General features: G+C 34.8%; 15 protein-coding genes, 1 long non-coding RNA gene and 1 other non-coding gene across 24 annotated transcripts; 9 read left to right on the top strand and 8 right to left on the bottom strand.

Annotated features, from left to right (window-relative positions):
• Positions 1-100: 100 nt before the first annotated feature.
• On the bottom strand, positions 101-19446 carry LOC115711608 (probable proline transporter 2). 2 transcript variants are annotated; one of them, XM_061111252.1, is made up of 8 exons: positions 19289-19446; positions 18882-19201; positions 18590-18776; positions 18391-18518; positions 18123-18306; positions 1596-1627; positions 763-993; positions 101-442 (listed from the first exon to the last, which is right to left on the bottom strand). In XM_061111252.1, the coding sequence occupies exons 1-8, from the start codon at positions 19383-19385 to the stop codon at positions 293-295; spliced, it is 1329 nt and encodes a 442-aa protein (XP_060967235.1). In that variant the 5' UTR covers positions 19386-19446; the 3' UTR covers positions 101-292. The 2 variants fall into 2 exon arrangements, with proteins under 2 accessions (XP_060967235.1, XP_060967236.1); XM_061111253.1 differs by having other exon boundaries at positions 18123-18319; positions 18391-18493.
• A 5125-nt stretch (positions 19447-24571) lies between these two features.
• LOC133035763 (probable galactinol--sucrose galactosyltransferase 2) lies at positions 24572-28367 on the top strand. The gene is made up of 14 exons (XM_061111958.1): positions 24572-24920; positions 25005-25279; positions 25382-25472; positions 25577-25625; positions 25717-25808; positions 25902-26009; positions 26105-26224; positions 26321-26731; positions 26816-26957; positions 27076-27143; positions 27225-27359; positions 27466-27692; positions 27770-27858; positions 27935-28367. Exons 1-14 carry the CDS (start codon positions 24739-24741, stop codon positions 28214-28216), a joined length of 2271 nt encoding a protein of 756 aa, XP_060967941.1. The 5' UTR covers positions 24572-24738; the 3' UTR covers positions 28217-28367.
• Positions 28368-29226: 859 nt separating this feature from the next.
• LOC133035388 (protein-L-isoaspartate O-methyltransferase 1-like) lies at positions 29227-32439 on the bottom strand. Its single transcript, XM_061111251.1, has 4 exons — positions 32104-32439; positions 30748-31018; positions 29988-30152; positions 29227-29847 (listed from the first exon to the last, which is right to left on the bottom strand). The coding sequence occupies exons 1-4, from the start codon at positions 32311-32313 to the stop codon at positions 29597-29599; spliced, it is 897 nt and encodes a 298-aa protein (XP_060967234.1). The 5' UTR covers positions 32314-32439; the 3' UTR covers positions 29227-29596.
• An 11975-nt stretch (positions 32440-44414) lies between these two features.
• Positions 44415-45424, bottom strand: LOC133035387 (uncharacterized). The gene is made up of 2 exons (XR_009686623.1): positions 44892-45424; positions 44415-44788 (listed from the first exon to the last, which is right to left on the bottom strand). It is a non-coding gene; the product is annotated as an uncharacterized LOC133035387 (long non-coding RNA).
• Positions 44785-48576, top strand: LOC115710258 (protein SIEVE ELEMENT OCCLUSION B). Its single transcript, XM_030638613.2, has 7 exons — positions 44785-45091; positions 45206-45304; positions 45695-46140; positions 46238-46347; positions 46635-46777; positions 46872-47378; positions 47728-48576. The coding sequence occupies exons 1-7, from the start codon at positions 44873-44875 to the stop codon at positions 48346-48348; spliced, it is 2145 nt and encodes a 714-aa protein (XP_030494473.2). The 5' UTR covers positions 44785-44872; the 3' UTR covers positions 48349-48576.
• Positions 48577-51412: 2836 nt separating this feature from the next.
• On the top strand, positions 51413-53871 carry LOC115709719 (leucine-rich repeat receptor-like serine/threonine/tyrosine-protein kinase SOBIR1). Its single transcript, XM_030637895.2, has one exon. The coding sequence runs from the start codon at positions 51814-51816 to the stop codon at positions 53704-53706; it is 1893 nt and encodes a 630-aa protein (XP_030493755.2). The 5' UTR covers positions 51413-51813; the 3' UTR covers positions 53707-53871.
• A 646-nt stretch (positions 53872-54517) lies between these two features.
• LOC115709720 (protein MHF2 homolog) lies at positions 54518-57285 on the bottom strand. Of its 3 annotated transcripts, none has more exons than XM_030637898.2 (7): positions 57134-57285; positions 56973-57021; positions 56821-56861; positions 56255-56294; positions 56036-56089; positions 55836-55940; positions 54518-55032 (listed from the first exon to the last, which is right to left on the bottom strand). In XM_030637898.2, exons 1-6 carry the CDS (start codon positions 57155-57157, stop codon positions 55837-55839), a joined length of 312 nt encoding a protein of 103 aa, XP_030493758.2. In that variant the 5' UTR covers positions 57158-57285; the 3' UTR covers positions 54518-55032; position 55836. The 3 variants fall into 3 exon arrangements, with proteins under 3 accessions (XP_030493758.2, XP_030493757.2, XP_030493756.2); XM_030637897.2 differs by lacking the exon at positions 54518-55032 and adding an exon at positions 55199-55579; XM_030637896.2 differs by lacking the exon at positions 54518-55032 and having other exon boundaries at positions 55199-55940.
• A 4299-nt stretch (positions 57286-61584) lies between these two features.
• Positions 61585-62001, top strand: LOC115710417 (uncharacterized). Its single transcript, XM_030638781.2, has one exon. The coding sequence runs from the start codon at positions 61585-61587 to the stop codon at positions 61999-62001; it is 417 nt and encodes a 138-aa protein (XP_030494641.2).
• A 6222-nt stretch (positions 62002-68223) lies between these two features.
• Positions 68224-71703, top strand: LOC115709128 (uncharacterized). Its single transcript, XM_030637163.2, has 5 exons — positions 68224-68772; positions 70085-70121; positions 70214-70450; positions 70541-70588; positions 70857-71703. The coding sequence occupies exons 1-5, from the start codon at positions 68471-68473 to the stop codon at positions 71352-71354; spliced, it is 1122 nt and encodes a 373-aa protein (XP_030493023.1). The 5' UTR covers positions 68224-68470; the 3' UTR covers positions 71355-71703.
• A 6983-nt stretch (positions 71704-78686) lies between these two features.
• On the bottom strand, positions 78687-78793 carry LOC133036396 (small nucleolar RNA R71). Its single transcript, XR_009687055.1, has one exon. It is a non-coding gene; the product is annotated as a small nucleolar RNA R71 (small nucleolar RNA).
• Positions 78794-79095: 302 nt separating this feature from the next.
• On the top strand, positions 79096-81081 carry LOC133036102 (uncharacterized). Its single transcript, XM_061112587.1, has one exon. The coding sequence runs from the start codon at positions 79096-79098 to the stop codon at positions 81079-81081; it is 1986 nt and encodes a 661-aa protein (XP_060968570.1).
• A 16101-nt stretch (positions 81082-97182) lies between these two features.
• Positions 97183-100466, top strand: LOC115710151 (autophagy-related protein 16). The gene is made up of 5 exons (XM_030638486.2): positions 97183-97332; positions 97619-97745; positions 98511-98692; positions 98781-98976; positions 99158-100466. Coding segments are annotated over exons 1-5 (1530 nt in total). The 5' UTR covers positions 97183-97330; the 3' UTR covers positions 100181-100466.
• An 11961-nt stretch (positions 100467-112427) lies between these two features.
• LOC115710226 (vignain) lies at positions 112428-114449 on the top strand. Of its 3 annotated transcripts, none has more exons than XM_030638574.2 (4): positions 112428-113288; positions 113393-113628; positions 113722-113862; positions 113986-114449. In XM_030638574.2, the coding sequence occupies exons 1-4, from the start codon at positions 112847-112849 to the stop codon at positions 114247-114249; spliced, it is 1083 nt and encodes a 360-aa protein (XP_030494434.2). In that variant the 5' UTR covers positions 112428-112846; the 3' UTR covers positions 114250-114449. The 3 variants fall into 3 exon arrangements, with proteins under 3 accessions (XP_030494434.2, XP_060967233.1, XP_060967232.1); XM_061111250.1 differs by having other exon boundaries at positions 112434-113292; positions 113397-113628; XM_061111249.1 differs by having other exon boundaries at positions 112434-113288; positions 113722-114449.
• LOC115710227 (peptide methionine sulfoxide reductase) lies at positions 114439-115904 on the bottom strand. Its single transcript, XM_030638575.2, has 2 exons — positions 115290-115904; positions 114439-114875 (listed from the first exon to the last, which is right to left on the bottom strand). The coding sequence occupies exons 1-2, from the start codon at positions 115608-115610 to the stop codon at positions 114621-114623; spliced, it is 576 nt and encodes a 191-aa protein (XP_030494435.1). The 5' UTR covers positions 115611-115904; the 3' UTR covers positions 114439-114620.
• A 214-nt stretch (positions 115905-116118) lies between these two features.
• Positions 116119-120752, top strand: LOC115710225 (putative disease resistance RPP13-like protein 1). Of its 2 annotated transcripts, XR_009686622.1 has the most exons (3): positions 116119-119293; positions 119409-119491; positions 120265-120752. XR_009686622.1 is itself a non-coding variant. In XM_061111247.1 (2 exons), exon 1 carries the CDS (start codon positions 116235-116237, stop codon positions 119289-119291), a length of 3057 nt encoding a protein of 1018 aa, XP_060967230.1. In that variant the 5' UTR covers positions 116119-116234; the 3' UTR covers positions 119292-119293; positions 119409-120752. The 2 variants fall into 2 exon arrangements, 1 of the variants encoding a protein (XP_060967230.1); XM_061111247.1 differs by having other exon boundaries at positions 119409-120752.
• Positions 120753-128962: 8210 nt separating this feature from the next.
• LOC115709554 (BTB/POZ and TAZ domain-containing protein 1) lies at positions 128963-132088 on the bottom strand. Of its 2 annotated transcripts, XM_030637682.2 has the most exons (5): positions 131745-132088; positions 131510-131643; positions 130979-131282; positions 130533-130849; positions 128963-129495 (listed from the first exon to the last, which is right to left on the bottom strand). In XM_030637682.2, the coding sequence occupies exons 1-5, from the start codon at positions 131883-131885 to the stop codon at positions 129327-129329; spliced, it is 1065 nt and encodes a 354-aa protein (XP_030493542.1). In that variant the 5' UTR covers positions 131886-132088; the 3' UTR covers positions 128963-129326. The 2 variants fall into 2 exon arrangements, with proteins under 2 accessions (XP_030493542.1, XP_030493543.1); XM_030637683.2 differs by lacking the exon at positions 131510-131643 and having other exon boundaries at positions 131745-132045.
• Positions 132089-133523: 1435 nt separating this feature from the next.
• LOC133036101 (uncharacterized) lies at positions 133524-134456 on the bottom strand. The gene has a single exon (XM_061112586.1). It carries the CDS (start codon positions 134454-134456, stop codon positions 133524-133526), a length of 933 nt encoding a protein of 310 aa, XP_060968569.1.
• Positions 134457-142664: the final 8208 nt, after the last annotated feature.

Here is a 142664-nt window from a genome sequence, read left to right as displayed (position 1 = left end):
GAAGAATTTTGGAGAGAATACTTAAATGGAAAGAAGTTATATTTTATATCTTAATTTGAGTGATTTTTGATTTGGTACAAAATGATAAACACACCCATAATTAAGAAAAGGAAAATTTCTAATTATTATACATTAGATGGATGGAGACGGGGCAGTGTGGATTATAAAATTGATGCAAGTGGGTGTTGTGGTAGAATTAATTATAATTATACATTTTATTAATTGACTTTAATCAAAATAATAAAATGTTTACATTTTATATATTATTTATATAATGTCTCATATATACGAGTCATGAATCAGCAAAAAAATGGTATTGCCTAACATTATTTACTATTAACCGAAGTGCAGAAATAGTTGACACAACTGCTAGAAGAGAAAAAAGAACAGCATTGAAACAATGCCACATGTTGTTTTCAATTCTTGATGTCTTTCCCTTTACCTATTAAAATGAAAAGTAATTAATTAAAACAAACAAAATATATATTATCTTTGGGATATGATTTTGTTCTGTTATTGTACTTTCACGGATTATAATCCGTGATGTACGGCAGCCGTCAAATGAGGAAGTTAATTATTTGATCTGAGAGCTAAGATTGATCTAAGGGTAATTAGGGTTTTAAAAAATAAATACGTACCCTGACACTCATTTAATGTACCCTGAGACCTATCTAATGTACCACGAAATACATTCCGTAAAAGTACGTCACGGCACAAAATCATATCCCTATTATCTTTATACTAAAACAATTATAAACTGACCTTGAGAAAAATCATGCTTGGAAACACAAAGGTAACTGGAATGAGTGCTAGTGAACCGAATAGATTCACAAAGTTGCCCATGAAAGGCAAGGCTGTTACCACAAATGTGTTCCCTGCGAAGAAGGCGAATCGAAGAAAAATTCTGCGTTTGATGTTCTCTTTCGAGTGAATGCTCTCTTCGAGTTGGAGGAAATTGGTGTCCAGTGTCTCATGAATAGGTGTCACATACATCTATGAAATACATGATGTGTAGTAATTAAGTTTTTGTTATTATATCTTAATTCCCAAAAGTTGACATTACTCATTATTTAACATGCACATTGTTATGTTTGAGATGAGTGAAAATAGATTTTTTTTTAATGTAATTTATAGAGTGAGATATTCTTTTTTTATAGTGTTTTGTAGTGGATGTTGAGAATTCTTTAGAGTGTCTAGTGGGTTAGGCAAAGTAAAGTGTATCCATTAAGCAAAGAATTATTATTATTATTATAGAATTGATAAAAGGTATTAGTGGTGTCTAGCACTCTCCTATGTGTTAATATATCATTAGTCTAATTAAGTATCGAATTCCATATAAGCGACATTTTTAGAGGTGTTGTGCCTAATAAGCTCTTATTATTATTATTATTTTGACTTGTCACCTACTACTCTGAAAAGAAGTGAAATTATTAGGTAATGTCTATTTTTCAATCACGTTTGTTATAGTTTTTACGCAACAATAATTTTCATAATAATGTTTTTTTCTTTATGAAAAGTGATGTTTCTTAAGATCATGATATATATAGCCTTAAATTGATGTTGACATAAATTTTGAGATTAGATAAAAGCCTTACATGTTGGGACACAATTGTTTGAAGAAAGACAGTGTTAAGCAAAAATTTTTCATTTAGAATAATAAAAAAAAAAATGCAAAACACAATTTCACCTATGCCAAAATTATAGCATAAGAGTTTATTAATTTAAGTTCGACCCATCCAAGATTATAAAAATAATCTCTTAATTACAATCCTTTTATTTAAAGGAAATACCCTTTGATTCCAATTACAATGACATTAAATAATTAAAATAAATTTGGGAAATTTGGGGTAAATTTGGAATTGCAGCTGAACTCAGTCCATTTAATTAGCTGAGCTGCCTACATACCTTCTTTGTGAAGGATCAAGCCACTTGTAGTTCAGAATGCAGTATTTTAGAATTTGAATAAAGAATTCCGGTATATGACCACTTTCAGGAATTCTTTGCTATTTGAAAATTTAGAAAAATTCCTTGGTGTATGACCTTTTATGGAATTTTAAGATTTGTATTTCTTTTTTCATACCATTTTGCGGTATTGGCGACTGCACTTAGTCTTAGCAACTAAGTTGCCTACGTATCCTTTTGTAGGAATCAAGTCAAACGTAGTTCCGAACTTTAATTTTTTTATGAGGTGAATGACCTCTCTTTTGGAATGCCATTTAATTTGTCATGGCTTTGAATTTTAGTGCACTTTTTAATTTTTTTAGGTAAAATTACCATTTTTTTGAGATTTCTATGAGGTTAAAGACCTCTTTGAAATTTGGTGAGGTGAATGACCTCTTTAATATTCCAAGATTAATTTTGGTGAGCTCATTTGGAATTTTGTGCCATTTTATATGGCTTTAGAATTTTACCACTTTTTGGTGATAAAATTTGAGTCTTGAAATCTTTTTATTATCTTTTATAAATAAAAAAAGATTATTTGGCTGATATTTTTATTGTTTATTCCAAAATTTAAGGAACAAAAATTATCTTTTGCTAGATACTATCACAGATTTAAATTTAAGTGACTACTTAAAATTTAAGATAGTATTTAAGATATTTATAATTCAAATTTAATTTTTTCATTCGAATTATATAATTGGAACTTGATGTGTAACTCTGCCTAATAATTTTGCAGCTTAATTCGTCAGCATACAACAAGCAAGACTTTTCCTTGGTATCATCACATAGTCAATTGGTCTACAGGGTAAGCCTCTTTCTCTTATTTATGACTTCATATCATGATACATAAAAGTGCATGATTTGGATTTGACTGCTCCTCACAAAGTCGAACAGGTATGTATATAGGTCTTAATTAATGCAATGACATATATATATAATTATATATGACATATATATATATTATTTTGCTTTTTTTATTACATTCAGGAACATATATATATATATATATATATAACTTGTAAATTTGCATCAGTGCACATGCTTTTTCCCAATCCCAATCCACCGAAGGATTCTCTTGAGGCTTAGTCACCTGTTCTTTTATTTTTCTTTTCTTTTTGTGATTGTTGTCCCTGTTGGCAAATGCCATGGGTACATATACATATATAACTACGCCATGAACATGCAATATATAGATATGTATTTGACAATTAAACATATATAATACATATTCATTTTTTTAAAGTAAGCATGCCATTGGACACCAAAGAGTTACACTTCTTTATTTTATTTTATGTATATGCATATATACATAAATCATGATTTTTATGAGAATCGATATACATATATACGATCCTTAATGACAAAGAGATTCACGCCGACAATTTTCATTTCGTCAAAGAGTAATTTTGGTAGGGTAGATCAATCAATATTTTCCTTTTAACTTACATATTCAACTAAATTTGTTATTCTGCTCTTATTATCAGTATTATATTTTTTAAGGAAACCCACACTCAGTGATGATTTCGACGGCATTATTTTGAATCTCTTATTTTTTTCCCTTTGGTTATATACCACATATTGACTTATTTTCTGAAGTCTAGTGAACCAAAGGAAACTCATAAAGATTTATCATGAATTAGGCAACATAACATCATGAAGATTTATATTATTCTCTTCGATTATATATCACATATTGACTTATTTTCTGAAGTCTAGTGAATCGAAGAGAATGATAGAAATCAATAATAAAATTGGCAGCATAAAAATATTAGTCTTTTCCTTTCCCTTTGATTATATATCACATCAACTTATTTTCTGAAGTTTAGTGAATCAAAGGAGATTGGAGTGACTATTTGCATTAAACAAAAATAAAGAGAAAGAAGAAAGAGAGGTAGATCCATTTATGGATCTTTGCTTACCCTTGTAAAGCTTGAAAAATCACTTGGAATAATGTAGTTTTTTTTCTCTCTTTTCTCAGGTCTCTTTTCTCTGTTTCACTCTTACGTATCAATTGCCAAAGATCTTTTTTTCAAAAACTTTTTTTTCCTTTCTTTTTTTTAACCGTTCCCCACCCTCTCTCTCTTTATATCCAATTTTTTTTATTATTTTTTTTTGTTGATAAAATTCACTTAATCGTGAAAGTGGTGGAGGTGGAGAAAATATCTCCTTAATTTTCTCCTCCTTTTTTTGACTGACCCATTCCTATAATAATAATAATAATAATTATTATTATTATTATTAAAATTTTATCGTTCAACAGATGCCCCCTCAAGCAAGTGCGTGTCATTTATGTAAACGTACCTTGCTTGAGAATTTTTTAACATACTGATTTTTTTTTTTTTTTGCAGCATGTCTACGTTTGGGGCTCTCGGCTCTCAGAGAGCTCCTGATGAATTCGGGAAAGAGGTCAATATCGGGCCGCGTTATCCTCGCTCTATGTCATTGACAGAGATTCAGGCGTCTAATAACCACCAAGATCCTATTTCTCTTTTCAAGATCGAGGGTGTCAGTTCAGGAGACTTAAGATACCATTCTTCTGATGATGATAACGCTGTTCACCATGTCAGGGGTTATGGTGCCATTTTTCAGGCAAATGTCTTAGGAGATGTTGATAATAAAGATGATGGGGATTTGACTTACCGGGTGGACGAAGATTTCTTTCCGTGTCTTTACCGTTTCTTGAAAGATAAGAAAGTGCATAACGATTTTGTCTTTCGGGGGCGAGCCGGTTTTATGAGGTGTCTCATTGAATGGACTGATCAAGTATTACTTCAACACTCAGGTGTCTTAAATAAGGCCGGGATTTATGGTGCTGTTTCTGTATCCCGGTACCCCTTTTTATGGGTTTTTCATGTTTGGCGGGCTTTTTCAGAACTGTGGGGCCCTCTGTCCAACACCTTCCATCATAGTAGTGGCGAAATGGGTATTTCTTTGTATGACTTGAAGGTTATCGGTGGTTTGCCCATTTTAGGAGTTCCTTATGAAGAATTTATCCCTCTTAATGAGAAACTGGTGAGCGGTGATCCATGCTATTCTACTACCGCAGAGCTTTTAAGAATCCACGCTCGCCTTTGTGATTACTTAAAGAGCAGGGATATATATAGCCGTTCTAAAGGTATGGATGTCTCTTGGAAGCAATGGATTGAGTTCTTTTACAGGGATCTAATTGTCTTTGAAGGAGTAAAAATGGACCCGAAGGCTAAGACTCCAAGAAAAGTTAGCCAGCAGAATACTAATGAAGGTTATGATCTACATTCTATTCCTTTGAATGTAACAAAGGAGGGTAGTCTTGCAGCATTCTTGTCCTTATGGCTAAGCCGTTTCGTTTTTCCTGCTCCCGGTCAAAATATTAGGCCTGAATCTTTTTATATGGCTTCGGTAATGGCGCATGGGGTCAGAGTTTCACTTGCACCTTCTGTTTTGGGCTATATATATCGTGCTTTATATAATTCTGCATTACATTGTCAAGAGCGAGGTGAATGTTTCTTACCCATGCATTATGTGTTGGGGTGGTTAGCTGAGCATTTTCGTGATCTTTATCGTGGTTGGGATCTCATTCCCGATTCACCTCATTTGAGTAAGTATGCTGGGATTCAAGCTAGGCATCATACTTTGAATAGGGCTCGACATATTTTAAGGGGGGAAGATTATGTTATACATCGACCATATTATTTCCCTTCAGAGGAAAATCATGACTGTTTGGATAATGAAGATCTGTCTGACGAAAAATTTGAATTGTTAATGTCGATGCGCTCTGCTTTGTTACCCGTTAGAGTTGGCAAGGATATATACATGGAACCTTATTATCCCAACAGATTTGCTCGTCAATTTGGTTTTGACCAAGGTGTTCCTTCAGAGAACTTTTGTTTGAGTATCCCTAGGAGGATGCAATGTGGAATAGAAGATCTAGCCAACGCTTGGAATTTGATTTTAAGGAGGAATACCAACATTCGCTTTCATATACCTAAGATGACTCGTATGGGTCAATGTACATGGTGGTATTGTCGTTGGTGGGTGAGGAGTAGTCTTCCGTACCTAGGGAGGTCTGTCAAGAAGATTCATAAAGAATTGAAACAACCCTATGAAGAGGAAGAGTCGAAATATGTGATCCAAGACATTCGCGAAATTTACTCCACCCTTGATGAGGTTTTTGTGAGATGTTCTCCTCAGGATCATGAGTTTACTGGTGCCAACTACGCTGTCTCTAGCGCCAACCATGCTGTCTCTAGCGCCAACCATGCTGTCTCTAGCGCCAACCATGCTGATACTGAATCAAACATTGGCTCAGAGAATGACCATTCTTTTGACCCATATTTCAAACGGACGAAGCGTGCAAAGCATGACGAGTCTAGTCATATTGAATCCTTCCCACTTGCTCATAGTGTAGAGATGCCACCATCTGATACTTGCTTTGACGCTTCAAGCTCTAAAGATGAAGAACTTGTTGATTTTGATGGGTCTGATGGTTATGCCGATAATAGATTTGACAGTGAGGCATTACCTGAAGAGGCAATTGATTCACCAGAACTCGTTATTTCATCATTAGTTGTTATTTCCTCTGATCAACCTGTTCCTTTACCAGATCCAATGTTGGCAATGTCAGCTTCAACAATCACCAACTCCGATTCGAGTGAACACATTAAGAGGTTTGTGATTGAATGCATGAAAGACATTCATCGTTTGTTATCTTCTCCTTTGACAACAACAGACGTCTCAAATCATGGTGCGGACGTGGGTGTGCAACTTGACGTGTTGAATACCCTTTGCGGGCATTATAAATGTGGCTTAGCAGAGGTTGCATGGTTCACTGACAATGTTAATGACTTGCTCAAAACTCAAGAAAAGTTTCTCGCTTCTGCTCAAGTTGTTGAGAATGCCCTTAGTCTTGATGAATCTCTTATCACAGATCTTCTTCGTCGTGATAAGGATAATTTGGCAGCTATAGATCATTTGTCCATATCTGTTACTAACAAGACAAAGGATTTTGAAGATTTTAAAGCAAAGGAAGCCGAGATTATTGCGGCAGAACTAGCCATACAACAGCGACGAGCTGAGTTCGAGGCTGAAAAAGCATCATTTGAAGTAGATCTTTCTAGTCTCAATGATTCCTTGCAGGAGCAACGACATCTCGCTGAGGAGATAGATCAGTCAAAGAACCAAGCTAATGTGGAAAAATTCCATGAAGCTGAGAGAGCGAAAGCAACACTCAAGGTTCAAGAAGAAGAATTCCAGCGGAGACTCGGAGCTTTGACTTTATTTCTCCAGATGGACTGAAGATCTTACAACTTTGCTTCTAAAACTTTTTAGCTTTAGTTTTAGTTTTTGTTAGCCCTTTTTTTTTGTTTATTAGCCTTGAGGACTAATAGTATTTTGTCATTTAGACCTTTTAGAATTTTGATTCCTGTGTTAGGAGGAATAAAGAATATTTATTTTTTTTTTATTTTGTGGCTGCATCCAATTTTTGTTCAGATTGCCTACGTACCCTTTTAAGGGATCAAGCCGTTCGTAGTTCTTTACAATTTTATTTTTTTGAGTTTTGAGGAGATAATTTTTTTTTATTTTGTGTGGCTGGGCCTAGTTATAAACTAGATTGCCTACGTACCCGAAGTGGGATCAAGCCTTACGTAGTTCATTTCACACTCGTCTTTTTTTTTTTTTTTTTTTTTTTTTTTTTTTAAGTGCGCTGTCTACACCATGGGTAAATACCCTTTTGTTTAAGTGTAAAACTTTTTGATGAACTTCCCATTAACACACGGATAAATGCGTCGGCCTTCTGAATTTGAAAGTTCATATGCCCCTCTTAGGAAGACTTTAGTAACAACATAAGGTCCTTCCCATTTTGCTTCAAATTTGCCTTTCATCCTTCTAGTTATGACAATTGGTCGTTTCACAGTAAGCACTAAATCTCCAACCGAAAAAGATCGAAATTTAACTTTCTTGTTGAATGCCCCAGCTACTTGGGCTTGATAAATTTCGAGCTTTTGTTGAATAGCAAGCCGCTTTTCATCTAATGCTTCAAGCTCGGCTAGACGGACTTGCACATTTTCATCTGGGTTTGTTAGTTGAGTAGCAATTCTTAATGAAGGTATTTGTACCTCCAAAGGTAACACTGCCTCAGACCCAAACACCAAGTTATAAGGTGTACAACCAGTCGCAGTCCTCACAGTGGTTCTATAAGCCCACAAAGCTTCTAGGAGGCGTTCATGCCAATCCCTCTTATTCTTTGTTGCGGTTTTCTTCATGATTTTGCATAACACTTTGTTAAATGCTTCTGCTTGACCATTTGAAGACGGGTTGTAACTAGCTGAGAAACTGTGCTTGAATTTGTACTTGTTCATCAACTTGACCATTGCCTTACATTTGAAATAAAGGGCATTGTCGGAGATAATTTTTGAAGGAACCCCGTATCGATAAATTACGTGGGTCCTTATAAAATCAGCGACATCTTCCGCCCGTACTTCTTTTAGTGGCACGGCTTCGGCCCATTTAGAGAAGTAATCTGTGATGGCCAAAATATACTTATGGGCTTTGGAAGAGGGTGGCGTAAAAGGACCAATGACGTCCATTCCCCAAGTTTCGAAAGGCCATGACAGTATAGAAGGATGGAGTGGTTGAGGGGGTTGATGGATGAAATCTCCATGTAATTGGCATGACTTACAACATTTAGCAGAATTAATTGCATCTTGAACCATAGTAGGCCAATAGTAACCCAACCGCTTTAATTGAGCTGACAATTTTGGGCCAGCTTGATGGGCGCCACATGTACCGGCATGAGTCTCTTGAAGTGCATGTGCCGCTTCTTCTATCGAGAGACATCTCAATAATATTCCATCGAATGAACGCTTGTACAATGTGTCATTAAAGACCACAAATCGAGGCGCTCTTCTTCTTACATCCACTCTTTTCTTCAAGTCTTCTGGCAAGACTCCTTTTTGGATGTAGTCTTTGATTGGCTGACGCCAGTCATTTTCATTTGCACTATCCAGGAAAGTTATCAAGTTGACTGTATTTTCTTCTTCAACTCTTTCCGTAGATTGGGACAATACATGGCGTTCCCCTATGGTAATTTGAATATCCCTTTCTTCAGGAAGTGTTAGTGATGCAGCTAAATTAGCCAATGCATCAGCTTTACCATTTTTTGATCTGGGGATGTGATTTAGAGTTATATCTTGAAATTGGTCAAGCAGATATTTAGCCTTTTCGTGATAAGGGACTAAATTTTCATGCTTGACGGCAAATTCACCACTCATTTGTTTAATAACCAAAAGAGAATCGCCAAATACCTCTAATGATTGTATTTTCATTTCGAGTGCAACTTCGAGGCCGATAATTAATGCTTCATATTCTGCTACATTATTTGTGCATATAGCTAGAATATGGAAAGAGTAAGGTATCAGGCCTCCTGACGGTGTCACAAAGACAATTCCCGCACCTGCCCCACTACTTCTTGCTGCTCCATCAAAATATAATTGCCACGATGAAGTATCAATTGCGAAGACTTCTTCATCTGGAAGATCCTCTCGCAACTCCATATCATCTGGAATTGGGTGTGCTGCCAGAAAATCAGCCAAAGCTTGTCCTTTTATTGCTTTTTGCGGGACAAAGTTAATTTCAAATTCTGACAACATCATGGACCATTTGGCAAGTCTTCCAGACAACACGGGCTTGGATAGGATATATCTTAGTGGGTCAGCTTTTGACACTAAAGTCACAGGATGTGAGAGCAAATAGTGTCGTAGTTTTGTGACGGCAAAAATTAAAGCCAAACATACTTTCTCAATTGGAGGGTAGTTTTGTTCTGCCCCTACTAAAGTTCTGCTTAAATAGTAAAGAGCAACTTCTTTTCCCTCCTCATTATTTTGCGCTAGCATGGCTCCCAAGGAGCGGTCAAGTGAAGTGATATATAATATCAATGGCTTTCCTAAGATTGGAGCTCTCAACACTGGTGGGTGCAACAGGTACTTTTTAATACTTTCCAAAGCATTCTGGCATGCCTCATCCCAAATGAATGGGATATTTTTCTGCATCAATCTCGAAAAAGGTTGACATCTACCAGACAGGTTTGAGATGAATCTTCGAATATATGCAAGTTTTCCCTGTAGTCCACGTAGTTGACGTAAATTACGCGGGGGAGGCATTTCTAAAATTGCTTTGATCTTTGCAGGGTCGATTTCAATTCCTCGATGTCTGACGATAAACCCGAGGAACTTTCCCGATGTTACCCCAAATGCACATTTTAAAGGATTCATCTTGAGATTGTGTTGCCTGAGCCTGTCAAAGACTCGTTTTAAATCATCAAGATGATTTGTCCTTTCTTTTGTTTTGACCACTAGATCGTCGACATAACATTCGACAGTATTGTGCATCATGTCTTCAAAAATTGTGGTCATTGCTCTTTGGTAGGTTGCCCCTGCATTCTTGAGGCCAAATGGCATAACTGTATAGCAAAATATGCCTTTTGGTGTCCGAAAAGCAGTGAGCTCTTCGTCCTCGTGTGCCATTTTGATTTGGTTATACCCAGAAAATCCATCCATGAATGACAAAGCATCAAAACCAGTGGTAGCATCTATCAATAACTCAGTGATGGGGAGTGGGAATTCATCTTTTGGGCAAGCCCGATTAAGATCTCGGTAATCCACGCATATGCGGAGTTGCCCATTTTTCTTCATCACAATGACGATGTTTGCAAGCCAAGTAGGATACTGAACTTCCCGAATAAACCGGCAGTCTCTTAACTTGTCAATTTCTGCCTCGACTTTTGGAAGTAATTCTGGTCGAATCCTTCTTTGAGATTGTTTAACAGGGATAGCGTCTTGTGATACTGCCAACCTGTGCACAGCAACCTTTCGGTTCAACCCCGGCATGTCACGGTATAACCAAGCAAATACATCTTTGTTCTCGCGAAGGACTTGTATGTACTGTGGTAACTCTTCTTCAGATAATAAAGCACTGACAAACACGGGCTTTGGATCATCCTCGGTCCCGAGATTGATCTCTACTAAGTCATCCACAGTTGCTTGTCCTCCATCTTCGAATTCCTGAGGTGCTGGTTGAAAGATGTCTATAAGATCTTCCGAAGGGTTTGAGCTTGAGCCTTCATCTTCTACGGTCAAGCTTTCTTCGAAAGAGAGGTAATTGACTTGAGCAAAATTTTCTCCATCTTCTTGTGTTTCATGCCCCCGAATAGTAATTCTCAAAGATTTCTTCTGTTTTGGCATCCACTGTTTTTGCTTTTTAGTTCCCTTTGACTGTGGAGCACTTGGGAAAACAAGCCTTTCGAATGCTGACACTCGTGGGGTGGATGTGCTTGGTTCAAGTCTATCAAATACTGAGACCCTCGGGGAAGGTGTAGGAACATCGTCGCTGTGAAACATTTTTTGTTCCTCCTCTGTTAACTCATCTGGTTCAAATGAAGCTTTTAAACAATCACTATTTTGATGAATTGTGACTCCTTTTTGCTTCTTAAAATGAACATTTTTCTTCGTTGTTTTGAAGGTTTTCGGAGTTACAGAAGTGGATGACGCTTTATTGAAAGTAATGACTCTTTTATTTTTCTTGCTATCTTTACCAAAGGAAACTGAAATTTGCATTTTACCCTTGGGTAGTGACTGATCGATTTTCCTTAGTGGTAAAGTAAAGCTTGTCATCAGGGCTGTCATCGAATCTTCGATCGGTGTCAACGCTTTTTGCCCTACTCCTCGTTGACTTTTAGGGATATACTTAAAGGTTCGTTTTTGGTTAGATACCTTCAAGTTCTCCTCTTTGGACTGAGGAGATTTCACCAGCGATAGTCGCTTAATTTGTGGAGAGTTGTGTATGACTGAGTTTTCGTGATGTTTGCTCTCCTCAGGTTTCCCTTTTAAGATGGTGACATTAGCTGGCTTGTAAAATTTTGCATCGGCATAATTCACTTGTTCCCCGTAAAAGGGATTCGGGTCTGCATTGACACTTTTGACTTTGCCTTCCTTGCAAAACTTAAAGCATTGGTGGAGTGTTGAAGGAATGACTCCATATTCATGAAGCCATGGTCGCCCTAACAATACATTGTAGGATGTATCTGAATCGATGACATGAAATAAGGCTTCAGAATTTAACTCGCCTATTTCAATTTTTAGTGTGATACTTCCCCTTACTTTTTCTCCAGCTTGGTTAAAACCTTGAATAGTCAATGATGATGGAGACAATTGACGTGGGTGTAACCCGACATCTCTCAAGGTTTTTAAGGGGAGTACATTCACAGCCGATCCACAATCCAACATGATGCGGCTCACGCGATTATCAGCAACCATACCCGTCACGTACAGAGGTCGATTATGTAAGGCAGCTCCCAACTGACGATCTTTATCATCGAAAGTTATGCATGCCATACAAGAGGTATGCGTCTCAAGTGATATAGGTTTCATTGGCTCTATTTTCTCCGTATAAAATTCAGGACTTGTCAATGCGACAACAAGTGCATTTCTATGCTCAGGAGACATTTGCAGTGCATCGTAAACGCTTAAAAGAGCAGGGATGCGTTTTAGATGAGCCAATATGTCATATTTTGCTCGCGTCATCTCATCTTCACCAGTGTTTTTACATCTTCGATTGTCATTGGTGGATTCTTGGTTGGCCGAAGATGAAGGCTTTTGAAGGTCTTGTTTAGCTTTTTCAAGCTCTTTCGCCTCTTTTTCCTTCTTTGCAAAAATTTTCCGCCGCATATCTTGCAAGGTAATTTCATCTACCTCGTTTTCACTTTCAGGTGAGGTAGATTCAGGATCTTCTTTTGTTAAAGTCATGCAGCAATCTGACACACTGTCATTACAACTAGCTGCCTTGCCCCGTAACTCTTTTGGTAAAAACTCCTCCAGAGTTACTAGATTTCGTTTTGGTTGTTCGAGTTCATTTCTTTTGGAAACGGCCTTTTGCTTGCCGATCCTTTTCTTACTCTTTTGATCCTTTATATCTGGCCTACTCCGAAATTTGACTCCGGAGCTTCCAGATGGCTTCCGAGATGGAATTTTTGCCGGTTTTTTCCGAGTACGTGTTTGCCATGTACTTTCTAAATCCTCTTCACTATCGTACCAGTCCTCCCAAATTTCTAAATTAGGCTCTGTCATGAGCTCATATAATGTAGGAATATTTGGGTTTCCTGGCCTTGGCATGTCTGAGTGGGCTTGGACTATTGTAACTTCCTTGTCGACTTCAAATGCCACAGAAATTATGTCCCTTTGTGTGGGATCATTTGGTATTTGGTCATTCTCCGTGAGGGAAGTTGTATTTGTTGTCGCTTTCCCAAGAGAAGAGTCAATCTCAATCTCTTTTCTCTTGATCATGCCTTCGATAATGTTTTTGAGGATGTAGCAATCCGACAACGGGTGACTCACAATTTGGTGGTACCGACAATAATTTGGATCATTTGTCATACCAACCTCGTTGGGTCGTTTCGGCTCGGGGAGTCGTATTGCCTTAGCTTTTAACAACTCATCGAAAATTTGATCGACATCATCATCATCGAATGAATACTTAACTTCTTTCCTTTCTTTGAGAGTTAATTTCTTTTGCGGCTCCCGTGCCTTCCCTTTATCTTTGTTGCCGGTATTGACAAAAGTTGCCATTGATTCTCCCTTCTTGAATGGCTTTTTAGTTTCGAATCTCGGTGAGGGTTTGCCACCCCTTTGTCGAGAAATTTGTATTTCAACGTTGCAAGCCTTCGAGACGAGCTCATTGAAAGTTTTGGGTTCTGCTGTACCCACAAAAGTTGCCACCTCAGGGTTGAGGTTTTTGGCGCACATTGAAACCGCCGCTTGTTCTGATATCCTTTCTGGACATTGGAGATTGAGGTTTCTCCACCTGGTTATGAACTCATTAGCGCTTTCACTAATTCGTTGCTTTGTTTCCACCAGGTCATGGAGACTTATGGTTTTCTTTGAGCTCACGAATTGTGCCAGGAAAGCTTTTTGCATGTCATCCCAAGTAGTTATCGATCCTGCAGGTAACTGAGTATACCAGGTGAATGCTGCCTCTTTTAGAGATTGCACAAATTGCCGGATCAATAGTGCATCTGATTGGGCAGATTCACCACATGCAGAGGTGAAATAGGCCAAATGCTCATGAGGAGAACCATTAATTCCATCAAACTTTTCAAACTTTTGTCTGATATAGTTTGGTGGAAATGGAATTTGATCATAGTAAGCCGGGTATGGCTTATGATATCCAAGAATAGGCATTGTTGCAGCCTGATATTCCCGAATACCCTCCATAATAAGAGCCTTTAGGTCCTGCTGAGGTTGGGCACCAGCTAGTGGTGGTTGCACACCTTGTGGTGGCGGTTGTGTGTTGCCTACAGGCGGCACTGAGGACGAGGATTGTTGCCCAATCTCACTCTCCTTTTGTCTCATATTAACTTGATGAGATAATTCTGTTGAGAGTCGGGCTACTTCTTCGTCCCTCTCAGCCAATAACCTTTGCAGTTCCTGAATCTTCTCTTCATTACTGATTGTCCCAGTTACTAACACCGGCATATTTTTATCATTGCCAATGGTTAGTGCTTCGAACTGAGTAATGAGATCAGCAGACACCCCCTCACTGTGTTCAATATGGGGAGTGTCTTCTAAAGAGTGTCCAGATGTACACCCTTCTTCCTGAACTTTTTGAAAAGAGGGATTCACTGATTCCTGCATGGCACGAGCTTTCGATCGAGTTACAGGGCCCGTGTAGGAGGTAAGCTTAGCAGTCGAGGTGACCCTTGTTGGTCGGTAGCCCTGGAGAAACATCCAGTCACCATGTTCTCTTCGGAATGCGTTAGGGCTTGCTTTGGGAACCCTTACACTATCGCTTCTAGCCTTCTTTGGGAAGGAGAAAGGCGTCCTACACCCTTCATCTAATAAAGGGCGTTCATTGATCTCAGCAGAAGCAGATGCCCCCTGTTGACCTTGGCGGTTGACAGAGATTACGATCGGAGGCCTAATCGGGGTGCCTCCTACTAATTCCCTCATTTCAAGAGGGTTTGGTGAAGGTGAAGTGTTTGTCCCCCTCCTTCCTTTTGTCGCCTTCCTACCTCTCCGAGGTTGAGAAGTCGGTGTTGCCTCAGTTTCCTCTGCAGAGGTAACCATCACTGAGACGGTAGTGGGCAAGAAAATAGGAACAGATCCAATCAAGATACGCTCCCATTCCTGGATCATTACGGGGGAGCCAGTCTTCGTTGGCCTCCCTTCGGTCTTGGCAACCTTTGCTGCAGACCTTTTCACTGCCCGGGCTTGCCTCTTTTTAAAGCCCTTTGCTGCCTTGCCTCTTAAGGCCTGTGCAGTCTTAGTGATGTTTTTCACATCTTTCCCTCTGCCAGCCTTTTTAGCTGGTGTAGGTGTCTTCACATTCTTTATTGGTTCGGGCACCCTGCATGAAATGGGTGCTCGATCAATAGAGAATGCTGCCAAAAAGCGGCTCCTTTTCCCTCCTTGGGCAGAAGAGGTTGTTGGTAACTTGTGGAAGTAAACCGTGACTTGTGGTGCCATTTTTTCCCTGAAAACAGTAAACATGATTAGCACCATAAAGTTAAAGTTGAATAGTAGTCATCATATTTGGAGATGAAAAGGAGAATGGGTCCCACTGGGCGTGCCAAAAATTATGTTAAGCAAAAATTTTTCATTTAGAATAATAAAAAAAAAAAATGCAAAACACAATTTCACCTATGCCAAAATTATAGCATAAGAGTTTATTAATTTAAGTTCGACCCATCCAAGATTATAAAAATAATCTCTTAATTACAATCCTTTTATTTAAAGGAAATACCCTTTGATTCCAATTACAATGACATTAAATAATTAAAATAAATTTGGGAAATTTGGGGTAAATTTGGAATTGCAGCTGAACTCAGTCCATTTAATTAGCTGAGCTGCCTACATACCTTCTTTGTGAAGGATCAAGCCACTTGTAGTTCAGAATGCAGTATTTTAGAATTTGAATAAAGAATTCCGGTATATGACCACTTTCAGGAATTCTTTGCTATTTGAAAATTTAGAAAAATTCCTTGGTGTATGACCTTTTATGGAATTTTAAGATTTGTATTTCTTTTTTCATACCATTTTGCGGTATTGGCGACTGCACTTAGTCTTAGCAACTAAGTTGCCTACGTATCCTTTTGTAGGAATCAAGTCAAACGTAGTTCCGAACTTTAATTTTTTTATGAGGTGAATGACCTCTCTTTTGGAATGCCATTTAATTTGTCATGGCTTTGAATTTTAGTGCACTTTTTAATTTTTTTAGGTAAAATTACCATTTTTTTGAGATTTCTATGAGGTTAAAGACCTCTTTGAAATTTGGTGAGGTGAATGACCTCTTTAATATTCCAAGATTAATTTTGGTGAGCTCATTTGGAATTTTGTGCCATTTTATATGGCTTTAGAATTTTACCACTTTTTGGTGATAAAATTTGAGTCTTGAAATCTTTTTATTATCTTTTATAAATAAAAAAAGATTATTTGGCTGATATTTTTATTGTTTATTCCAAAATTTAAGGAACAAAAATTATCTTTTGCTAGATACTATCACAGATTTAAATTTAAGTGACTACTTAAAATTTAAGATAGTATTTAAGATATTTATAATTCAAATTTAATTTTTTCATTCGAATTATATAATTGGAACTTGATGTGTAACTCTGCCTAATAATTTTGCAGCTTAATTCGTCAGCATACAACAAGCAAGACTTTTCCTTGGTATCATCACATAGTCAATTGGTCTACAGGGTAAGCCTCTTTCTCTTATTTATGACTTCATATCATGATACATAAAAGTGCATGATTTGGATTTGACTGCTCCTCACAAAGTCGAACAGGTATGTATATAGGTCTTAATTAATGCAATGACATATATATATAATTATATATGACATATATATATATTATTTTGCTTTTTTTATTACATTCAGGAACATATATATATATATATATAACTTGTAAATTTGCATCAGTGCACATGCTTTTTCCCAATCCCAATCCACCGAAGGATTCTCTTGAGGCTTAGTCACCTGTTCTTTTATTTTTCTTTTCTTTTTGTGATTGTTGTCCCTGTTGGCAAATGCCATGGGTACATATACATATATAACTACGCCATGAACATGCAATATATAGATATGTATTTGACAATTAAACATATATAATACATATTCATTTTTTTAAAGTAAGCATGCCATTGGACACCAAAGAGTTACACTTCTTTATTTTATTTTATGTATATGCATATATACATAAATCATGATTTTTATGAGAATCGATATACATATATACGATCCTTAATGACAAAGAGATTCACGCCGACAATTTTCATTTCGTCAAAGAGTAATTTTGGTAGGGTAGATCAATCAATATTTTCCTTTTAACTTACATATTCAACTAAATTTGTTATTCTGCTCTTATTATCAGTATTATATTTTTTAAGGAAACCCACACTCAGTGATGATTTCGACGGCATTATTTTGAATCTCTTATTTTTTTCCCTTTGGTTATATACCACATATTGACTTATTTTCTGAAGTCTAGTGAACCAAAGGAAACTCATAAAGATTTATCATGAATTAGGCAACATAACATCATGAAGATTTATATTATTCTCTTCGATTATATATCACATATTGACTTATTTTCTGAAGTCTAGTGAATCGAAGAGAATGATAGAAATCAATAATAAAATTGGCAGCATAAAAATATTAGTCTTTTCCTTTCCCTTTGATTATATATCACATCAACTTATTTTCTGAAGTTTAGTGAATCAAAGGAGATTGGAGTGACTATTTGCATTAAACAAAAATAAAGAGAAAGAAGAAAGAGAGGTAGATCCATTTATGGATCTTTGCTTACCCTTGTAAAGCTTGAAAAATCACTTGGAATAATGTAGTTTTTTTTCTCTCTTTTCTCAGGTCTCTTTTCTCTGTTTCACTCTTACGTATCAATTGCCAAAGATCTTTTTTTCAAAAACTTTTTTTTCCTTTCTTTTTTTTAACCGTTCCCCACCCTCTCTCTCTTTATATCCAATTTTTTTTATTATTTTTTTTTGTTGATAAAATTCACTTAATCGTGAAAGTGGTGGAGGTGGAGAAAATATCTCCTTAATTTTCTCCTCCTTTTTTTGACTGACCCATTCCTATAATAATAATAATAATAATTATTATTATTATTATTAAAATTTTATCGTTCAACAGACAGCAAGATTGATAAGGACTTTAATCCAATTTGGACCTTTAAGCTCTTTGGGAAGGTATTCAGATACCTCAGAGCCATAAGCCCAGTATCCAACAATGCTTACACCATAGTAGAATACGAGTCCCAAACTATACTGTAAGCCAATTGCTTTTCTCATGTTTTTCACAGCTGGTTCCCTCAGAGTAGACTGAAAAATATAACTATTTTATTTATATAACTACTAATTAATGTGAAGGCACAGAATAATATGTATAAAAATACTAATTAATACCTGTATCTCTGGTAACACACCAGTAGTGTTACAAGCAACAATGGCTGAAATTGCACCAAAGCCATTGAACACCTTCCCAACTTTGCTTCCGGGTATCTCATAACTGTTTTTTGCCGAATTTGTTTTCCCTTCAAAAAAATGAGAATATTGATCTATATAGTGTGCTCTTGTATATAATTTCTAAATAATGTTTAGTTACCTTCTTTAATCATCAACACCAAAAGGATGATAGTGTATGAGAAGGTGATAACAGTAGAGGCTCTAATCCAAGCTCTCATGGCAGACATTGTTGGGATAAAAAAGGCAAACATGAAGAACCCCAAACCACTGATGATTATGAAATACTGCAGCCTAAAGGGATGGTCACTGAGTATTGAATTAACTTCCTATGTTTTGAGAATTAACAAAGAAGAATAAATAAAGCATCAATTTCTTTATATAGACTCTGTTTGTGTACTAATCATGTCTTGGAAAGAGTTGGGATCGAATACCTTAAGTGCTTCTCCACCAAAGAGAATGAAACCCATGTTACCAAGAGTAAGAACCATAAATTGTAAAACCCAAGTGATGTAATACATTTTTTCACCATAAACGTAGCCCATAAGATCTCTGTATCTGATGAATCTTTGGCCATTGATATAGTGAAATGATGCTAGAAGCCAATTAGCATAGGCAGAGTAAAATCCCACAACAAGCAAGCATGTGATACCCCATTTCCAACCCAAAGGCACTAACATTAGATTTGAAAAACTCAAAACGTATCCACAGTTTAAGCTTGTCACCAACATCAACCCAACTTGTTGCCATGAATCTGCACATTATTTCAATTTCATATAATTAATTCGAGCAATCCCAGATGATGGTCTTAATAATGCATATGAAGATTATCAATACATACCAAGGCCGATGATGTGAGCAGAAGCAGGAGGAGCATATTCCTTATTGGTGTTCTCATGATCAATATTAGCCTCTAGTCGGTGATATTCTTGTTCCATGTTTACTAGTTACCTATAAATATAATAATTTCTGAAATAAGCTAATTTCGTATCTATATATAGATGAATTAATTACTCAATAAAGGATCTTGTTAGGTATACACAATAAATTTAGTATTTTTACTGTACCAATAATGCATTATATAGTGCTGACATAGTTGGGGACAAAATGTGTCAGTATATATATACATTTATATTAATATATATATATTATCTCGTTAGTTAAATTTAATATATATTTTCAAAACCCACTTGCATTTAAAAATGATTTCATTAACAAAAAGACGACTTTGATTTGAGTTGTTGGCTTCTACAGTTCTACTTATCATCTTATTATTTGGTCCATTCTGTGATATTGCTCAGTTGGACTTGTACAGACAACTTGTTATTTTTTCGCTGTAGAAAAGATTTCCGGTTTCCAAAGGATTTGGATTCATTAATTAGACTAAATATCGATTTGTAGATATTAATAGTCAGTGTTTTTGTAATCAAGAGAATATTATTATTAATATTATTAGCCTACATACAAGTATAATTATACAAATAATTTACTCTACGTGCACTCAATAGACTTAATATATATTAGATTAATAGAACGCATCTAATATATTTTAGATTAATAGCACGCATTACACGCACATCACTCTCATATATATTTTAGAGTTTTTTATATAAATATATATATATATTACATTAAAAAATTATTGTTAATTTTATTGGACAAAATTATTTTAAATTTATTAAGGGAAATTTTATTTACACCCCAAAAATTTCTAAGTACACCCCATTTTAATAATTTTTATTTTATATAAAATTTATATCTTTAATTGTAGTACGTATTTTTAACTTTTTTCTTTCAATTTATATTCTTAAAAAATATACCTATCAAACAAAATTAAATTATATTTTAAAAATTATGACAAAATAATTAAAATAAAAAATTATATGAAATTTTCTTAGAAAAAATAAAAAGAAAATATACATAAGTTAGAAAAAATTATAAAAATAAAATCAAAATAAGTATTAAAATTAACATAAAATAATAGGAGAAATTTTTTTAAAAAAAAATATTAAAAGTAATTTTTAAAAATTATTTAAGTTTATATTTTTTTTAATAATGAGGTGTATTTATAATTTTATGGGGTGTAAATATAACTCCCCTTTATTAATTAATTTCGGTTATACATATTATTTATATGTTTTAATTGCCTTAAATTATTTGTCTATATATATTTATTAGATGAGAGTTACGTGGCGAGCCACGTAAATATTAGTTTTATATAAGTTCTAGTGGTTTTTGTTTAAGAATTCAGTAACTAAGCAACGATAACAATAATGGTAGAACTTTGTTGATTATTCTTTAATTTTTTAGTTTTTTAAATTAAAAATATATTATCTTATTATAGTAAAACTTTTTTTTTTTTAACAAAAACAGTACATTCACAAAAATTATTACACAAGGAGAGGGAAATCCTCTAACACAACAGAGGCAGTCATTAAAAAAACATCTCCATTCCAAAAACTAAAAGTTTTACAATAAAAACATCCTTAGCTATAAAATGCACCACTTCATCTGTGGAACATGGCTGGAAAGACACATCAACAATACCAAATTCCCCAATCATTCGACGTATATTTGAAACAAATAAAGTCCATTCCCCACACAAGTCAGGTGGCCTTCCCAACATGGCAACACCCATATTATAATCAAAAGAAATCTTACAACGCTCCAAAGATAACAAACCAGCCAACTTATTTTCATGTTTAATAGCTAGCAACTCAATAAAAATAAGAGAGAAGGGTCTATTCAAGAAAATACCTTACGCTGCAATGATCTCCCCCGAATGATTTCAACCACCCCACCAGTACTACAACAATCATCAATCTGATTAACCACAACATCAATATTAATCGTCACCTCGTCAATCCCTGGAGGTTTTCACTTACACTTCGACTTATCCACAGCCAAACACCCCCATGATTTTTATTCCAAAACTCATGTAAGTAACCAACAACCCAATCCAGAGCCTGTTCCATCAAAGGAACAAAAGAATTATGTAACATATAATTACGCATATACTAAGCCCACCAGACGAATACAACAAAGAAATCAAACCTGTCATTTGGCAATATCCTTGCAATATAGCTGAGAAAGTCAATAGGATCTTCATCTCCATACTTACAAACAATCTTTCCAAAACTAGCAACTTTTCATAAACTTTTAATTCGACCACAACCCCATATGGCACATCTACACTCTCTAAATGCAAAGCACATCTACAACACCCCGCCACATCCCTCCTACCCGCTTCCTTAACACCACAGAGCTAGGCAACCATCCATTACAAAGACGCCAAAGAAAGTGTTTAATCTTTGGTAGCTCCTTCAAACCAAAAACTCACCTCCACCATTGCTCGACATTGTCCATATTCGACCCCTCCTCTATCTTCTTCTTCTTCTTTATAGCCACTTGATACCCACTTTTTGTTGTATACTCTCCATTCTTATTATAGTGCCATAAAATAAGATCTTTAGAATCTAACGCACTAGGCACCAAACTAAGAATAAGAGAGACATCGTCTTTATGAAAATTAGCTTTTAAGAACTCAACATCCCATTCCCCAGAAGGCAACCTCAAATCCCCACTCTAATGCCTGGCAATAAGATAGGCCCAACCAAAAAATAAGAATTTGAAGGTCTTGGCAGCCATCGATCCTCCACAATACGAACTCGATTTCCCAACCCAATACACAACTGATAACCCTCCAAAATAATCTCCCTCCCCCATAACAAACTCCTCCAAACCACCAAAAGACAAGAACCCACCTTGGCATTCAAAATATATCCATTACAAAAATAGGAATGCCTCAACACTTGAGTCACTAAAGAATTCTCATTCCGCAGTAGCTGCCATACCTATTTTGCCAACATGGCCTGATTAAAAAGCTCCAAGTTTTTGAACCCAAAACCCCCTTCTTTCCTCTTACAAAATCTCTCACATTTACACTAATAGATCTTCCTCTTCCTTTCCGTAGAACCCAACCAAAATTTAGCAATTGAACCATGAACATTGTTAATAAAATTCTTTGTAAACCTAAAACAGCTCATAGCATATGTCGGCATTTCCTGAATAAGATAAGAGTGTGGTTGTGTACGTGTGTGAGAGAGATGGAGAACTTGCTCTATGATGAGCTTCTTGTAGAATTCTTTCAGAAACTCTCACTAAGTTCATGTTCTTCAGTCTCTTTGGTTTCAAAATGCTGGCTTCATCTCTACCGTTCTTCCAAGTCCACCCTCTCTCTCCAACTTACCATTTTCTGTTACTAGTTTATTTTGTTATTGTTTTATTATTGTTTTAAGATTGTTTTACTGTTATTTTCCTTCTTTTTTTATCACATTTTTCTAAATATTATTATACTTCTCTATTTTTAATAGTAATAGGAAAATAATGAAATTTATATGTAAGTTATTTTCTTCATTATCCTATGCTCCAATATATGCTCAGTTTTTCTCTGTTGTCCACTGTTATTTTTTAGTTGTTTTGCTTCTTATCATTTTTTATGTCTTCTCTTGTATGTTCTTTTGTTGTGTCCCAGCTCCCCACATTTACTGCATTTATTATGTTGTTTCTTTTCACGACTAGCCTCTATCTTTTTTTTTTTTTTGATCTTCCAGATTTCACCCTTTCAATGGGAGGCAAGACTATTACGTCTTTCATATTTTGTGGTACATCCCACTCAATTTGGTATCCTATTGGGTACACTGTTCCTTCATAAGTTGTTAGCCAATTTTTTTGGTGTAGTAATTTGAAAAGAGCTTGTGTAGTAACCTGTTACGCGTTCATGTTCTCTTTTTGAGGTCTACTGTCCATGATTCTTTCATTATGGTTACCTCAAACAAATATTTAGTGGTTAGTTTAACCTGTGTAATTTGAAACCAACATTTGTTAAATATACAAAACGCAACAGTGGAACAACTCAAAAACAACATTAAAAAATTGATGACAACCCCAATATTATTATGTTTAAGAATTTAAAGTGCTCAAACAACAAGTTAAAAGAATTTCGAGATTTATATTTGAGCATCATTTGTAATTTTGGATTTAAAAGAATTTGGGTGGGTTTAAGCTTCTAACCTTTTTGTTCCGTTGATTTATGTTATTGACGAAATTTTTGGGTGTTTATTTGACGTTGATTTTAATTTTTTTGTTTCATCTTGCCGAAATTAATAGTTATTTTCTAGCTGTTTTGGTGTTTCTCTAGTTGTTCGGTCCATAGGTATTGAAGATAGAGTTTTCGTATGTGTTTGGAGGTATGGACAGTATAAAAGAAATAAAAAAAAAAAGTTCAGGACAGTATATTCGTAAAAAATATTGTGTAGCAGTATTTTTGTAAAATTTATCTAAAATTTTAGTATTTTTTGTAAAATTTCTTACTCATTTTAAAAAGCAGGTTTTAACTTTTTTTAAATTGTGCCAAATTGATCGTTGATGTTGTTGGTGCAATACAAAACTTGGTATCAAGGTTGGAGATTGCTTGCTTTACTTCCTTAAGAAAAATAAATAAATAAATAAAAAGAGAGAAATTAACTACTTAATTATTATTTTGAGAGCTCCATTATTTTTCTTAACCAAAACTTTGATCACGTGCTTTTTTTCAATTCAAGACAAAGCCAACTTTTAACTGTTATCGTGTTTGCACACATACACGTGCATATAGCACGATTTTCATCTTGTTGACCTTGGTATATATGGAAAGAGCATTCTTATTAGGTATATTCCGTTGCGATTGACTAGTAATACTTTTTAAAAGTTATTATATTAAATTATATGGGATTCGATATTTAGTTAGACCAATAGCGATATTGACACATAAGAGGGTGCTAGGCACCACTGGTGTCCTTTAGCATTTCTCGTATGGAAAGAGCATTCCTATTAGGTATCATTAGTGTTTAGCACTTTCTCAACATGTCCTCTTGCGATTGGCTAGCAATACTCCCTAAAAGTTATTATATTAAAATATATGAGATCCGATATTTAATTGGACTAATAGGAATATTATACATGCTAGGCACCACTAGTACCCTTCAGTATTTCTCATATAGAAATATCCCACGTGTGTCTGACGTGGCATTGCCCTTAGATTGGGATCATTTATATCAACATTGTAAAAGCTGTAATCTGTATTCTGGAACCAACCAACCTACCACTGAACTTGGACAATTCTAATTCTCTTTCTTATAATATAAATACAACAAATCATAGTTAGTGTCAATTGGTGTGAAAGATTGTACCTTTCTTTAATTTCTCAACTGGGTTTTTCTGATTGAACACAGTAAGTAACTTAAAGTCATCATGACAATCACTGCCTTACCAACCATCAAGGCTGGCTGCCTCATGGTAAGAGACAAGCTGGTCTTGACCGGAGTTCCTCAAAACGTTGTCGTTTCACAACCTCTCAGCAATGGCTCAGCTTTCATTGGTGCCACTTCTGCATACCCCAGTTCTCGTCTTGTTTTCAGCCTTGGGATTCTTGAGTGAGCTCCTTTTTTTTTGTTATCATTGGTATGATATATATTTAAAGATATTTGATAACATTTCTTAATGTTTGGTTATTGCAGAGGATTTAAGATGTTATCTCTGTTTAGATTCAAAATATGGTGGATGATACCACGTGTGGGAAAATCAGCTAGTGAAATTGCCATGGAAACTCAAATGCTTCTATTGGAAGCAAAAGAAGAGCTAGATTTGGAAGAAGAGATATTATCTTCTGAGCCAATAAAATCTATTGAAAATAATACCTTTTACATTCTCTTCTTACCTGTTCTTGATGCCATGTTCCGCTCAAGTTTGGAAGGAAATCCCAAAAATGAGTTGCGATTATGTGTTGAAAGTGGTTAGTTTTTTTGGCTTTGAAATAGTCCTTTGTTTGATTCTAAAATGGGAAAAATTTTGGATTGAGATTGTCTTTCTATTTTATTGGTTGATATCAATTTAGGGGATGACAAGGTCCAAACTTCACAAGCAATGGAATCACTATTTGTAAATTCAGGGGATAACCCTTATGAGCTTATGAAAGATTCTATCAAGTGAGTTGAGTTCAGTTGAAAATTAAATAAAACTTAACAGATTAGTTAATATGTACCATGATTAACTACTAATGTTACTTTTTCTATATATTTCATTGTTGTAGGATACTGGCTAAGCATAAAGGAACTTTCAGTCATATTGAGATGAAGAAAGTAATGACTTAAAAAACATTTAAGCTTTGTGTAAGAAGATTATGTTTAAACATTGTGGATATCTTATTGAAATTTATATCTTGACATGTAGATTCCTTCACATTTAGATTGGTTTGGATGGTGCACTTGGGATGCCTTTTACACTAAAGTCGATCCACAAGGAATTGAAGAGGGACTTAAAAGGTACAATATAAGTAAATCTATGAAAAATACATTTGACATTTTTATTTTCACAGCCTAACATGTCTTCAAGCTCTAATCTTCTAATCTTTGCAGCTTTAAGGAAGGAGGCTGTTTACCGAAATTTCTAATCATCGACGATGGATGGCAAGAAACTGTAAACGAATTCCAGAAAGAAGGCGAGCCATTTGTTGAAGGGACACAGTAAGTTCATAGATTAGTAGGATACATTATAATGTTCATAGTTCCATCTTTTTTCAGTTCAATAAGATTAATCCTCTTTTGTTGTTGACATATAGGTTTGCAACCAGATTGGTAAACATCAAAGAAAATAGTAAGTTCAGAAGTTCATCATCAAAAGAAACTTCCACTGATCTGCATGAGTTCATCAATCTCATCAAAGAGAAATATGGACTAAAGTAAGGCTTCCAATATGAGATTTCATTGTTCTCTGTAGTATAAGCTTTGTAATTGTAATGTCTAAGCATATGAAGTTTGATTTTTGTTCTAAACAGGTTTGTTTACATGTGGCATGCCTTAGCTGGTTATTGGGGAGGAGTCCTCCCTTCATCGAAATCAATGGAAAAATACAATCCAAAGATTGCTTACCCAATTCAGTCACCTGGTAACACAGGAAATCTTACAGATATTGCCATGGACAGCTTGGAGAAATATGGAGTAGGACTAGTAGACCCTGAAAAGATTCTCAGCTTCTATAATGATCTACACAGCTATCTTGCAAGCTGTGGTGCGGATGGAGTTAAAGTTGATGTTCAGAATCTGTTAGAAACCTTAGGTTCTGGTAATGGCGGTCGGGTCAAAATTACTAGACAGTACCAAGAAGCTCTGGAGGAATCTGTTGCAAGAAATTTTGGGGACAACAACCTGATTTGCTGCATGAGCCACAACTCAGATTCTATATTCAGGTTTGAAAAACCTCAATCCTGGACATTCGTTTTAGTTTGATTGAATGTTGGAATCTAAGTTTGCTTGATTTGTTTTTATGTTAGTTCTAAGAAGAGTGCCGTTGCTCGAGCATCAGAGGATTTCATGCCAAGAGAGCCTACATTGCAGACTCTGCACATTGCCTCTGTTGCTTTTAATAGCCTTCTGTTAGGAGAGATTGTGGTACCTGATTGGGATATGTTCCATGTAAGATGCCTCAAATCATTGTAATTTTCAGTATTTTAGACTTAAATTTGATTTAATAACTTGTAGACACTTCAATATGAGTCTCTCTAATCTGAGTATTTTCATTTAATCTTTCCAGAGTAAACATGAAAGTGCTGAATTCCATGGTGCAGCAAGAGCATTGGGTGGATGTGCAGTATATGTAAGGTGAGATACCGAAGCTAATGAGTCATTTCAGACTTTGAATGAGAAAATTACTTATCTTACTGATTTTTCATGTAAACACAGTGATAAACCGGGTGACCAAGATTTCGAAATCCTTAAAAAGCTGGTGTTACCCGATGGATCGGTGCTAAGAGCTAGATATGCAGGCCGACCTACTCGTGACTGTTTATTTGAAGATCCAGTGATGGATGGAAAAAGGTATTAAGATAATAAAATTACACTCTTTAATTTCATTAGTTCTTGTTCAGTGCTAGTGTTAATGTTCTCTCTTTTTCATTTCGTATACTTCTTCAATTCTCTGCAGCCTGATGAAAATATGGAACTTGAATAAGCTATCTGGGGTTGTGGGAGTGTTTAACTGCCAAGGAGCTGGTAGTTGGCCACTGAAACAAAAGGCAGAAGATATTCACATCTCAACCTCTACAAAAACATCCATTTCTGGGCATGTGAAACCTGCTGATGTCGAGTTTCTTGAAGATATTGCTGGTGAAAGCTGGGATGGAGATTGTGCAATATATGCCTTCAATTCAGGTTAATTTTTAATCTCTTGAATAACTTATATAGACTTGTTTGGTATTCACCTAAGTAATACATTAACTGTATTGCAGGATCTCTTTCTATATTGCCAAAGAAGAGAAGTCTTGAAGTTTCACTTGTCACCCTTCAATGGGAAATCTATACAATTTCTCCAATTGGGGTCAGTGTTTTCTTTCTCCTCTTTGTAAAAATTCCTATTTTACAATGTTTAACAATAAACTATGAAAATATGGCAGGTCTTCGGTAATGGTCTGCGGTTTGCTTCGGTAGGTTTGCTTGACATGTACAACTCAGGAGGGGCTGTAGAATCAGTGAGTTGCAGGGTGGAAGTCTCAGGCTACACAATGATAATTAAAGGGAGAGGGACCGGCCGATTTGGAGCCTATTCGAGCTCAAAACCAAAGCGTTGCATGGTGGAACAAAAAGAAGAAGAATTCAGCTACAGTGTTGAAGATGGATTATTGATAGTAAAGCTTCAAGGTGAATGTGGTATAAGAGATATTGAATTTCTATATTGAAGTATTGAACTGTTATAGTATGCTTTAAAACTATTTGATTCTTTTGGTGGGGTTTAGGCACAAAAGTTCTTATTATTGTAAACCATCTATTCTCTTTCTCAATGAGAATTTTTGTCCCTTTTAGTATTCTAAATCACATGAGTTGGTTCTATTATTGGAGTGTACCTTATGATAAAACAAACACTCTAATGCTTAATACTTTTGTACAACATCCCTCAAAAACAAGTGTTCTATTTGAAAAACTATGTACACAATCTGATTATTAACTTCATTTAATAATTTTAGCTGTTATATAACATCCAATCCATTGTAAAAACAAAAAGTTTCTTTTTAGTTTTTTACAACGTAATAACTCCTCTATTATATTTATAACTACTACAACCAACAAATGGTATCAAAGCATCAATATTCTACAATGCATTAGAATTTGGTGACTGAATAAGCAAATTATGTCGTTAAGAAGATTAAATTTTAAGTATGAATTTCATTATTTTAAATAAGAAAATAGAGATGTCAACTTTATTCTAATTCCTAAACAAAATTATTCAAGTAAAAAATGTATTGTTCTTCTAATAAACACACCATAAGTGATATAAGTATGTACACTCTTATGGTGGTTGGAGCATAATTATGTATCAAGAGGTAGTGAAAGGATGAAGGCTACGAATTTATAGTTTTATGTAGCATTTTGTAGAATTTTCAGATTTTTTCTTTCTTTGAAGGAACAGAATTTTCAGATTTATTTAGGTTAAAAAATAGTATAGAAAAGACTTAAATTCCACATTGGTGAAAGATAAATGGGAAAGAGAATTTAACTCATATATAAAACATTATATTTCTAACTATTTTTTTTGATATTGGAGTGGGGTATTTAAAATTAAGACCTCCTCTTTGTAAGAAAAAATATGAAACCACCAGATAATGGATAGGAACACATTATATTTCCTACTATTAATATGGTTAAATATAGATTAAAATATAAATATTAAATTTAAGTATAAAAAAAGAGCTTTGAATCCATAAAAATACAAATTTTACCATTAATCTTTTCCATTCAAATATATTGTCACAAATCCACAACTGCAATTGCAAATTAAAAAGTCTCAACCTATACTTCTTCACCTAAAAATAAATAAGAGATATATGCATGTGAAATTGAAAATTACTTATTCACCTAAAAATAAATAGAAATATATGCATGTGAAATTGAATATGGAGATAAGTTCAACAATTATTACTCTTAATAGAGACCATAAGAACTTTTTTTTTTTTTTAAGTTCAACTATTATTACCTCTATACAACATAGAACTAGAAATAAAAGGTAAAGAAAATCAACAGAAACAAATAGATTAAACTCCTGATGTGAAACTATTTCAGATTCAGTAACCTTGTAACTGAGCTTCTCTGCTAGTGAGTGGTACATAACGAACGGAAGTTTCAGTCCTGATAGTGACAGAACCGTCCAATTTTTTGTCCACTACCTTAAGATCCTGGTATATGTTCCCCACTGGAATGACCATTCTGCCTCCGGGCTTCAACTGATCAATAAGTGGCTGTGGGATTTCTGGAGCAGCTGCCCCGACATGAATAGCATCATAGGGTGCAAATTCTGGCCAACCAAGTCTTCCATCTGCTCAAAAGAAACAATCGCCAAACAAAACAATTCATGCTATTCATGAGGTTATAATAAGTTCTGAAAGACAGTGAGAAAAGAAAGAAACCAAAGATTTCTCGCAACTAAAAGTAGACAAAAAAGAATGACTGCCTTACCACCAACATGCAATGAGAGAGAACCTTCTTTGAACAATGGTGCAGCAGCACTTTTTTCGATATTCTGGATTGAGGAAGTAACTAACTCTGGAATGTGTTCCACACCCACTGCACGACCTTGTGGCCCGACCATCAGTGCAAAACAGGCTGTTAGGTATCCCGTTCCTACAAAAAAAGAAAAACTCATTGTCTATTTTGAAAGAAAATGAGAGAAATATGATGAAAATAACAGATGATGATATTGGATAACTGAAATCCTCACTAACCCTATACATGAGTACATTCCAGCAGTATTAGAAATAGGCAGCGGTAACTTATGAATTAAAAAAGATGATGACTTTTACTTGAATCCTTGTTTGGTGAGTAAAAACCACAAAGAAAACATGACCAACAAGCTCAGAAAAGGAATAACTTGTTCAGTTGTACCTAAACCTTAAAAATGTAATTTTCAGCAAGTCAAATTCATAATTTCAAGTCAAGTACCATTATTGAACCCCTTATCTTGGTAAGTATGCTGACCCAGGTTTCAATACAAAATTACAAAATCAATCATACATCATGAAACAAAGATAAGGTATTCATAACACTAATTAACCAAAATAATTGCACATAAGTTAAGGTTAAAGGTGTTCAAATTCGAAGTTATTACAATTATATTTTATTCCAGACTCTAGTAGTTTATTTTAAAGATACTTTAGAACATAAAGAAAACTACAATAGTTTTCATTTGCAGCAAAAAAGGTAAGGCAATGCAACAAACCAGAGCCAACATCTAAAGCGTGCATTCCGGGCTGCAAGTTCTCCTCCAACAATTGAAGGCATGTTGCGTGCATATGTGGAGCAGAAATGGTTGCATTGTAACCTATGGCCATGGGACTGTCATAATAAGGTGGGTTACCATCAGGTACAAACAAAGCCCTGTCCACGACCTCCATAACTTCAGATACTTTTTGGGACGAAATCACTCCATAACGCTGCAGCTGCTCCACCATTGCTTTGTTCTTAGAAATGCCACTCCCACTCCAAAATTTCTGTAAAAAATTTAAAAATAGAAAAGAAACAGAAAATTCCCACTGAATTAAACTAATTGAAGGTCAATAGAAGACGAAAAAAGACACATAAAGTTTGAGGAATTATTAAAGAAACCACAACATAGTAAATCTTTCTGAAATAGAAGAAAATGGTAGCATAACACAAGCAACACCTATTAGCAAGTGACTATGATCAATCGACAATATTAATTAGCAAGAGCAGAGCTGATAATAAATGCATCAAAACCCCTTTTGAATCCAACTTTATACTAGGAAATACCTCATCATTTTGACAAACTTCAATACTAGGGGCAGAGCAGTCAGTTATGGCCTGTATTTGCCCATCCAAAAGACTGGGATGTGTGTACAAATGAAAAACATTGAAGTGGGAGCCACATGCCCCACTAGTAATAAACAATATAATATAGAACGCCCACAATACTCGAGGAAAAATTACCTGGAAAGTACAACTACACATCAAACCGTTCGTACATAACCTATATATGCTAACAATTAGCCTTAGTAGCAAACCATTTTTCACAAACATATATAGGACAAGTTGGACAACCCGCCATTAGAACTTGATCTAACTAAAAAAGCCAGTAATCCCATAGGAGAACAGAAGCTTTAGAATCCAAGTGTGCCATTGAAATTACTATCCATAGCTATTTTTGATATACCACATAAACTACTATCCTTTCTGGTAACATAAATTTGGCAATGTTTCCCCTTATAAACTCTAATCCGTAATACTATCAAAAGCATTAATACACAACCATCAAGAACTGCAATAATATAATTTGAAGTAGTTTCAACACTAAACCAAACAAGAATACCGAAATGAAAGACTCAAAATTTGTGCTCATATTATCGAAAAGCAATATCAATTCCAAAACACCCATATGTATAAAGAGAGGGATTATGTTTTTAATCAATCTTAAGGTCTAAATATTATATATAAAGACTAAAGTGACATGATAATCCGACCAAAACCCAAATACAGAAATTGGTTCTTTATCCAGCCTGAATTATCTCAGAACTCAACAGATGAAAACCTAAGAGACAGGAAATGGGAAGTGGATTACCTCCATCCGGAAAATAGGTGAGTTTCCCGTGAGGAAATTAACGTTTGGGAACCGAGGGAAGTGAGAGAAAGTTGAAGTTTGTGGAGGTCGAGGATTATGATGATGAAAAAGGGTGAAGGTTAAGAAGTGGTTCACAGTAGGCGCACGATAGCGAGAACCATACGCTAGCGTTGTAGTTCTTGCTGTAGCAGTTGCGGAGTAAAGATGCATTTGCTCGATTCCTCTACACGATTCTCTCTCTTTCTTTTTTATTTTTTTTTTCTTTTTATTTATTTATTCATTTATTTTATATTTCTTAATGGAATTATTTTTTTTAGGGGAGCTCTATTTGCACCCCTTAAACTTATAAATACACCCCATTATTAAAAAAAATATAAACTTAAATAATTTTTAAAAATTACTCTTAATATTTTTTTAAAATTTTTTCTTCACATTATTTTATGTTAATTTCAATACTTATTTTGATTTCATTTTCATAATTTTTTCTAACTCATGTGTATTTTTTTTTATTTTTTTCTTAAAAAATTTCACATAATTTTTTATTTTAATTTTTTTATCATAATATTTAAAATACACTTTATTTTTGTTTGATAGGTATATTTTTTAAGAATATGAATTGAAAGAAAAAAGTTAAAAAAAAGTAGTACAATTAAAAATATAAATTTTATATAAAATAAAAATTATCAAAATGGGGTGCCTTTAGAACTTTTTGGGGTGTAAATAAAATTTCCCTTTTTTTTAATCATTTTTATTTATGTTTTGTTTTTTCAAAGAATTTCTTATATATTTTTCCAAACAATAATTTTTGTGACTAGCACTGTGAAATGTCATGCACCGCCTCAACCGGTCGGGCCGATGGTAGTGCCTAGTGGGCCGGAATTTGGGCCTCAGCCTTTAGCTCAACAGCTGACATGTGGTTCCAATACCAAAACATTTAATTTACATGGTATACTAATTTTTGTTATTTTTTTATAAAATTATTGTCAGTCGGTATTTTTTATTTTTATACTGTATTTTTTTATAAGTTTCATACTGCAGTATATTGTGTTAAGTTTTCATTGGTGTTCTACTAGTACTTTTTATTTGTTCTACTGTTGTTTTGAGTTGTTCTGTTTTGTGTTCTACAAAACTTTTCCGTGTGACAGTATTTTTGTAAAAGTTAACCCAAATTCCAGTATTTTTGTAAGTTTCCAAAAAAAACATTCAAATAAATAAAATAAGTATCCACCACAAAAAGATTTGAGAATTGTTATTAGATACTAGTGGTGTTTGTCTAGTACCTTTTACATTATCATCTTGCGATTAGCTAATGATACTCCCTAAAAATTATTACATTAAACTATATGGGACTCGATACTTATTTAGACAAATAGCAATATTAACACATAAGAAAGTGTTAAACACTAATAACTTTTATCATTTCTCAAAAGACTTAACCATATAGTTAATTTCTTAAAATATTTTAGCATCAAAAATCACAACACAGATATGAGTTGCATAACAATATTAGAAAAAAAGAAAAAAAAAAGTAAATTCCCACATAATAAAATTCAAATAGAATGTTAGTATTTTAATGAGAAAAAAATACTAGCCCCTTATATTTACTAATAAGTAATAGGAATCAATTATAAAGTAGTCATTCTCTTACATTTATTTATTTATTTTATTAAAATTAGAAAATTTCATTAAATATGGTATAAAAAAAAAAGAGAGAGAGAGAGAATACTTTCCCACTAATTTTTTAAGGAATATCATCAAAGTAATGACATATATTTATTTTCATTTTATTTTTTAATATTAAATATACAATGATAATTTTATTCTTTAAAATATCTCTTATAAAATAACTTCTGTACATTATAGTTTAAATAAAAGGGCAATTTAGTCAATTTAAGTATTTCGATTTCGTTTTTAGATAAAGTGAACAAGATATTCATTTATTTTCAAAAATACTGTGTAAGTTTTATACTGTAAACTGTGTTAAGTTTTTACTGTTGTTCTACGGTTATATTAGTTGTTTCACTGTTGTTTTTTAGTTGTTCTGTTTTGTGTTTCACTGTTTTTTTTTATAAAAATACAGTATTTTTGAAAGCAAATTCGTGTAACAGTATTTTTGTAAAAATTAATCTAAATTTTAATATTTTTGTAAGTTTTCCAAATTAAAATGAAGAAAGAGTCATAACAAAACTAATAATAAAAAATAACACAATATTTGAATGCATATTTTGAATACACAATTTTTCACTTTAATGAATATAGCATTGCTTCGTACCTTAAATACTTTCAAGGAGTCCTTCCAATCATAACAGATAAGAAAAAGGATTAAGAAAATTAGATTCCTTCCAAAGATAAGAAGTTAAAGAAAGTGAAAGTTAATTATGCCTCTAATGTCTTATTCAACATATATAGTTAAGGATAAAAAAGAGTTTATTCCTATATATTCATGAGTATACAAAAAGATAATGATAATTAATTTTTTTACTTTAATTTGGAAAATTGATCAGTTTATCCATTTTCTTTTTTGATCTTTCGTTAAAGTTTCTTTGGTAGTCCAATGAAATTTTGTCTTTTTTTTACTATATATGTTTATCTTTTATGAAGATTGGGTGTTTGTGAAGTAATCTAGAAGTTAACTCATATATACTTTTTGGATTCTCACAACAAAAATTATAAATATAAATACAAACACGTTTTCAAATTATCACAGTATTGTTATTCAAAAAAAATAAAAAAATTATGGTACTGTTTAATAATTTGTTTTATATTTTAGGTCATTCTATATAAAGTAATAATATGTATGCATACATAAATCATACACAAATGTAATACAAGAGAGGCTTGCTCCTCAAAATTAAAAAAATATTAGGTTTTTTTTTATATATATATATGGAACACTTCTTAATAATTATTATCTATGAATGGTTACTAAACAAATTTAACTATAAATATTAATTTAAAAAATATCAAACCATCGAATTTTGATCTAATAACGAATAATGAAATCACAAATTTGAATTTCTATGCTTAATTTAACTACTTAATTAAAAAAAAATATCAAAAAATATCTTTTTTTACACTATATCAAAAATATGTTCATGATACAAAAATATTTAACTCAAACTTAACTTTTTCATTTCTTATTTTTCTTGCTAAAAAACTTTTTTTAAAATTTTTTTTTTTACCGATAGAGCAATCTCAGCCCATATGATATAAAAATGAGAGATTTTTTTAATTAGATAGAAAAATCAAGCATATAAAAACTCAAAATTTTCTAATTTTACCTATTCATGGGTGATACGGTGGGTGTGTTTGGAAAGCCACAATGTAATTGGATTTGTGTGTAATTGGAGGTAATTACACAATTTGACATGTTTGTCTGACTATGTAATTACACTGTAACTGTGTAATTGGAAGTAATTGAGGGGTTCCAATTACACTCTCCAATTCTCATGGCCCCCCATGAGAATTGAATGTAATTACACTGTGTAATTACTAAAAACTTTCCATATTAAACATTACTTACTAAAAAATATTATTTTCCCATGTAATTACTAACTATTTTGCCAAACAATATATTAGGAATTCATATGTAATTACCACCTCATATCCAAACACACCTTTCATTTTAAAATATAGTGTAATTACTACACTGTGTAATTACCCTACCTAGTAATTACATAGTTACTTCCAAACACACCCAAATATATATAAGGTAGAATTTATGGAATAAATTTATAATGTAAATAGGTAATGGAAAGAATTATTTTATTTTTTTTTAAAAAAAAAAAAAAACTATAGGTAGTAATAATTTTCAAGAAAATTAAGCATACTAGTTAAAAGGAATTATTACATGAAAAATATAAACTGACACTTTATTTACAAAAATATCTCCATAAAGTGTGGACAACGTTTATACCTTTTATGTGCTTTTAATTACTAAAACTCCTTTTACACTATCACGTACACAATCAGATGATGGTTGTTGGGTAGTTGATGGGTGGTTGGCCGAAGGTGGCATCAGACGAAGGTTTCTGGGTGGTTGGCCGAAGGTTGCATCAGACGAAGGTTTCAATCAGACGAAATAGTTGTTAGTAAATGTTTATGCAACTGTTATGAAATACTAAAAATTAGAACAGTATTTCCACGTACGTAACTTTATCTACATGTCTCTTCATGATTTAGTATAAACAAATTAATTTTGAAAATAACGAAAAATACACTAGGATAAATATTTTACTATAGTATTGATGTAATTTTCTTTGGATTATACTTGAGTTGGATTGTTTGGGAACTCCAGATTAGCTTTTTGAGATCTGCATTTCATAGATTTGAAATTTGAAGTCAAGACATTAGTTTTATGCAAATTAAACTGGATTTCTGGTTGATCTTTAGTTTCGTAGTAGTTTTTCTACATTTTTTTCCATGAATTTGAAACAACCCCTATTTTGATTGATTCTGGTCATCTTCTAAAGTGAAGTCGTTAGAATTAATAATGGTTCTCTTTCTGGTTAAATTTTTGTTTCGATTGCATTGAGTTGCTACGTGGTTGCCCAATAGTTGCTCAAGAAGCATGGCAACTGAGTTGAAAGTGTGCGTAAATGATATTTGTGTAATTTTTTTATTTGAGTTGTATATTTTTTTTATTTGGTCTGTTTGTATATTATTATTCCTTTTTTTTTTTAGTTAAAATTGAAAAAATAAAACTAATTAAAAAGTGAGACAATAATAGACAAATTCCATGACGTGATAGAGCTTGCTTACGTTTGCAGGTGTGACGTAACAATATCAAAGTTTCATTTTGCCATAAGGATAATTTCTTTTTGACCATGTAAAAAAGTAATTATTATAATTACAATGTATTACGTACAAATTATCAAATAAGGGTTCTCAAAATTAATTAATTAATTAAATAAATAAATAAATATAAAAAGGTAATTAATATATAGAGGAAATTACACTCTATACCCTTTTTATGTTGTCCTCTTTCATTTTTACCTTCTTTTTTAAAGTCTATAATTTTTATCTCTTTTTTTTGTAATTTTAAGATACTCTCCATGTGACTCTCTTATGTCTGGGTATTTATGTTTCAAATAAATATAAAATTAGAGGTAAATTTGGTTAATTGATTAATAAAAGAGGCATTTTTCAACTTACCCCTAATATATAAGCGATGCTTGAATCAACAAGGCCATGCATGTGTTACGTAAGAGTAAAAACATAAAACCTTTATTACTATTTACTTAGCCTACTTTTTTTTTTTTTGAAAGGTTCCTCAACGTACTTAAAAATATTTATTTTTGATAGATTTAATCACAAATACCTTTAATTCAAAAAAAAAAAAATCACAACTTACTTTAAAATATTATTTCTAAATATATATGAAACTTTACCAGCTCAGGTATATCTATCCGTTATTCCTTTTTCTCAAAATAAAACACATTATTATATATAATATGTTTTAAATAAGATATTTTGGCTCACGGATTCAATTGGTCGGGCATTTTTATTTGGGATAATTATATATTTTTTTTAAAAAAAAAAAGATTACAATTTTAAGTTCAAAATTTTTTTATATATATTTTTATAGTATTTTATAAAAATAATGCGAAAATAATAAAAAAAACTATACAAAAATAATATAAAAAAATACAAACATAAAAAATCAACAACAAATTAATAAGAGTACACTATAAAAATAGATCAAATATTAGAGTTAGTCCCACATTGCTAAGATGTAGAAATAAATTATCATATATAAGATGAATAAGCTACTTTTTCCATTTTCAGTTATTTATAATTAAAATTATAAAAATGTTTAAAATCCGTACAACCTTATTTGCGAAGTACAATAATCTCTTTTTATTTTAATTTTTTGAACCATACTAGCATTGAGATTTTCTAAAAATTTAAATATAGATTAATAAATATTCAAACCCATGCCAATACATTAACAACGAATTAATTTTGTTCAAAAACTATTATTTGTATTTTATAATTATTCTGAATTTATTCTATGTGATTGTTCTTTCTTTTTCCTAATTTCTTTTATTTTTTAAAGTTTACAATATATAAATAAACTATTAAAGAAAATATTCTCAAAAAACAATATTAAATTAATATGATACTCTACCTAGCACCATAAGCCATAAAAAGATTGTCTAAGTATACCAATATTATATTGCATCTAAAAAATTAAGTATATAAAATAATTAGGTGATATAGTTTGATTTTAACTGTTAATAAGAATTTTAAAACCATAACTGAACCAAAATATTATAAATAAACGGTGTGAATTGACTAAATTATTAACAATAAATTTATTTGGTTTGGTGTCTGAATCAATTGCAGTTTAGAACTTAGATTATATATGTAAACCATTCTAATGAAGATATAGTCAAACAATAATATTATATATATACTGTTAGAGATATTATTACAATGGAAGAAAATCAAAATATTACAACTCTATTGTAATACAATACAAGGATCAACAAAGAGATTAAATAAATGTTACAACAACATAATATACAATATATATATATACTATATATTATATATAAGAAATGTAGAAGAAGATAAGAACACATGCAATATAAAATATGCATATATATATAATAAGAGAATAATATATATATATAAACACTCACTCACAACCTTGAGTGTAGATTAGTGGGGATCACCATGACTTGAACAAGGTATTACACCTTTGTCCAAAAGCTTATTTCCCCCTATCTCTAAGCACTAAGGGAACTCTCTAGGAAATAGCTTTAGGAATTATCAAGCCTTAGGATTCAAAATACCACCTCATTTCTCTCCCATAAATGAGTATTACATTTTGTAACAACTATATCATCATAATTTTGAAATCCTTAAACCAAATTGTGTAACAACCCTTTTATTACACTAATTAATAATGTGTGATCAACACAAGAGTTACAAATGACAACAAATTGTAACTCCTCTCCAAGTTACTATGTAGGTTACAAAAGTGTAGGTTAAATTATAGGTTACACATTTATTTATCATACACTTAATATATATTATTCACATAATATTATATATTACCACATTTTAATCTACATATTATTATATTAAAAATAATATAACATATACATAGTGACTTGACAACTATGTGCTAAAGGCCTCAAATAATACATGTCTCTTTTTACCAAATTTTGAAAATGACTCCCATATACATATGGAAATGGTTCGAAATTTTCCACGTGATCCATGTTAACAGGTTTCAAGTTATATCTTCCTTATTATCAAATGTGCAGTACAATTTATTTAGCCAAATTTATTTTGCTTTTTAATTTGAATGGTTATTTAGTGAAAGTGAAAAATCGTATCCCTTCGACGCAAAACTTTGAGCTCGAGGCTTTTATTCAGCTAGATATTCTCGAGATTTCTCAAAGACAAATTTCTATTTGGCCCAGAAGTCTCGAGAATTATAGTTGAACCATGGAGATCAAAACTCAAGATTCTTTCACTTATCTATTTTGGTTCATATGAAACACAATCATATCTTAGCAATCTCCGAGGATGACTAACACTGGTTGTATAGAGCGGATATCAAGTTGTACTTCTTGGATAATTTTAAAGATATTTTTCAGTCTTCTTATCCTCCGGAGCCTCCTAATCTTCCTAATTTTATTCTCTCTGTTATCTCGGAGGAGATGAATGAGAGGTTAATCTCTCCACCTTCAGTAAAGGAAATCAAAGAAGTTGGCTGGTCTCTTCTCCCCCTCAAAGCGCCTGACTCTGATGGAATGTCAGCAAAATTCTATCACGAGCATTGGGAGATCATGGGAGGTGACGTCATCAATTTTGTGTAGGAGTTTTTTGATTGGGTCAGTTTGCTAAGGGTGTTAATAATTCCTTCATTGTTCTTATCCCGAAGAAATGCTGAGAAATTTGATGATTATCGTCCCATTAATTAGCTTATGCAATGTGGTGAGTAGTGTCTAAGCTTCTGGCACATCAGCTTAAGCTTACCCTCATGAATTTGATCTCTCCTTTCCAGTTAGTTTTTGTTTCAGGTCATTGGGTTGCGTAGTATACCATTTTAGCCTAGGAGATTATTCATTCAATGTCGAAGGACAAGAGGAAGAAGAAATTTGTTGGTATCAAGTCGGACATGTCCAAAGCTTATGATAGACTGGAGTCGAGTTTCTTGAATAAGGTCTTAATGTGCTTTGGGTTTAGGAATCACTTTTGAAACCTAATTGCTCACTGTCTGTTTCTTTCTCGGTGTTACTCAATGGAGGACCTTTAAAATCATTTCAGCCTTTGTGGGGCTTAAGACAAGGGATCCTCTATCGATCCCCGTATCTATTCATCATTGCAAGTGGGGTTCTCTCTCGGATGCTTGCTAAGGAAGAGGTTGCTCATAGAATCTCAGGTTTCAAAGTGAATTGTAATTGTTCGTGTATCTCTCACCTCATGTTTTCATATGACACAATGATCTTTAGTGAAGCTACTAGAATTAAGAGGATTCTCTCAGATTATTGTTGATGGTTGAGTCAGAAGATTAATAATGGGAAGAAAAATATATTTTTCTCAAAGGGGACAAGGGAGTCCCAACAAGAGCCAATTTCCAATGTCTTGGGCTATGGTTTCTTAACAGGCAGCAGCAAATGCTTTGGAAACCCCTTATTTCTCTCAAATTTCTGACTTTAACTTTGTTTTAGAGAAAGTTAACCAGCATTTACAAGGGTAGAGTTTTAAACTGCTTTCTCAAGCAAGGCGAGCTATTCTTACTCGAAGTCTAGTTCAATTCATACTTGTTTATAACATGTCAGCCTTTGTGGTCTCTAAATCCATTTATCATAAGATTGATAAGCCCACAAGGAATTTTTGGTGGATTGGCGCAGAAAAAAAGTCTAGGTTCCTAGCTCTTACCTATTGCGACTCTTTGTGTAAACCAAAGTACAGTGGTGGTCTGGTTTTTAGAAAGAGTGCAAATTTTAACAGGGATTTGTTATCTAAATTGGGTTGGCTAATCGCTTTTGGGTCTGATTCGTTGTGGGTCAAGGTGTTCCAAGGACAGTATTTCCACTCCAGGACCTACTGGAATGCTTCCCTTCCATCTGACTGCTCCTATGTTGCTAAAGGCATTTTTGGAGTTACGACATTTGTTCGTAATAAATGTGACAAGCTTATTGGTAATGACCTATCTACGGATATTTGGTATGATTCCTGACTTTTTTGGGATAGCTGGGACTCATCTCGAGCAGCCTTCAATCCAATTTCCTCATCTACAGAGAGCAGAGTGAAAAATTGGCTTGATATTGATTTGAGGGTAACTGGTGTAGGGATAAACTTACTATCTTTTTCAAACCAGATGAGGTGGACAAGATTCTTAATCATAGTAAGCTTCATGCATGCATAAATGATATTTTTGGTGTGGAAGGGTACGAGCAATGGTCGATTCAGTATCAGTTCTGCGTATAAGGCCCTTATCAGGACTCGTTTGGGACTCGACTCTGGTTTTTGGAAAGACATTTAGGGGCCCTATTCTCGAAAGATAGAAGTTACTACTGTGAAAAATGGCTGCCAATTGTTTTCCCTCAAATGAAAGGATAGGCACTTTTTTGGGTATGCCTTTCCAGTGTTGCCTTTGTGAATATCATTTTGATTCAATTCCTCACCTCTTTTGGGAATGTTCTTTCTCAATGGCAGTTTGGTTCTCTAGTAAGTGGGGGCATTATTACTCAAAATTTTATTTTTAACTCAGCGAAAGACATTGTTCATTGATTGCTTCACCTCGAGCTTATCCCAAAAACTCAGTGCGAGAAGTGGAATGAGTTTACTATCTTTGGTGTAACCGTTTGTGAATCGCTTTGGTGGGCTAGAAATTGCAAGTTTCATGATGGTATCACTCATATGTCGCCTGTGTTGAATCATATCATCAACCAGCGTTTTAGAGAAGTGGAGGTCCTAGCTTCTAGTTTTTTTTTATGTTCAGCCGCCTAAAACCCTTGCTACTTCAGAATTGCCTAATATTTTGGACCATGATGCGATTAACGTGTTCTTTGATGGCTCTTTTAAACATGGAGTTGGTGGTGTTGGTGTGGTAGCAGTCGGGGCAGACGAAATTATTAAGGGCCTTCATACTGATGTTTTTCCTGCTTCTTCAGCCTTAGAAGTAGAAGTCAGAGCTGGTCTTTTGGTAGTTTGTTTTGCTCAGGAAGTTAGGTGATTTCAGAACGTTTTTTTGTTAAATTGCAAGGTCATTTGTGAGGCATCTAAGCTTTGTCGAATTCCAGGATGAGAAGTAAATGGTCTTCGTCTTTCTTTATTTTCTTTATTAGATCAAATTGAGTGTCACTTTTGTTGGATTCCTAAGAAGGATAATAGTGTTGCCAATGCTTTGGCTAATTGGGCAAGATTTTCAAATTTTTCTGGTTCATTATTTTAGGGAGTTAACACTCGTTGTTGTTAATAAACTTTAGTCTTGTTTTATTTCTAGTTTTGTTTCTTTTTCAATGAAGTTTTTTCTGGCAAAAAAAAATTAGGGTTATGTTCGCTTTTTCTATATAATTATAAAAAGTAGCTTTATATATATATACAACTATAGTGAATCATTTGTGCAAAAATACGATTTAAATTTATTTTTTGTAAAGTTACAGTATTCAAAAGAAAGAGATTCACGATTGGAATTTCACACAGTGAAAAGAAAATTAGATGGTTACAATTTGAGTTGCGATTAGGGTTGAAACGACCATAAAAATAGATGGTTGCGATTTGTATTGTGATTTGGGTTTCAATTTTAGATAAAACCTTAAGCAGGTGGCAACAATATCTTGCAAGGCCTAGTGGTCTTGAACGCCATGAACAAAGACTAGCACATCAAATAGGTTATAGTGATATAGGATTGAGATTTGGGTTGTGATTTAAGTTGCAATTTGGGTTGTGAGTTGAATTTTGATTTGAGAAATTAGCAAAACCAAGGGGAGTGGACTGGAATGCCATAGATGGAGAGTAGCAGTGACGAATGGTTCGATGCTGATTTAGGATTGCAATTTGAGTTTGTACTCTAAAAGTATATAATCTCACCAAAATAAAGAAAAGAAAAAAATTCACCGAAGAAGAGAAAGACATAGCAAGGTAGTGGTCTCCAATGTAATTCTCCAATGGTGGTCTCCAATGTTGGTCTCTAACATCATTAAATAACCGTATATACAGTGATTTTCCTATAAAATAATAATAATGACGGGGTTTTAGCTTTCCCTTGTTTGGAATAGAGCATTTTGAATCAAGTGTCCCTATGATTAGCTAGGAGAATAATAAGGTAAGAACCACTCAAAGCTTATGAGAATTGTCGAAAACCCTAATATTAGTGTTTAGTCAGAGTTAATTCGTAGCTAATATTATTTTTTGTTTTTGTCTTTAATTTAATGGTATTAAAAAAATTAAAGTACAAACATATATTAGTTTATTAAATCCACCATAATGTCCTTTATCTTTCTCTCTTTGTTTTCATTTTGTTCCAAATTTGAAAATATTTTCTATCAAGGATTCAGGAAAGTTTATAATTCATATACATAGCATAAAATAATTAAAGGGTGTATTGCAAAATGACATGTGCTGTATAACAATAATATCATAAAATTATGTAATGAAATGGAAGAATGCAAAAAAGGGTGCCAGTGCCATTCGGGAAGCTTTTTATTCTTCTCCTTTTTTTTCATTCCTCTTTAATATTTTAAATTCTAAATAGAGAAAAGAAAAAAACAGGAAAAAGGAAAAAGAAAAAGAGAGGCTACATTAGATGGAAGAAAATAAAATTAAAGAGGAAGAACAATTAAAGAAATGCTCCTAGTACTGGGTGTTATGATTATTGTTTTGGTATCCTACCAATAGATCTAAGCATACTACTGAAACTGTTGGTAGAGAAAAAGATAAATTGTATTTATATATATATATATAAATATATATATATATATTTGCAAGGCTAAACTAAGCATTTATTCTTTTCTTTTTCTAAAGAAAAAAATCATTGTGCAGAGACATTTACATTACTATGATTGTCTTCTACACTTTGTTACAAAGTATAATTTGCTAATGAACGTTTATACTAGGATTTTAAATTGCATACAATTTTCTAATAAATGATATAAATTATAAACCCTACATATAACTAAAGACTACCTATATATATTGTTTAGAAAGAGAAAAAAAAATGAACATAATCTGCATATATTTGTTTTGACCTCTTTCTAATTATGTTAACAACCTTTACTTAATAACTAAGTAGGAATATGCTCAAGGGTTTGATTTCTGTAAATAAAATAAGTGACTAATACTCATTTAAAACTAATAAGTGTGTCACATTAATAAAATCCATGATATACACCACACACACACACACCCCAAATATGGTGACATGAAAAAATGATAGTAAAACGTGTGGATTAGAAAAATGTCCTAACAAACAACAGTTCCTTTGATCTTTTTACTAAGTTTTCTTTCCAAATCCCCTTTTGACTGAAAACTCAAATATGCAAACTCTTTATGTCATAGCCTTCAAACATGGATAGGGCCACCGCATCCAAATAATAACATATTTATCCAAAAATATGAAATGGACTTTAACTTTGTTTTAACTCACCTTGCAAGCAAGGTACTTGTTCCCTCTTCTCAGCATTATATAAAGCTCCCATATTGCTTCAAGTTTTCAACACTGCACCACAGAAACACAGTCATTTTCCTCTCTTGATTGTCTCTTTTCCCAACCAAAAAAAAAATAAAATAAAAAAAAATCATCATGGCTGAAAAACACGTACAAGCAATCATCCCTCATTTTTCGTCTGGAGGCAAGAGAGACCATAACAGGAGGCATATGATATCTGACGACAGCACGATGGTGAGACAAATTCGGGAAACTCACAGTCCTGAAACTCACTTTCTTGATGTCAAACCAATTATCCTGGTCATTGAGGACATCTTTCGCAGGACTGCTCCTGGCATTGATGCTATGATAAATGTATTCATCTTCTCTTTTCTGCAATCTCCATCCTACATTTAGTACAGATATTGTGCAATCTTTGTCTTTTTTAGTTATACTTGGTTAGTGATTTGCCTGAGTTTTGGTTTGCAGGGTGTACATTTAGATACAAATGATGAGAAGGTCAGCGCAGCTAGCGTCGATGAAATGCTCGAAGCACTTGCTCATATCATACATAAGATTTCCTGTGAGGTTGTTCTTCAATCATGAACTAAACTAAACAATGCAGCAGTTCCTTTTTCTTTTCTTTTATAAGAATCACTTCATTGTTATCCATGTTAATTAAAATAGTCAAGGCTGGGATTTGAACCCAAACACACTCACTCAACCACTTGAATTGGTCTCAAGTGGCAACAATGCAGTAGTTCTTCAATCCATAAATTTATACTCTATATTTCTCAGTAAGTCATACTTCTTTCTGAAAAGAAAGAAGGATCCCAAGTGTTTCTGCACCAATAAGATTATTCAGTTTAATAAGTAATATAGTAAAGAGAAAGTAATGTATTAGGTGCATAATGCTACAAGACACATGAAATATTCTCTTTATGAACTGATTAGTAAATACTAAATATATTTGGCCAGATGTTTTGCAAGTGCTCAGGGACGGATCTGCATGCGTCTACTCTGGTTTTATTCAAGATGCTGTCATACTATCCATGGGAAGCAAAAGTGGTTCTAGCCTTGGCTGCTTTTTCTGTAACTTATGGTGAATTCTGGCTTGTCACTCAGCTCTGTGCAACAAATCCACTGGCCAAGGCTGTTGCTCTTCTGAAGCAACTCTCAGACATGATTGAGTATTCGCGAGCCATGAAGCCTCAGCTTGAAGCGATACACAATCTCATCAATGCTGTCATGAAGGTTACTAAACTAATTATTGAATTCAATGACCTACCAACAGAGTACCTTTCACAAGACTCGGAGCAATTATCAGTTGGAAAAGCTCATATTCCTGCTGCAGCATACTGGACCGTTCGAAGCATAATAGCATGTGCTTGGCATGTTGCTAGCCTTACAGATTTCAGATATGAGTAAGAAATATCAAAACCATGATTTTAAAAACTCAATTCATCTTAGACTATGCAGAAAAATAACAGCAGCACTCTTGTTGTGATACATGGATTCCAGGCATGTTGCATCAGCCTCGGAGATATGGGAACTGTCAAGCTTGGCACATAAGCTGGTCAGTATACACGACCTCCTAGCAATTGAACTGAATAATTGCCGAAATTATATAGGTGAGTCCTTTAAAAATTCAAATTTAGAAGTGAAAGTACAAAACAGATTTGTCTAAGGGAGTTAAAGATCATCTCATCTCATCTTTCTATAAATAGTTTGTGGTAAAAGATGAAAACTCAGAAAATTTAAAAGCATTGAGCACCACAAAATATGATAAACTTGTTACAACTCTTTGAAACTCAACTAATTTTTTAAGGAGGTTTACAGCACACCTCTCTGATCTTTATTATTCTTCGAAGTTGCATATGCACCTGAGTCTTAACAAGTAAATTTTCACTGAATCCAGTCAAGGTGCAACATGAAGAAAACTACAGAAATCTCATACGCCTTATTGAGGGCACCACCCATCTGGACAACATGAAGATCCTCAAGGCATTACTTGCCCCTGGTGATGAGCCAACCCTGATGCATGGTTACTCCAAAACAAAGGTAATTTGTTTTAAAACTCTCTGCAATAGCCTGAATTGGTATTCCTATCAATAGTACACAAAGCTGAATCAATAATTGGAATTGACAAACACAGGTTTCTGTTGAAGTACTAAGGCGAAAGCATGTGTTGCTGCTAATATCTGACTTTGATATCACCAATGAAGAGCTTACAGTTCTCAACATTATTTATGAGATGAGGATGAAGCAAGATCATCGATATGATACGAACTCAAAAGATGCTCCATATGAGGTGGTGTGGATCCCAATGGTGGACAGGATGGCGAATTGGCCTCAACAAGGCGATCACAAACTTTTGGAGTTACAATCAATGATGCCATGGTACTATGTAGACGACCCTGAAGTAATTCAACCTCCGGTGATTAAGTACATCAGAGAGAAGTGGAATTTCGAAAAGAAAATGATCTTAGTAGCATTAGATCCATCAGGGAAGGTCACATCCAAAAATGCCACTCATATGATGTGGATCTGGGGGAATTCAGCCTTGCCATTCAGTCAAGACAGAGAGGATACACTTTGGAGTACTGAGCAATGGTCACTCAAGCTACTCATCGATAGCATTGAAGCAGAAATACTACAATGGGTACAGTTTTTTTCTTTTTTGATGCATTATAGAATAAACAAATGCATACAACATATTATCTCCTATCTGTAAAACACATCATTACTCAATCAGATTATTGCCCAATTGACATTATGTGACAACTAAAAGAATAATCTCTAACACAAAACAGTTAACCCAATTCAACTCCTTCAATCTTATGCAAGAAAGTGATAACAAAAAGCATATTACCTATATACATTAATACATATCATCTCATGTAAAGGGAAGAAAAAGAAAATTGCTTCCCAATTCATTTCATTCAATCAAATGCAAATTACTGTAAATTACATATTATCTGATTAAATATGTTGTTATCCAAAAATTTCAGATGAATAGTAATAAATACATATGCTTGTACGGAGGAGACAATATTGAATGGATCAGACAATTCACCACCCAAGCAAAACTGGTAGCACGGGCTCTCGGCATCGAGTTAGAGATGGTCTACGTGGGGAAAAGCAACGTACCGAAAGAGCGGATTAACAAGATCAATGCAACGATCCTAGCTGAGAATCTCAGCCACATCTGGCCAGATTCCACGACCATCTGGTTCTTCTGGTCTAGGCTCGAGAGCATGCGCTGTTCCAAGGTCCGGTACGGCAAGACCATAGAAGACGACCCCATATTGAAAGAGGTCATGGTTCTGCTCAGTTACGATGGCTCTGACCAGGGCTGGGCGTCACTCTGGCATGGCTCGAACGAGATGGTCCGAGCCAATGGGCAACTGGCTCTGTTAACCATGAATGAGTTCCAAGCCTGGGAACCTGAGGCTCGAGAGATAACTTTGATCCCAGCTTTAGATGCAGAACTACAAAGGCGCCACACGCCACAGCACTGCACGCGTCTCATTCTTCCAGGGATCGGTCAGGACATTCCTCCAAAGGTGGTTTGCACAGAATGTGGCCGCGACATGGAGAAGTTCTTCATGTTCCGATGTTGCACAGATTGAGGTGTTGGTTTACGAAGGAGAGTTTTATTACAGTTAGTTGTACTACGTTGGTCTGTTGTTGCATGTACTGTATTTTAAGTTTTAACTATGTTTATTTTGGTTTGGTTTGTTAATGTTTTAATGTGTGGTACTCTTTCGACTGAGTTAATTAAGGTTTGACTTTGTATAATGTCATTGGGACTCTTAGCCTACTGGGTCTCTCTTAATCTATACACTAGTTCTTTTTTATATAGCTTTCTCTACTATAGTTTAAGTTTACTGTTTAAGCAAGTTTTACTACGTCACTTCGAGTCTGTAAGATGTTACTACCCTTTTTCTCTTTTTCTACTCATCAGCTACTCTCACTCAGTTATTAAGCAAAAAGTAGTAATGCTTTTCTAATTACTTTTTCTTTTAGGCTGGATATATTAATTTTAAATAAATAAAAAGAAAAAGGGGTTACCTCTGAATTTATTTTGAAAGGAATGGGCTGGGCTGAATTCTAGTCAAACGACAAATGAAAACTAATATCAAGCCCAATAAGTTCATCAATAGTTGACTGTGTATCAGAGTATGGTTGTTTTTGGTTTTACTGTTGACATTACTCATGCAAACAAAAAGAGAACCCATCCAAAAGAAACAGGAATAAAGGAAGCTAGCATGGTTAAATAAGTAATCACTGCTGGGAAATCCCCATAAGGCTTCTTATTTAAGGTTGCTTTTGTTCATAAAGGACATAGAATTAAGGAGATGCATCTTTTTCTTTCTTTTTGACTAAAAGGGTAATGCAACTGAGTAATTTCAGTTCTAACTTCTAATCAACATGTCAGGCGTTGATATGTTGGACCACATATACCTTCAACCAGCATAATAAGGCCTAGGAAAACAGAGTCAAGCAATTGATCTAAACATACAAATTCGAAAGCAGGTTTGAATCACACCACTACTACTCAAGTAAAATTATAACTCTCAATATTTTAGATTTTAATATAAATGGAAAAATATGTTTCTTTTATATACTAAATCTCAAGGTGAATACCATCTCAGTCACTTTTCGTTGGGGACAATTTAAATCTTAAAGAAAAAAGAGTGTGAAACTAAAGTAGAAATTTATTCAACCACAGCTGCAATTTCTGCTCCTTTTCACATTTTACTTGTTGATCGACTTGAGTAAACTTGCTTATTCATAAAATAAACTTAGAAGTAACAAATAATAAATCAATGGTGACTCAGATTCTATGCATAAATGAGTATACCTTAAAGAAAGTGTGACACTTTTAGATAGACAAATCATTCTTAATAAAAATTAAATTAGAGTGAATTTCCAAGATTATGAAGTTCACATAATCTAGTTCATATGGGAACTAACTGCACATTACAACCATTAGTATACCTTAAAAGAAAGTGTGACACTTTTATTTTTTTTTTTTCAAATTTACGGTTTGGGTTTCTAAAGTGGTTGCAGCGCTAGTTACAATAGGGGTTTCTGTACGATTTTTTGTTACAATTTAGGTTGCAATGCTAGTTGCAATAGAATTTTCTATGTAAAATTCCGTAAAAATGCAAAAAAAAAAAAACTGTTTTGAAGTGTAAAAATAAAAAAAACTCAATAAAAAAAATCTATTAAGTCAACCCCACCACCGAGTCAATGTTGGCCTCATATCAGTGGTTGCATGCAATGTTTATTCTCTCTAGTGTGATCAAAACAAATAGCTAGTTGATTGATGATTGGTTGCTTTTTCACCAGTGTAGAAAGACTACAAAGACTGCGACTTCAACAAATATCAACGACCACTAATTTAAACAAGTCTTTTTTGTGGAAAAATAGAAAATGAAATGGGATAACGCGTTAAGAAGGACCATGGGTTAATTTCAACACTTTAATTTCGGGCTAATATCATCCAAATTTTCAAAGAAAAAGCTCAGAAAATATGTTCACGGGAAGAAATTCTATGCTTGTTTTCAATTTAATTACAATGCAGAGGAAAGTAAATTGTTCCCAGATACATTTTTATTTTTTGTTCGCTTACTAACGAAAGATTATATAACAGTTATTATATTTTGTTTCCAGATACTTATGTTTCAAGAAATAAGAACAGAACCAGACTTGTAAATAATTGTATATAGACTCTTATAATTATTTTAAAGTATCGCAGATTTGTTATGATGTTGTATAACTAGAGTAATTGGAGATAAACTAGATAATTAATTACTTACGAAAAATTAAAGCTAAATAGTAAATAATTAAACACCAAAAAATTGCCAAGAGTGAGCTGATTAGCAGTGAAAAAAGGGGAATTTTTACTCCTAAATCCTAGTTGATAACGTGACTTTTTAGTTCTGAATACGAATGAATTGCTATGGGGCAAGATAGAGATACCGGTTCTTTATAATTTTATTAAAATAAAATAAGTTAAACTCAATATTCAATTACACTAATAATAATATATAGTGTCGTTTTAATATTTTTTTATAAAATATTGAGTTAATTAAAAAATTCCTGCAGTGACACGTATCAGTTTCGAAGGCTGTAGATCACCCAGAAAAAATGATCTAACGTACCAAATTTGAGCGAAGACTTTAGATCGTTAAATGGGTTGACTTGACTGACTTGGCTAAGGCCTTTATGTATGATAATAACAATTATCCCGTTGAACACTTCAAAGAAGCTTACAAGTGTATTCCCCTAATAAATACAATGCAACATTACTTTTCATCCAGTTCGTTCTATTTCTATAGCGACTTTCAGACCCATTTGCCTTTTTTTTTCTTTTTAAATAAATATATATATAATAATTGGGGCCATCTATAATGGCGGTTTGAAATTTTCAAAGATGTTTTGTAGATTATTAAATTAACTAAACTAAGGTTTAATTTTATACAAGGCCAAATGGACTAGCATGTAATGTAATGAGTAATAATATACATATTATTTTCTCCATTCCAAGTTTCCAACTCATTATTTAATTTTCTATTGCATCTCAATATTCTATAGGTAGAACATACTAATGAAACTATTAAAACATTTGACTTCACATAATTTAATTAGCATTTAAGCTTCCTCGATTTGGAATTAATCACTGGAGTATGTAATAAACAAAAAGAAAAATATAACAGTCTTGTTTCTTAAATCACCTCAATTTTTAGTGCCTTATACATCAGTTACTTTGATGTGGACATTATAGCATGACGCTTTCTGTAAATTTAAGGTACTTTTTTTTTTACCTCTTTTCTTCCCCAAATCATTTAAATAGTTAATTTTTTTCTCTTAGTAAAGGTAGCAACCTTGGTCCGAATTTTCTATTGTATTGTAGTGAGAGACAGCCTAATTTTATAAAGTGGGCTCCACCACGGACATGTTTTTTCCACAATGGAGGCTTTCTATAAATAAGAATAAGCAATGAAAAAAGAAAGATATGAACTATGACCTCTTAAAATCTTCTTACGAGAGTCCCTAATCCTATAGCAGCTGTTAAATTACCTGTAATGGCAAATTTCGTTGCCAAAGCTCAGCTCTCTCTCCTCACCTTCTTCTCCATCCTCCTTTTCATCCATGGAAGACCAGTTCTAGACCCTGTAGATCTTAAAGCCCTCTCTAACATCCAAAAAGACTTGGGCATCAGAAGTCAACGTCAACTCTCCATTGCTCCATGTAACTTCCCCGGTGTATACTGCGAGAGAAGGCTCTCAGATGACAATAACTATGTCCTTAAGATCACCAGGCTTATATTCAAATCCCAGCAGCTCACTGGTACTCTGTCCCCAGCCATTGGTGAGCTCTCCGAGCTCAGAGAACTCTCTCTCTCTGGAAATAAGATAGTTGACCAGATACCATCTCAGATAGTTGACTGCCGGAAGTTGGAAATTCTCAACCTTGGAAACAACAAGTTCTCTGGAGAGGTTCCAACCAATTTATCGTCGTTAATTCGCCTTAGAGTCCTTGATGTTTCCTCCAATGAGCTTTCTGGTAGACTGAGTTTCTTGAAGTATTTTCCCAACCTGGAAAAGCTTTCCATTGCCAACAATCTTTTCGCCGGGAAAATCCCAGCGTCCATTCGTTCATTTCGCAATCTCCGGTTCTTCAATTTCTCTGGGAACCAGTTCCTTGAAGGCTCAGTAACACAATTGAAAAGGGTCGAAAAATCAGCTTCTAGCCTTCCAAAACGTTACATATTAGCTGAGAATTCAACTTCTACTCCAAAAAGAAATGCTTCTGCAGCAGCAGCAGGACCTTCTAGAGCTCAAGCTCCATCTCCAGCGCAGTTACCCCACCACAAGCATAAAAAAAACCGCAAAAGGAAGGTACTTGGGTGGATTTTGGGATTTTTGGCTGGATGTGTGGCAGGTGGTATTTCTGGTTTTATCTTCTCCCTGCTATTTAAAATGCTTTTGGCTATTGTGAGAGGTGTTCGTAGGGACGCTGGTCCTGCAATCTACAGTCCTTTGATTAAAAAGAAAGAAGACTTGGCTTTCTTGGAAAAGGATGACGGGCTTGCTTCCATGGAGAAGATAGGACAAGGTGGTTGTGGAGAGGTGTACAAAGCTGAATTGCCCGGAAGTGATGGGAAAATGATTGCCATAAAGAAAATAGTTCAGCCACCTAAAGAAGCTGCGGAATTGACTGAGGAAGATAGTAAGCTTCTAACCAAAAAAATGCGCCAAATCCGGTCTGAGATCGCCACCGTCGGTAAAATCAGGCACCGGAATCTTCTTCCTCTATTGGCTCATGTTTCCCGACCTGATTGTCATTACTTGGTCTATGAGTTCATGAAAAATGGTAGCTTACAAGACACGTTAACTGCTGCAGCAGAAGGGAAGAAGGAGCTGGATTGGGTAACTAGGCACAAAATTGCTATAGGAATTGCTGCCGGACTTGAATATCTACACTTGAATCATAGCCCACGTATAATTCACAGGGATCTCAAGCCAGCAAATGTACTTCTTGATGATAATCTGGAAGCTAGAATTGCAGATTTCGGTCTAGCAAAAGCAATGCCGGATGCTCAAACTCATATCACAACATCTAACGTTGCTGGAACAGTGGGATACATAGCACCAGAGTACCACCAGACACTCAAGTTCACAGACAAGTGTGATATTTATAGTTTTGGTGTGTTGCTTGGTGTTCTGGTTATAGGAAAGCTTCCATCTGATGAGTTTTTCCAGCAACAGACTGAGATTGGTTTGGTTAAGTGGATGAGAAGTGTAATGACTTCGGAAAATCCTCAGATAGCAATTGACTCGAAGCTGATGGGAAATGGTTACGAGGAGCAAATGCTCTTGGTTCTGAAGATTGCTTGCTTTTGCACTTTGGATAATCCAAAGGAAAGGCCCAACAGCAAGGATGTAAGGTGTATGTTGTCTCAGATTAAACATTAAGTTAAGTCTTTTTAATGTCTTAAAGTGAAAACTCCGTGTAATAAAAGTAGTGAGTTTTAATTTCAGCAGCAGCTCTAAGAGGTCTAGGTTGTATAATTAATCGTCCATATTCTGTGGTTGCTCTATATTAGAGCCAGATGATATACAAGTGTAGAATGTTTACAATTACCAGAGCTTTCACTTAAACTCGACCTAACTAAGCAAATAACTATTGGAGTGAGGTAATTTTGGTCGAATAAATGAACATAGGATAATATCTCATAGCTTTGAAGAATGGACCTTAAAAGGAATCCAAAATACAATGCCTCCAACTAAAAAAAAAGTCTAATTTGGCTATAATGAGTTTTAAATGGGCCAATGAAATCCTCTCCAGTGTAATGATATCAAGTAGTGCAATCTAAAAATCAGAATAGCATTACAAGATCACTTTGAAAAATAAAAACAGTTATTCCAATTTCCTAAATATTGCAAATAGAAATAAATTATAATGGGAAATTTGATTTTCTATACTTAGAAAATCGTAAAATTTTTTTCCTAAACCAATAATTTAAACCCTTAAAAAACTATACCTTTTTTTTCAAAACCCCAAAAATACCCTCAAACTCTCACAGCATCTCTCTTTCTCTCTCTATCTCGGCCGGTCCCACGAATCCCACACCCCAGGTCCGATGGTCGGACCATGGGGTCCGATGGGGTCCGACCAATCGGACCCATCGGACCCCATGGTCCGACCATCAGACCTGGTTTTTTTTTTTTTCCTTCTTCATTCGATTTGAGAGAGACTTAGAGAGAGGGGGCCCGATGGTCGGACCATGGGGTCCGATGGGGTCCGATTGGTCGGACCTGGGGCTTTTTTTCCTTTTTTTTTTTTTTGCTTTCGATGACCGGCGGTGAAGAGGGGGACTGGGATTCGTGGGCTTCGACCGCCGGTGATGGGGGGCCTGGGATTCGTGGTCGACGACCGTGGGTGAGGGTGGTTCGGGTTGGGGTTGATCGTGGGTGAGGGTGGTTCGGGTGAGGGTGGGCGGTTGGGGTGAGATAGAGGGAGAGAGAGATGATGCAGAGAGAGAGAATATTGCGAGGGGGGTATTTTTGGGGTTTTGAAAAAAAAGGTATAGTTTTTTTAGGTTTTAAATTTTTGGTTTTTAGGGAAAAAATTTTAAGATTTTCTAAGTATAGAAAATCAAATTTCCCATTATAATTCACCAAAATGCTCCACCAAAAAATAAGATTCATCATTTGAGTTGGTGCTTTTTTGGTTCTTATCTCAAAATTCATGAAAGCGTTGTTTCTAAAGCAGCCAATTCGTTTCAATGTACCTTGCCCCTACCAATAAAGCACTCTTTTAGAAACAATCTCAACTCTTAGCTTTGTTAACTTAGAGACTCTACTATCCTCTCTTTCTCTCTATTGAGGAACCTGCAGAAGCTTGTGTACTGATTTAAGCTAATAGCTCGAGCTCATGTTAAAAAGGTTACTTTAGTATATTAAGTTTGTTATGCTCAATGTAACTAACTACACAAAGCTCTATTTAAACTCAATGATACACTCAGTCGTTTAAGTTGACATTCATCCATCCCAAAGTCATGCTCTCACTCTTTCTCCCTCTCTCTCTGCTTTCATACACTCAGTGACTGAAATTAATGTTTACTGAATGAGAGAAGGGAAATACAACATTCAATGCTTCAGACTCAGAAACGTGCTTGGCAGCACAGGAGCAATCTAGTACATTTTGCTTTTGTAATAAGATACAATTAGGAGGACTTGAAACGGTACCCCACACCTGTATGTACTCACTTGTCCAACCATTTGAGCTAGCCTTAAGTGGTATCTAATACAGCGCTCTTTCTATCCCAGATGTAGACACATTGACCTGAAGACGACCAAAACTGCTAAATTCTAATTTTTGCATACATTAGAGCAAATGAACTAAGTCACCTAATAAACAAAGAGCTGATTCTCCTAAAGATATTTAAACGCAGTTATAGAATTCATGAGAAAATGAAAAATCTTATTGAGGGGATATGAACAGAACTGCTCGTTTTTGTCTTCATCTATGAACATAGTAGAAATTTTTCTAATTAGCTACAATGCAGATACTTTATTATTGATAGTATTTCCTTATATACCTCAGAAATCCAGAAGTAACTGAGGAAGAATTCTCTCCAAATGAGTTGCTTCAATTTTATTGACACCTTCTGCTTCAGCAATCGCAGCCGCACGCTGCACAGCCTCTGCCTCAATTTAACAGTTTTCTCATAAATTCACATCATAAAATGCAAAATCATTCTACATTACAAGCATCATAGTACATTTCAGATATGCTAACCTGCTATAAACATTCGGAGAAACTCACAACTCAGCTTCAGTGCATTTCCATTAGCTGCATCAGAAATGTTGAATGAAAGCATAAAAATCTAACTAAACAAAACACTCTTTAATCACTCAGCATATCAGAAATAAAAAAATTAAAAACTAGAATCAAAAACAACAATAAAAATGGAAAACACAAGAATTGAACCAAAGAATCAATGAGGGATGATCAAACCAGTAGTTGACCGACTCTTCCTCGTCGTTCCAGCTCCTACCTGCAAGTGCTTAGAAATTCAAATTCATTGAAGACTAAACATTTTTAATATAGACAATGAAGAGCTTTCAAAAGTGCGGCAATGAGGCTATGAGCTGATAAACTGATGAAATATCAAAACATCACACATACCTTTATTTTCATAAAACCTAGAGAGATCAATTATGTTTTTCTCTTTTTGACATAGATACATAGAAGTTATTATTTAATTGTAGATACACATTAACTATTAAAACAAAATAGTGAAATGAAATTTACAGGCATATTAAGTATTCAAAATTGACTTCACCTTCATTTTCAACTTTATATAAAAGCAGAACCTGTGAGCATAACATATGGCATAAATCCTAAAACAACTTAGGGCATTAATGGACTTAAACCCGACTCTAGTCTAGCCCTTGCTTATAATTTGTCATAAAAAATGTTGGTTCCAATTCAAACAAATTTAGAAACAGAGTATTTCAGCATTACGGAAAGTATCTTTGGTTTTGATTCAAAACAAATAGAACAGAATATTTAAATGGTACCTCGCAGTCCAAAGCATCGGCACCTTCATTCTTCTCGCGCTCTGAGTGAAAAAAAATTACAGCACGAAGAATGGAGAAAGAAATGTAAATAAGGATAAGGTTTTAAACGATGAATAGGAATGTGAAATTGAAAAAGTGAAGGATCAACTAACCGAGAGCTCTTTTGTTCCAGACGAGCTTGAAAATGGCGTGAATCAGATCCTGTAGTCGTGATGAAGATGGTGAAAAACAAATTTTAGCAGAAGAATAATAATAAAATAGAAATTTAAAACTGCTAAGAATTGCACAGGTGAAGATGTAGAGGTAATGTTACAGGATCGAAAGAGTTGGCTTCCATGGGTGTTGAATGCGAAGGAAGACGACAATGGCGGTAAACTATTCAGTCTTCTTCAGTTTCTCCCTTTTTGTTTCAATTTTAAATTAGAGTTGTAAATTTCATGTTTGGTACTTTTATATTTACAAATATATTATTAATTTGTTACTAGCCAAAAGGCTAACACCATTGGCTAGTTATACTTAAGGATTGTTTTTTTTTTTTTGTTAGTTTTTTAGTTTTTTTTTAGTAATGTTAAGTTTATGATTTGGGTTGTGTTAAATTTGTATATTAATTTTATTTTTAAGATTGTCATTCTAATATAATTGTGTTTTTTAGTTTGGTGTTGTGATGTTTTTTCAGTTTTGTTAACTCTGGTGACAACTATTAATAATAGGAAGGTATTTTTTAATATGATGGGTGTTGTTTGAAGACGTTATAGCTTTATTGTCTAAATTTCCTGGAGCAGTTTTGTCCCATGTGACTCGCAATTAGATTTATGCAGCTCATAGTTTGGCAAAAAATGTTCTTCGGTTAAACGATAAGCTATCTTGGTTCGAGGAGGTTCCACCGTCGTTTGTGGTTTGTTGCTTTATTAATCATGTGTGACTTTGTTCACCGCGTCAAAATATATATATTATTATTAATCTGAGAAATGCTAAAGGACAACTATAGTATCTAATACTCTTGTAGTGTGTAATATAACTATTGGTGTAATTTAATATCGGGATCTCAACTACTACTTTACTTTTATAAACATTATAGAAAATAGCTAACCAAATATAGGATATCACTTTACTTTGATTTTCGATTTTAATTGTATTTTACTTTATTTCCTTTGATTTCTAAGGTACTTTATTTCCTTTGATTTAATTACATAAAAGTTTAATGTATTTCAACTTTTTTATTTTGGGAATTGTTTACCCAAATTTTGATAAGGGTAACATGATGTATGATGACACTTGGCATGAGACTACACAAGATTAAACTAATGAGAAATACATAAAGTCACTTGACACGAGGATACAACCCCAATAAAAGAAGGACATACCTCCAAATTGAGATATAGGGTAGGTTGGTCGACCCCCCGAGGGTGGAATAGGCGACCCCCCCCCCCTCCGAGGATAAGTCATCCACCCTCAGGGTGGGTGGCTTTGTCTGAGTGATTAACTCTTCATCCCCTACACTCTTACGGTCGGTATCGTACCTTACCTCTGTTTGGACATAGATAGTGCAATACTTATTCCAAGTATCAAAGATCGTGTCATGTGTTATATGTATGCTTGTGGTCATCACTCAAACCGCATACATCTACAAGTATCAAGGTGCAACAATATCAAGACTATATACTACTAAGCTCTAAGAACAACATGATAAGTAAGAGGGAGACGTCTCGGGGATGCAACCCCAAAGTAGGTGGGTGCTAACTATCATAGGGTCAGTTTGCCAGACATTACCCTAAGGGGTACCCCCATATAGCTTGATGCATCCAACACTCTCCCAACATCATCTAATCCCACATGAAGCTCAAAGATGAATTCAAACAGATCTACCAATGATCATCGTTGTGATATGAATAATTCTTTCATGGTAAACATGTTAATGAAATATATTATTACATATCGGTCCAGTCATGTATAATCAAGTTATGCACAACACCTTTATTACATGTTTATCCACATATGAGATTCAAATTAAAATCACACACTAGAAGTATAGTGTATAGTAAATCGTACTTAGCAGGTAAAACTTAGCCAAGTCTTCTATTTTTTAGCAAGAGTATTGTTGTTAATATGAAGGCTTTGTGTGCTTTATCCTAAGAATGGTGGAAGATAGTGAAAATTATTTGTATCTTGGACTTTTAAATACTATGAGGCGCAACAAGTCAGCCGTGTTAGGCTTTCTTAAGCAAAAGATGAGGAAGCGGATCGAAGGGTGGGTTGTTAAGTTTTTATCTAAAGTTGGTAAAGAGTTTTATTGAAGATGGTGGTGCAATCTCTCCCCAACTATGTTATGAGCGTTTTTCTTTTGCCTAAAAAAGTATGTGACGATATAAAAAAATTAATGTGTTTTTTTTGGTGGAAGAAGTCGGGTAAGAACGAAAGTGACATTCAATGGATGAGTTTGGACCATATGTGTGTTCCAAAGGTTCATGGGGGACTTGGGTTTTGAAAGCTTCATGATTTTAATATTGCGTTGCTTAGGAAACACGGCTGGCGTTTTCATTCTCGTCAAGATTCTTTAGTTAGTCGTGTGTTCAAAGCTTGTTATTATCCTCGTAGATCCTATTTGGAGGCGGAGTTGGGAAGAAAACCAAGTTTTATATGGAAAAGTATCCATGAAACTCAGTCTCTTATTTAGAGGAATGTAAAGCTTATTTTAAGCATTCCTTTGTTCTTCTCAATGTCTGACGATATATGGCATTGGAATGGTGAGAATTTTGGTGTTTATTTGGTCAAGAGTGCGAACCGGCTTCTTCAAAAGCTTAAGGATGATTTAATTGGAGTTGGTAACTCGATCTTTGGAAAGAGTTGTGGGATTTGAGAGTGCCTCCTAAAGTCAATTGGTTTGGAGGGCTACTTCTAATTGTCTTCCTACCCGTGTCTAATTAGGCGTGAAACATGTTCCTCTTCCCTCGTTATTGTGTCCAAGGTGCTTGCGAGTTGGAGAGTTTTTTCTTATTGCCTGATGGGGTGTTCGTTTGCTTTTGCATGCTGGCGGATGGCGGGTATTTCGATGGTAGAGATTGGTGACAACTCTTTTGTGGGAGGGCTTTATGATTGATTTCGGTGTTGGGATTTTGGGATGAAACATAGAGTTGTTATGCTTTGCTGGGCGTTGTGGTCTGTGCAAAATGACAAGATATGGAATGGTAAGAATAAGACTGTTAAGGGCAATTTCGATCAATGGAGATGTGCTCAAGATAAAACTTTTGGTTCCTCTTTGTTCTCTTTACAAGAAGGCGAACGTCACGAGCATTGAATTGCACCAGTTGGTAATACGATCAATCGATGCAACTATCTTTAGTAATCTAAATAAATAGGGGTATGGTTGGTTGGTGCGGGATTCTTTTGGTCAGCTTATTATGGTTTGGACAGTAAGCCGAATGAGGGTGGTTGATCCTATTCTCGCTGAAGCCAGCGAGGTTAAAGGGGTGTTGAGTTAGTTGAAAGAAACAAGGCGACATGATGTGGTGGTGGAGTAGGACAATTTTGTCACAATCCAAGCTTTTTGAAATTCATTAGATATGCCTTTTATTTTCGGGTTCTGCATTTCTGAGTGCAAACAATTTTTTTTTTTAATTTGAATAATATTTTTTTGACTTATCGTATTATTCATTAGTGGCTAAAGCTTCATAATTAAATACTAATTATACCTATTCGAATTCTATGATTCCGAATAATTTACATAATATACTTTTAAGTAACTTGTGTTAATGAAATTGCATCTTTTTTATTAAAGAAATGTATATTATATATAATATAGCAAACTTTCAATTAAAAAGAAAAAAGAAGATTACTTATAGAGGGCTATGGTTGTGATTAGGGGTGGGCATCCGATCCAATCCAACTTTTTTTTCTTCATCTGATCCAATCCAATTAGTAATTAGATTTGGAAAATTATCATCCGATCCAATCCAATTAGACCTCAAAATCCAATCCAATCCAATCCAATTACTAATTGGATTGGATCGGTTTTATAATTGGATATCCAATTACACACTTAAATTTCAATATTAGCTTAACAATATAAAGAAAAATACGTAAAAAACTAAGTATCACTTTTTATTTAAGTTTAATACTTCATAAATATACTATTCTTACAAGTGTATTGTAGCTAAAATATTTAAATAAATAAAACAATAACATTTCTAAGTAATAAAATAGAACAAAACATCATGAAAATAAATACACTAAACAATCAAGTGTTACAAATTTAACATACAAAAAAAAATCTAATAAAAATCTAATAAATATTTATTATATAATAAATATTTCTTATTATATAAATAATTTTTAATATATATAAATGTAATTGGATTGGATTGGTTTTTAATTGGATTTTGAGATTGACATCCAATAACCGATCCAATCCAATTAGAATCCAACTTTTAGCATCCAATCCAATTATAATTAGATATCAAACTTTTTATAATTGGATTGGATTAGATCGGTTCGGTTCAATTGGATTATATTGGATGATGCCCACCCCTAGTTGTGATTGTGGCGTTTAAGAGACAACGAAGTCGTCTTTAATCAAACGGCTCATATAAAACGACATCGTCTCTGTAATAATCAGACCATAGCGACAACCCTCGACTGTGTTTCGCACTAGCCGGAACATCTCAAAACAAAAGCCTCGACTCCGACGGAATCCACCATTTATGAGAGTGTGACCTCATCACTCTTTAAGCCTCTCATTATCTCTGGCCTCTTCTTGATCGTCTTAAAATGGCGAACCTCATGCAAAAGTTCGCCAAAAGCAAACCCTCATTACGATTCCTCACATCCGTAAATACCCATCTGGTCCCAAAATCAGACCATTCTCTCGCTTCCCAGCACACCCACTCCGCCGCCCCCAAACCCGAATTCATAGTTTCCCCGATTTTCGGTTTGGGCGATGACAAGGTTGAGATTGAACCTTATAAATGCTCGGTTATTTTCCCCAGTTTTCCATTTGGGTATTGCTTAAATTCTAGTCCCTCAACTGGGTCTGGACCATTGGGGGTCGACCAGATCGACGGGGTTGATAGTGAGGACTCGCGGACGGTTTGGGCTGATAGTGTCAAGAAGAAGAGGAAGAAGAAGATGAACAAGCATAAGTATAAGAAGCTTCGGAAGCGTCTTCGTCGAAAGGCAAGAACTTGAAGTCGTTTGCGAGGTTTAGGGTTAAGTTAAACCTTGGTGTTTTATTTTAAAATTGTTTGAAGCTTATTTCTTTTTTTGTTTTTAACTCAAGTTCGAATTATGCATCTGAATTTAGAGATTGAACTAGAATTTAGTAATTTACAGAATTTTGGTTTGAAATATAGTGCGGAAATAATTGAGATTAGAATGAGAGTTATAAGATTCTTTTAACATTACAGTATATTATGATTTGTTTTAAGTCTAGTTCATGTATTGAATTATGAAACCACTTCGTTATACACTGAGTTAAGCATTTTTGTTGTTCTTAGATTCATATTATGTACTCTCAAGGGTAGGTTTGAACTGTGATTAGTTTATAGTCTCACACAATAATACCTAATTTTTCATAATCTAAAGAATTTATTGAGATATGATATGTATTATATTGGGACAGTCTTCCACTGTAACCTGGTTTAATATGCACACTTTATAGTTATGAAGCAGCCAATGAGTAGCATGTTTGCCTTCATTGTTGAGTAATGTATAGAGGATCATTTGTATGAACTGTAACATGTGAATGTTTTCTTATGATGACAGTCAGTATAGAAACGATGGAAGTACCACTTGGTGGGCAACCAAGGTTAGAAGAATAAGTTGGGAGTAACTAACCTTTTGAAACCATTTTTTGTGGACTATTCTTTTGTTCTAGGGTCTTTCTTTCCTATAGAGTTAATAAGTAATAATCTTTGTTTACAGTGCTAACTTTACTTGCAAAAAAAACATAGCTTCATTCCTTGTGTAGCTGTTTAAAATTATGTAGAATGCGTTTGTTCGGCGTCCAGGTTCATCTATGGAATAGTTTGTTGAATAAAAGATTAGGCCTAACTTTTGTAGCTTAGAGTCTTTGTGTAGTCCAGCATATCTTATCACTAACTGCTGTAACTGTTGTGGACAAAATGGCTGTGTGATTTATTCTTCATCACTCCCCCTCCTGTGAAAACTGAAAATTATTGTGAATATTGAAATGGAGTTGTATATGTACTTGAATGACTAGCAAACTCTGTTAATGTATTGGACCTGACTTCCCAGATTCAGTTTGGCAAATATGAGACAAAGAGAGATTATTAGGATCATTTATAACTAAGTTTTGTATACTGGTTGCTATCTATAGATGACATTCAATGTTGAAATTGTGCATTTCTTCTGCATTTGAAACTATATTTCGAAGTGGAAATGGGCTTTAGGTTGTGAATAGTAATAGTTAGCCACGTAAGTTTTTTTCTCTCCTGTCCTCCATTTCACTTCGTGATTCATGTAATCCCTTGTGTATCTTTTGTTAGAAATTATAGACTAATTTGGATTTTTACCTCATAAACTTTAACATGTACCAAATCATGTCTCTTGAATTTTTTTAGCTGTTAAAAATTCTTCCTGAACTATTGAGATTATTAGATTTAAGGACTTTTGTTTAATTTCATTCAATTTTACTATTTCAGTGATTGTTTATGTACTAAATCATGCTCTTTATATTTTGATATCTACCAAATCATGCCCTTCAAATTTTGACATATACTAAATCACGTCTCCTGAACTTTCATCCATATTAGACTTTTTTTACTAAAATTAGACAAAAGTCTTTAAATCCAACAATCTCAATAGTTCATAGGTCATTTTTAACAACCTTAAAAGTCCAGGGGTATAATTTGGTACATCGGGAGATAAAAATCCTAATTAACAGTCGAAATTATAACCCATTTGTGTGTGAACTTGCTTCATTTTCACCAAGAGACACATAGGGGGGGCACCACATGGTTTATTTCTAAATGGCTTAATTGGGTTGAGGCCCATTGTCACTCACTTCTATAGTTGTCAAATATTCGTTTGAGCCAAATCTTAAATCCCCTTTAAAAGAAGAGTCTCAGGCTTAGCTCAGTAGCTCACAACTGAGTTGAATAAGATAGTTTTCTGAACCTTCAAATGGTTGAAAATAGAATCTGGCATGGCAATGATTCTAATGGTCGGTTGTTACACTTACTAACAGTACTCCTTTTCTGCAAACATCAAATTCATCTAAACAAGTACTCTTCTTAATCTCTCTGTATCATTATACATTCAATTTCCACCCACTGCAGTTATAAATGTCAACTGATTTTCGTACGCAACAAAAGCAAACCAGTCCAAACTTCCAATAATTTTTTTCAAAAGATTCCTATATAGGAAAAAAGAAAATCTTTTTCTTCCACTAACTGAGATATTAGGGGATCTATTGTTTGACAAGTCACTTTGACCGCTGTACTATCATGATCATCTCTTTCTATGTGCCATACATGACATTTTTTAACTCTTGCTGCAGAATTCTAAAGGACTATGAATGATACATGATGAGTCATAGATTTGTGAGTTGTATCTACTTTTTGTGTTTGTTTCAACTGTTGTCTTCTGTGTCATTGTTTGGAGAAGCAAAGTAAAGTCAATTGCTTTCATTCTCTTTACAACTGCCATAGCTGTGTAATGATGAGTGGGGTTAAATCAGATCATTATTTCTTCTATTGGCAAAACCTTTTATTATTTTTTTTAACCAACTTTGGACTGTGGATAGATGCCTAGCCAAAATGAATACTGTTTTTTCTTAAAAACTGATGGGATGTTTTTGCTTGGGACCTCCACATTCTTTGCAGTTTAACAACCTTTAATTGTTGAAGTTAGGGTATTGGATACATTAATGTGAATAGCTGAGTTGTATTGCTTTGATATACATAAGTGACTACTTTAATTGTAGCATTTAGGACTTGAGAAAAAACAGCCAAATTGATACCAACCCTTGAAAAACTAACTCATTGCAATGATTTGAAGAGAATTCAATGGTTAACATTTTGTGTTGTATAATAGGATGGTAATGGTTTTCTTTCTTTTGGTTGCTTATGGGTAAATGATAAATAATTATGAAACAAAGATGAAATTCTTATCTAGCCAATGATATACATGAACTAAAATATTATGTAACGAACAAATTAGTTTAGTGGTAAATTAATATTCTATGTTATATTATTAAATACATGCTAAAGAAAAGTCCAGTTTAATCCTATTCATCCTCCCAATCTAAATTTTTATTTATTAATTAAATATTAAAGGGTTTAGATTTAGCCTAACATATCCCGAAAGAGAAATGTTAAAGGTCACTCATGGTGCTTAGTACTCTTGTGAGTAGTCGCTATTGATTTAACTCAATATTAAGTCCTATTTGTTTTACTTTAATAAACATTATAAAAAATTGCTAACTTATTATAAAGGGACATTTTATTGTGGTGCTAGATACTATGAGTGTCCATGCTCTATTCTAAAATTTAGAAGTACTATTAATGCTGAATTATGACTAATTTTGGGTTAATTTTTTTTTTCTTCTTTTGAATGAAAGTTGCTTGATTTATTGTTGGTTTGTAAATTTGATAAATATTTTTAAATAATGTAGCCGTAAATATGTGTATGAAATAACACTTTTTTTAAAAGGTGTGTAACTCTTCCTAGTTTATATACATATTTTATTTGTATGTGCTGAACATTGGAGAAAATTAGGTGGGTGGTATTTTTGGGGCCAAGTTTTTACTATATCTATAATTTTTTTTTACCAGTGTGTATTGTAAACTTCCAACTTTGACCAATAGCTATATTTATTGGTTGAAATTTATTTACCGACTAGTCGAGCTGTTTTAAAATTACAATATGTAATTATAGGACAAACTTATTATACTTCAAAGCATATTTAGATAGGTGTTAAATGACATAAATAAAATTTAAAACTGCTAGATAATATGAGGATGATCTTAAGTTCAGCCCCACCTTATTATTATTATTATTATTTTGTTTAAATTATGATTATGAAAGGAAGAAAAAATAATCAAAGGCATTGAAATGTGGATTTTGCCCACTTTTTTGGGGAAGGAAGACCATTGGGACATGGCTATATTGGAGAGTCAATAGTGTGGAAAAATAAAAATAGAAGTGGAAAAAAAATAAATACTATTTTGGATCATGTGTTTAATAAAAATTATTAATTGAACTTTCTGTTTTGTTAAATGACAAAATAAACCCTATATTTTTCAAAATAGTACAAATAAGATCCTGATTTTTTGTCAAACTAAAATTTAATAATAATCTAATTTAAAAGTGTTATGACAAAACTGTTTACATTTTTTGTATCTGTTCGTGTTAAGAATTGCATTCAAGTTTATTATATTAAAAAAATTGTTAAAAATTAAGCTTAGGGTCATATTTTTACTATTTTCGAAAATATATGGTCTATTTTATCATTTAACAAAACAGATGGTCCAATTGATAATTTTTACCAAACACAGAATCTAAAATGGTATTAGAAGATGAAGAAAGGATATGTGTATGTGTATAAGGAACAAGGGGAAGGGGCCAAAGGAAGTCATGTGGAGAGAGTCACTTTCTCAAGAGAATTGTCTTGAACATCACCAACAACACTCCTCACATTCTTATGAGCAGGTGTATTATATGTATGTGTGTGTACATGTGGTGGTGTGCTCTAGGCTTTCACATTCCACACAAATCCCATCATATTAAATTTTTAACCCTTATCTTTTTTTCTTTTTCTTCTATTATATATTAAAAAGTATTCTAATATGGATAGTACTTAACCCAACTTGTAACCCACTAACTACTGGCTCTAGCCCCCTAATTTGAGGGATTTTTTTAAGCTACAACACTTATATTTTGTCCTATAAATATATAAAAATGCTAAAAATTACCCGCACTTAAGTGTTATATCACAATTTATGTATGAGTTTTATATAATTTAATTTAATAAATATTATAAAATATTACTAATTATTACAACTTTACAAGATGTTACCTTTAAGTGGTGCTAAATATTGGACTAAGACACTACTTATACCTAATAACAATATTTTGTTTTCCTTTTAAAAAAATTACACCCCTTTTTTGGTTCATCTAAAATATTCACAAGCTAATTATGTATTAATTATGCACTAATGGCATCCTCTTCATATTTTTGTTACCATTTAATGCACAATAACTAGGCCTATTTAATCTTCACTTTTTATCTCTATACCTAAGTTTTTCACAATATTTTTTCTCTTCAATAATCTTAAAATATATTTTCATTTATGTACAAAATTAAAGTACAACTACAACCCATAGAATATGTTAATTCGTAGTCCTTTTCTCTAATAAAAACCTTTCACTCACATGATCCACAGTTCATAATCACAACAACCATGCATTGGAAGAATAACTCTCACTAATAGATTCTCTTATTCACTTTTTACTTTGTTTTTTTTTTCATTAGAGGTCTTTTTTGCAAACTTTGGCTCTGATTTTTCACTCACAATATCTCTATACACACATTGAAGAGGGACTGATTTTGCAACCAATATTGTTTATTGAAAAGGGGTCTCATTTATCATGAAGTACATCATTCAGTCTTCACCGTTTGATCTTGTTAATCGTGTGGCTGGTGATCATAACATTAATATTCGATTTGGATCTCTATCTCTATCAGCTAGTAGTATTTAAAGACAACAATATCATTGGTTGATCAGTTCCTTTCAATCTTATTTCGACAAATTTTATCTTTTGCATTTAATTAATCTCACACTTTCTATATATAAACTAATTAAAAGAAATTCTTTTTCTTGTTACAAGACAAGCTGAGGACAAAATTGTCTTTATAAATTGTCGAAGGCCTTGGCTTTGGGAGTCATGAGAGACATAGAGACACGAGTAGCAAAATGGGACAACCTGTAACAGAGTGTGTAACTATTACAAAACAAAATTGGAGTTTCCCTAATACCCTTAAATTTTCACTTCATTGCAAATATGCCCCCAGCTACTAATGTATTGTAAATTCATTTTCTAAGATCACATGCTCTCCTCCTAAGTCCTAACTAACCATCTTTAATAACATGGATATACTGTTGTGTACATGTACTTGTAAAGTATCTAATAAAAGATTATTAATACTAGAAGCTTAGATAAAATATAGAATAATGAAAAGTTTGAGGACTATATTGCAAAAAATTGAAAAAAAAAAAAAGAAAAATTGTAGGACAATAATACAACACGTGAGCTGACAATGGTCTATAAGGGCAAACTGTTTAAGTGGGCAGGATATCATTCGCCCACTAGAAAAGAAGAAATATTTTATTTATATTTATTTATTGGCCCCTTATTTATTCATTTATTTAAAAAATAATAATTTTGGAATATTAAAAAGAAAAAGAAACTTATGGATTACAATAAAGGAGGGTTCTTTCTCTTTTCTCTTTTCTTAGTTCCCCATTTTTAACTCCAAGCAAAGATACTCTTCTTCTTCTTCTTCTCCATAGAGTGAAGAGAAAAGAGAGAGTTTTTAGTTTAGTAAAGACAATAAGGAGGAATGTTATCTATTGAGCTCCTTTGATTCTCCAACCCCAAAAGATTTATAGAGAGAGAAATAAGAGAGAGAAAGATGGGTGGTGTTACTTCATCCATGGCTGCAAAATTCGCTTTCTTTCCACCAAACCCGCCATCCTATAAGGTAATTACAGATGGAACTACTGGACTTTTGCTCTTAGACCCTTTTCCACACCGTGAAAACGTTGACGTTTTGAAGCTTCCAACTCGCCGGGGAACGGAGATCGTGGCTGTTTATATTCGTTATCCAATGGCCACTTCCACGCTTCTTTACTCTCATGGCAACGCTGCTGATATTGGTCAAATGTATGAGCTCTTCGTCGAGCTCAGTATCCACTTGCGTATCAATATTTTGGGGTAACTTCAATTTATATCCACCTCTTTCTCTTTCTCTCTTAATTCCTATCTTACTTTTTTTTCCTGATGATTTTGTTTCTAAACATAGAATTGTGTGTGTTGAGATGTAATTCATCGTTTTTTGGAGTGTTTTTAAATGAAATTTTGTTAAATTAACATTACCATTCTGGTATTTATAAGGAAATCTTGCGTTTGAAGGAATACTTTTGAGCTTAAGTTACTGGGTTCTGGGAATCAGAATTTTCAAAATGCAACTTTTGGCTGGTTTTAATGTTTTCTTTTTTTCATTTGATGATTATTTGGGTTGTTTCATAATATCCAGAAGTTTCTAAATTGTTGATTTTAGCTAAATGAAGTGCCTCCCCATTTTTGGATTTTCTGTAGATCTACCACGTTTTCATCACATAATTTGAATCATTTGATGTTATTTGTATAGATCTTTTTGGTTTTTCAATTTTGGGAAGTGATAAAGGTTGGAAATTTCTGATGAACCCTTTTAATCCGCTAGTTACACTAACTGGATCAACTGATTTAACAAAGTTGGGTAATTAGACACTAATGTGAGATACAGGTATGATTTAGACGTGTATTGGTTGTCTTCTGTTTTCAACTTTGAGATCTTAGCTTTAATGGGCAGAGCAAAGCTTCAAAAGAATACAGATGAAAAGTGAACTTAAATTTAGATGGTTGGAGCTGGTAGATTGCAAGAGGCAGAAAGTTAGTTGAGTTCTTAGGTAGAGTTGCCTTTGTAAGAGGTAAAGACAAACTTTTCGTATTGTGGATGAGTTTTAAGTCCCTTTTAACATAAGAATGTACCAAGTATGGAGCAAAACAAATTTATGAACTTCCTTCTCATGATTTGTATAATTCGCTCAAATATTCATCGTCTCAATGAGAACCTTGCACAATTTAACCATGCGTCAAATGGGGTCGCTGATCTCCAAAACGGTAAAAGATAATAAGGCTCTAAATTTAAATCATGTTGCTGATTATGAAAGCCCTCATAAACTCTTATAGGAAATCAGATCCAACAGTTAGTATCAAGTTAATAAATCTCATGTTAACACGGGCAAGGCCTTCCAACAGAGGATGCTAGCTTTGCTTTCAGAATTTTTATTGCTTATTGTAAGGCAAAAACTGATAATGCAGTGTTGAAAGTGTCGAATTTGGAATGCTCTATGCTTAATTGTAACTATGTGGGCTCCTTATTTCAAATCTTTGCCAGTAGCACCGAAGAAATGTACTTGTAAATATTTTGACTAAGAAACAAACAGGAATGCAATTCTTATTCTCCTCACTTAAATTTATGCAGATATGATTACTCTGGATATGGGCAGTCATCAGGAAAGGTAATTGCTGCAAGAACAATAGTCTTATTGTTGTAGTCTTTTTTATTGATATTTAACCGATTGCTAAGGTAGATGTATATTCCTTTCTGCAGCCAAGTGAGCAGAATACTTATGCAGATATTGAAGCTGCATACAAGTGTCTTGAAGAGACTTATGGTGCTAAGCAAGAAGACATAGTCCTGTATGGTCAATCTGTTGGAAGTGGACCTACAGTAGATCTTGCTTCTCGTTTGCCTCGACTAAGAGCTGCGGTTCTGCACAGTCCCATTCTCTCAGGTTTAAGAGTCATGTATCCTGTGAAGCGCACTTATTGGTTTGATATCTATAAGGTCAAAATCTTATTCTTTGGTAGATTTCATTCAGTAGCATTTAGCTCTTATGCGGTTTGTATCTGAAACCTGGTTTTTGTGGATATGCAGAACATTGACAAAATCCCTCTGGTCAAGTGTCCTGTACTCGTAATACATGTAAGTATTTGTAGTTTGATTCTCTACCATATTTCCTTATTGTGTTGCATAATAGATTTTTCATAAAAATGTTATGGCGGTCGGCTTACTTTTACATTATGATTTTACATTCATGATTTTAAGACGCCCACCATTAACATCGAATGTCCATACTATGTTGTGCTTTCCTTTTAACTCGGTTCTCTCAATTTTATAAGTTACATTCCAAACTTGCCCATTTTGTACACTATCTTATACCTGTGAGCTTCTTTTCGATATCATTTTGCAGGGAACAGCGGATGAAGTTGTTGATTGTTCTCACGGAAAGCAACTCTGGGAACTCTGTCAAGAGAAATATGAACCACTATGGCTCAAAGGAGGAAACCACTGTGATTTGGAACTCTATCCAGAATATTTAAGGCATCTCAAGAAGTTCATATCAACAGTAGAGAAATCTCCTTCACGGCGGTTTACTTCAAGAAGAAGCACAGATCGTGGTGTCGAACATTCCAGACGGAGTACTGACTGTTATGAGGCTCCAAGGAAGAGTACTGACCGGAGGGAGAAACCGAGAAAGAGTGTGGACAGGCTTCCCGACAAGCTAAAATTGAATGAATACAAGTTTAGCAGCATTGACAAGCTAGAAAAATATAGACTCTCATTTGATCAGATGGAGAGGTCAAGAAGGAGTGTAGAGTACCATGAGAAATCTAGGAGAAGTGTTGACCAACAGTTAGAAAAAGGAAGGAAGAGTGTTGACTGGTTGGATAGAATTCGAGCTGCTTAAAACAAAACCACAAAAAAAAAGAAGAAAAAAACAGAGAGAAAATTTTGGTACAAGTTTGGTTCTTGGGGGTAAAGTGAACAGAAAAAAAATAGTAACAGGGGGGAAAACGACAACATTTTATATGGGATCTAACTTGTGAAAAAAAAAAGGGTCATGGTTTCAGAATGTGTTTCATGTTGTTTTTGTAATTTGTTAAAATAACTCTTTCATGGCTTGTAGAGTTTTTTTTTTTTACTTTATAAGGTGGGATTTGTTATTCTTGATTGTTAATTTGTTAGTGGAAAGAACTCTAACCTCTTATGTTTCTTATTTATTGAAGGGAATGATATGAAATTTCATTGTTAATAAACATTACTTAAAGTTTGAAAATTTAACAATTTTTATTTACCCCATTAAGTTATTTATGCATGTCTTCTTCAATAAAAAAAGAAAAAGAAAAAAGGTAAAGCTTTTGATGGGGACTTCACGAGGAGGTTTAGTTTTGGCTCACTCATGAAAGCTTTTCTTTATAGCTTCCTAGCCATACAACCATTGTACATAAAGCTCTTCCTCTTCATACTTTTTGATTTTCTCTTTAAACTGGGGATTTGAATTTTTCTTTTTGAGAGAACTAGGGATTTGAATTGAACATGCCACTATTACATTATTACTTCTTTTTGGAATATAGGAGCATATATAACAAAAGGAATTTACAAAAATACTTCAGTTTTGTATGCAATTTATATTAAAAATACAACAAGGGCATAAATGCAAATATTACTTTATTTAGTTATTCATTGAGTGGTCCACCTTATGTTTACTCCCATATCCCTCTCCAAATTAAATTATCATAAAAATCCAAAATTCTATTCCTCTTCCCCATACTCTAAATTTATTTATGTACAAAAATATCCACAAGAAAATCAAATTTTCATTCATTTTCCAACCTATTTTTATTAATATTATTTTCTCAAAAACTTCACTATCTAGGGAGAGTAAACATACATAAGATTTAATTGATTAACTAACTTGAGTTCCCCATATTAGTTCCAATTTACCTAATCTCATTAACTTGATCTCTACCCCTTTTGCAGAGTATTTCCAAATTATTTTGTACCACTACATGTTGCCCCCTCAATAAGGATTGGATAAAATTTAATTTTAATGTTGTTGTTGTTGTGAGGAAGAACTATATGATGATTGCGGTTGTAGCTAGAAGTCTTGCTGCTGAAATCGTTTGGGTCGAAAGGAAAAGGTTGCCATTTTTGGATGAGGTTGTTGCTTGTGTCTTTGGCTCTTGAAGTTGTTGTTGAAACTTTTTACAAAATAAGTGAATTTTCGACAAAAAAAGAAGAGAATTACATATTTTTCATATCGAAAAATAAAATACAGTTGTCTTTAAAAACTCCATCTGTGATATCATATTTTGAGGGTGTACGATGATTGGGTTGTTTTATCCTGGGGACGATCGACAAAATTTCAGCTGCTTACACAATCCTGGACGGTGCTATAAACGTCTTAAAGAGAGCGACCTAGTCTGCGACTCAACCTAGAAATTTTATTCTGTAATATTGTTCCTCTTTTATTTTCAGTAGCAACGTACAACAATTTTAAGATATTCCTTCTGCTATGTCTATTATCTCATGAGACAACCGACAAATAAGAAACCTAACAATGGTTTCAGTTCAAATGTTATCGTCGTTATCTCATGAGATAACTGACAAGTAGAAAACTTAACAATGGTTTCAATCTAAATGTCACTGTCGTTATCTCATTAGATAACTGACAAGTAAGAAACCTAACAATGATTGAAGTTCAAATGTCATTATCGTTATCTCCTAAGATAATCAACAAATAGGTTTCATAACGGTAATGACCGTCTTTTTGCTTTCATAACCAAGTGATTCACAAACGATCATGATCGTATATTGACATGCTATGTGGTACACATATAATTATCTTACCTCGGGTTTTGATTCAGGTGTGTCGGCTGACCTGAATGGAGAAAGATCAACGATCTCAGGCCCTATGTCACAACAACGAAAAGATCAATTAATCACTTCATTAATTCATCAATATAAGTTTTCCTATCGATACAAGGGTACCAATACCCCAAAACATTGAGAAAACATGAAAAACAAGTGTTCTAAACATCACCAAAAAGGTAAGCCATTTATAAAACAACAAGCCGTTTTTGGGATTTCCTAGCAGGGAAAATAGTAGGCAGTTTTTCCGAAAAATGGCATGTTGTTTTTTATAGGAAACGTGAAACCCCAAGTTTCAACTTCTCAAAACCTTACCAAAACTTAACTAATTGATTCCAAACTTTACAGAACAATCATATAACATCCATATAACAATCTCTACGTGACAAGAATTTAAATCACGCCCTTAAGCAAATGTTGCCAAGAGAGATCAAGCTCTAAGCTTAAAAACTCTAACTTGACTCTCACCTCCCACAACAAGCAAATCTATTAAATAAGGATAAAAATACTTCTAAACTAACTCAGAAACAAAAACAAAGTGTTACCAAACCTCCAACAACTATAGAAAGCAAAGTCAACATTCAAACCCAAAGCTTTCATGGAAGAAAAATACTAAACCCTTACCTTAGGTTTCCTCTTCAAGCTAGCTTACTCCTAGCTGCTACTAAAGGCTTGTGGAACTAATTTTTGACAGAGAGAAGTCAAAAAAGAAATAAAGAATAATAATAAAACAATTAATTAATTAAAAAAATGATTATTTCAACATTTCTTAGCAACTAAAAAATTTCTAACCCTAAGGTATTTGGTCGATCCCAAGTACCCCAGTAATTTTAAAATCAACTTACCTTAATAATCTCATTAAAATTACTAACTAAATCCATTGTGTCATTTTTGGCCTCTGATCGAGTCTCTAAGGTCGTCAAACTTAAAAATATTTTTATTCCATAAATAACTCACATTATGCCCTTATATTCTAAATAAATCTCAGTAATTAATAAATTACACTTCTTTATCTACTTATGGTAAAATTTCATAATTCACGCTGAATTAAATTAATAGAATCATAATCCTCCTCATTGCACCCTAATTAATCCATATTTACATAATAAGTCCTAATTATTCATAATTATTTTTTTGGAATATTACAATCACCCTACAAGAAATCCATCTTTTATTACTTACATTTCTTAAGTATTGTACTTCTGTAATACAAAAAAATTCAAAAATAACATTAACTCGTGCACAATGTTAATTTAATTACAAAACTACGTAAATATATCATGTCAGCCAATTTGTTATTATTTATTAATATTTTATAGTTTCAACCAAAAGTTATTATTCGAAGTTACAAAAATGTCTCATTTATTGTAATGAAATTCTGAGTTAACACTTAACACACGCCATTCATCCGACTGATCCGATCCAATCTGAGCTGGTTGGTTGGTGTGGTGTGACACTTTATTTTTTTTTTACATAAAATTTATTTAATAAAATATTTATTTTTATTTTATTTATTTGAGAAATGTATTTAATTAAAATTGAATACTTAATTGTCTCAATTTTATAGGACATGTTTAACAACTCATCCACGATTGGAAAAACGTTATTCTTCCCATTTTATTTGTGCAATCCATTAATATCTATATAATACAATTGTTACCATTTTATTTTTGACAGGAGAATTACATTTTTTACATACTGAAAAAATAAAATACAGTTTTCTCTGAAAACTTCATCTGTGATATCATATTCTGAGAGTGTATTCAACGATTCGCTAAAGTGCAGTGGTGTTCCAGATACAGTATACGATGACTGAAAAAATTTCGATTACTTGTACATTCTTGGGCAGTGCCACAAACATTTTAAAGAGGGCGATCTAGTCCGCAACTCAATCCAAAAATTTCATTCAGTAATATCGCTCCTCTTTTATTTTTAGTAGCAATGTTGATAATTTAAAATATATTTAGGTAACTTTGAAAAATATTGCCAAAATTAATCAGTTTCCATGTAATATAACAAGGTATTATTTTTATATACCGATTATTTTATGTATATTTTTATTTTTTAAAAGCTAATTATTTATCATATAATATAATATAATTCAATTAGTATAATTCTAAAATGAATATTAACTATGATTTAAAAAAATTTATAAAACAATAACTAATTACTATATTAGTAAGTAAATGGTTTCTTTTCTGGAAATAGTAAAAAATTATATGCTTCACACATCTTAAAGTGTTCATATTGAAGAGTAGATCGCAATGATATTTTTTTAGGCTTATTCGAGTAACGACGTGATGCGAAATTATTTTTAAAATTTGAGAGAAGAGAGAAAAATAAGGAAGAGAGAAAGAAGAAGGAGAGAGTTGTTGCTCCAGAATTCGCCCAAAATACGTGGACCAGTTGATTAGTGGTTAAAAAATACACTTTTATTTATTTTAAATGATAAAATAAATTGAGTTTTAATTGATATTTTCATGAAATTATTGTAATATATTTTATAAATGAAAATATTTGATTTTGATTCAATTTATGTCTTTCTTGTAGGAATTAAAGTGTATTTTTGTTGAAAGAAAGAGGAAGGAGCAAAGTTGAAAAGAAATGAAGAAAAAAATGACATTTTTGTTGAAGTCCAAAGCAACCCAACCCAAAAAGGTTAAGCCTAGCCCATGAAGCTCATCATCAATTTTGTCTCTTCCAAAGCATGTGATGCAATGATGATAAGTCTAGGTCATCATCAACCCTATTTTCCTCTTCCACACTCAACCTTCATCCAAAGAGTAGAAGTCAAAATCACAATGATAACAAAAATAATATTAATTTTATTTTTGATTTGAAATGTCAAATTTAATCTTAATATTTATTTTATAATCCCAAATTTTTATTTATTTATTTTTAGTCCTTTTATGGCTCTATAAATAGGAGCTCATTTTAGTAATTGGGAGTGTAATTTTTAGTGTAGAAAAACTATAGCAAAATTCTCTCAACTTTTCTTCTCATCTTTTCTCTTTAGAAATTTTATGAGAATGATTAGCATAATGGCCTAATCTTCCTTGGAAGGTTAGGGATGATTCCATATGCAAAGTGAGGTTATTTTGTATCTTTGATTCACTTTTTGTTGTAATGTTTATTTGAGTAATGCAAGTTCATATTCCACTTTTATTTTTATGTTCTTCTTCCATCTATACTATCTATGCTATTATACCAAATATATATATAGACTTAGTCATGCTCTTTCTATATATTTTTATTTAGTGATTATAGTAATGGTAGTATTGCTCATTTCTATCTTTTATGTTCATTTTTATTTACTTTTTGTTAAATGATATATAGGTTTAGTCATGCTCTCCCTATGTGTCCAAAAATTAATAAAAGTAATATTAATGTTCATTTCTTTCACTATCACCTTCATCTCCATCTCTTTGTCATTATTTTTACTAAAGATATATAGGATTAGTCATGCTCTTTCTATGTGTTACTATTTAGTAAAAATAATATTGATGTTTAGTTTTATATTTAATCTTTTATTGCATTATTGCTTGATGTATAATGTCATTTCTAGGTTCTACATAAGATTAAATTATTTCTTTTATTTTTAAGAACTTGTATACTCAAAATATAATGAACTTTAATGTTACATCATTGTGTCAACTTAGTGAATCAAAGGTACAAAATAGCTAAACAAGCATATGGATGATTCTTGAAGCCTTTCTCTCTTTTATTATTGATTACACCTTTATTTGCTTTCCTTTAATATTTATTACCAAAACAAAAACCACAAAATCATTTATTACTACTATCACTTATTATTAACCTTTTGTTTTTATTTTTCTACTAACGCTTTTGTCCATAATCACCTCCCTGTGGAATCGACCGCCCGATCTATACTACAACCACCGCTAGTGGAAGTCACATTTGGGCGTTAAACAAATTTTGGCGCCGTTGCCGGGGAGGTAATTTTTCGAAAGCTAGTGAAATCTACAATCAAGAGGTTAGTAACTTTTTTTTTTGTTATATTTTATTTTCTTGTGAATATTGTCTTATGTTGTGTAAATATTTGTAAAAAAAATTACCAAGAATTCAAAGTATGCTCTAAGGTTGCGGTTTTATCCGATCTTCCTTATCAGAAATGATTTCTTGAAAAAAAAAAAAAAATAGTTAACATCTTCTTGTATTTAGTTTTACAAGTATAATTTTTTTTCTTGACAAAAAAAAAAAAAAAAGTCTATTCCCTTTATTTTTTTTATTATTTTTTTACTTTAATTTTTGTTTAGTGTGATTGTTTATACTATCTTTTAGTTATTTTTTTTTTCATTAGTGTTTTATTTGTTTTTTTCTTAGTACTCATAGCATTTAAGTCCTCTAAAAAAATCATAAAATACAAAAAAAAAAAAAAGTAAGTTATAAAAACTTCTTCATAAAACGCTTAGTATTTGGTACAACGGTGTAATATTGTATATGACACAAACCAAGATTGTTCTGTCTAGAAAGATTGGTTTTTAAATAAAGTTTGTGTTAGTGTACCCTCCACCTTACCTGGGAACCTCGGTTCTGTCTAGGCAAGGTTGGGACGAAGCGGTACCTTGGCAACCTTTCCAATTGGCCTGGGAACATTTTTGTGTTAATCATTGTAATATTACATTTTTGTGCTATTTACTATAACAAAAACAACCTTGTTTTATCAAAAATAAGCAACTCATTTTTGCTTAGAAAGGTCTTTGGTCGAAAAGGTTAGTGAACCCTTCACACTTACCTGGTAACCCCGGGGAGTTCTAGTAAGTTGTGAAGGACCATTCTAAAAACCTCCAAAGTAACCTGGGAACAAGTTGAACAAAAAAATTAAATATATTTTTAAAAAAAAAAAAAAAGCAAACAAGAGTGGATGAGTAACTCTTCTTCTGACGAAACCACTTCTAGTGAAACTTCGTCCAATCCATCCACTACTCCTTCTCCCATTCACACGATAATCGGTAATCCCTTCGCAATGAATAATAATAATGAAATACAACAGAGAACACTTAATGATTACCTTCACCCCACCCAAACTTCCATACCATCATGCTTCATATTTCCACCTAATATGCCAAGTCTTGGTGTCAAACCAGGCATTATTCAACTTTTGCCAACTTTTCATGGAATAGAAACTGAAAATCCATATGTGCATATTAGGGAATTTGAGGAAGTTGTTGACACTTTTTATGACCGAGCAACCATCAATGATGCTGCACGCTTAAAGTTTTTTCCCTTCTCCTTGAAGGATAAAGCTAAAAGTTGGTTGTATTCTTTGAGATCTAGGTCTATCGGAACATGGGAAGAAATGACCAAAACATTTTTTGTTAAATATTTCCCTGTCCATAAGACCAACAGTTTGAAAAGACAAATCTCAACATTTTCCCAAAAAGACAATGAAACGTTCTATCAAGTCTGGGAGAGATTTAAAGATCTCTTAAGTCAGTGTCCACACCACGGGTACGAGAGTTGGCGCATCGTCAGCTACTTCTATGAAGGCCTCACAAGTCGTGAGCGCCAGTTCGTAGAAATGATGTGCAACGGTGAGTTCCTTCAAAAGGAACCCGAAGAAGCTCTTGAGTTTCTCATCGAGCTTCGCCGAAAAATCTCACACATGGACTGGTCCAAGTGCTGCTGAAAGCACCAACAGAAATCGACCAGCTGGGATTTACCAACTTCGGGAAGAGGACAGCTTAAAGGCCCAAGTCGAATCTTTAAAAAAGCAAATTGAAATCCTTACGACTAAAGATGGCCAAAAAGGGTGCATGGTTGCCCAAGCACAATCCAGACCACTCGAACCTTGTTTCGTTTGTGGAGAAAATGGGCATTTAGCTAAGGACTGCTTAGTTTACAAAGAAATGAAGGGGGTTCATGAGGAGCAATGCAATGCCTTAGGGCAATATAACAAGCCATTCTCCCATACGTACAACCCTGGTTGGAGAAACCACCCGAATTTCAGTTGGAGAGATAACTCTAACCAAGCTCAAACATCTGGAGGACAATGGAGAAATGAGCATCAAGCTCAACCTCCAAAGGCATATCCTACGCCTCAATACAATGCTCAACAACAAGGGAACTCCCTTGAAAGCACTATTCATGCATTCATTGAGGAACAAGCTAAAATCAATCGCCAATTAAAGGAAGATGTCCAAGAAATAAAAAGTCAATTTTCAAAATTGACCGCATCCTTGGCTATTTCTGAGAAAGGCAGACTTCCTTCCCAGCCTCAATTTAATGCACAAGGGCAACACATGGCTGAAATCTCCACCTCTAATGATCCCATCGTTAAAGGGGTTAACGCCATCACAACAAGAAGTGGTAAAGCTTTGGAAGATCCATCCATCAAAACCACTACTTCAAATTCAAAAGTTGCCCCTGACAGTGCACCGATAAATGGTCAAGCAAAAGTACCATTTCCCCAGGCTCTTAGACCTGTTGGGAAAATTCCTGAAAACCGAGCTGAACTCCTTGAGCACTTGACACAAGTGAAGATTAATCTTCCTTTGCTTCACATCATAAAACAAGTGCCAGCTTATGCCAAAATCATCAAGGACTTGTGCACTGCTAAGAGAAAGCACCATGTCAAGAAGACTGCTTTCTTGACTGAACAAGTGAGTGCGGTGATCGAACAAAAGACACCGCCAAAATACAAAGATCCTGGTTGTCCCACCATTTCATGCCAAATTGGGACTCATGAAGTCAGCCAAGCTTTGCTTGACCTTGGCGCGAGTGTGAATCTCATGCCTTACTCTGTGTACTCGCAACTTGGTCTTGGAGAAATGAAGCCAACATCTGTTGTGCTGCAGCTTGCTGACCGCTCTATCAAAAAGCCTCGGGGTATCGTTGAGGATGTTCTTGTTCAAATTGAGAAATTCTATTATCCCGTGGACTTCCTTGTTCTGGATACTCAATCTGTGGTCAACATGGAATCCAAGATTCCCATCATCCTTGGAAGACCATTCCTTGCCACTGCAAATGCTTTGATCAATTGTCGTAATGGTCTAATGAAAATATCATTTGGAAATATGACACTTGAGGTCAACATTTTTCACATTGGGAAACAACTTCAAGAGGATGAAGAATGTCATCAAACATTCATGATTGACAATCTTGTTTCTGAAGAGATTCAATTGCAAAGAAATTTCGTTAATCTTGATGAACTCCTCTCACGCCTTGAAAATGAAAATCCCAGTTTTGTTGAGTCCGCTCTTGCTACCGTTGATCAATTGGACACACAAAACAGAGGGAAGAAATTTTGGAAGCCACACTTTGAAGCATTACCTCGTGAGAGGGAAACGCTAAAAGCTTCTGCCGAAGAACCTCCCAATGTTCAACTGAACCAACTTCCAAAGGGTTTGAAACATGTTTTTCTGGGAGATGGCCAAACCTTTCCAGTTATCATCTCGTCCGACCTTCAACTTTCTCAAGAATTGCAGTTACTCGAGCTACTGCGAAAATACAAACTTGCGATAGGTTGGACGTTTGCTGATATCAAAGGTATTAGCCCTCGAATTTGCACCCACCGAATTAATCTGGAAGAAGAAGCTATCCCACGAAGGGACCCTCAAAGAAGACTGAACCCACCAATGAAAGAAGTGGTGAAAAATGAAGTGTTAAAACTTCTTGATGCTGCTATCATTTACCCGTGGCCGATAGCAAATGGGGTCAGTCCAGTTCAGGTAGTACCTAAGAAATCAGGGGTTACTGTTGTCCAAAATGACAAAGGGGCCCTTGTTCCCACCAAACCGTGACGGGTTGGCGCATGTGCATTGATTATCGAAAATTGAATGCCGCCTCCCGTAAAGATCATTTCCCGCTCCCATTCATTGATCAAATTCTTGAGCGCGTAGCTGGTCATCCTTTCTACTGCTTTCTCGATGGTTATTCAGGTTACTATCAAATTGAGATTGCATTAGAGGACCAAGAGAAGACCACTTTCACTTGTCCTTTTGGAACATATGCTTTCCGGCGTATGCCATTTGACCGTGTAATGCACCGCCTACTTTCCAAAGATGCATGATGAGTATTTTCAGTGACATGATTGAAAACACCATGGAAGTTTATATGGATGACTTAACCGTCTTTGGAAAATCTTTTGACGCATGCCTTCTCAATCTTGAGGCTGTTTTAAAACGTTGCATCGAGAAAGGTCTTGTGCTTAATTGGGAAAAGTGTCATTTTATGGTATCTTCTGGAATTGTCTTAGGCCACATTGTTTCTGAAAAAGGGATTGAGGTTGATCAATCTAAAATTGACCTCATCTCTAAACTTCCTACCCCTAAGACTGTCAAAGACATTCGGTCATTTCTTGGCCATGCTGGTTTTTATAGGAGGTTCATAAAGAATTTTTCAATGATTTCTCGTCCATTATGCAACCTCCTAGCCAAAGATGCTACTTTTGAGTGGACCCCAAAGTGTGAGGAGTCCTTCCAAACACTTGTGAATTCACTCACTTCTGCTCCCATAATTCAATCACCCGATTGGAGTCTTCCTTTTGAAATCATGTGTGATGCCAGTAATTTTGCTGTTGGAGCTGTTCTTGGACAACGAAGGGAGGGGAAACCTTTTGTTGTCTACTATGCAAGTAGAACTCTTAATAGTGCTCAAATGAACTATTCCACAACTGAAAAAGAGTTGCTTGCCGTTGTCTTTGCTCTTGACAAATTTCGAGCTTACCTGATTGGATCACCTATTACGATCTTCACCGATCACTCTGCCCTTAAGTACCTCCTTTCCAAAAAGGATGCTAAGGCACGCTTAATAAGGTGGATCCTTCTCTTGCAAGAATTTGACATAACAATCAAAGACAAGAAAGGTGTTGAAAATGTAGTCGCGGATCACTTGTCCCGACTTGAATTTAGTGATCCCGCTGATGGCCCACCTATTCATGATGATTTCCCCGATGAACAATTATTCGTTGTTACTAAGTTACCGTGGTATGCGCACATTGTTAACTACTTAGTAACTGGTGAGCTCCCTTCTGAGTGGAGTTCACAAGACAAACGCAAATTCTTGGTTGAGGTGCGAAATTTCTTTTGGGATGATCCATACTTATTCAAGTATTGTCCCGACCAGATTATGCGAAAATGCATTCCCGATGATGAGGTGTCTAGTGTGCTAAATTTTTGCCACAATGATGCTTGTGGTGGTCACTTTTCTGTGAAGAAAACCGCTGCAAAAATCTTACAATGCGGTCTTTACTGGCCCACTTTGTTCAAAGACACCAATGATTTTTGTCGCTCTTGTGTAAGGTGCCAAAAGTTAGGCTCCTTGTCCCGTCGGCACATGATGCCCTTGAACCCAATTCTTGTCATTGAAGTATTTGATTGTTGGGGGATAGACTTTATGGGACCATTTCCACCTTCTTTTGGTTACCTTTACATCCTTCTTGCTGTGGATTATGTTTCAAAATGGGTCGAGGCAGTACCTTGTCGAAATAATGATAACGCGACTGTTGTGAAATTCTTAAAAGAAAATGTGTTATCGAGGTTTGGTACCCCTCGCGCTATCATTAGTGATCAAGGCACTCATTTTTGCAACAGATCTTTTGAGGCTCTTATGCGAAAGTACGGTGTACTTCACAAAGTTGCAAATGCCTATCATCCACAAACCAATGGTCAAGCTGAGCTAGCTAATAGGGAGATCAAAAACATTCTTGAAAAGACGGTAAATCCCGACCGCAAAGATTGGTCAACACGTCTTCAAGATGCACTTTGGGCATATCGCACTGCTTACAAGTCCCCTCTTGGGATGTCTCCTTATCGACTTGTCTATGGGAAAGCATGTCATTTACCTGTCGAACTTGAGCACAAAGCTTATTGGGCTATTAAGGCCCTGAACTTCGATCTAAGTGCGGCAGGTATGAACCGAAAACTTCAATTGTCTGAAATTGAGGAGTTGAGAAATGATGCTTACGATAATTCTAGGATCTACAAAGCAAAGCTGAAAGTTGCTCACGATAAACAGATCCTAAGAAAACATTTTGAGCCGAATCAAAAAGTACATTTGTACGATTCTCGTTTGCATCTCCACCCCGGTAAGTTGAGATCGAGGTGGACTGGTCCATATGTGGTGCAACAAGTATTCCCCAACGGTTCTGTTGAAGTCAAGGACCCAACCGATAGGAGAATTTTTCGAGTCAATGGCCAGAGACTGAAACATTACATTGAGAGTGTGAGCCTTGTTGAAGAGGTCCTTCTTGAGGACCCAGATTATACACTCTGAAATGTTTATTTTCCCTATCTATATATTATAGTATTTTATTTTATTTTTATTTTTGTTTTGTGTTTTTGTATTTTTGTATTTTCTATGTTTGTTTTGGGTTACTGTTATCAGGTTATCTCCACTCTCACCCCGTGCATATTATCGTCGATCAGGTGTACTCTTTTCCCTATCTTTTTCATTTCATATTTTTTGTGACATTGAGGACACTGTCTAATTTTGAGTTGGGGGTGGTGAGCTCTGGTGAGCGTTCATTTAGAGAATTATAATTGTCTTGTTGAATTTTTTAAGTCAATTTTTTTCAAAATTATCCAAGCATGATAGTAAAATTACAGTTTGAGTCAATATTTGCTATATTTTGTTACCAAGTTGTGATTTTCAGAGTTCTTTTGTGCACTTTCCAAACATGTGGTAAAATGGCTGTAAACACATATAGTTAAGAAAAATTTTGAGTGTAAAGTTTTTCATTTTTTGTGAGTTGTGAGAGTTGAGAAAATAACTTTTTGAACTTTCATTGATCATTTGAGTTGGTAAAGTTAAACTTTTGGAATTTCAAACATGACATTTACTAGAGGGATTAATTTATTGTCAAAAGAGCCTTTGTGTTTATTTCTTTGTAACTTTATTGTATTTCTTTATATCTTTATTTTTATATGTTGTCTCTTGTCGAAAAAAAAAAAAAAAAAGAGAAGAAGAAAAAAAAAAGTAAAAAAAAAAAAATCATCAAAAAAATATATATAATGAAAAAAAAAAAAAAAGGAACAAGAGCAACATCATTTTATTTTGATTTTCAAGTAGTCTCCATCTTTAAAAAAAAATAAAAATAGCAAAAGTAATATCATTTTATTTCTATTTACCTCCATTCTTTCCATATCTAAAAAAAAAAAAAATCATGTTAGTTTATTTTAATTAAAAAAAAAAAAAGAGAAGCATCACATGTCTCTCTAAAGAAAAAAAAAATTGTTATTATATTTCTTTATTTATTAGTTAGTTAGTTGGCTCTTTATTTTGTGAGTTTTTCATGTAAATCCCAAAGGTTGTTTGTCATTTGAATTCTATTGGTTTGATATGTCTATCTTGTGATCAATATTTGTTCAAATTGCTTATCCTAAAAAGTTTATCCTCTCTCATTTGTGCGTTAATGGTTACATTTCCAACTCCAAAGAGTGTCACCCTTCCAATATAAATACTTTCAATACCCGTGAAAAAAATTGGAGTTGAGACCTTTACACTTTTGAGATTTTTCGATACTATTTGTGTTAAGACTTGAAATAAAATAAATACAGTTTGGTGCACACACACACAACTCTGTTGTTACAACTGAAATAACACTGATAGCAATCTTTAACTCTCTACTAATATTTTGAAAATGCTTGGATATTTTTGCGTGATTTGACTTGTTTATTCAATTCGATTATTCTTTTTCTCCGCTTGAATTGCTAGGGACTAGCAATAAGCTAGTTGGGGGTTGTGATTAGTGGTTAAAAAATACACTTTTATTTATTTTAAATGATAAAATAAATTGAGTTTTAATTGATATTTTCATGAAATTATTGTAATATATTTTATAAATGAAAATATTTGATTTTGATTCAATTTATGTCTTTCTTGTAGGAATTAAAGTGTATTTTTGTTGAAAGAAAGAGGAAGGAGCAAAGTTGAAAAGAAATGAAGAAAAAAATGACATTTTTGTTGAAGTCCAAAGCAACCCAACCCAAAAAGGTTAAGCCTAGCCCATGAAGCTCATCATCAATTTTGTCTCTTCCAAAGCATGTGATGCAATGATGATAAGTCTAGGTCATCATCAACCCTATTTTCCTCTTCCACACTCAACCTTCATCCAAAGAGTAGAAGTCAAAATCACAATGATAACAAAAATAATATTAATTTTATTTTTGATTTGAAATGTCAAATTTAATCTTAATATTTATTTTATAATCCCAAATTTTTATTTATTTATTTTTAGTCCTTTTATGGCTCTATAAATAGGAGCTCATTTTAGTAATTGGGAGTGTAATTTTTAGTGTAGAAAAACTATAGCAAAATTCTCTCAACTTTTCTTCTCATCTTTTCTCTTTAGAAATTTTATGAGAATGATTAGCATAATGGCCTAATCTTCCTTGGAAGGTTAGGGATGATTCCATATGCAAAGTGAGGTTATTTTGTATCTTTGATTCACTTTTTGTTGTAATGTTTATTTGAGTAATGCAAGTTCATATTCCACTTTTATTTTTATGTTCTTCTTCCATCTATACTATCTATGCTATTATACCAAATATATATATAGACTTAGTCATGCTCTTTCTATATATTTTTATTTAGTGATTATAGTAATGGTAGTATTGCTCATTTCTATCTTTTATGTTCATTTTTATTTACTTTTTGTTAAATGATATATAGGTTTAGTCATGCTCTCCCTATGTGTCCAAAAATTAATAAAAGTAATATTAATGTTCATTTCTTTCACTATCACCTTCATCTCCATCTCTTTGTCATTATTTTTACTAAAGATATATAGGATTAGTCATGCTCTTTCTATGTGTTACTATTTAGTAAAAATAATATTGATGTTTAGTTTTATATTTAATCTTTTATTGCATTATTGCTTGATGTATAATGTCATTTCTAGGTTCTACATAAGATTAAATTATTTCTTTTATTTTTAAGAACTTGTATACTCAAAATATAATGAACTTTAATGTTACATCATTGTGTCAACTTAGTGAATCAAAGGTACAAAATAGCTAAACAAGCATATGGATGATTCTTGAAGCCTTTCTCTCTTTTATTATTGATTACACCTTTATTTGCTTTCCTTTAATATTTATTACCAAAACAAAAACCACAAAATCATTTATTACTACTATCACTTATTATTAACCTTTTGTTTTTATTTTTCTACTAACGCTTTTGTCCATAATCACCTCCCTGTGGAATCGACCGCCCGATCTATACTACAACCACCGCTAGTGGAAGTCACATTTGGGCGTTAAACACCAGTCGAGAGGGGACACGTGGATCAGATAACTTGGAAAGATTTGCTAAGTCTTTTTGTGCCACCAGGAAGCGCTGTTAGCATGGGTCCCGGAGGAGACACCCGGAGTACAAGGTACTCCAGGAAGCTAGTATAGCATGAAGGCCCTCCGGGATATGTCAGGTCTCTCCCGAGCAATCAAGTCGCATTTAATGCTGCATGGGAGGAAGCGTGTTGGGACTGTAACACGCAATAAAGTCTGACGGCACAACCCCCAAACAGCAGCGCTTCAGTAATGATCATTTAAGTCTAGCGACGGCTACTCTGCGAAAAGTCACGTCAATCACAAGACAAAAAGGACATTCTCCATAAAAACCCTACAGCACCTAGGGATTTGACCATGCATCACCCATGGTATATTCATCGGAAATGCCCGACTTTATGGATACTTACAGACACATGTGTAAGAATAATTCTAGGGATTACCCCACCAAAACACTATAAATACCCCCTCAAAGCTCATTTAATGGGGTCGAGAATCTTGGTTTGCAAAAGAGCAAGAAGAGAAAATACTCACCAAGAACATTCTCTGTATTTAAGAGAAAAACATTTTCTCAAGTGTAGAATCTGTATTAAATACATCCATTAATAACAGTGGCTCGTGGACTAAGGCTCATTAACGCCCCAACCACGTAAAAAATCTTCATCTCACTTTCTTACAGCTCCTTATTATAATTATATTTTAATAGTTGTCGAAAACCTCGGTCAACATTTTGGTGCTTTCATTGAGAGCTGAAGAAAGCTGCTTCACAACAAGCATTTAACTTCACGACAATGGTGGAGACAAGAGCTACACGTCATCCTCGCCCTCTAGAAGACGCTCAAGACCCCAATGAGGAAGATGTAGCCTCAAGGGCAGCAGAGGAGTCCGAGGAAGAAGAAGAAGAAATAGTTCCCGATGAAAACTACGAGGAACACCTCGACGAGTATGCCTATGACGGAGGAAGCTACTCGGAGCTGGTGCTCCTTAGACAAAAAGCTATCGATCATGAAGCTGAGATCGAAGCTCAGAAAGTGCAAAATAAAAAAATGCAGGAAGTGATGCTAGCCATGCAGAAAGCCATGGAGGCAGCTGGTATTCACGTGCATCCCAAGGCGATGGCCGCTGGACTCGACGGGGAGCCAGCAACGTCTTCGCCTAATTCCCAAGAAGAAAGGCCTAGGGAACCTAGCCCTATAAGGCACCCTGCTGAGGAAAACCAAACAAAAAACCCTACTTCTGCCCCTGGTCGAAAGAAAAAGGTGCAGGATCCGCGAAGGGTCCGCTCGGATTTCCCTAAAGGGAAAGGTCCGCAGAGGGGCAAGCCCCAAAGAGGGAGTCTTGGCCCTCAGGATCGAGGGGACCGGAAAAGCGTTTCCGTGCACCAGGAACCGGGGGGTAGAGGAAGAAGAGGACAGAGATGTCCACCCATTGATCTGAGAAATCAAATCAATGGGAATCAAGGTGACCTCCGGGATCACCTTGACCAAAAAAGATATAGGCCCGTAGTCTCCTGCATCGTAAACGAAGGGATTATGGCAGAACTTGCCATACTTCGAAAAGATATTGCTCGAGTCTCCCGGAGGCAGAAGGGAGACGACTCCGACTCGGACAGTGAGGATCGGGAGCCTTGTGCCAAACATATCCTGGAGGCGGAGCTCCCTAAAAACTTCAAGATGCCCGAAATGGCAAGATATGCCGGGAACTCCGACCCTGCCGATCACTTGTCACGATTCAACCGGGTCATGACAGTCATGCGGGTCAGCAATGACGCCAAATGCTTATGCTTCCCCCTCACTCTGAGCGGATCGGCAGAGGAATGGTTCAAGAAATTGGAACCAGGATCGGTGGGTTGTTGGAACAAACTCCAAACCAACTTCCTGAGACAATTTGTCGCGGTCAGGAAGGTCAACTTGGAGGTTAGTGCCTTGACCAACATCAAGCAACTGCCCACCGAGACCTTGAAGAATTACATCAAGAGGTTCCGAGAGGAAGCCTCGAAGACCAAGAAGGTCGACGACGGACAACAGCTTGCGCTTCTCCAAGCAGGAATCCGCACTGGGACTCCCTTCGGAACGAATTACATGCAAGAAGGCGCCGCTAGCCTTCGTGACTTCCAAGCGAGTCTAAAAATATATTAACCTCGAAGAAGCCCAGATCGTGGCTTACGGAGGCTATTATCCCACCGGATAGCGGGATACATGCCGTGAGTGTCGCCCTCGGGTCGTCCCAACCGCAACTCCTCCGGTAAGTGGCATACGGTTCTCTGCTACTCCCGGATACGCCTGTGGCCATGCTTTGGCCCCGCATCTTCCCATTACGGCAACCCGTCCGGGGTGAATGGACGGGCTCCTTCACAAGCCGCCCCGATCGCTAGCTTAATGTGCCCTACCCAGGGGTCGAGGAGCAAAAGGTCCTCCAAGGGCAGCACCCGAACAGGAGAGAAGCGCCAAAAGAAGGGGTACACACCCCAATACACCTAGTACACAGAGCTCACGGACTCTCAGGAACGTGTATATTTTGCCACAAGGCAGAATACGCACTACCGGAGACCGCAGCCATTGTACAAAGACAGCTCCCGGAGAGATCCGAGTAAAAGGTGCGAGTACCACAACGACATTGGTCATAGCACCAATGAGTGTAAAAATCTCAAAGACGAGATTGAGAATTTGATCCGTTTGGGCCACCTCTATGAGTGGATCAAAAATAGGTTGCCCCACCTTAATCTAGGGCAGGTGGCAGGGGGTATGCCTCCGGGAACACCAGGGGGTACAGCAGGAGTATTGCCTCCAGCTGCTCCCGCAGGTGACACCCAAGATATACCCGGACTACCGCCCCGGCCTAATGGACGGGTAGCCATGATCTCCGGAGGTCCCCATATCGGAGGAAACACTCGCAAGGAGCGAAAAAGATATGCCGAGGCCGCAAGACACAGTGAGGTGTGGGAGGTCACTCAACTCCCGGCTCAAAGGCCTCGGCTAATGAACCAACCCATAACGTTCACGGAAGAAGACGCCAAGACGGTGCGTTTTCCTCACCACGACCCGCTGGTCATAGAGACCCCCATCGCAAATAAGGTGGTGGCTAGGGTCCTGATTGACAATGGGAGTTCCGTGAACTTGCTCTTCAAAGAAGCCTTCACTGCGATAGGGTTGACCGACCGGGACCTTTCGCCTAGTGGATCGCAGCTCACAGGGTTTAACGGGACGACGCTAATCCCGATGGGAAAAGTCAGGCTCCCGGTTACCCTGTGTCCCGATACCCCCCAAAGCACATTCAAGTATTGCACCTTCGTGGTGGTAGACTGTCCAACAGCCTACAACGCAATCTTAGGCCGACCGGCCCTCGTCGACTTTGGTGCAATTACTTCAATCCGACATCTATGCCTAAAATTCCCTACCCAGAAGCGGAGTCGGAACGGTGAGGGGAAATCAAGGAGAGGCCGTGCAATGTTACAATGTTGCCACCCACTTGCCGCACTCATGGTCCGGGGGCCCCCTGAGATAGAGAAGGCTGAAGAGGACGAGTTGGATCCTCGCATAGGGTCCGAAAGGGTCGTGGAACCAATGGAGGACGTCGAAGAAATACCAGTGTGCGACGACGACTCCACCAAAGTACTCCGGATAGGGAGGAGCCTGGATCCGGAGGAAAAAGATAAAATAATAAAAACACTGAAGGGCGCCATCGACATTTTCGCATGGCGCCAAGAAGACATGACCGGCATCAGCCCTCATGTCATCACCCATGTACTCAATGTCAACCCGGACATGTCCCCTGTACAGCAAAAGAGACGCCCGCTCGACTCGGTGAAAGCCGAGGCCTTAGAGAAAGAGGTGGACAAACTTTTGTCCAATGGCATGATCCGCGACGTATACTATCCGGAGTGGCTGGCCAATCCGGTCCTGGTGCCCAAGCCGAACGGGACTTGGCGGGTTTGTATAGATTTCACGTATCTAAACAAAGCTCGCCCAAAGGATCGCTTTCCGCTGCCCAGGATCGACCAGATGGTAGACGCCACGTCCGGATTTAAGTCGTTATCTTTCATGGATGCCTATGCCGGGTACAACCAAATAAAAATGCATACGGCGGACCAGAGTGCACTAGCTTCGGGACCGATAAGGGGGTATACCGTTACCTAGTCATGCTTTTCGACCGAAAAACGCCGGAGCAACCTATCAAAGAATGGTTAACCGGATGTTTAAAAGCCTCCTGGGACGAAACATGGAGGTATATGTAGACGACATGCTCGTCAAATCCAAAGCATGCAACAGCCATGCAAGCGACTTAGAGGAATGTTTCGAAGTCGTCCGGAGATACGGCATGAAGCTCAATCCGAAAAAATGCACCTTCGGGGTCAAGTCGGGAAAATTCCTGGGCTTCATAGTCAGCCAAAGGGGGATCGAGGCGAACCCGGAGAAAATCCAAGCTCTCCTGGATATGCCATCCCCCAAGAAACATAAGGACGTGCAGAGTTTGACCGGAAAGGTAGCCGCACTGAGCCGCTTTATCTCACGATCCACGGACAAGTGCATACCCTTCTTCAACATACTGAAGAAATGCCAAAAGTTCGAATGGACAGATGAATGCGAGGAGGCATTCAAAAGGTTAAAAGACCACATGGCCAAACCTCCTATCCTATCAAAACCCGTCCTTGGAGAAGACTTGTTCCTTTACTTGGCAGTCTCCGAGCATGCGGTCGATCTTGCCGCACTGGTCCGGGAGGAAGAAAAAATTCAGCACCCCGTGTACTATGTTAGTAAGCGCATGGTAGGGGCCGAGACAAGGTACCCGGTTATTGAAAAATTAGTATTCTGCCTCCTGATGGCATCGAGGAAGTTGAGACCATACTTCCAGGCCCATCCGATCAGAATCTTGACCAATCATCCACTCCGGCAAGTTCTCTAGAAGCCTGAGGCATCCGGAAGGCTCCTCAAGTGGGCGATGGAGCTGAGTCAGTTCGACTTACATTACGTGCCCCGGATCTCCATAAAAGGCCAAGCCTTGGCGGACTTCATCACCGAATGTAATGAAGCCGAGGCGACAGCCAATACACCGGAGCCACCAATCCCCACTTGGAGAGTATTTGTGGACGGAGCTTCTAATGAGAACGGTTCAGGAGCCGGAGTGGCTATGATATCACCTACTGGATTGCGGCTCCAGGCAGCACTCCGATTCAACTTCACAGCTTCGAATAATGAAGCCGAATATGAGGCCCTGATAGCAGGGCTAAAATTGGCTAAAGCTGTAGGAGCCAAAAGGGTGGAGGTCTACAGTGATTCTCAGCTGGTCGTAAACCAAGTTTCCGGAGAATACCAAACTCGCGGCGAAAGGATGGCCGCGTACGTAACAATAGTCCGAGAACTACTCCACGAATTCGCGGACTATAAAATAGAAAGAATCCCTCGAGAAAAGAACGCTCACGCGGACTGTCTGGCTAAGTTAGTCTCGGACAGCGAAATCGAAGAGCTGGGGGTAGTACCAGTGGAACGCTTGGCAGAGCCAAGCATCAAAATAAAAGAGACCACACAAACGGTTGGGCAAGAACCCAGCTGGATGGTCCCCATCATAAAGTACATAACCACAGGTGAGTTGCCCCAAGAGAGGGCACTGTCTCGAAAGATTCAGTATCAGGCTCATCGTTATGTAATGATGGATCAAATTCTCTACCGGAGAGGACTCAGCATGCCTTATTTAAGGTGTGTATCGGACCCTGAAGCTAGACAAATCATGCTGGAGGTCCATGAGGGATTCTGTGGAGATCATACGGGAGGACCCAGCCTCTCAAAGAAAATATTGAGGCAAGGGTACTTCTGGCCAACAATGAAAAAAGATTGTATAGACTATGTCCAAAAGTGTGACTCGTGCCAAAGGTACGCGAACATACCGAGAGCCCCTCCAAATGAGATCACTTTGATGACCAGCCCCTGGCCCTTCGCGGTCTGGGGAATAGATCTCATCGGGTCTTTACCTACGGGAAAAGGAGGAGTAAAGTATGCAATAGTAGCGGTGGACTACTTCACCAAGTGGACAGAGGCTGAGCCTATGAAGACAATAACTGCTAAGAAGGCATTGGACTTTGTTATTAAAAACATAGTGTGTCGATACGGCTTGCCTCATAAAATAGTCTCAGACAATGGAAAGCAATTCGATTGCGAGGAATTTACTGACTTCTGCAACCAACACGGAGTGGTAAAAAGCTCCTCCGCGGTAGCCCGGCCTCAAACAAACGGCCAGGCGGAAGCAGTCAATAAAATCCTAAAGGTCACCTTGAAAAAGAAGCTGCCGTCCGTAAAAATAATCGGCCCGAAGAATTGCCAAGGGTATTGTGGGCCTACCGGACGACCCCCAGAACCACAACCGGTCACTCGCCGTTCTCAATGGCGTACGGTTGTGAAGCTATGGTCCCGGTGGAAACATTATTCCCATCCCACAGGAGGACGACTTATGATCCGGCCACCAATCAGGCCTTGCTCCAAGAGGCTCTGGATCAAGTCGAAGAACTCCGGGATGAGTCCCAAATACGGATGGCTGCTTATCAAAAGAAGGTGACCAAGTATTTTAACTCCAAGGTTAAAAACAGAAAATTCGCTATTGGGGATATGGTCCTAAGAAGGGATTTCCAGCCACCCAAGAACCCGGAGTGGGGGTACTTGGACCAAATTGGGAAGGACCATATGAAATCGAGGACGAAATCGGTTCTGGCACTTACAAACTGAAAAGAATGGACGGAACTACTGTCCCAAGAGCCTGGAATGCCGATCACCTCAGAAAATATTACCAGTAGCGAATTAAACTTAGATTTTGTTCAAAGGGTTTGTACCGTCCAAATGTATGCCTCCTCTATATTAAATAAAACTGAGTGCCTTAAAAACAAAGTTTCTATGCCACTCAGGGGGGTACAAGGGTATACCGCACGGACAAACAAAAACAAACTAAGTAAAATATCCTGACCCAAAGGGCAGGTCAATCCAAGTAAAATATCCTGACCCAAAGGGCAGGTCAAAAAAATATATGCGCAAAAATAAAAAGCATAAGTATAAAAACCCTGAACCCGGACGAGAAGAAAAAGCGGTGGCGGTACTCCTTAACATGAGTCTGCCTATTATATGGAACCACCCCCTCGTTAGCAGGGTGGATCCGGAACCCATAAAAACCATCCTTAAGTTTGTCCCCTTTCTTGGGGACGGATACAAGTTCATAAAAATATAAAATTTCCGCCGGGCTGGGAGACCCCCAGCCACGGGCGGTGTAAAAAATAAATAAGCCTGAGAGCAGGCGGTAAGCTTGAGGAATAAGTTGGTATGGCGCAAGGCCGACAAATACAAGAAAATTCACAAAGTAATCTTGGAGCGGGAGCATGGCACCGGCCATCAAATGGGTCTGACTCCAAGCCCCGAAGCCGTCATAGTTGTGATTAGGCGTCTCCGAGTCACGAGGAGGCCGGTGGAAGGTCCCCGAGGTGGAGGGTTTGATCCCAGCCACGTTAATAATGTTCTCCAGCTGGTGAGGACAAGTCAGGGTCGATCGAAGCTCGGCCGCCTCCCAACCAGTTGCACGGGACTTGTACCCCTCCTGGGCAACGGGTCCCAGAGAGACCTCCTCCAGCGTGGCCATGCTTTTCCCTTTCTTCTTCGAAGATTTTGAGCCAGAAGCAGACATTTTGTGTTCTGAGAAAAACAAAAGGGAAAAAGAAAAGCCCAGCAGTTAGGTCCCATACCAAACCCTAAATCAAGAAAAAGGGAGTGGGGGTCCCCTAACCGCTGGAAAGAGGCCCCCTCCGGACACGTGTCACCTGGGAAACTCTGGAGAGAATCCCTCAACCAGTGTCGGGTGCAGTGAAATCGCAGAAAGTGGTTTCGCAAAAAAAAAAGAAAAAAAAAAGAGAGAAAAGCCATCCTATGCCCTAAGCAACTGTTAAACGAAGAACACATGGCCCTCTTCAAACAGAACTGTATAACTACAACAGGGGCATGATAAATGGCGATTCTACAACTAATGCAGTAAACGTAAAACAGAACTCGAAGAACTTAAACACTCACACACCCAGAAGCCTCTAAGTACGAACCCAGAAAACGAACGAGGTAAATATAAGCATGTTATTATCTAAGGATGTAAGAAACTTACAGTCGATCGTTGAACTGGAGGTACTGAATGTGGTTGAGTGAGAGTTGAGAAGCACTGGCAAAATCAAACACTGGAAAATTGAATGAAGTGTCTGGGTATTAAGACAGTTCGTGCTACTTTGAGGAATTTTCTCTCTAGGAAATTCGAGCAGAAATGGCAAGGAATGGAAAGTAACCGAAATGAAGGAAAGGTGGTGGCTTTTATAGGCCAAAGTGCATGAGGAACAGGCGTCATCACCTACCAATCGCACGGTGGGGGAGACGCACGATTCGAATTCCCAAAGATCAACGGATCAGATCAATCTACCATTAAGGCGGTGGAAACGTTTGAGTATCCGTCTGACACCATCAATGCGCCGCATCAATCATGGGGCGTGAAACGAATCGACCTCTGCAAAAGCGAATCATTGCATTTAATGCCATTATCAGACGCACCTCCACGCGCCCCCAAGTTCGTATCAGAAGACCGAGGAGGCGGCTGGAGACATTCCTGCAAAAAGCAAATCGCTGCATTAAATGACATCATTTAATTTGCCCCCACGCGCTCGAGGCTCGAGCTAGGGAAACGAGGAGTCAACCGGAGACACTTGAACAAGCCTTGGTTTATTTTTACCAAGTAAACAAGGCTTGGGGGGTAAATGTTGCTCCAGAATTCGCCCAAAATACGTGGACCAGTCGAGAGGGGACACGTGGATCAGATAACTTGGAAAGATTTGCTAAGTCTTTTTGTGCCACCAGGAAGCGCTGTTAGCATGGGTCCCGGAGGAGACACCCGGAGTACAAGGTACTCCAGGAAGCTAGTATAGCATGAAGGCCCTCCGGGATATGTCAGGTCTCTCCCGAGCAATCAAGTCGCATTTAATGCTGCATGGGAGGAAGCGTGTTGGGACTGTAACACGCAATAAAGTCTGACGGCACAACCCCCAAACAGCAGCGCTTCAGTAATGATCATTTAAGTCTAGCGACGGCTACTCTACGAAAAGTCACGTCAATCACAAGACAAAAAGGACATTCTCCATAAAAACCCTACAGCACCTAGGGATTTGACCATGCATCACCCATGGTATATTCATCGGAAATGCCCGACTTTATGGATACTTACAGACACATGTGTAAGAATAATTCTAGGGATTACCCCACCAAAACACTATAAATACCCCCTCAAAGCTCATTTAATGGGGTCGAGAATCTTGGTTTGCAAAAGAGCAAGAAGAGAAAATACTCACCAAGAACATTCTCTGTATTTAAGAGAAAAACATTCTCTCAAGTGTAGAATCTGTATTAAATACATCCATTAATAACAGTGGCTCGTGGACTAAGGCTCATTAACGCCCCAACCACGTAAAAAATCTTCATCTCACTTTCTTACAGCTCCTTATTATAATTATATTTTAATAGTTGCCGAAAACCTCGGTCAACAAGAGTTAAGAGAGAAAGGAAAAGATGGGGAAAAAGAGAGAGAAATACATAAATAAGAGTATTCAAACATACCAAAATAAATAAAACTTTATGAAACTTGAGCAAGTTATTTTTGACAATTAAATGAAAAACAAGCCATTTTGAACAAGAGGAGTGCTAATTACAACATTTTAGTCAACCTTCACATTCGAAATTATATGTCGGAATATTTTTTTTCATAGTGATATTCGTTATAGTTACAGTATCATTCTTGTAAATTTTTGAAAAATTTCGAATAGTTACAGTGCCAAAAATAGAGTTCATGATATTTCAATTTACCACACATGTTCAAAAAATTTCAAACGTATTTTCCGTACTGTAAACTATTCGAAAATTTTCAAAAATTTACATGGATGATGTTCTAAGTATAATGAACACCACTGTGAAAAAAAATTTGAAAAAAAAATATTTCGGCATGTGTTTTTGAGTGTGGAGATTGACTAAGAAATTGTTATAAGAGATTGGCGGTAGGACTCCAATGAACGATTTCCCTAAAGTAAAATTTAACCTCTATTTAAATTATTTAATTAATCTTTTTTGTAACAAATAGAAATGAATTGATTAATTGGTAATTGAAACCAAACTAATGGACTTTGGGGAGTTCTTTTTACACCCCACAAAATGATAAGTACACCCCATTATTAAGAAAAATATAAACTTAAATAATTTTTAAAAATTACTCTTAATATTTTTTTTAAAAAAATTTCTCACATTATTTTATGTTAATTTCAATACTTATTTTGATTTTATTTTCATAATTTTTTCTAACTCATGTATATTTTTTTTTAATTTTTTCTAAGAAAATTTTATATAATTTATTATTTTAATTTTTTTCTCATAATATTTAAAATATAATTTATTTTTGTTTGATAAGTATATTTTTTAAGAATATGAATTGGAAAAAAAAAGTTAAAAAAATTTAGTACAATTAAAAATATAAATTTTATATAAAATAAAAATTATTAAAATGGGGTGCCTTTAAAAATTTTGGGGTGTAAATAAAATTTCCCATGGACTTTTTGGTAAAACAAAAGAGAAGAAGCGTTCACTTTACGAAAATAACCCTACAAGTGATTATGCAGCTCACGCTTCGTTTATACTCTACTCTTTTGGTCAAAACCTAAACCCATTTCATTGAAAGATTCGATCAGTCGATCGCTCAAAAATCTTCCACTTCTATCGTTATGTAAGTCTTTCGATTAACAATGTGGTTTTCCAACGCTACTTCCGTTTGTTTCCTGGGAAAAGTTGTTATATACGAAGGACTGCCTTGGTTTATTAATTACGGATTATAGAAATTGGGGATTGATTTTGCTTTGAGTAAATTTGTGGATTTGATTTGATTTTTTTTTTCTGCATTTTCTTTGGGGAAACAATCAGATTGGTTTGAGTGATTGTAGTGATAATATTTGGATGGAGCTGTGTTAGTGTTGGTTTTGACTATGGTTTTGGTGGGTTTGTTATTTATCTAGGTCGCGGGAAGAAATAGCCAAGGAGGCAATAAAGCATGCATTAAAGGCTTTGCGAAAGCGGCATTTGGTTGAAGAAGGCGCTCATGCTCCGGCCTTTATCGCTCTATCGAAGCCTCTAGTTTCTCAGGTTTTCACTCTAACTTTGAAACCTGATTGTGCTTGGTGCAACACGCATTTAGATGCTTTAATGCATATATAATGTAATTTTAGTAATTTTTGAGTTAGAAGGCCTTTTCATTTGCCATGCTCATTTTCTGTTAATGGAGCTTTCCTTTAGTTTATCAGTATAAGTATAATTGCTTGTAAACTTCCGTTTTTTTTGGCTCTTGTTGAGTTTTTAATTCTTAATTAATGACATATAAGTGGGTATTGTAGAATTGAATTTTAATGATTGAATATCTATTTTGTACAAAATTTTGACTTTAATGATCTGTAATGGTCAATTCCCTTCAATTTATTACGGAAAATAAAACTCTATTGAAATGAGTTATTTTCAGTTTCAAACTGAAGTTTGCAAATGTGAGTTTGAGGGATTTCTGCTACATAAAAAATATTCTCCAAATTGTGTGTTCTTCTTGTTTTATAGAACATACTAATTTGGTATTTGGTTTGTCCAATTTTATTATCTTGGCTTGTAAATTTTTTTTGCCCTGTCAATTAATAATCTTGCGCTTTGGGTTTTAAGTGAAATTGGATTGGATGATTTGCATTAAGTGATTATCTAAATTGGTACATGGAAAAATTGATCTTCATGGGCATGTTTGGCTTTGATTTTGCTTTGTAACTCCTTGGTTCCTGGTTGCTACATACTGCTAATTCTCATAGATGAAACATATATCCTCAATTTAAGTCTACGGTATATTGTTTTAATTTACTCTTCAATGTCCTGAAGGGATCAGAATGGAAGGAAAAGGCCGAGAATCTAGAACTAGAGCTTCAGCAATGTTACAAAGCTCAATCTCGCATGTCAGAGCAACTTGTAGTGGAAGTAGCTGAATCCAGAGCTTCAAAAGCCACACTTCAAGAAAGGGAAGCGGCAATCATTGATGCACAGGAGAAGCTGAATCAAACAAGGTAACCTACTTATTCTAATTAGTTGGGAGAAGCTTTTGAGAATTCAAGGTTTTTCTATAGGTGATTCCCATTTAGCTATATGCTTCAGGGATGAGTGCTCTCAGTTGAAGGCAGACTTAGAGGAAAAGATTAAAGCTCTGGAATTGGTCATAAGCGAGAACATAGAGATTAGAGCGCAGCTAGAACAGATGACTATTAAAGCTAAAAATGCTGAGGCTGAAAATAAGATGTTAATAGATCGATGGATGCTTGAAAAAATGAAGGATGCTGAGCGCCTTAATGAGGTAAATGCATTATTTTTGTAGTATCTAACAATTAGAACTTTTGTATATTTAGATACAGCACCAATTTGGGGACTCTAGAGTTCAACATGTGGACATATTTGTTTACAATACAAGATTGATATATTAATTTTCTGTGTTTTGTATGTTGTATTTCTTACTCATTTCTAATGTAAATGCCTAGCTAAATGCACTTTACGAAGATTCAATTGGTCGGCTAAGGGCCACCAGTTTAGAAAAACTTGCTCGGCAGCAGGTTGATGGTGTGGTCCGCCAAAGTGAAGAAGGTGCAGAATACTTTGTGGAGTCATTTGTTCCCTCTACATGCAAAAACAAGATCCACGCACATGAAGGTGGCTGTGCCTCCATATTGTTTGAGTACAATTCTGGTCAATTGATTACTGGGGGACAGGACAGGTCAATCAAAATTTGGGATACCAATACTGGATCATTAAGTCGCACACTCTACGGCTGCCTTGGTTCAGTTCTTGATCTTACTATGACTCATGATAACAAATCAGTCATTGCAGCCAGCAGCTCAAATAACTTGTATGTCTGGGATATTAATTCAGGGAGGGTTCGCCATACTCTCACAGGTCACACTGATAAAGTGTGTGCTGTAGATGTGAGCAAAATCTCAAACCGTCATGTTGTGAGTGCAGCATATGATCGAACCATTAAACTTTGGGATTTGCAGAAAGGCTACTGCATCAATACAATCATATTCCACAGCAACTGCAATGCCGTATGCTTCAGCACGGATGGACAAACCCTTTGCTCAGGTCATGTTGATGGAAATCTTCGATTATGGAACGTTCAAACAGGAAAGCTACTTACTGAAGTGGCTGCACACTCGCAGGCTATCACATCCATCTCTCTGTCTCGAAATGGTAACATAGTATTGACTAGTGGGAGAGACAATATGCATAATTTATTCGACATTCGCACTCTGGAAGTCTGCAATACCCTAAGAGCCACTGGAAACCGAGTAGCTTCCAACTGGAGCAGATCCTGCTTAAGTCCAGATGACAACCATGTGGCTGCTGGATCTGCTGATGGGTCTGTGTACATATGGTCGATATCGAAAGCTGATATAGTGAGCACTCTGAAGGAGCACACTACACCAGTCCTGTGCTGCTCATGGAGTGGACTTGGAAAACCCCTAGCTTCCGCAGACAAGAACGGTTACGTTTGTACCTGGACGTGAAAGATAAATGTCAATATTATGAGTTAAGAATAGGAGAAATTCTGGTGATGCTCATTTTTCCAGATTGGCCAGCTGAGCCTTCTACTCTTGATTTATTTTTCTTTTCTTTTTTTGGTTCTTTCACATGATAAATCTTCATACACAATCAAATACATGTTAAAAGGTAGGTACGATTGTACGATTCCATGATGTAGATATTTGATTCAACTCAAATTGTTCTTTGTGTACATACTTTTTCTTGAAACAATTATTATTAAACAGTGAATGAATACGTTTCTTTTCCAAATGATTGTATAATAATCCCTTTTATTCGTTTTTCTCGTACTTGCATATGTTTCTGTCTCCACTTTCTCTTTCTGTTGATCATAAGGCGGGCCGAGTTTTAAGTTCAGGCAATTCCAACAATTTAGCTATTCAAAATATTTCAACATACATTAGCTTTTTTATATATTTTTTTATACCATTTAAATAATATATTTATAATACCAAATGATAAAATATTAATATATTTACATACTATTTATTTATTTTTATACTTACAAATAAATAAAATATATTATATAATTAAGAAAATATTATAACTAGAGATTATTTCACAAAAACATAAAAACAATAAAAAAAAATTACAAAAATACGATTTCATGGAATTTTAAATATTTTTACGATTTTTTTGATTTTATTTACAGAAAATACGGTCTTTTTATGTTGTAATCTTGTTAATTTGTTGTTGATTATATAATTAAGAAAATATTATAACTAAGCACTAAAATTAAAAAATTTCTTCACTTAACTATTTAGCTAAGTATTATTTATAAAGTAAATTTATGTGCTATTTTAACTTATCTATTATATATGTTTTTTTATATTTTATTTAGAATAATTACATAAGGCACTATTATTTGTAAAATATTTACATTTTTACGTTCAAAGAATGTTTTTTTTTTTTACATTTTTACGGTTTTCCAAAAAATAACACGAAAACAACATAAAATCAACAAGAAAACTACATAAAAGTAACATGAAAATAGCATCAAAATAACAACAAAAAATAACATACAGATAACAAAAAATCAACAACAAATTAACAAGATTACAACATAAAAAGACCATAAGTTCTGTAAATAAAATCAAAAAATCGTAAAAATGTTTAAAATTCCGTACGATCGTATTTTTGTAATTTTTTTTTTGTTGTTTTTATGTTTTTGTGAAATAATCCCTTTTATTTAATTCTTAGCTATTTTTTTTTTTTTTACGTTTGTAGCCCTTTTACATTAGCTATTGTTATGAGTGCTATAAGGTAGCTTTACTACCCTTTCAAAAAAAAAAGGTATTTTCATAATGTTGACGTAGTTTTTTGTCAACTGATCTAAGAATATCGTAAAAATAAGAGGACTGGACTGGATATATATTGGTTAAAATAAAACCACAAAAGTACACAGACGACACTAAGATTTATAGTATTTCATCCCATATCGCGATAGTAATAGCACTACGTCTACTTTATATTTTATTATTTAGATCCAAACACACCAGAGTTATGTTTTCAAGAGTACTTAGACAAAATTATAAGAAAGACTTATGGGTGAAATCTATACAAAAGTTTATCAATTTATGACTCTTGGGAGCCCAACAATTCACAAAGCTTAGTGATGGTGATGGTGAGACCAATATTTTTAGGAACAATGGTGAAAAGAAAGGGAAAAATAGATAATGGTCTCTAATCTTCTAGGAAGTTGTGTCTCAAATGGTTGAGAATGACTTTGCTTCAAAGAGAGTAGTCACTTGAAGGAATTCAAGGTGAAAGTGTTTGTGTAGCCAAAAAAGTTTCTCTTTACTTAGGTCTATAACTATGTATATATAGGTCTAGGGTTAGGTTGTGATTCCCCACAATCCAGGAAATCTTACCAAAAATGTCACATTCCATTACAAGTAAATGAATATGCGAGATGTGATCATATAAAATGGTCACATCTCGTATGGAAGTCTTCTTGGGTGAGCCTTTCCACAACAAAAGTGGCATAACCCATAAAAATACTTCCTTGTGGCCCACACATGGTGGAACACACAAATTCTCGAGTAAAGTCAGCCAACCTATCTTGTGACCCTACTTTGAGATTAAAAACTTTAAAATTGTGATATGACCATGAGACAAGCTTAGATCGTCTCGTAAATAGCTTTCCAACGCAAGTTGAACCAAGTGTCATTCAAATAATAATTGAGCGAGTTAGACCCATTCTACTGAAGGGTTGTAAGAGACTTTTAGCTCCAATATGAGCTTTGTCATCTGGATGCAAGTTGTGCCATCTTTTTGGCCAAAAACATGGCACAGGTTGCCCGTACCTGTTCTCAAACACCTCGGGGTGTGTTTTGACTTATTGTTTGATGGCGATTCATATTTTCTTAATTTCGGGGTCCCAAAACCCTAGCTCGATGTTTAAAACCCTAATTGGAGACCTGTGCCATCTTTTGGTGCCAAAAGATGGCACATGTTGCCTATCACTATTGGGGGACCCTTGGTGGTCTTTCTTGATTAGTTTATGCATCTTTATGTTAGAAAAACACCTTAGAAAAATTTACTCTTGGCCAATTAATGGGGGCGACATGTGCCAACTTTTGGGTCACAGAGATGTATTTTTACACTCTTCCAGAATAGTTCCCTCACCTCCAGAGTAATCACCATCTCAAACATTAAGTTCTGAGTTGATATAGATTTAAGGATTCTAAATACACCCCTATCTTCTAATATATAGATCACTTTTATAGATTCTTTCTTGATTGTCTCCCAATGTCTCCTTGTTGGATTACATCTTTGATGCCTTCCACTTAATAGTAGGAGTCTGATTTAATGCATACACAAGTGTGCATTTAACCTCTTACTATTGGTGCTTAGGGAGATCTTGTTGTGACATTTTATCTTCATCTGAAATAATAAATTCCTTCTAGACTAAGTCATCAACATATCATTCTAGTATTGATATTAATGTAAAATACTTGTTTAAGATAAAGTAATCACTAGAGATACTATCAATATTTCATAAAGACTAGGAATTGTGCTTGAGTCTTTCGAATAGACATTGTAAGATTTCTTATCTTATTCTCATAATTCTAATAAGTTACAACTACCCATGTAAATGGTTAGATTACATAAGGCACTATTTTTTGTAAAAAAATTATATTTTTATATTTATAGATTTTTTTTTTTACATTTTTACAGTTTTCTATAAAAATAATACGAAAATAACAAGAAAACTATATAAAAGTAACATGAAAATAACATCTAAATAATATCAAAACAACAACAAAAAATTAACAAGAGTACAACATTAAAAGACCGTATTTTCTGTAAATAAAATAAAAAAAATTGTAAAAATATTTAAAATTCCGTAAAATTATTTTTTTGTAATTTTTTTTATTATTTTTGTGTATTTGTGAAATAATCCGTATTTTTCATTCCAAACGCACCACATGAGAAACTTTTGTTAATTTATCCTAAAATGATTCTTTTCTGATAAATAAATAGGGTTAAATTGATATTAGTCAATTGACACGAGAAAGTTGCTTGATCGAATTATCTATACCATATTTGAGTCTTGACCACTTTTGATGTTGAAAAGTGAAAAGTAAACTTCCATTAACTGTGCTTGAATATTAAAATGGTAAGGACTTGTTTTGACTTTTTAAGTAGTTTTGTTTATGTCACAAAATTTGAAAGTTATTACTGGATTTTATATGTAATTAATTACTAAAAGTTGCATTATATTTAGTACAAAAATAACATCATAATATATTTGTATTAAGTTTTAGTATTGTGCTTTAATGCGTAATTACAAAACTTAATATAAAATTTAATATTTATTTTATTAATATTTTTAATAAAATTTTAAAAAATAATAATTTTATCATTAATTTTAGGGGAATTTTCAAAAATACTTTTCTTTTATGTTTTATTATAATTTTATGGTCTAAAATTTTTAATTACAAAAATAGGCTTGTAAAATTTTAAAATTACAAAAATCCATTTTGCTCAGTAAAAAGTTAAAAAAAAATTAAAAAACAACGAGAAATAAACCTCACAACAACTAAAAATTAATTATAAAACAACTAAAAGTAACGAGAAAATCAATCTAATAACAACTATAATACAATTATAAATAAATTATCAAACAACCAAAAAAACGGTTTATTATTTTTACTAAAAATGTATTTTTGTAAATAAAAAAAGTTCAAAGATTAAAAAAAAAAAACATCATGTTGACATATTTTTGTAATTTTTTTTCTTCAAAATTTTGGGCTATGATGTAAATTTTTCTTAATTTATTATTATTTTATCATGTAAAGTAATAAAAAAAATAATATAAATAGCCCACCATTTAATGCTATCACGAAATATGCTCATTAAATGAAAAAAATTATGAAGTTATGGTGATGCAAATTTTGCATCGTAGTAAATATTGTGGTAAATTTGACACAATATTTGCTATATAACAAATTTGTACCTATCACCTTTTGACACACTATTGAAGTATGATTTTTGATAAGTATGCTATATTTTAGCTTTGCATCACTAATATGCTTCTCCATTAGAGATAATCTTATACTTTCAATAAGGACAACTCAAATGGTAAAACCTAAATTTATTATTAAATCATCACCAAAAGAGTATTGTTATAATACTATTTTTTTTTTTCAATTTCAACTACAACACTATAAATTACACAAAAAATTATATTCTCTATTATTTTTATATATAAATATACAAAATACATATATACATTAAGAAAATTTAATTATTTAACCATTATTTATATATTAAAAATTAAAAAAATTAATTTTAGTGTGTTCTTTAGTGTCCTACTAATAATAGTAAGATACTGTAGAAAATTTTATATATATGAATTAATTTAGTAAAAAATAACATTAAATTTGAGTATTTAGTGTTTCTTTAAAATGGACTAATACTAATTATTGTATAATTGAAAAATTGGGTATAAAATGGTACTCTATATCCTCGATAATGACAATCAAGTATTATGTAATTATGTAATGTGAAAATTTGTATTAAACGATACTTTATTTTTTGTAAGAATATACTCATATAGTACGATATACTTTATATACATTTTCAAAATAGAGATACTCGATAATCATTATTGTGAATATATAATATAAAAAAAGAAATCAAAAAAGATACCAGTGGTGCCTAGCACCCTCTTATGTGTCAATATTGCTATTGGTCTAACTAAGTATCGGGTCCCATATAATTTAATATAATAACTTTTAAGGAGTATCACTAGCTAATCACAACGCGACATGTCGAGAAGGTGCTAGACACCACTGGTGCCTAATAACAATGCTCTAAAAATACTAATCCCCTTCTAAAAAACTATTTTATGATTAACTTTTTGAATGATAAACCAATGGTTGCTTAAGCAAATGAACACTTTAAAGCATGCAAGGCACGCTATCCCTATCTATAGTCATATGGTTGGAACATCGAAACCAACATTGCATATGAGCTCACACATGGCCGACTCAAACGAGCTTTGCTATACCTATAAACAAAACAAAACAAAGTTAAATCATTATATATCTTGTCTCATCCAATCCATGAAAGCTACCACTTTTGCTTTTAGAAGTAGATATTAGGTTTTTTCTGCTTTTGAGTTTCTTGTTTTTGCAAGGAAGATTATTAAGTTGGGTATTATTATCTTATCCCCCCATTCATGCTCATCACAATAATCACATTTTAAAAAAAATAAAATGAAATAATTGATGCTAACTTATGTCATCTACGCTATTGGAGTCCTACAAGCAAACCCTATATATTCCTTGACTGCATAGTCAAATGTTATGATCATCCTAAAAAATACTAAATGGATGCTGCATCATTTCTTCTATTATTACTTCCAATAGCAGCAATTGCCATATCACTAAATGGTTTTGTTTGTCCTACAATTATTATTTTTGATGGTTAAGCAATTAATAAATGTGGCTAAGTGACAATTATTAAACACATTAGTATTATTTATAGAGGAATGAGAGATATGCAAGTTAAGGATCTGATAATTAATGCAAATTCTATTAATCCTATTTCATTTCAACTCATTTCCCACTTTTTCAAGTTACAAAAACAAAAAGTTAAACAGACAAAAAAAAAAAAAAAATACACAAATAATAATAAATCTACATAATCAAGTTGTTGAACCTTGTAGATATATAGGTGTTGACTTCACATTGTATTAGTTTTTTACATTTGTACTGTTTTTCTGGTTTTTACTGTAGTGACAGTTAAGTTAGTTAGTCTAACTAACTTAACTGTCACACTTAGTCTAAGCCTTTTACTACCCTATCAAATATACCTATAAATAGGTAATTACTTGTACAATGTAGACATGTTATGTAACACACTTATTCATCAATAAAGAAAGCATTAATTCATTACTTGTTAAGAACACAAGTACTGCTCTTGTGTGTGTATGGCACAGCTGCCATAAGAACTGGTTTTCGATTGTCAACAAGAAAGAGAGAGATCATAGTTACTGGATTCAAATCCAACAATTGGTATCAGAGCATTGGAGAGGAAGTTCGAAGAAGATCGTCTTGATCTCAGTTCAAGAACCTGGTGAACATCCAAGAAAATGGGCAGTGCGAAGTATGATCTTGAAAAGTTTACTGGAAAGAACGATTTTGGTCTATGGAGGGTAAAGATGAGAGCAATCGGTTCGAGGGATCCAGGGGAGCTTTCTAGGAGAAGAGAACTTACCGGGGAATTTGACGGAGAAAGAGAAGGTGGAGATGCTCGACAAAGCTCACGATCTTATAATTCGAGTTTGGGGGATAAGGTTCTGCGTGAGGTGTCGAAGGAGAAGACAAACTTCGGGATATGGTCAAAGCGGAAAGTCTCTACATGACAAAGTCTTTAGCAAATAGATCGTTTCTTGAAGCGAGAAATTGTACTCTTTCAAGATGTTGATCGGGAAAAATGTTGAAGATCATCTTGATGATTTCAACAAGATCATTCTTGATCTCGAACACATTGGAATAAAGGTAGAAGATGAAGACCAAGCTATTATAGTTTTGAACTCTCTTCCTACAGAAACCTATGAACACTTTGTGGATACTATGATGTATGGCAAGGAGTCATTGACTCTAGAAGAGGTTCAAAATGCTCTAATGTCTAAAGAATTAAAGAAGAAGTCGGAAGCGAAGGTTGATAAAGCAATGTTGATGGACTGTTTGTTTGAGGAAAGAATTTGAAGGGAAACAAAGAACACACAGGGAAGAATCAAGGAAAATCGGACTCAAAATTTAAAAGAAAATGCTTTGTTCGCAACAAAACCACACACCTAAGGAAAGATCGCCTCGTTCTTAAGAATTATAACCGAAACTATCATCCGGTGATGTTGATTTAGTTTCGATTGTGATAGTGATGGATATGGTAGTGCGGGGGTGTTGGTAGTGTCTAAGGAAAGTTCAAGAACTGACTGGGTACTCGATTCTGGGTGTTCTTTTCACATCTGCCCAGAACAGTCTCAGTTCAGTAATTACAAACAGATCAATGGTGGTATGGTCAGGCTTGGTGACAACAGATCATGCCCCATAATCGGTATAGGCACGTCAAATTGCAATTGAAAGGTGGAGGAGTTGCAGAGCTAAAGCATGTTAGGCATGTTCCAGAGATAAAAAGGAACTTAATCTCAGTAGCTATGTTGGATCGAAGGACATTCGTGAAAATTGAGAATGGCATAATGAAGATTATCAAAGTGGTCAATGCTAGTAATGAAGGGTTCAAAAGAAAATGGCATTTATGTTTTACTTGGGAGTACCTTGGTAAATCAAGCAAATGTAGCAGAAAATGAATGGAAAAACAAGACAAAAATTTGGCACAAGAGACTGGGGCACATCAGCAATGGTGGACTCAAAATTTTTAGCAAGAAGGGTGTGTTTGGGAATGACAAAATCATGGATTTAGAGTTCTGTGAGCAATGTGTACTTGGAAAGGCTACAAGGATAAAATTTGGAACTGGGAAGCATGTTTCAAAGGGTATTCTCAGCTACATTCACTCAGATCTATGGGGGCCTTCAAGAACAGTCTCTAGAGGTGGTGCCAGGTATTTTCTTACCCTTATAGATGACTTCTCAAGATTTGTTTGGGTCCATATATTGAAAACCAAAGACTTGGCTTTGAAAATTTTCATAGAATGGAAAACAATGATTGAGAATCAAACTGGTAAGAAAATTAAGAAACTTAGAACTGACAATGGATTAGAGTATTGCTCAGATGCCTTTACTGATTTTTGCAAAAAGGTTGGAATTAGTAGACACAAGACAGTGCCAAGAACACCACAACAAAATGGTTTGGCAGAAAGAATGAATAGAACTATTCTAGAAAGGGTCAGGTGTCTACTGATTCACTCAGGTTTACCAAAGAATTTCGAAGTGAAGCTGTTTCAACGACTGCTACTTAATAAATCATCGTCCCCGTTACGCAATTGGTTTCAAAACACCAATTGAGGCATGGACAGGAAGAGATGCACAATATGAACATCTGAAGGTCTTTGGTTGTGTGGCATTTGCCCATGTAAGGCAGGACAAACTTGAACCAAGAGCCGTAAAATGCATTTTTACGGGCTATCCCGAGGAGTTAAAGGATACAAAATGTGGAGTATTGAGAGTGGAGATCATCAAAAGTATTTTATCAGTAGGGATGTTACTTTTGATGAAAACAGGGTGTATAGGGATACTCTCAAAACTCAGCAAGATGTACCAATCTCTTCTGAACCTGAACAGAATATGGATAGCCAGTTTGAGGTGGAGCTTAGAAGTGATCAAACACAGAACCAGAGAGAGATTCAAGAACAAGGAGCAACTGAGGTTAATGAAGATATAATTGAAGATGATGATGATGCTGATAATGATGAAGAAGAGGGTCAGGACTATCAATTGGTGAGAGATAGGAAAAGAAGAGCCATCAAGCCACCAAGTAGATTTGGCTTTGCAGACCTGGTTCACTATGCTCGTCTATTCTTTGCCGGTAGATGAACCTCTGAACTATAGAGAGGCTATGAATTCAGCATACAAGCATGAGTGGAATCAAGCCATGGAAGATGAAATGACATCACTTAAAAGAAATCAGACATGGATTCTGATCAGAAAGCTTGCTGGTATGAAAGTAGTGGGATGCAAATGGGTACTAAAATACAAAGAAGGAATTGAAGGAGTGACACAAGCTAGATTCAAGGCCAGACTTGTAGCAAAGGGGTACTCTCAAAGAGAAGGTATAGACTATAATGAGATTTTTTCTCCTGTTGTAAAACATACATCTATTAGGTTGCTGTTGAGCCTAGTAGCAAGTGATGACTTAGAACTTGAGCAATTAGATGTGAAAACTGCATTCCTACATGGAGATTTAGAAGAAAAGATTTTCATGAAGCAACCAGAAGGCTTTGAAGAAATAGGGAAGGAGGATCATGTCTGTTTATTGAAAAAATCTCTATATGGCTTGAAGCAATCACCTAGGCAATGGTACAAACGTTTTGATGAGTTTGTCACCAAAGTTGGGTTCAAAAGGAGTGCCTATGATTGCTGTGTTTATGTGAGAAACACAAAAGGACCAGTGTTCTTGCTGCTATATGTCGATGACATGCTAATAGCAAGCAAGAGTAGCACTGAAATTGACAAAATAAAGAGATTGTTGAGCAAAGAATTTGCTATGAAAGATCTGGGGGCAGCAAGGAAGATTCTTGGAATTGAAATAGTCAGAGATAGAACCAAAAGGAGAATCAAATTAACTCAGCAAGGATACACTTCAAAGATTTTATCCAAGTTTGGATTTCTTTGATTTAAAACCGATCTGCACCGATCGGTCAACAATTCAGATTGACAAGTGATCAATCTCCATGCACAGAGGAAGAAGAAAATTACATGGAAAAAGTTCCATACACAAGTGTAGTGGGAAGCATCATGTATTTGATGGTCTGCACAAGGCCTGATCTCTGTCATGCAGTCAGTGTAGTTAGCAGGTTTATGGGAAAACCTGGTATTGAACATTGGAAAGCTGTCAAATGGATCATGAGATATTTAAAGGGTACTTCTGAAGTAGGACTTGTCTATGGACCAAATGCTGAAAATACAGGTGTTGTGGGGTTTGTAGACTCTGACTTTGCTGGTGATTTGGACTCCAGGAAATCTCAAACTGGTTATGTATTCAAAATGAACAATAACACAGTTAGCTGGAAGGCAAATCTTCAGTCTATTGTTGCTCTCTCAACAACTGAAGCTGAGTATATAGCATGTACTGAGGCAGTCAAGGAAGCTTTGTGGATGAAAGGCATCACCAGGGAACTCGGAATTCAACATGAAACTGTTGAGATCTTCTGTGACAGCCAGAGTGCTCTACATCTCAGCAAGAATCAAGTGTTTCATGAACGAACCAAACACATTGATGTGAGGTTCCATTTCATTCGAAACACCATATCAGATGGAAAAGTCAAGCTTCTGAAGGTCCATACCAAAGACAATCCCTCTGACATGCTTACAAAAGCTTTACCAAGAGACAAATTTCAGCATTGTCTCAATTTGTTGCAGATCTCGAATTGAAGTGTTTAGGATCTGCTATGCTTTCTAATAGTGTTAAACTCCTACATACAATTGAAGCCAAGGTGGAGAATTGTAGATATATAGGTGTTGACTTCACATTGTATTAGTTTTTTACATTTGTACTGTTTTTCTGGTTTTTACTGTAGTGACAGTTAAGTTAGTTAGTCTAACTAACTTAACTGTCACACTTAGTCTAAGCCTTTTACTACCCTATCAAATATACCTATAAATAGGTAATTACTTGTACAATGTAGACATGTTATGTAACACACTTATTCATCAATAAAGAAAGCATTAATTCATTACTTGTTAAGAACACAAGTACTGCTCTTGTGTGTGTATGGCACAGCTGCCATAAGAACTGGTTTTCGATTGTCAACAAGAAAGAGAGAGATCATAGTTACTGGATTCAAATCCAACAAACCTCTATATCACTTTTTGTGGAAATGAAATACTAGACAAGGTGTCAGTTATATGATTTTGGTCACATGGTTGGATAGCCAAATTACTAAAAGACAATGCATCTTTAGTTTGTGACATGAACTTTTTTGTGGCTTTTCCTAGAATTCCTCTCTTTTACAATCTGGGTAGACCTCATACATGGAGCTAAGTAGGACTATTATCACATTCTTATGTCATCCCTCATCTATCCATTCCCATGATTATTATTGCTCAATAGTTCTCCAGTAATAATTATTGTATTCTTATCCCTCCATTATCAAGTAAATTATAATTTCAGCACTAGAAAAATCTTTAAATTAAGATGTCATAAAGTTCACAATTATGTTTAGTGAAATATTAAAAAGTAAAATAAATTTTACCAACCAATGTTATACAATTCCGTAATTCAATTCACCATGTTATTCTTATTGCTTTAGCATAACCAAATAAAAACTAAAAAAACAAATGTTTATAAACTCCTTTAAATTGTTATATTTCAAACATTTAAATAATATCAGATCTCAAACTATAATTTTTAAACACTTAAAATAATGATGATTATTATTCATATTATTGTTTAAAGACATTTTCCTACAAAATGTAATTATATTTTTACTTTCAAAATGACTATTGACTAATTATGCAACACCACCAAAGTTAGTTGTGAAATTTTTGCATACTTTATTAGTTTTCATTTTTACCTTCATTTCCATATTTTTTAAAATATACTCATTTTATAAATAATGTCCCCATTATATCCCTTAAATTAATATAAATCATGTGTTACATTTAAGTAGAGGATAAGATATATTAAGCAACCCACTCATAAAAGTACGTAGATTTTAATGAAATATAATATGAGAGTATTTTCAATTAATGAATACAAAAAAGAGATATTACTAAACTTATCCCAACAAAGTTCAACTCTCCAACCAACAAATTTAGGACCCACAAATATAATGGCTGTATAATTAAATGTTATTACCATTCATATAATTTTAGTGGTGTATTGATTGTGTGTATATGGTACATGTTATAACTAGAGTATTACCAAATCAAGAACAACTCTAGGCAAACCATAAGTAACACCTTAAAACATTTTTGGCTTCAGTTACAGGTAAAAAAAAAAAAAAGCAGTTATGGAACTTTATTATTTCCAAGTTGTTGCCATATGCATATATGAGTTGTAACTAGGCTCAATCACATTAAAATTGGTAAGTTGTAACGTGTTGGCAAGCATGAAATGCAGAAAAGATAATAACATCCTAAATATGCATACACATATAGTAACTGTTGATTAAGAATTTAAGTGTGCCCTTCTCTAAGTTCAGCTTTCTTACTAATGAAGCTAACTCATGCTTAACTCATGCTTACTATGAATATGAAAAAAACCAAACACAATTATCCTCATTTGGAAATGCTCATCAAATACCATTTTCTTAATATCATTACAGCAAGTTGTTGATATCCACAAGAAACCTCTAACTTCAACATTTATTTTATTTTGTATTCTTCTTCATCTTCAACACTCTTAATTCTTCTTCTGTGTTCATTCCTACTTCTATAAAAGGGAGCTATAAGGTCTTCAACATTTTCATATTCAAATTCAACACACAATTACTAGACATGAAGAAGTTTTTATTGGTTGCTGTTTCACTTGCTCTTGTTCTTGGGATTGTGGAGAGTTTCGATTTCCATGAGAAGGAGTTGGAAACCGAGGATAGCTTGTGGGAACTGTACGAGAGGTGGAGAAGCCATCACACTGTGTCACGAAGCCTTGACGAAAAGGCAAAGCGTTTCAATGTGTTTAAGGCTAATGCCATGCATGTTCACAATACCAACAAGAAGGACATGCCTTTCAAACTGAAACTAAACAAGTTTGCAGACATGACCAATCATGAGTTCAGGAGCACTTATGCTGGCTCGAAAATTAAGCATCACAGGATGTTCCGGGGATCACAACATGGTACTGGGAAGTTCATGTATGAGAATGTTGAGAAAGTCCCCACATCAGTTGATTGGAGAAAGAAAGGTGCTGTCACTGCTGTAAAGGACCAAGGCAGTTGTGGTATGTATAAACATAAAAGTGTTTTACTTCATAATCTTTTATGTATATATCTATATATAGCTTTTGAATGTTGTAATTTGAATCTTCTTCTTATGATTTTATAGGTAGTTGTTGGGCATTCTCAACCGTTGTAGCAGTTGAGGGTATAAACCAGATTAAGACAAAGAAGCTAGTCTCTTTGTCTGAGCAAGAATTGGTTGATTGTGACACCGAAAAAAATGAAGGATGCAATGGAGGGCTTATGGAATATGCGTTTGAGTTCATCAAGAAAAGAGGAGGATTAACAACTGAAACTCACTACCCTTACAAAGCAGAAGATGGAACCTGTGATGCTACTAAGGTACATGAGTACATTTATGTATGCTATGTTGCAGTGTTTAAAAGGTAAAACTCAGGTTCAGGTTCTAATACTAGTTGACATGTCACATGGCAGGAAAACTTACCCGCAGTGTCAATTGATGGCCATGAGAATGTGCCCGAAAACGATGAGGATGCTTTACTGAAAGCAGCTGCTCACCAACCTATTTCTGTAGCCATAGATGCTGGAAGTTCTGATTTTCAGTTCTACTCAGAGGTAACACTTTTTTTATTTATATTTTCAGATACATGCATTTATATATTTATATATATACGTATTTATATAGATGGAAACTACCTTGTCTTGGTTTTGATCTGTATGAGTATGGTGTATCATCAGGGAGTGTTCAATGGAAGCTGTGGCACAGAGCTGAACCATGGAGTTGCAGTAGTTGGCTATGGAACAACACTAGATGGTACCAAGTTCTGGACAGTAAGAAACTCTTGGGGACCAGAGTGGGGTGAGAAGGGTTACATAAGGATGCAAAGAAACATTTCTGAGAAAGAAGGACTTTGTGGAATAGCCATGGAAGCTTCATATCCCATCAAGAAATCATCATCTAATCCTACTGCAACTTCACCTTCTCCCAAAGATGAACTCTAAACTGCTCACACTGATGGTTTCAAGCCCTTTTAGATGCTTTTTCTTTGTTTTCCTTTCTGCTCTCAGGTTACATGGGACATGGCCTCATGAACCATAAGAATAATATTAGTTTCACACATCAATAATTTTTTTTTTTTTGGAATTTCAGAATTGTTTCAACTATATATATATCTAATGAAGATACAATCATTCAGTATAAAGCACTAGATTTATTATTATTCATAGCAAAAACAGTGCTGGCATTCATTGATAGGAATTTTCACACAAAACAGAGACACTAAAACTAGTATCCAAACAGATATAACATATAACACATAACACAACTCAGAATTATGTGTTGAGCTTTATTTTATGGACTTATTGAAATATTCTCAGCCATAACATCTAATGGGGTCAGTGCAACCTTTCTGGGCAGATTGTTTTGAGCCTTGACCACCTCCTTTCTCAAGATATTGCTGATGGTACTCCTCTGCTCTGTAAAATTTCTTTGCTGGCAGAATTTCTGTCACTATCTTCTTATCCTTCAACTCCAACTGTTTAGCTTCTTTTGATTCTTGGGCCAAACGAGCTTGAGATTCATTGTAGTAGTATATTCCAGATCGATACTGGTCCCCAACATCACCACCCTATCACACATTAACATTACTTTTTAATCTCAAAATGCTTAAAATATTTGCAGAAGCCAAATGGAGATTTAAGATGGGATAATCATAAAATGGACATGTAAGAAAAATTACAAGGAAACGATTTAGAGATGAATAAAACATTAATCATAAATCATTTTCTTCTTAATTTAACAAATTATTGACACACTTGTTCACTGAAACATGTAAATACATATACACAATACATAGAAAATAAGGCAAAAAAGAAAAAGTCAATCATTTCACCAGGCCATATTCACTCAAATTTTCCACTTTAGAATACAGATTCTGACTAAGAAAATTATAGCAACAGTGAAATTTTCGAAATTGGGAGCAATTAAATAAACTAATAAAAAATTTAAAAAAAAATTCCTTAAAAAATAACCATGAAAATACCTGTCGATTGAGGGTTGTGGGATCATGGCGACCCCAAAAGACTGAAAGCAAATGGGTATAGGAGCATACTTTCGGGTCGAATTGGATCCGAACAACTTCAACGTGATTAGTTGTTCCAGAACAAACCAGCTTGTAAGTCGGGTCCGGAGTATGACCCTGAGAATATCCAACTTCCGTTTTCACCACTCCATTCACTCGCTGAAACGCCAGCTCCACTCCCCAGAAGCATCCAGCTCCGAACTCAGCGAACTCGTGACTCGGATCGTTCGGAGTGTCCGAATCCGGAGCCAGAGCCGGATTATTGACCTCAGTAGTCGCCATTATTATGTTTGTTTTTCGGAATTATTAAGGAGTAAAATAAAATAAGAGAAGAACTGAATTTATGGAGGATTAGGATTGAATGAATGTAGATTTTATAATGGGTAAGATTCAGATCAACGAATTAAGTCCTCTTTAGTGTCGCTGTCAATTTGCAGAGGTGAAAGGGTGTGAGATTATTATGGTTATGGCTATGGCGGTCGGACCTCAACTTGAGTCTGTGTGTGTCGCTGTTTTTGGCATTTAACGATAAAAACGACAGTTAATTGGGTTGAAATATTCAAACAAACGACTATGTCAATGAGAACGATCTCGATCACGACGTAATAAAACGACATCTTAGAATAACAAACAATGATAGGGACAATTGATAAAACGACAGATTTGAAAAAACGATGAAAACACGTTTGGACGACAATTCGATAAGGCACAAAAGTGTACAGTAATTGGCGGCAAAATCACAACCACAACCATGGGAAGGTTCGCTGAAGGAATAAAATGCCAACTAATAATACCTAAGCAAAATCACAACCACAAAAAAAGAAAATAAAAATACTCTTCTACCATACTTTCCTTCTACTTTTTTTCTGCCTGATCTTTACTTCTCTCTGAAAAAAAAGTTCTGAGATGGCTCTTGAAGTGATTGGTGGAGCTTTTCTCTCTGCTTTGTTCCAGACGATGTTTGAGAAGATGGCTTCTCCGGAGATGGTCAGCTTTTTCCGGAGAAGTAAGCTGGACCATGGGCTGCTCAAAGAACTCGAACTTCTGCTGCTGTCTGCTAATTCAGTGATGGATGATGCTGAGGAGAAACAACTGAGGAACTCTCTTGTGAGGAAGTGGCTTCATGAACTCAAGGAAGCTACTTATGATGCTGAGGACTTGTTGGACGCCATTGCTACCAAAGCTTTGGAAAGAGAGATAAAAAGCAGTGTATCTTCAAGCAGGAGAATCAAGGTAAAGAAACTTGTCTCATCTTTGTTCCCTACTGCTTCTGCTTTTGATAATGTAATAGAGCCAAAGATAAAAGAGATTCTTAAAAGGTTGAAGTTTATTCTTGAACAAAAGGATGTGTTAGGTTTAAAACAGGGCTTTCAAAATAGAGTTTCACAAAGATTACCAGCAACTTCTTTGGTAGATGAATCATGTGTCTATGGTAGGAATTATGACAAAGAGAGAATTGGTCACTTGCTTTTTTCCAATGATGATCATATTGGAGACAAGATATCTGTAATTCCCATAGTTGGTATGGGTGGAATTGGCAAAACTACACTTGCCGGTATACTTTATAATGATGAGAGAGTGACAAAGTTTGATGTTAAAGCATGGGTTACTGTCTCAGATGATTTCGACATCACTAGAATAACAAAAACTATTCTCAGTCATGTGGTTGAACTCAAACCATGTGATGAGATAAGCGACTTAAATCAACTTCAGGTGAAATTGAAGGAGGTTTTAAAGGAGAAGACATTTTTCTTTGTTCTAGATGATGTTTGGAACAATAATTATGGCCTTTGGAGTGTCTTAATGTGTGCTTTTGAATCTGGAGCACAAGGAAGTAAGATAATTGTGACTACTCGCAGTGATGAAATTGCATCAATGGTGACTACTGTTCAACCTCTTAAACTTGAGATATTATCTGATGAAGATTGTTGGCAACTATTCGAGAAGCATGCCTTTGTTCGTGTGTCTGAGGATGCATATCAAAAGTTTGAATTGATTGGTAGAAAGATTGTTAAAAGATGTCAAGGTCTCCCGTTGGCTGTGAAATGTCTTGCTGGTCTATTGCGCTCTGAATCAAATTTGGAGAAGTGGGAGAAGATATTGAATAGTAACATTTGGGAGTTGCCCAATGAGAAAAACAATATTCTTCCAGCTTTATGGTTAAGTTACTACCATCTACCACCTCACCTAAAGCGATGTTTTGCCTATTGCTCATTATTTCCTAAAGATTTCCAATTTAAGAAGGAAAGTTTAATTTTGTTGTGGATAGCTGAGGATCTTTTGCCGCACCAAAAGTATAAAAATCTCAAACAAGTTGGTGAAGAATACTTTGACGATCTAACATCAAGGTCGTTATTTCAAACCTCAATGGTATATTTTGGTAAGCCAATGCACTGCTTTCACATGCATGATCTTGTGAACGATCTAGCCAACTTTATATCGGGAGAGTATTGTCTTGTACTGGATAATACTTGCTCTAGCTCAGTTGCTACAAACAAGAGTATCCGTCACTTATCATATGATGAGAAAAGTGTCTATGACTTAAATATCTTGGAAGCTCTATGTCAAGCAAAATCACTACGCACCATTTTAGGATTGTCAAGTGTGGACCAAAGATATTATCCATTCAGTGGGTTAAATAAATTACCATATGAGTTATTCCAAACAACATCATTTCCAACAACACTAAGAGTTTTGTCTCTGTGGAGATATGCTTATGAAGAGTTGCCTGATTCAGTAGGCAATTTAAAACAACTAAAATATTTGGATCTATCCTGGAGTCGTTTGAAAAGACTTCCTAACACATTGTGTGGTTTGCTCAATTTGCAGATACTACTATTGTTTTTTTGTAGTAATCTAAGATTGTTACCAAAAAATATGGGAGGTCTGATCAACTTGCAACATCTTAATATTAGACGAACACCATTGAAGGATATGCCACAAGACCTGTGTAAACTGAAAAATTTGCAAAGCTTATCTGATTTTGTCATTGGTGAGCAGAGTGGGTCTAAGATCAACCAATTGGAAAACTTTCACAACTTATGTGGACAACTCTGTATTTCTGGGCTTCACAATATTGTTGATCTTGGTAATATTTCAGAAACTATTCTTCAGAATATGAAGAATGTGATTGAGTTGACTCTGGGCTGGGATGATGATATCAGTGGTTCTGAGACTGAAAGTGTAGTACTTGGTAAGCTTCAGCCTAATACAAATTTGAAGATACTCAACATTAAACATTACAGTGGCACAAGATTGTCAGATTGGTTAGGTGATGCTTCTTTTTCTAATATTACAGCAATCACTCTAGTAAGTTGTAAACATTGCGTTTCTTTGTCACCGCTTGGCCTATTACCCTCCCTCGAAGAACTTCACATCGATGAAATGGATAAGTTGGTGTCAATATCTTCTAATGCAACTGAGCCATTTAAATCCTTGAAAGAATTGCTTATTTTTGATATGTCAAGTTTGAAAGAGTGTTGTAATGGCATTGCACACGAAGCATTTCCATCTCTGGAGTCTGTACGTTTTTTCCGTTGTTCAAATCTTGAGTCTTTTATGGAAGGGGGATCCTTCTCACGTTTACATACTATTGCGATCAGCGATTGTGAAAAGTTGTTCGCTGTTCGAATGCAGTGGAATCTCCATAGATTTCCATCACTTACATCATTAACTCTTTCCTATTGTAATGATATGGTGGATTCATTTCCGGAGGAAGGCTTGCTCCCAACCATGCTCAAGTCTTTATCCATTTCAGGTTGTGATAAACTGAAAGCCTTGAACAGTAAGAGCTTTCAGCAACTCTCCTCTCTTCAAGTGTTGGAAATTGAGGACTGCAAGGAGCTTCGGTGCTTGCCAGAAGAACTGCCCACTTCTCTTTCCTCTCTGCATATACATAACTGTCCCTTGCTAAGTGGACTGTGTGGAAAGGAGTACATACCTAATATACAGATTACAAATTGATGGTAAGCATATACAATGATATACCTCTTTAACTGAACATAAATATTGGATTTCTGTTTCCCACCTCTCTCTCCTCTGACAGATCTATTCTTGTTGTTTTCTTGTGTGGAAATAAAGGTTGTTCATCCTCACAGTACAGATTGTAAAATCTCAAGAAAAAAAAAAAGCGCTCCAGATATATGTGAAGGGAAGATGAACAGGTAAAAATGTTTGCACCACACACTCACCACAAGATAATTGCTTTTTCAAAGGCATTTTTGTTTTAGTTAAGTGTATCTGCTGCAAATATTTATCCCTTGATATATATTTATATGTATATATATTTTTTTTCTTCATGAAAATCAGATGTTGAATAACCAAAGTAATGCTCATCAAATGACGTTTTATTAAATTTACATAACAGGTTGCATTTTGTTCTAAATTTTTCTCTAGCTGTTTTTTTGTTTTTTAAATTGATATCTATATAGTTTAAAAGAGCATAATGTGTGCGATTGGGAGGTAATGCATTTCCTATGTTTTTTCTTTCACTCTCAGATGTAAGACTATTGGCCTTGTTTTCTTCTTTCTTTTTTACATTTTTAGCTCAATGCTTACTTTGTTTTTGTATGTGTATGATTAAAAGAGGTGCTTCAATTTAGTAAAGAATTAAGTCACGTTCTTTATATGTTGTAGTTTATGTGCGAAAAAGCCATTAAGAAATATAAGATGATCAAGACCCAAAACACAACAAGTAATAATCATTATAGAAGCTTTTATGGTTGTCAAAATTAGATGAACCATTTGAGAGCTAATAAATAAGATGGATATTGCTACATACTTGTATTGTATGGATACTATTGTTAATAGCAGAATGAGAGTCAACATAGGAAATTTGAGGTTCATCTTTATTTTGGAAATTTGACAACATTGTTGATTTATCCTTTTGGGAAATTAATAATTGCATACTGATGCAAAAGCTTCAATGTTTGATCAGGTGATGGGCAAGGAGTTTGAAGCAATTTCAGGACTAGTTCGTCTTGTTATTGCTGATGAGATACATTGGAATGCTTGGACTGAGCAACAAGGAGAAGAGTAGAGCAACAAAGAGAAGAGTATATGAATAAGGTGGATTGGATTAAGAGTAGAAAAGCAGCTTACAGATGTAGACATTTTCAGAGAAGAAAACTTTATTCTCTGAATATTATGTATAATTGGCCTAAAAATGTTGTATTGTATGAGAAAATTGCATAAAGTTGCTCATGTTAGTAATTTACAAAAGAAATATTATTTCTCACGAGACATTATTTAAAGTGGTTGTTTACACAAATTTCTTTTGTGATTAGGGTCTTTCTCAAAATTAGTAGTGGTGCTGTTGAGCTGAACCCAATTAGGCCATTTGGAATATTGTTCGCTGCGCTATTGTATTTGAAATCGTTACCTCAATTTGAGGATTTATTGCTTCAATTTTCTTATCAGGTGAAATTACATTGTTTTAATGGCATTTCATATTTAAGAGACTTGGCATTAATTTCAGCTAAGTGGGTGGCTGACGCATAATCACTTTTTGCAGTCAGAGAATATGCAAGCTTTCTTCCAATTACGATCAATAACAGCTGTTATGGCTATCGTGAAAGGGCGTAGATAGTCTTCCAAACTCCTTAGATGTAGAATAAATAACCTGGATAAGACTCTGGAGGTCAAAGGAGCTGTTGTTGCGAAGTTTCCATATGTCCACCAAGGCAATCGCCACAAAGGAGATTAGGCCCTAGTATTAAAAAAAAAACCAAGAAAGCAAGGATTTCATGTCGTCCACTTCAATGTTTTCAAGTCTAATGCCCCATTTTGAGTGGAAAAATATAGCTTTGGTCAGCGGGCACTCCTTAAACAAGTGAATACTTGTTTCGACATTATCACTGAAGCAGCAAGAGCCCCCCAGTCACCGTCCCCATGTTGTAAATGTCATAAGAATAACTTGCGGCTGGCTAAGTATTTGATAGGTGTGGATCGAAAGTCCGTTAGGGATATGACTCTGATACCATGTTAAGAATCATGGGGTTCCATCTTAAAACTAATTGGCAATGAGTGGAGTAGCTCATGTTCTTATATATAGCTTAATATTTTCACATTTAATCCATGTGGGACAATATTCTCCAATACACATAAAGCATGTGCACTCTTTTAACTGAAAATCGTCATATGAGGAGTTGGCTCTCCAAAGTCCAAACACATATATCATGTTGAGAGGCCGGTAGAATTTCGATTTGAAGAATGGCATTCGCAATGTGAGGGGACAAAGGAAACATGAATTAAGGGTTCGTTTGGTACGTCATATTACACCGTATTTTATTGTATAATATTATATTTAATTGTATTTTATATAATATTTTTATGTAAAATTATATGTGTCCTAAATATATAATATTTTAGTATAAATTAAAATTTAATATAGTATTATATAAAAATATGATATATAATACAATACGACCTAATACGACGTTCCAAACGAGCTCTAAAATTGAAATTACTGTATTAGGATTACCCTAATGTTAATTGATTGACCATTATCGACCGCAAAGCAACACCCTATTTTTTGTTAAAATAAAATTTAATAATAATTTGATCTAAAGGTGTTATGTCAAAGTTGTTTACATTTTTCTGTATTTGTTCATGTTAGGAATTATCTTCAAGTTGGTTATATTAAAAAAAATTGTCAAAATTTAAGCTCAATGTACTGTTTTTACCATTTTGGAAAATACAGGGTCCATTTTATTATTTAACAAAACAAATAGTCAAATCGGTAACTTTTACAAAACACAAGGTCCAAAATAGTATTTACCCTTGAAATAATAGTATTTGCATAATGATAAAGCTTCAATGGTTGATCAAGTGATCAATTTTATGTCTTTGAAGATATTTTAGGATTAATTGAAATGAAGAAAAGCACCTCCAACAAAGAGCAGGGCAATTAACATTTGCTGAGTATTAGGTTATTTTTAGTATTAATTTTAGATTAAGTTTAGTATATTTTTAATTGAGTTTTAATCGTGTTTGGAGCATTTTTACGCTTGTTATCTTTTATTTGTGCAGATTTAAAATAGAAGAAGATTAGAAAAATATCAGAGAAAAAGATGGGAAAAAGATAAAAATATCATGATATTTAAAATAGAGAAAATTGTGCAAGTAAATAAAACCGAAACTTCAATCCTGAATTCGACGATCTTCTGATTAGATTTTGGAAAAAGTCGAAACATGAAAGTTCTAGATCTCTCTTTTATCTTTTCGGAACATCTTGAATCGTTCAATTCCGAGCAATATCGAGAGAGTTATGACCAAAATACTATCAGTCAACGCAGTAGAAAAAAATATCTCGTTTGAGGTTTCACAAAAATTTAAATCCGAATGGAATTTAAATTTGTGCGATTTTCCCATCTTTTTAGGCCCTGAATGCCTATATAAAGAGCAGAAGAGAGTTGATTTCAGCAAGCAATTTTAGAGAGAAAAACAGAGAGAATACAGATGCAAAGTGGAGAGATCAACTGCAATATTGGAGGCATTCTTCAGAGAGTTTTCAACATTCTTCTCTTCTCTATTTTCATCTCTTTTCTTAAAGTTAATATGTGTAATTGTGCTACAATGAACATGAGTAAATAAACACTTTATTAGGGTTAGATGGATATTATTTGACATTGTTTATGGTTTTAATATGATTTATTTTCTCCCTAATTTCTATGTATTCTATTTTATTTGTGCTTAATTACTTTTAATTGCCTGATCACCAATTATCTGTCTATGGTTTTGATGCGAGATCTGAGAAGTGAGTGTCAAATATGCTATAGTAAAATAGAACTGAATTTCGATATAGGACGAGAGTACCTATATGGTTTAGATAGCTTATAGGGTTTATGTGTTTAATGCCTGTTGCATGTTAAATTTATCACGAGAGTAGAAAGTTTGCATGTAATTGAGATTTATATATCTGAGAAGACTATAAATTACCTTAGTAAACCTGCTATTGCATAGAAATTAATATTAGGAAAATAATCATATTAGGCCATATTCAATAGAAATAATTGAAATCGAAGCCCTAGTTTTTATTAACTTTCAATTCTCTTGAATAATTGTTTCTTACTAGTTTCTTATTTTAATTCTTTCTTTATTTTTATTTAACCAAATAGAAGTAAAAGTTTAATTTTAACGTACTTAACTACACTCCCCGTGGGATCGACCTCACTCCTGGTGAGTTTACTACTTATAACGATACGTACACTTGCGTGTGCAAAATATCGCAACACTGAGTAACTTTCTTGTGTGTTGGACAAACACTAAGACAGAAGAAGAAGAAGCATATGCAAAAATAAAACCTTGTTTAGTAGAAGAACTAAAAAGAGTGATTTTAGCTGGAGTAGGAGTGTAAATAAATCCATTCGGATCTGATTCGGCTATGATCTGACCTGAATTAGATCATGTAAGGATTTGCCCCGCCTCGCTCTGCTAGATCACATATTTGGATCGGATCAGATTTGACCCGACTTATTTTTAAAAAAAGAATTTTAATTTTATATCTAAATTTATAACTTTATATCTATTTTAATTTTGTATTAGTATTATTTAATACAATATTATATTTGATATTGACTTGTATTAATAGATTGAGTTTGGGTCCGAGTCCACGTCTCGAGTCCTGAGTCCTGGGTTCGGATATGAGTTCGGGTTCGGGTTCAGGTCCGTGGTTTGTGTCTAGGTCCGGATCCGGGTTCGGGTTCAGGTCCGTGGTTTGGGTCTAGGTCCGGATCCGGGTTCGGGTCTGGATTTGGATTTGAGTCCTGGTCCATATTTAGGTTTAGGTCTGGGTCCAGGTCCCGGGTTCAGGACTAGGTTTGGTCCCGAGTTCGGGTCTTGGGTCCAGGTCCCGACCACAAGTTTGGGTCTCGAGTCTTGCATTCAGGTCCAATCCTGAGTTCGGATCTGGTTTCCAAAATTTGAGTCTGGGTTTGGGTCCTAGGTTCAAGTCCGAATCTGGGTCCAAGTCCGGGTGTCCGAGTCCGGTCCTTAGTTTGGGTCCTTGTTCCGGTCCCGAGTCCTGGGCCTGGGTCCGGGTCCGAGTTTGAATCTTGGGCGGGTCCAATTCAGGTCCTAGGGGCTCCAAGTCCGGGGTCCAAGTCTTGCATTAAGGTTTTTTTTTAATATATCTACATCAAGAAATAAAATGTTTTCTAAAATTACTTAAATGATCAAACCTTTATCAAACTCTATCATACAACAAATTTACCCCAATCAATGCTTCAACTAGTAAATTATACTTACATTCAGTGAGATTTAAAGTTTTTTTAAATTCACTAATATAATAGCTGAAATTGTCTACATCAAAGCTATTGTTTATAATCCACCTTGTTCATTTATGAACCTTTACTCCAGGTTAGGCATGTCAAAAAGATTATTTAGTTGGAGCAGGTTGAAGCCCCGATCTAACGGATCACTTTCGATCTAAAATATTCTAATATTTATTGAATTTTAGATTAGATCTGTTCCGCCCCGTTTAATTTTTTCGATTTATTGAATTTTGGATCAGATCTGCTCTGCCTTGTTTAATGTTTTTCCAAATTGAATTTGATCCAATCTGGTTTCAATGTAGTTAATTCTTAATGTGGTTAATATACCCAATTTCTTTTGTGGTTAGGGACCCCTTATAAAAATTTGTGGTGTTACCGTTGAGATGAACCCAATATTTGTTTTATTATTTCTGTTTTGTGTGAGATATTCGGTTTGAACACTTGATTTTAGAAACACTTATTTCCTTTACTTTCATTTTTTATTATGCCGACACATATCAATTAGTTGAATATTAACAATTATTTCTCTCTTAATCATTCAAACCCAAAACTATAACATAAATCAACTATAGCAACATCGATGTCAAAATTCTAAAACACAAGTGCTTTTGGGGGCCCATTTAGTTTAAATCACAGGCCCATATGGTTAATTTCCCCCAAAAAAGAGAAGAATGAAAAATAGGCCATTCTGGTTCTGGAATGTTCTTTGCTGCAATATTGTATGTTACATCATTACCTCAATTTCAGGATGTTTTGTTTCAATTTCACACTCATGAAAAGAAATAATGCAATAGACCACACACATATAATAGTCATCATCACAACTCAGCTTAGTTGGTCACAAATTCTAATCAAATGTTGACCTTGTTGCATACTTGTCCCTGCTTTAATGACTTGAATTAGAATAAGGAATCTTACTCGGCCACCAATAGAGGGTCTACCACACCAAAACATGTTAAATATGGCACAAGTGTATCACTAAAAATGATAAAATGGTCCTAAAGACTTTTATGGTGTGTTTCTACGAAATAATAAGAAGGGACAAAAGAAGAAAAAAAAAAAGTAGCATTACCACAGAAAGTGGTAACTAAAAATGAAACCAGAGAAAGTAATTGCAGTGTGAGTTTGAACCAAATGATGCAATGTCTAAGGTTGATATTTCCTTGCCAATACACACCACCAAGACAACTCTTTTTTTAGTTTCTTTCAAATAACACTCAAGTAAATGCAGAAGATTGCCTCTTATTAGCTGAGTCACTTGGTTTGACATCACTAAATTTACAATTACAGTGATCAACTTATCAAAATAACATTGAGCAAAAAGAATTTATTAAAATGACAAAACTGCACTAGAGCTGAAGGAGGCTGTTTACATAAATAAATATGGTAAGAAAAAAAACTAGTTTACATAATAAGTATAGTAAGAAAACTTAATTGGATAAAATATGGCATTAAAAAAAAATTGTATTATATAAACATTAAATACCCTTTAGATTTTTTTTTAATAAAATTTAGAAACAAATCAACGAACAATGATCGTCGGAGTTGTCATCAGCGCCGAAAAAGTCACTGGAGCTGTCTTCGGCACTGATGACAAAAAGAAACTTAAAACTCAATTACGTAAAACAACAAATCAACAATTAAACACAAAAAGCACTTACCTAATACAACTAACTAAGAAATTGAACAAGTATAAGACACCTGTTAACCCAGAAACTTTCTCTGGTGACGTGAACATCAATGTTTGACACGTGATATGAAGATAATGTTACAGAGTATATAGTAGACCCGAGTCATAGCAGTCGACCTGGGAGGAGACCCTAGCCTTGCACCCAGTTTGACTTCGGGATCTCCAGAATGGAAGTTCGGACTTCAATAACTTGAATCCAACCCATTATACCATGAGGTAGGGCTAAGAATCAGTTAGTTTGGTCAGTTTTTTTCATATAAAAATCTAAATTTTGGTTTTCGGTCTGGATTGGTACAATCTGAAAACTGACCCACCAATCCAGGATCTTATTTAAAGTCGACCAATCCAAACCACGGTTTGGTCGGTTCAAACTGCCCAAAATCGAACTTTGCATTTTTTTTTTGGTAAAATAAAATCTAATTTATTATATAAGTATATTATAAGTGTAACCATACAAATTAAAATATATAGTTAAAAGTCTAAAGTTTAAAACACAACATAATACAACACAAATAAAATAAAAGTACAATAGTCCATATTAAATTCATTTCTTTTCTTGAATCTCCTCTAGTTTATGTTCTGCAAAAAATGAATAAAATGTGTGAAAGATGATGTAAGAACTAGTATTTTTTATAGTGATAAATTATGTCAAGTTGCGTTTGAAATTCGTAGTGTTTTTGTTTGGAATTCGTAATGTTAGTGTTAGTCCACGTTAGCAAAGATATTTTGTGTTTTAATTGTTCAGATGGTAACAACTGTCTATTTCGGGTTCTTGATTTAGCTGGGTATAAATACAACTTCTTGGTATTATGTTGAGGAACCTTTTTTTATCGGAGATTAGGGATTACATTTCTTTCTTCTTGTTTCGTCTTTATGTTCCATGGCAGGTGATCTTTGAGCTTGGTGGTATTAATCCAAAGTTGTATATCAGAGCTGAAGATGTTGAGTTCAAACTAAAGGGATTTCAGTATCATCTTCATCACCAGATCTGAAGGGAGTTCAGATTGAAGAAAAGTGTTGAAGAGAGCTCATCATTCACACAAGGGGATCTTGTGTCTTCAATCAAGGGTCTTGGTTGGTATGGGTATAGATTCACTGTATCTTGTAAAAGAGTGTATTATTTACAATATTGTTGGTTTTTGTAAGATACTTCTTTGAATATAGTGAAAGTTATTACCCTAGTTCGGGAAACCCAAACACTAGCCGCCTAAAATGAGTTTTTAGGGCAGGTGAAGCTTGTAAAATTCTGGTGTTGAATCTTTGATTTTGTTTTGTTTTTTTTTTTTTTTATATATTCAAGCTTAAATCAAGATAAAATCAAACTAAATATGAAAAATATAGGTTAGACAAGAACTTGGAGTTTACAGATGAGTTTGACATTGAGAGAAAAATGTGTGAAAGATGAGTTTGACATTGAGAGGAAAATGTGTGAGAAAAGACAGTATTCTATTTTTAGTTTCACGATTAGTTTTTTAGTTGTTCCATTATTATTTTAATTGTTCTGTTTAGTTATTTTACAATTGTTTTATAAAAAGACAGTATTTTTATAAAAAATTCCATGTGACAGTAAAATTGTAAACTTTTGCTTAAAATCAAGTATTTTTGTTAAAAAAACTCTTCATAAATTCCTAAAGCCCACCCAATCTAGACTAACAACATCTCCAATGAGGGTTGCCCATGGAGTTATTCTTTCCACATATATGTAATGTGATTATTATTTTTAATACAATTTTATTAACACCATTGCCTATATTTAGCAACAAGTCATGTGAAATTATTTTATCCTTTTCTTTTGTTTTTTCAAAAAAATTACTTTATCATATTATTTTATAGTATTTAATCATTTAAATGGTGGCATGTGAGATTATGTTGGGTAACTTTTGGAATTGTTAAGTGTTTGAAGTAATTTTTGTATGAAAAGTTATCAAACCATGAGAAAGAAAATAAAAAAAAAAATATATATATATTTTAAGATGATATAAAGACTTTTTTGACAATTATAAATATTTGTGATCGTTTCTGGCTTATTGGTGGGCGACTATAGAAGTACAGGAGCTTCTCTCTACTAAAAGAGGAAGTACATCAGCCTGTGTTATAGCATTTTATGTTTATCCTAATTTAATTAATATAATATGTCTTCCTATTTTATTTTATTTTAGCATTTCAACTATATCTTTGGTTTTCAAGGACAATATTACAATATGCTTAGTACCTTGTAATAAAAATATTATATACATAAGCCACAGGAAACACCGAAACAGTCAGCTCTGAAATGATCATAATTTAGACAATGGCATTTAATAATAGTGATAATATCATGTGTGTGGTGAAGTAGGGCCTCTGTGAGGATTATGCGTGGTTAGTACTTTTATATTCGATATTAGCATTCACACTTTCTAACTCATAAAACAGTCGGTTCCCTACATGTGCATTTAGTTTGCTGCAAATATATGACTTTGTTTTTTTCCTTTTCTTTTCTTTATTTTTTCTATGTAGTTATTAGGGTCGGTCGCCATTTTAGAAGCAAGTTTCTTGTGTTAAAACCCTTTTGTCAGGTCTCTCCAGTGGAGAATCATCCTCTACAACCTCTCATATTGTAAAGGCATGTGATGTGAGAAGGCATGATGATGATAAACCCCTTATTTTGGAGGCATTAATAATGGAGTCACGAAATTAATATTAATATTAAAATATGTATTTATTTAAGAACAACTCGCATGTACATTCATACAAAAGTAATGACTCAAAATTACAAAGTAATTTAATCCCATGTAAGTGTTTCTCTTTACCAAAACACAACTGAGGCAACCTAGCTTCTTTGCCTCATGATGGGATATTCTCACTTTTTCTCTTTGAATATTACAAATGATTCATATTATAGAACCACACTATTACTATTTAGATTTACCTAAAAGAAAAACTTCGATTTACAAAAGTGAAATTTAAAATTCACTCTTTTCACACTTGGAAAAAAGAAAAAGAAAAACACTTCTCAAGTACTTCTTCTACTATGACTACACTGACTACTCTGATTAATTACAACCTGTAGCCCCTCAAGCCCAATTTCTCTCTCTGGTCCTCTTCTTTCCTCCTTTTAGTCAAGGACAAAGAAGATATGGTTTTAGCTGACACCACCTTTTTCACCAATAGCTTCCATCTTAAATCATCTTTCTTCTTCTCTTGGAGTATTTTCAACTTGAATTGCCTGCCCAATTGGAAAAACGACAGATCTCAATCAATTAATGTTGCACAAGTGTTGTTAATCAAAAAATCATTACAAGCTAAAAGATAAAATCCCATAAAACGACAGGTGATTTGATTGGTAATTGTGTTGAATCAAAGGCCTAAAATCAAGATATTTATTTATACAGTGCCTTTATCATTATTGGTTTCTTACTTCCAATCAGTTTAAACTATTAGATATTTTATGAAGATATCTGCCAGGTGTGCTACGTATTAAGGTGAGAATTTTGAATTTTTATCTTAAGATCACATTTAAGAACCTTAGATACATAGTATGATCTGAGTTTTGGTGGATCCCATGGGATAAGGACATGAACCTCATCAAGAAAAGAATGAATGAGCCCAAAATTATTTAAATTTACAGCCTAAGTGATTATGACATACCAACAGCCCACCTAAAACACCATGGAACATATATCAACAAAGTGATAAGCTTTTTTCCATTACCATAACTTAATATCAATTATTTAAAGGGTAAAAAGTAAAATCTTAAAAGATCTACCAATATTAACCAAGAAAATTAGAACTTTCTTTCCAGGTCATTCATTACAAAAGTAACAAACAACACCAGCTATCAAAACCAATTACATAGACACTACACTAGATGAAAACAAATAACCTCGAAATCCCCCCAAAACCAAACGTGCCCCATCAAATTAGTGAGATATTAAATCAAATATTCTGGAACATTTGTATGAAAAACGACAAAACCAACAAAAGGGTTTTATTTTTATTTATATTCATTCTTCCAAAATAAATAAATCAATGGTTCATTTATTGAGTCGTGGCCACAACAGCCACCACACATACAGGTGTCACTAACTATATTCATTGTATACCAAGAATTACCATATTGTCCTATCATATTATAATCTCCAATTAAACAACATATTAAGATATTAAGCCGACAATCCATTTTTCTTTTCCAATTTTATCGATTCTATACTAAATTTCTAACTATCATTATAGGCATTTAAATAATAATTAAATTTTAAGTACCTGCATAGAGGAACTTTGCATGAATCAGATTGTTCACAAATTGAAGAGTGAAGCCTGAGAAGCTGCCACATACGTTTGCAACGCAAGCAACCACCATTAACCCTCTTCTTACACGTGGCAAAGTGATTGATCAACTGCTGGATACCTTGACACGTGGAGAATTTGCTACATGGGCCTTTCTTCTTTCCGGGCACCATATCATGCGGCCCAACACTTGTGCACCCTTCCGTACATATGTGCTGTAAACACTCCATAGCTTCGCTTAGCTGTAAAAACAAGCTTTGTGCTTCCCTATGCTTTCTTGACTTCTTCTTCCTCTGTTTAAAATAAAAATTTATTCATATTTAGTCACTAATAAATAGCATAACAAATTAATTAATTTGGATAAGATCACAATTAATTTATAACTTATAATTAGATAAAACAGTTCATTATTGTGAAATTACCATTTCGTCCTCGTCAATGAACTGCAAGATATCGAGTTCTAGATGAGGATCGTGGTCTTGAAGGAATTTCCAGCCTTCGGTGGCTTCAACAGCCTTGAAATGAGTTGAAACGAGTTTCAGGCACTTGAGGTAAAGATCCGGTGCGTCGCAGAGCTTGGCAAGTTGGAGGACATCCACCACATTCTCGGAAGTCAACCGTTGACCCAAGTTCTTTACGCATTTCTGTTTCAGCTGTGGAACCAGGTAAACGTGCGACAGTGCCAGCAAGTGAATTCCATACAGCTCAAGCTGTTCCTCCTCGCACCTGAAATACGACCAGAAAGGGTATAAACGTCATTTCACAACATAAAAATCTCAAACAACCAACAACACCAACCAACCCCTTGTGTTTCATGGAACGTTCTTTTGTTTGTATAAAAATCAACACAACCGTAAAGAATTTTCCTTTCGTTAAATAAATAAATAAATTACTTCAATTAATTAATTAAAATCATTTATATACGGCGTCGAGGAGGGTAAAATAGTAATTACCTCGACGAGTAGAGAAAGCGAACAAACGAAACGACGGCGTCTTGAGGAACGCCGAGGATCCGAATGACTCTTTCGGAGCTTCTGTTCTTACGTGGCTGTTCAATTATACTCTCAAATACAGCCGACGCCGAAGCCTTTTATAATTTCATTGAAAAGAAAAAAAGAAAAAATCACTAACTTTTCTTCACAAGAAATAAATAAAAAATTGTGGAAAATAAAATCTGATTTTTCGTACCAGAATGCTAGAATGCGCCGGGATTCGTAGTCCGTCAGATGTGAGAACATAAACATCGGGCTCCGGCAATTCCCGGGGCGGATCCGACTCCGTTGAAGTGATGTATTCGTAAAGGTCGTAAGCGATTGGACTGGTTTTCATTGTGATACAGAATAGATAGAGAGGAAGATTTGATCGGACGGCGGAGATGTACCTAGTGATATTTTGGTTTTGTTGAGTCGATGGAAATGGAGAACGATAGTAATGATGAATTGGTTTATGGTTGTCTCTGGCTTTTATAGACAAAAGATAAGAGAGAGAATAATGAAACCAAATTTCAGGGGAGATCTTTTTTTATTTTATTTTTTATTTTTTTAATTACGTTTAATATATACTTAAATAGTTCATTTAATTTCATTTGTTATTTTTGATAAAATCAGACGAGATCTATAATTGACAGCTCAGCAATGATGTTATGACTCTACTGTTTGCGACGCGCTTTGCTGGGAAGTGGGTCAAAAATACTTTTATTTTTTTCTTTTTCTTTTCTTTTTTTTCTTGTCTGAGAATTGGAGATTAAGTTAAACGGAACACGTGCTTAAATTAATAGACCAAAGACGTAAAATAAATTTATTCTATTCTTTTTTTTTTTTTTTGCAAAAGGAAGAGACGTGGAATGGTGCAACATAAATCATAACCATTATTTGTGGTAGTCAAAACATGAATTTTTAAATTACTAGATTCCTTTGTTTGTGGAGAAAAAGGATATAGTGTACTAGTATATACAAAATTATACATGTGTGTGGGCCTATTGGAAACAAAAGTATTGGAACACCAGTGAAAACTTAACATAATATATTGCAATATAAAACTTATAAAAAAATACAGTAAAAAAATAAAAAATACCACCTGACAGTATTTTTATAAAAAAAATGACAAAAATTAATATACCATATAAATTTTCCTACATATATAAACTATTTGAGTCCACAAAAAGCAAAACTAAAATATTGGTCAAATTGAGACCGATGCTCTTATGGTGGCCAATGCTTTGAAAGCTCCCTTCAATTCAAATTCTGAATTTAAAGATTTAATTCTTGATGTTGTTAGTCTATTATCCTTTTTCCCTAATGTAAATGTTACACATGTTAAACGTTCTGCAAATGACGCGGCTCATGGACTCGCTAAATTTGTATTAGGGTTGAATGAGACTTGTACTTGGTTAGAGATTATCCCTCCACCTATATACTCTGTTGTTGTAAACGAATCTCTATTTGTTTAATAATAACAAGTATTTTTCCTCAAAAAAAAAAGGCAAACAAAAGGAAACAAGTAATAACTTTAGGTTTTGTTTCTAAAAAAAAAAAAAAATTAGGTTTTGAGCAAATTTATAACTTTATTAACATTTGAATACAATTTTTTAATCATCTCTCTAATATATTTTTAAAGGAGAAAATATTTTAAGAATATAAATGAATTTAACGAAGAAAAAAAAAGCTTTATATAATTTTTATTTTTGGTGAGAAATTAAAATTTGAGACATTTTTATAATTGTGCGCAGAGATGCTAATATGTAATTTATATTTAACTGTTTTTTGATGAGTTTTATATTTGATCAGCATTATTTTTCAAACATATTTGCGAATGCTAGATCCTCTAATTATTTGCATGATAATAATATTCATATAAAAATCAAATTTTAAAAAAAAAAAAAAAAAAAAAAAAAAAAAAGAGAAAGAAAAATAGAAATATTTTGATTTTTTTTTTTTTTTGAAAAAGAATTTATTAGAACCGAAACAACTACACCACAATAGGATGGTCAGCCTTACAAAACATAGCTAACCAATCCGGAAAAGAATTGTCAAAAAATTGTGTAGTTTTATCAGCTAGACATTTCCTAGCTAATAAATTTACACACTCATTATTGGCTCTTTTTACATGAGTAATATGTACACTATTAAAATTTTCCAGCACTCTTTTGAGCTTGTGGATCATGTTCCTTTCTGCAGTGAGAGTATTGTCGGGAACCTTCAGATCAGCCACCAGCACTTGACAATCGGTCTGGATTTCAATCTGAGAAGTATCAGCTGCAGGAGGATTCTTCAAAGCTTCCAGCAACGCCCACCCTTCAGCCATCTTAACAGAACACTTGCTTGGCAAATAAACCATCCCAGCAGAAACCAAATGGCCACTGGCTGTTCTCCACACGAAACCAAGCCCCACACCAGCAGTATTTTCATTGATTGCTGCATCGCTATTAACACAAATACAACCATTTTCAGGAGGGATCCAGTGCTTCAGATTGGAGGTAGTTTCCCCCATTTGGTGCCCTGTTGTGAGATCACTTATATAAGCCTTCGGGTAGGCATTAAAAACCCAATTGAGAAGCTGTTGGCCATTCATGCTTGGAAGTTGATTCCATTTCCGGTTCCTATTTTCCCATATAGCCCAAAGGACTGTGATTGTGTCTTCAAATTCATCCCGAGTTACCTGCCTCTCTACTTCCTGTAACACATCAAACATAGATCCCTCTCCCAATTTGGAAATTTTTTTATACCAAGGCAGCAGCTTTAAAATTTTTTTAATCTTATCACAATTCCATAAAGCATGTGTAAGATTTTCATCATACCTTCCACAAGATTCACATTGAGTATTTATGTCCATTCCTCTATGTTTTAGATTGGTCTTAGCAGGCAGCCAATTGTGGCACATTCTCCACCCAAAAAGTTTCATCTAGGGGGAAGATGAAGGCTCCAAATCATTTTCCACCAATTCTGCATTGCTGTCATATTAGAACATCTAGGAGGGTTAAGATTCAGCTCCCTTCCAACCCTATATCCACTCTTCACAATGTATTGCCCATTGGAAGTGAAAGGCCAAATTAATGTGTCCTCCATATAAATGTCTATGGGGATTCCTTGGATCCAAGGAATGTCATCTTTGTGAAAATATTTGGTGATCTCCCCCATGTCCCAATTCCCATCCCAAGTTATGAACTTATGAAGTTTAGTTTGGGGTGGAAGACCGGGAAATTGAGACAAAGTAGCTCCATGAGGCCGGGGAAGCCACTTATCTTCCCAAACATTTATTTCTCTACCATTTCCAACCCTCCATCTAGCACCTTCCTTCAGAATTTGCCTACCCCAACAAATGCCTTTCCAAACACAAGATGCACCCGCGGGACACCCGGCTTGCATAAAAGAATTTTTAGGATAATAGCTATTTTTCAATACTCGGCTAAGGAGAGATTGGGGATTATGAATGAGTCGCCATCCTTGTTTGGCCAAGAGGGCTTGGTTGAATTCAATTAGGCTTCGAAAACCGAGACCTCCCTCTTCCTTTGGTCTACATAATTTATCCCAAGTACTCCAATGAAGCTTCTTTTGATCTTTTGTATCCCCCCACCAGAAATTAGCGGCCAAGGAGTGGAGGGATTTAATGAGTTTTTTGGGAAGCCGGAAGCAACTCATGGTGTAGCTTGGAATAGCTTGGATAACGGCTTTGATTAATATTTCCTTACCGGCTTGAGAGAACATTGAAGACTTCCAACCTTTTAGTTTGCTCCAAACTTTATCTTTAATGACTTCAAAAACCTCTTGTTTCTTCCTTCCCACAAAACTAGGAAGACCCAAGTATTTAGCATGATGTGAGACCAGCCTAACTCCCAACCGATTAGCCATATCCTGCCCCATATTCGACGAGATCCTCTTACCCATGCTTACCTCAGACTTTTCTAGATTTACTTGTTGGCCCGAGAGTCTAGTATATCTCTTCAATATGTTCTTCATCGTATCGCATTCATTCTCCTTAGCCTCAAGGAAAACAAAGCTATCATCAGCGAAGAATAAATGCGAAACCTTGATTTTATCCCTTCCAAATTGGATCCCATTTATTCGGCCAGCCCTTTCAGCTTCATGGATTAGACAAGAAAGACCTTCCGAGCAAAGAAGAAAAAGGTATGGAGAGAGGGAGTCACCTTGGCGAAGACCCCGGGTAGGTTGGAAATTCCCAATTTGTTCACCATTAATGAGGACCGAAAAATTAACACTTTCTACACATCTCATAATTTTCTCGATCCATTGTTCCTCATAGCCCAAGCCCCGCATCATTGTTCTTAAAAAGTTCCATTCCACTCTATCATAGGCCTTTGACATATCTAACTTGAGAGCCATTTTCTTGCCATTCCCAAATCTTTTTGACTTCATACAATGGAGGCTTTCAAACCCGATGATGGCATTGTCTTGAATAAGTCTACCCCCCACGAAAGCACTTTGTTCCTCAGAAATTGCTTGGTGCATGCTTGTCTTCATTCGGCCAGCCAGGCATTTAGCCACTATTTTATATATCGCGTTGCAGAGACTTATAGGACGAAATTCAGACATTCGGGATGGCTTTGAGATTTTTGGAATGAGGCAGATAAGTGTGTCATTGATATCCTGAACTCGCATCCCATCATTAAGGATACCAAGGCAGATTTTTGTCACTTCAGTCCCAATTGTTGGCCAATATTGTCTGTAAAAAAGACCAGGAAAACCGTCCTTGCCTGGGGCTTTATGTGGGTTAATATCACGCATAGCTTTGAACACATCTTCACTGTTAAAAGGCTGCAGAAGGTACTCGTTAGTAGCTCGAGATATACGGTTAGGAATAATGCTTTGGAAGTCCTCTAATTCCTTCTTTGACGCCGGAGTAGATGAGAACAATTGTTTGAAGTAATCACAAGCCACCCGACCAATATTCCGATTCCCTGTTACCCACTGAAGTCGATCATCAAATAAGCCATGGATAGTGTTTTTTGTTTTCCTATTGCTTGCCTTTCTATGGAAAAACTTAGTGTTCTTATCCCCTTCTTTTAGCCAAACCGCTCTACTCCTTTGCTTCCAAAATTTCTCCTCCTTATCTAACCATACATTCCGTTTTCTTTCCAGCTCTTGCATTTGTTGCCAGTCCATTTCATTAGTACTTTTGGACAGTATAGCAATTTTATCTTCACATTCTCTTAGTTGCCTTGTCATCTCTTGCTTCTTTTTCTTGTTCCATAGGTGAAGAGCCTCCCCACACTTACCCAGCCTGTGCTTAAGCTCCTTTGCATTAGAAAGCTGCTTGTCTTTTTGCCACACCGAATGTACAATCTGTGTGCACTCATCCTCTTCAGCCCAAGCGCTTTCAAAATGAAATCGGGTTCGCCATCTAATCACATTATTCGTCTTTAGATTGGGATCGGACTCCATGAGGAGGAGAGGGCAATGATCCGAATTAATGCGATCCAAATGGTGAACTTTCATTAATGGAAACATATCAAACCAATCTGAATTCCCACACACACGGTCCAGCCTTTCAAATATAAGGTCATTTTTCCTACCATTACACCAAGTGTAATCACTTCCTTCATAACTCACTTCCCGCAATTGACAACTATCAAGAGCCTTTCTGAAATTGTGGATTAGGTAATTCGGTTTAGGAAGGCCTCCCTTTTTCTCTCTTTGATGCAGGATCTCATTAAAGTCTCCACCCACAAGCCAAGGCCCCGAGTACATTCGACAAATTCTTTTCAAGAGCTTCCACGAATTAACTCGTTGACTTGGATCTGGGTCGCCATAGAAACCAGTGAATCTCCACCATTGACCATGATCGATTCTAACGAAAGAATCAATATGGAATGGAGAGAAAGATTGCACATGGGTTTCAACATCCAAACCCCAAAGCAACATGAGACCCCCACTTTTGCCCCGAGCTTCAACGGTAAAACAGCCCACAAAACCCAGCTTGACTCTCAAAGCTTCAGCCCTAACAGTACCAATCTTTGATTCAGAAATAAAGATCATCTTAGGAGAATAATGGTTCACCAGGGAGGTTAAAGAACGCATTGTCCAAGGGTTCCCCACCCCTTGGGCGTTCCAAAAAAGAATGTTCATGGCTGTAGGCGACCCTGAACATCAGGGTTCGCCTCTTCTTTGATCTGAGTGACTATCGAATCCCCTATAGGAGAAATGTTAGCCACTTTGGTTTCCACCTTCCCTCTTTTGGCCTTAGAATCCTTCTTCACTGCCACCTTTCTTCTATTTTCTTTTGCAATGTTTTTTGAACAGTTTCCTACCACAAATGGTGTAGATCCTTCCAACATGTTTGCTTCTTGTGCATAGGATACTGGTATGTTAACTAGTGTTTCGTCCTGAGTGTCTTTGGTTAGAGCCGTGGCTGACTTCTTCATCTTCCCGTGGTCTACATCTCCATAATCTTCGACAATTCGACGTTTCCCTCTATTTCCATCATCATACTTTCCTTTGGATTCTTCTCTGCCAATTTCCCCTGTCTTCATTTCAGAATTTTTAGATGAATACCCTGACCCTTCTTCTAATCTCTGCTGAATCTTGCGTTGTACCGAGTCTCTGCTATTCACCCCGAACTTGCCTTCTATTGTATTCTCACCCATGGAAGCTATTGAGGGAGAAAAGGAAGCATTCATGGCCCTTCCATTTGTTTTTGTCAATTCATGCATAGTGTCTTCAGGAATTAAATTCCTTTCAAGTTCTTTTCGATCATCTGGTGTGTCTCCTTGTAGACTATTTCCAACCTTCAACCATTTACCATAAACCGCTGTACCATCCATGCCTTCTCTTTGAGTGAGTATGGGATCTTGATGACAATCTTTGAAACAATGCCCAATTCTTCCACATTGAAAGCACATGAAAGGCAATTCTTCATATTGGAATGCTATCCACTTCTTTCGGCCGCTCCAAGGGAGGGAAAATCCCGGACACACTGGTTTGTTGATAGACATCCAGATTCTAAATCGAAAAAATCCGTCTGCAACCATCCGAGATACATCTGAATTCTGTACCGTGATTATTTCCCCTGCCTTGGCTGCCATTCGAGTTGTGTTGTTTGTAGTCAGCAGATCAATTGGAACTCCCCATGCCCGACCCCATATAGGAAAGCTTGTTAAGTCATGCCTCCAAGATTCGTTTGAATTCTCCATTTTGCCCAAGATTAACACCCCATTAGATAAATACCATGGCATTCTATTTAAAATTCTGCTTTGAATAGATTCAGATGCAAATGTAAAAGTTAAGAAAGGACCTGTTTCGAACTTTTCTTTGATTTTGATGTTCCAGTCCGCATCTTTCAATCTCCATATTCCTCCCAGCACTTTCTTGAGAAATCCCCGACTATGTTCTGAGTTAGTACAGAGGCGGCCTCTCAAATTGAATTTTGAGACTGTGATTGACAAGCTTTTATCCACTTCCCATTCTTCTTCTTCATCCGTGACCTGAAGATTATGGGTTTTCTTCAGTATTTCATCCATTGTAGAGTTGAACACCTCAATCCCAGAACCTGGGAACCCTTCGAAAGTAAGGGAAGACGATGGGTCAGAAACGAGCCCTAGCAGAGCGTTTTTTCCTGTACGGTTATATCTTTCCTTCACACTTTTTAAAGAGATGAAAATATTTTGATTTATTATATATAATTTTAGTCGATTATTTTTAAGAGGCAATCAGAATGAGAATTCTCTTTTGAATAAATAAATAAACAGAAAAGTACTATGGACAATTTTAATAAGTAATTCTAGTTTTACATTTTTTTTTCTTTGTAATATATTGGACGAAAATAATAAATTAAATGACATTTTTCTCATTTTGAAGAAATAAGCACCCCTAAAAAAGAAAAGAAAACAAAAATAAACCTCAATTATTATTCCAAAAATTTAATAAGCATTATTGGCAAATTGTTTCTGAATAAACTTTTTTTGAGGGTGGAGGACTATTAAATTAATGCCAATATAATTAAAGTTGAGGACTAATTTGCAATAAGAAAAATATTCAGAACATAATAATTGTGATGAAAATTGAGAACTACAAACATACGACACATCTATCCTTGACTAGAGTCCTTTTTAATTTAAAGATAATAAACATAATAATTATTGTGAGTTGTGTAGACATTTTTGTCTATTCTCTTTGTGAATTTCTTTGGGCATCACATTTCATGCTTGGGTTTTATCATTCATTAGTTTTTTATAAGCAAACTATATTGAGCATTGTTATATAGCCTAGCAAGGGTATTATTACATACATAATGTGAACTTTATGTATATCTTCTTTTTCACAGTGAAGCTTCTCAATCAGAAAAGAAAAAAAGATATGTGATTTGCTTAAGAAGGCACCAAAACACATATGGCCAAGGTCGTACTAAATGGGCTTGTGTGATGCATATGTGCTTTGGAGTTGTTATAGGTTTAGGGTCCCATGTAATGTGGTTACCAAGTTATTTTCAATTTGCCATTATTCTTTTTTATTTATTTATTTATTTTACAATTATATTATTTGCTATTAATTCTAGCTAAAGGATATAGGTGCATTACAGTAAGGATAAACAATTTTTTTTCTTTTATTAAAAAATATACTTATTGTTAGAAAATCAATAAATTGAAGATATAAATTTGTATATAATACAATAATAATTAGATAATAATTATGCATACACACGTGATTAATCTATAATAATTACCTTACAATACTCTCAACTAAGTATTGCTCCTTAAATCTTTAAATTAGAAACAATTTTATTTATTTACAGACAACTTGTATTGATAGAGCTAAAGAGAAAACTTAACAACATATTCTTAATTGGATGTGTCTGTTTATTAAAAACTTAAGTTAACTATAAAAACTCACATTTATAATTTAACTAGATTTCAAATGCATAAATATATTAAACTCATTAACTATAAATACAAACAATATATACTAACTATCTAATAACTTCAAATTTGAATAAAACTAATAAAAATAGATGTAAACCCAAATGGCTTAAAACGAAATAAATTTATCAATGATATTTTTTATAAATAAATACCTAATAAAGCCCAAGCAACATTTTTCACAAGTTTCATTTTCAATATTTTTATTTGTACTTTTACCTTGTAAAAAAAGGTTAAAAAACGCGCGTGGGGAACATTTAAAGTTTACAGAAGACAAACATCCAATGCCCAAACAAATACTGTATAAATAAATTTTTAATGATTCAGCAATGCCAACTTGGAATATTTGTGTTTCTTAATTGTGAAAAGTGATATATGGATGACCTTTTTGAATCCTACGTGGATGAGATAAAGCCACAGTTATTATGCTATCCAAACACCAAAGCCCAAAATGGGCTTTTGAGCCCAAAAGAGACGAGGCCGACTCAACAATAACCGGCTCTTCGGAATCATAAAGAACCACTTTACTTTACTATTGCCACGTGTCCTTTTGTTCTAATCCATTCCCTTCCAAACCACCTTACGCCACTTGTCAAATGATAAGGTTACCCATTTCGCCACGTGGAGACAACCGCCTGCGCTCTGGTCCAGCTACTTAGCTTAGGGCTCACCCATTGAATGTTTCACACGTGTCATATTTATCTGAACGACAGGTTTATGAGCTGACACCATTGGTGCCGTACCATAGGATAAATTAATAATTAATTTTTTAATATTATTATTTTGATGAAATTTTGGTCGGAATCGGCGACGGTTTTGGCGTAAAGTGGTGTCTAGGGTGGTGCGCCACGGTTCTAGATAACACCTACACTATAAAATATTCTTTTTTTTTTCTAAAAAAAGTAACAATTATATGATTTTTAATTAAGAAAAAGTGACTTGGTTTAATGTTTTTAATTGGAATATTTAACTCAATAGATGGTTGTTGCTTGAAGGCTTGAATGGCTATTTTTTTTGTGGGATTAAAATATATAAGTTGAAGTGACTGGGTTGGTTTTTTTGTTTTAAAATCCAATTTGATTCAACTTTGTGGATAATATTAGTAGTGTTTTCAAGTGGGTATTACTAATCCATATAACTTGGTTAGGGATTTTTTTAAGTTTTTTAATTTCCCATTTGATAAGCATTGGGCAATAGTAATCTAAGTAAGAAATATTATATTCAGGAAATAAAAATTAAAAAGTATGAACTATTTTGGACCTACTCAAAACAACAAATTATAATAATAACAGTAATAGCAACAGCAACAACAATAATATTTTGATGACACTTTTTGCCTACTGGACTTATAAAAAGTGAAAAGAGAGTTAAGTGGTCCATTTCTTGGAAGTTTTTCTATAATTTATGCTTGACTTCAAATGAATTGTCACAATGTGAGCATCTTATAACCTAGGGGTACTGAGTGAATTATTTTAAATACTGCTTTTTTTAATTTTTTTTTTTTTAATTTAAGGTTTGAGTTTCTAAAGTGGTTGCAATACTAGTTGCAATAGGGTTTCTATACTATTTTTTTTGTTGCAATTTAAGTTGCAGCGCTAGTTGCAATAAGAGTTTCTATATAAAATTCCGTAAAAAATATATATAAAAAAAATGTTTTGAAATGTAAAAATAAAAAAATGTTATTTGAAAGTTTGTATTAGTCCTATAAACTCTTACCTATGAATCTTTAATATTAGTGTGTTTCAATTTTTTTTTTAAGACTTAATAAGTAGTCTCAGTTCAAAATCTAAAACTAATTTAAAAGAAATAATAATGGAGTTGAACTACGAAGCTCAAACAAAATAAATAGAGTTATTTTGAGTATAAATTTGATATAAACTGCAACAAGGAGACTAGTGGATTATTTGTGATGTTTTTTATTTTGTGGAAAAAAGTAATAAAATAAAAAAGGAGCAAAAAAAAATTAGCTAAAAATCTATTATAATAAATAGATAGTGGATGTGAGTCAGAAATTAAAGAGATAAGAATCATCATAAAATGTAATAGAAAATCTATTAGTGTGAATTAAATAATTTTGTGGTTAAACAATCTCAACTTAAACAAAAAAAATTAATAAAAAATCTTGAAAGATCTTTCTTCCAGGCCTTTTCAAAGCCAATAAGTTAAGTTCACAACTATACTGGAATAGGCCCTTCTTCTTAGTTTTTCGATATGGCCAATTATTTTTCTAGAATCATCTT

The sequence above is a fragment of the Cannabis sativa genome, chromosome 3, assembly GCF_029168945.1.
Source record: "Cannabis sativa cultivar Pink pepper isolate KNU-18-1 chromosome 3, ASM2916894v1, whole genome shotgun sequence".
NCBI lineage: Eukaryota > Viridiplantae > Streptophyta > Magnoliopsida > Rosales > Cannabaceae > Cannabis > Cannabis sativa.
This window is presented reverse-complemented; position numbering and strand designations above follow the sequence as displayed.

Bases quoted from the DNA above. Each gene is read 5' to 3' on its own strand.
- LOC115711608 (XM_061111252.1), bottom strand. From the start codon at position 19,385: ATGGAACAAGAATATCACCGACTAGAGGCTAATATTGATCATGAGAAC. The intron at 18,307-18,390 runs GTATTAATTAGT...TATATTTTTCAG, and splicing joins GTGTGTTACCAGAGATACAG to TCTACTCTGAGGGAACCAGC. The intron at 1,628-18,122 runs CTGTCTGTTGAA...TTTTGCTTAACA, and splicing joins TAAAGTCCTTATCAATCTTG to CTGTCTTTCTTCAAACAATT.
- LOC133035763 (XM_061111958.1), top strand. From the start codon at position 24,739: ATGACAATCACTGCCTTACCAACCATCAAGGCTGGCTGCCTCATGGTA. The intron at 26,958-27,075 runs GTAAGATGCCTC...TAATCTTTCCAG, and splicing joins CTGATTGGGATATGTTCCAT to AGTAAACATGAAAGTGCTGA. The intron at 27,859-27,934 runs GTCAGTGTTTTC...AAAATATGGCAG, and splicing joins ATACAATTTCTCCAATTGGG to GTCTTCGGTAATGGTCTGCG.
- LOC133035388 (XM_061111251.1), bottom strand. From the start codon at position 32,313: ATGCATCTTTACTCCGCAACTGCTACAGCAAGAACTACAACGCTAGCG. The intron at 31,019-32,103 runs GTAATCCACTTC...AATTTTTTACAG, and splicing joins CACCTATTTTCCGGATGGAG to AAATTTTGGAGTGGGAGTGG. The intron at 30,153-30,747 runs GTTTGTTGCATT...CTTTTTTTGTAG, and splicing joins CGCTTTAGATGTTGGCTCTG to GAACGGGATACCTAACAGCC.
- LOC115710258 (XM_030638613.2), top strand. From the start codon at position 44,873: ATGGCTGAAAAACACGTACAAGCAATCATCCCTCATTTTTCGTCTGGA. The intron at 46,348-46,634 runs GTGAGTCCTTTA...CACTGAATCCAG, and splicing joins TAATTGCCGAAATTATATAG to TCAAGGTGCAACATGAAGAA. The intron at 47,379-47,727 runs GTACAGTTTTTT...CAAAAATTTCAG, and splicing joins AAGCAGAAATACTACAATGG to ATGAATAGTAATAAATACAT.
- LOC115709719 (XM_030637895.2), top strand. From the start codon at position 51,814: ATGGCAAATTTCGTTGCCAAAGCTCAGCTCTCTCTCCTCACCTTCTTC.
- LOC115709720 (XM_030637898.2), bottom strand. From the start codon at position 57,157: ATGGAAGCCAACTCTTTCGATCCT. The intron at 56,295-56,820 runs GTACCATTTAAA...AAGCACTTGCAG, and splicing joins CCGATGCTTTGGACTGCGAG to GTAGGAGCTGGAACGACGAG. The intron at 55,941-56,035 runs GTTAGCATATCT...AAATTGAGGCAG, and splicing joins TCTCCGAATGTTTATAGCAG to AGGCTGTGCAGCGTGCGGCT.
- LOC115710417 (XM_030638781.2), top strand. From the start codon at position 61,585: ATGGCGAACCTCATGCAAAAGTTCGCCAAAAGCAAACCCTCATTACGA.
- LOC115709128 (XM_030637163.2), top strand. From the start codon at position 68,471: ATGGGTGGTGTTACTTCATCCATGGCTGCAAAATTCGCTTTCTTTCCA. The intron at 70,122-70,213 runs GTAATTGCTGCA...TCCTTTCTGCAG, and splicing joins ATGGGCAGTCATCAGGAAAG to CCAAGTGAGCAGAATACTTA. The intron at 70,451-70,540 runs GTCAAAATCTTA...GTGGATATGCAG, and splicing joins ATTGGTTTGATATCTATAAG to AACATTGACAAAATCCCTCT.
- LOC133036102 (XM_061112587.1), top strand. From the start codon at position 79,096: ATGGTTGCCCAAGCACAATCCAGACCACTCGAACCTTGTTTCGTTTGT.
- LOC115710151 (XM_030638486.2), top strand. The intron at 97,746-98,510 runs GTTTTCACTCTA...AATGTCCTGAAG, and splicing joins CGAAGCCTCTAGTTTCTCAG to GGATCAGAATGGAAGGAAAA. The intron at 98,693-98,780 runs GTAACCTACTTA...TATATGCTTCAG, and splicing joins GAGAAGCTGAATCAAACAAG to GGATGAGTGCTCTCAGTTGA.
- LOC115710226 (XM_061111249.1), top strand. From the start codon at position 112,847: ATGAAGAAGTTTTTATTGGTTGCTGTTTCACTTGCTCTTGTTCTTGGG. The intron at 113,289-113,392 runs GTATGTATAAAC...ATGATTTTATAG, and splicing joins AAAGGACCAAGGCAGTTGTG to GTAGTTGTTGGGCATTCTCA. The intron at 113,629-113,721 runs GTACATGAGTAC...GTCACATGGCAG, and splicing joins GAACCTGTGATGCTACTAAG to GAAAACTTACCCGCAGTGTC.
- LOC115710227 (XM_030638575.2), bottom strand. From the start codon at position 115,610: ATGGCGACTACTGAGGTCAATAATCCGGCTCTGGCTCCGGATTCGGAC. The intron at 114,876-115,289 runs GTATTTTCATGG...AATGTGTGATAG, and splicing joins CCACAACCCTCAATCGACAG to GGTGGTGATGTTGGGGACCA.
- LOC115710225 (XM_061111247.1), top strand. From the start codon at position 116,235: ATGGCTCTTGAAGTGATTGGTGGAGCTTTTCTCTCTGCTTTGTTCCAG.
- LOC115709554 (XM_030637682.2), bottom strand. From the start codon at position 131,885: ATGAAAACCAGTCCAATCGCTTACGACCTTTACGAATACATCACTTCA. The intron at 131,644-131,744 runs GTACGAAAAATC...AAATTATAAAAG, and splicing joins CGGCGCATTCTAGCATTCTG to GCTTCGGCGTCGGCTGTATT. The intron at 129,496-130,532 runs GTACTTAAAATT...CCAATTGGGCAG, and splicing joins TGCAAAGTTCCTCTATGCAG to GCAATTCAAGTTGAAAATAC.
- LOC133036101 (XM_061112586.1), bottom strand. From the start codon at position 134,456: ATGAAACTTTTTGGGTGGAGAATGTGCCACAATTGGCTGCCTGCTAAG.